This window comes from Oncorhynchus nerka, linkage group LG11 (assembly GCF_034236695.1).
Source record: "Oncorhynchus nerka isolate Pitt River linkage group LG11, Oner_Uvic_2.0, whole genome shotgun sequence".
Taxonomy (NCBI): Eukaryota; Metazoa; Chordata; class Actinopteri; order Salmoniformes; family Salmonidae; genus Oncorhynchus; species Oncorhynchus nerka.
This window is the reverse complement of record NC_088406.1, coordinates 61,897,514-62,041,692: the sequence shown is the minus strand read 5'-3', so window position 1 is coordinate 62,041,692 and position 144,179 is coordinate 61,897,514. Positions and strand designations below refer to the sequence as shown.

General features: G+C 42.4%; 4 protein-coding genes and 2 long non-coding RNA genes across 10 annotated transcripts in view; 1 reads left to right on the top strand and 5 right to left on the bottom strand.

Annotated features, from left to right (window-relative positions):
- Positions 1-14,895: 14,895 nt before the first annotated feature.
- Positions 14,896-21,738, bottom strand: LOC115137531 (lymphocyte function-associated antigen 3-like). Of its 3 annotated transcripts, none has more exons than XM_065024720.1 (6): positions 21,503-21,738; positions 20,706-21,026; positions 20,161-20,463; positions 19,276-19,377; positions 19,107-19,157; positions 14,896-18,177 (listed from the first exon to the last, which is right to left on the bottom strand). In XM_065024720.1, the coding sequence occupies exons 1-5, from the start codon at positions 21,543-21,545 to the stop codon at positions 19,126-19,128; spliced, it is 801 nt and encodes a 266-aa protein (XP_064880792.1). In that variant the 5' UTR covers positions 21,546-21,738; the 3' UTR covers positions 14,896-18,177; positions 19,107-19,125. The 3 variants fall into 3 exon arrangements, with proteins under 3 accessions (XP_064880792.1, XP_064880793.1, XP_064880791.1); XM_065024721.1 differs by having other exon boundaries at positions 14,896-18,173; XM_065024719.1 differs by having other exon boundaries at positions 14,896-19,157.
- Positions 21,739-37,132: 15,394 nt separating this feature from the next.
- LOC135574016 (uncharacterized) lies at positions 37,133-48,850 on the bottom strand. Its single transcript, XR_010465130.1, has 4 exons — positions 48,760-48,850; positions 48,046-48,147; positions 47,872-47,927; positions 37,133-39,890 (listed from the first exon to the last, which is right to left on the bottom strand). It is a non-coding gene; the product is annotated as an uncharacterized LOC135574016 (long non-coding RNA).
- A 29,094-nt stretch (positions 48,851-77,944) lies between these two features.
- LOC135573890 (uncharacterized) lies at positions 77,945-80,007 on the bottom strand. Its single transcript, XM_065024096.1, has 3 exons — positions 79,848-80,007; positions 78,790-79,106; positions 77,945-78,599 (listed from the first exon to the last, which is right to left on the bottom strand). Exons 1-3 carry the CDS (start codon positions 79,900-79,902, stop codon positions 78,252-78,254), a joined length of 720 nt encoding a protein of 239 aa, XP_064880168.1. The 5' UTR covers positions 79,903-80,007; the 3' UTR covers positions 77,945-78,251.
- A 518-nt stretch (positions 80,008-80,525) lies between these two features.
- LOC135574013 (uncharacterized) lies at positions 80,526-112,698 on the bottom strand. Of its 3 annotated transcripts, none has more exons than XM_065024715.1 (6): positions 112,207-112,698; positions 93,133-93,453; positions 92,586-92,888; positions 91,869-91,970; positions 91,695-91,750; positions 80,526-83,271 (listed from the first exon to the last, which is right to left on the bottom strand). In XM_065024715.1, exons 1-6 carry the CDS (start codon positions 112,250-112,252, stop codon positions 83,263-83,265), a joined length of 837 nt encoding a protein of 278 aa, XP_064880787.1. In that variant the 5' UTR covers positions 112,253-112,698; the 3' UTR covers positions 80,526-83,262. The 3 variants fall into 3 exon arrangements, with proteins under 3 accessions (XP_064880787.1, XP_064880789.1, XP_064880788.1); XM_065024717.1 differs by lacking the exon at positions 112,207-112,698 and adding an exon at positions 94,315-94,511 and having other exon boundaries at positions 80,527-83,271; XM_065024716.1 differs by lacking the exon at positions 112,207-112,698 and adding an exon at positions 93,926-94,240 and having other exon boundaries at positions 80,527-83,271.
- Positions 112,699-112,767: 69 nt separating this feature from the next.
- On the top strand, positions 112,768-121,185 carry LOC135574015 (uncharacterized). Its single transcript, XR_010465129.1, has 2 exons — positions 112,768-113,111; positions 114,614-121,185. It is a non-coding gene; the product is annotated as an uncharacterized LOC135574015 (long non-coding RNA).
- Positions 121,186-141,758: 20,573 nt separating this feature from the next.
- The window catches only part of LOC115137699 (uncharacterized), a 7,891-nt gene continuing 5,470 nt past the window's right edge, over positions 141,759-144,179 (bottom strand). The window contains exons 2-6 of the mRNA XM_029674027.2: positions 143,771-144,091; positions 143,192-143,494; positions 142,597-142,698; positions 142,423-142,478; positions 141,759-142,159 (exon numbers count right to left, since the gene is read on the bottom strand). Coding sequence (XP_029529887.2) covers positions 142,028-142,159; positions 142,423-142,478; positions 142,597-142,698; positions 143,192-143,494; positions 143,771-144,091 — 914 coding nt within the window. The 3' untranslated portion in view covers positions 141,759-142,027. The remainder of the gene's footprint in view (positions 142,160-142,422; positions 142,479-142,596; positions 142,699-143,191; positions 143,495-143,770; positions 144,092-144,179) is intronic.

Here is a 144,179-nt window from a genome sequence, read left to right as displayed (position 1 = left end):
TGGCAAAGCAAGAGACATGGTAAAGATAAATTTACGCAATGAGACAACAGTTGATCCTACAGAGAAGCCAGAGATTGTATTTGACATTCTGAAACAGAATTTCAGCGAATTGGCCTATTCATGCATGCCCATGGCTGATTGTTACAATACTAAACCTGTACCCGGAGAGGCTGTTATGGAGTACTGGGTTCGATTGCACAAGGCCGTAGATGTCGCTGACGAGGGCCTTAAGAAACAAGGTAAGAAGATTGACGGCTCCAACTCTGATGTCGTTAGGATGTTTGTAACATACTGCCCTGACCCCAAACTGGCAGCAGTATTCCAATACAAGTCTGCTGAGAAATGGACTGCGAGTGAAGTACAGGAGAGAATCTATGAACATGAACGCCGCAGGAAGGCCACCATGTGTCAATCTACTGATGTATCCTCAAAGCAAGTAACAGTACATCCCCAGATAACTCCATGTGAAGGCGGGGTCAATGCTGGTGTGTGCAGTGACACTTCTCTCACATCAAGCGCCAAACAAGATGGGCAGAGTGCAAGTATCGAGAGACTCATTCACCTGCTTGAACGTACCTTAGAGAAGAGCATACCACCCCTTTATGGTTTCACAGGCCAAGGCACCATCTTTCCACACCCAGCCCTTCAGGTGTAGGGAATGCAGGGTTTGTGGCTCAACAGATCACTCCACTGTGATGCATTGTAGACATGAGAACCTGTGCCTCTGGTGCTTTTCCCCAGATCATTGGAAGTCAATTTGTCCTAAACCGGGGGAACGCTATGCCAATCCCGGTGGTGAGACGCCCACCACAACAGCAGAGAAACTCACCACCACAGCAGCAACCGTTAAACTGACACGCCCACAGGTGAAGGGGGGGAAATGTGGGTGTTCAACTGTCTACCCCCAAGAAAGAATTTCATGATCTCGAGAAAACGTATGAGATTTTGTGCTCTGATGCGAAAGAAGGAGAGAAAAGTGTTATGTTAGGTTCACAAGAAGTTGAGGCTTTTTCAGATTTGTTTTACACCTCTGTGTCTGTACATGGGAAAGTGCAGCTTAAGGGCATGCTTGACACTGGGTCTATGGCCTGTACATTGAGTGAACATGCAGAGCAGAGACTTTTGGAAGCAGGTGCCCTTCCTCAGTATTATCAGCCTCCCACATAGTTAGTATTAGTGGGGTGTGGGGGGAAGAAGACCTCAACAAAGTGTTTCTATGATTTGGAGATGCAAATCTATGGGATTGATGTTAAAGTGCCCACTCTAGTTGTTCCTGGACAGCGTGATGATCTCATCCTGGGATCGAATGTCATTAAGCATCTATTGCATGAGATGAAAGGCACTGACGAATACTGGAAGCTCGTCAACAACATGGATGGCCAGACCCACTCACCAGAGGGTGAGCAGTTTCTGCAGATGATGACAAGTGTCACAAGATGGAAGGGACAGCAAGTCGATGGCAAGATTGGGACAGTGAAGCTCACTCAAGCTGTGACCCTTTCGCCCAAGACTGAACACTTAGTTTGGGGTTAACTTCCTAAAAATGTGGCATTGTCTCCAGGCAGCACTGTAATAGTTGAACCTACCAGGTCAAAGGTCATGCCCAGAAACATACTCGTGGGTAGAGTTATTACACCCATGTGGGGAGATGGCTGGGTCCCTTTAAAGGTAGTAAACTGTTCTGACAAACATCTCACCCTAAGACGTAACATGAAGTTGGCAGATGTGTCTACATGCTTGGCTGTTGAGGATGCAACAATATTTCAGGGCCTTCATGAAGTGAGGAAAACCCCAATGGAACAGAAGCAGGATGACAATGGCTGCCACAATCTGAAACAAAGACTGTCTGATCTAGGATTAGTAGACATTGACATTGATGGATGCCAGGTAGCTGACCAGTGGAAGGAAAAGCTTGTGAATACCATCACAAAATATGAAGACATCTTCTCAAGACATAATCTGGACTGCGGAGAAGCCAGGGGTTATGTTCACCGTATCCACCTGGTTGATGATAGACCCTTCCGGCTACCATGCAGAAGAGTTCCGCTTGCTCATTACCTGAAGCTGAGGAAGGTATTGACAGATATGGAAGAAGTAGGTCTTATACGCAAGTCAGTTAGTGAGTATGCCTCCCCTTTAGTCATGGTATGGAAGAAAGACGGGAGTCTGAGTTTATGCACTGACTTCAGGTGCATGAATGCACGAACGGTGAAGGACGCTCATCCCCTTCGCCATCAAGCAGATTGCCTCTCGCAGCCCTTGGTGGCAGTGCATTTTTCAGCACCATGGACTTGACCTCAGGATTTTATAACATTCCAGTTCACGAAGAGGACAAGAAGTACACAGCCTTTACCACACCGATGGGACTTTATACAATCGCATGCCACGTGTAACAGCCCGGCCTCTTTCATGAGAATGATGTTGAGTATATTTGGGGACCTAAACTTCTCAAATCTCCTTTGTTACCTAGATGACTTGTTGGTCTTTGCACCCACCGAGGAACAGGCTCTACAGCGACTTGAAGTTGTGTTTAGCCGTCTAAGAGCCAACAATCTCAAGCTAGCACCCAAAAATTGCCACTTTCTACGAAGAACAGTGAAATTCCTCGGACATATCATTAAAGAGGACGGTGTGTCAGTAGATCCTGAGAAGGTGGAGGCCATTGCCAAGATGAGCCAAGCTCAGCTGATGGAGGCAGATGGATGCACTCCCTCTGCTCGGAGACTGAAATCCTTCTTGGGTATGGTATTATATTACCAGCACTTCATTCCTGACTGTTCTGCTATAGCCAGACCTTTGTTTGCCCTCACTGGGGGTCAAAAGAGAAGGGGAAGAGATGGGAAGAAGGGCAACAGTGGGATTTTCCGGGAAACTGACGCTATCGGATTGGACTGAGGAGTGTGTCGTTGCATTCCAGAAGCTGAAGGATGCTCTTTTGAATTGTGTCGTGCTAGCTCATCCTGATTTCGAGAGGCCGTTCATTCTCTTCACTGACGCTTCCTTGGATGGTCTTGGGGCTGTGCTTTGCCAAGTACCTGAAGGTGAAGATAAAGGCAAGTCCATTAGCATTTGCGAGTAAGACCCTGAGTAAGTCGCAGAGAAGGTATCCGGCACACAGACTTGAATTTCTAGCACTGAAATGGAGTGTGTGTGAGAAATTCAGTCACTGGCTTAAGGGGCACGAGTTCACTGTCTGGACAGATAGTAACCCGTTAACGTACATCATGACAAAACCCAAGCTGGACGCCTGCGAGCAAATATGGGTTGCCAAGCTGGACGCTTGCGAGCAAAGATGGGTTGCCAAGCTAGCACCGTACAACTTTGATTTGATCCCAGGCAACAAGAATACAGTAGCAGATGCACTGAGCCGCGACCCCTTTGCAGTGACTGTCGCGCAGAGACTGATGAGGGAGTCCTACCTAGCACTTCTGTCTGAGGCTGTTGGGACACTGAATGATGATGTCCAAGATGCCTTCCGTTGGGCTTCTTATCCCCAGGAGATAACCTCTTTGACCACTGCTGAAGTGAAGGCCATATGTCAGCTCCATATTGACTGGGAATGTTCAACGGAGATGCAAGCAATCCAGCTTGGTTCCAACACCCAACGGCTGCTTTCTCCTGGTATTGACACTTTGCCTGAACTCTCGCACAAGGAACTTCGAGATCTCCAGCTGCAAGACTGTGACTTCCAAGGTCATCAAACGGCCCACCAGACGAGATCGATACAATGTTTCTTCTACAGTGTTGTTGCTGATGAAACAGTGGGATCGCTTGATCCTAAGAGAGGGAGTTCTATATCGTGTCATTAAGGAGAGTCACACAAACCGGAGAAAGTTCCAGTATGTCTTGCCAGAGGTGTTGAGACTCAAAGCGATGACTGGCATTCACGACCTTGCAGGACATCAAGGCCAAGCTAGAACTCTAGCTCTGGCCAGACAGAGATTTTTCTGGGCTGCAATGGAGAGAGACATCAAGGAGTATGTGCGCTGCTGCCAGAGATGTGTTCTAGCAAAGACTCCAGAGCCAGCAGCTAGAGCCCCGTTAGAGAGCATCAAAACTTGCTCTCCCATGGAGTTGGTGTGTTTGGATTTTTGGACAGCGGAAGACAGTAAGAAGAACTCAGTTGATGTTCTGGTGGTGACTGACCACTTCACTAAACTTGCCCATGCATGGCCATGCAGAAACCAGACAGCCAAGCAAGTAGCTCTTAAAGTGTGGGATCATGTCTTCTGTGTCTATGGCTTTGCATCAAGGATCCATACTGATCAAGGTGCAAATTTTGAGAGTGAGCTAATAGCAGAACTGCTTAATAAGCTCTCCGGTGTCCAAAAGTCAAGAACCACAGCATATCACCCAATGGGGAATGGAGAAACTGAACGCTTCAACAGGACTTTAGGTAGCATGCTCAGGAGTCTGCCCTTGAAAACCAAAGAACATTGGCCTGAACAAATCCAGTCATTAACATTTGCCTACAATGCCACTGTTCACGAGACTACGGGCTATGCTCCATTCTTTCTCATGTTTGGTAGAGTCCCTCGGCTACCAGTGGATGTTATGTTCCGCAATGTTTTGGACGACTCCAGTGTTGTGGATTGCAACAAGTATGTCGAGACTCTGATCACTGGGCTGAAGGAAGCTATGAGTGTTGCCCAAAGGCACACTGACAAGCAACAGAGACGACAAGGTCGGGAGTATGACAAGCGGGTTAAAGGCATCAGGTTGTCCATGGGGGATCGTGTCCTCATCGCCAACAAGGGTGAAAGGGGCCGCCGCAAGTTGGCTGACAAGTGGAACCCCGAGATTTTCACAGTGACTTCAGTCAATCCACAAACTCACACGTACATGATCCAAGACTGTTACTTACGGCAGAGAGAAAGTGGTTCACAGGAATCTACTGCTGCAGGTGAATTTCCTGCCATTTGAAATTGATGATTCAATGCACTTCAATGACAGTGATGCTGCAGGACCTTCAATCAATGTAGATGCAGGAGAAGTCACCCAATCCGGCGATGGACTGGACAGGGAAGACATGGAGGACTCTGGGGAGGAAAGTGCATCCTGGCTGGCGGAGGATTCAAGCGATTACTCCGAGCTCTGGACATCGGATGGAAAGTCAGAGCCAGAAGAACCTTGTTTGCTTGAGGAAAATGACCGGGGAAGCACCTCTGAGATTCTGGAGCTGATTCCTTCAAACCCACCTCTGATCAATGACCTAAGGCCAGAGCCACCGTTAGTTACCATGGCCCCTAGCCCAGTGGCAGGTCGCACAAGGGCGGGGAGGGTAGTTAAACCAGTAAAGAGACTAATAGAGTCAATTCACCAGAAGGTGTAAGTTTAACATAGTACAGAGAGATGATTTAGTACAGGATTCTTTTTTTTAAGGCTAAGAATGTAGATATAGTGTAAGAGGCACCTATGCATCTAGGGGCAGTTGAAGGCCTGACCAACTTTCACTTGCCTTGAACCCTATGGGTAGCTTTGAGCTGAATTCAGAATTAAGCCTTGAGCTTGGTAGGTTATTTTGTTGTTTTACAAGGTTGGTGAAATTCAGGAGGGGTGAATGTAACAGTTGTTAAAGTACTATGTGAATTTCACCAGGTTCATATATCAATATGTTGTGTTTATTTGTTATGCATGCCCGCATCCTGGGAAAAGGGGAGTGTGTACTGACGTTTTGCCCGGCGTGCTCAAATCATTTTGATGCACTGAGAGAGGTAGGCACGCTTTTTCTGTCTTCAGAAAAGTTTGATTATTTTAAGTACAAAGTCATACACACAGTGTTTTGTTCATGAATAATTATGTATATTTAGAGGTTACTCATAAGTGGATGGTATTGTTAAGATGCGCTTGTAATTGTACCTTTCAGGATGATATCAATATTCTGAATTCAACATGTGGTTAATAGCTAGCTAAGGTATTAGCAGGCTATTGTATGTGTGAACGATGGCTAGCTCCTCGAATGATCCCAGTCCCTCTAATTGTGCATCTGTTGTAGAAAGAGGCAACGATTCTCAGAACATATGTGCTCTACAAATGTTTTATTTCCTTTTGGATGCAGGTATGTGGTTTTATCTTTGTAAAATATGTTATGTATAATAAGGAGAGAGTTTATTCATTTTTGTATTCGAAAATCATTTTTGATGCACTGAGAGATGCAGGACGCAGAGAATCAGTTCTGCTTGATTAAAACTACCTGATCTCCAACGTCCACGTTTATAGTCTCAATCAACCACACACAACACAGAGTTACAGCGGTGCAGTACAGCACCGGCTACACATGCTAAATGTTTCTGATCAGTGATAGATTAGCAAACGACTTGATGAGCTATATCCTACTTATTTGCCCAGCCAGAGAATTAACCAAATATAGGCTACAGATGGAGATTCAGTTAAACAAAATCACATTGAATGACTAAGACAAGTCACATGTTTTTGGTAGGGAGAAGACCTAAACTGCTATGCGACTGCAAGTGAAGAGCAAAATAATCAACTTGTTAAGGTACATTAACATGTTGGCAAAATATTCTGCGCTAATAAATTAGGCAACTAGACAAGATGATCATGAGCAGCACACAATTTAGCTAACGTTAACATTTCCACAGCCTAATTGTAGCCTAACCAATAGGCCGATCCAAACAGAGATTCAGTGAAAAGAAAAATCTGACATTGATTGATTTATCACGCTTTTCTCAAAGCAGCACGAAACGCTGCTGAAATAGTTGATAACACGCAGAAATAAGCTATTGCATCAATCAAATGTAAGCTATTAGCCTAATAGCCTAACAATTTGATGACAAGAATTACATTAGCCTACTTTATTCCAATATTTTCATCTTTATGTGATATTTATTACCACATTCATTTTTCATGGATGATCCAGTTGTGGTTAAGAAAACAGTGTAGGTGGTGAGCTATGCGTAGAGATGAGTGAAGTGACATGCCTCCTAAAGTTTAGAACAGCCAGGATGATAGTAGTAACGGCCGCTGCCTAGCAACCATCAATAGCTTAATGAGTGCCAATGCCGCATCAGCATGAAGGGCACTACATGGTCAATTCGACGTCTACATTGGCTGTGCATTTACGGTGATATGGTCTCTGCGGAAGTCAGGGTATTCATACTCCTTGTGCTTTGCCAAGCAGAACAGGGACTCCAGAGGTTCCGCCAGGGGCTTGCCTGTTTTTATGTTATTTTGGCAATAATACGTGTTATCATTGAGTTCATAAAGCCGCATACAAACATAGTCTCTTTGATTTTCTTGAGTAAGGCAGCTCCAAAATTCAGGTGTTTCACCCTAGCTCAGTGCTTTCTGTGGTGGTGGTGGTGGGGCAAGCCAGCCAGAAAATAGGAGCTTTGTGCCGTGATTGGCTCAGTGTTCTGTCACTCATGGGGACACTACTTCACTGCGAAGTCTAAGTCCTTAATAAGGGAAGACATCGAAAATTCTAGCCCTTTGGGTCCTGCCATATAGTTATATTAGAAGTGCCCTTCCAAATAACAATATATATGTACAGTAGCTTTGACTGGACTGATCATTACTTTCAAAATCTTAGCTAGCGGTCATCATCATGAATCAAGTCGACAATCTACTGGCAAATCCTTTTTAATCCTTGTCATATGAAGAGGAATAATGACGATAAATTATAGATAAAATGTTTCGGTGCTCATCGGCCATTGAACAATAAACATTACACAACAAGTTGGAGATCACAAATTCAACAATGAGTGGTTTGGAAAGAATCGGTGACAGTGGATAACTGCAAGCATTGCAACTGGGAAGCCGGGAATAAACAAGCTCAAACTGGGAAGATACGTTTTGAATGGTCATCCAAATCGGAATTGCCTCTTTCTCTTTCTTTGATGACAAAATTTGCCCACTAAGGACAGTTGCGCCACCTTCCTGTTCAAGTGAGCACATCAAAACAAGGTGAGTCCAAAGGTGTCTTATATGCTACTGCATAAATTATGTAATATGCCAGGGAGATATGTATGCTGTAGCTAAGAAAGTAATACTAAGTGTATGTTGTGTAGTAAGATGTTAGTAGTCCATGTGCCTCACCCTAATAATGTGGTCTATTTTTCACCACTTAATTTCACCTACTGTTCTGACTTGGTGGTGCAGCCTACAGTATAACCTGTTTTTGAGAAATGGAATCGTCTAATATGCGCTTTCATTGTCTGCTTGTATGCCCTCTTAATTTATCCTACGCTTCTGATTTAGTGTACAGGGAAAACACTGTAAGAATGGCCCATGTCCTGAATTCTGCTGCCGTACATTTTATAAGTGCTGAACAAATAGTTATGACTACATCTGTCCTAAGTTGCTCATTAATGTCTTAATCAAAATTACGGATCGCCTCTTATCCGCTTGTCGCCCCTTATGCCATAGTTTGTACATCTCAATTGTCAGTAGAAACCACATTTGTTTAAGCAAGTCAGCCATATCAGCTATGTTTCTTTAAAAGGCAGTAAATGAGGCTGAATGAACTGTTTTGCTACCAGATCAAGGCTCCGCTGATAGTCAGGTGTAGCGGTGGTAAGGTGTTGGGACTGCTGTTGAGAATCTGCTGTTGGGACAGCTTTATGTAGGGCCCTAACAGTTTGTGGGCACCGTTTGTCACCGTTATAGTGTAATGAATGTATTGTTTAGTGCTGTGTTGTGTAATGGCTTGGCTGGCATGCATTCCACTTTTTATTTATTTATTGCCCTATCAAGAATGACATGCTAGAATCGCCAATGCTCTGACCACATTTTCGGATGAAACACACAATTGGCTCTTATTTCATTCTAAGCCATAGACAGAACTTTACTGCAATCATGACGACGTCAGTTGGCGGAAATAAAAGTAGAGGCTTTTTCGCCAGCAATACCTTTCATATAAAAGTCTTGGTTTGAAAGGTTTAGTGTAGACTATTATAGTACCAAGCTCTCGAATTGTCACATATGCAGGTATTCACACACAGGTCCCCCTATATATATATATATAACATTCTATTGGTTACAAGAATTTTGTATAATAATTTAAATTGAAAAAATGTAATGAAACCAGCGACCAAATAATTGACGAGCTGTCAATTTCCTTAGCTAACTCCTTACTTTTCACACTGACACGGCATAAACCGCTCTACAGGCTTCACTGTCATGGTACACAGTCCGTACACAACACTATGCTCATCGTGTGTTAGCAGTCAGGACATATTTGCATATGTTATGATCTTGTGAAGGCTGGCTAAATTCTGTCCAAAAGTATGTTCTTTTATCGGTCTACAGGTTTCCCCTGTTTTTGTTTGCTTGGAAATGTTGATACTGGAGACCGTTATCAGAAGAAACTGTGCAACCTAACCTAGTGGCTAAGAAATGCATTGCCATTAAATGGAAGGTTGGTTATCCTCCCACAATGTCACAATGGATGGCAGAAATGTCAATAAAACACTTGTGGGTTTTGAGGGTGTCCAAATTGTCACCGTGTCATAGTTTCATAGTGACACAGTATCTGAAAATCAGAAGACTGTAGGGAACTGTTGTTGTTCTAGAAAACCCACCAATACACCAAGAAAAGAGACCGCTTTAGTGCCCTTAGTAGGTCTGAATGACCTCGCTTAACTGCTAAATAGTTTAACTAGCTAACATAACCATTGCAAAATATGTTTCTAACCTCAAGGGTCTTTCCTGGTTAAATAAAGGTTAAGTGGGATAAAATATCTCATCAGTAATAATGTAATGAGTCAATATAATAAACTTAACTGGCAACAGTTAACTGTGTGACTGTCTTGGATGTCAAAGTGCTGGTGGTATTAACTTCAAGATTCTTTAGGTTCAAGTTATACTTACACTACTTAGTCCTCTTCGTCCCGGGTGGGACATAAAGCCTGCAAACAGTCTTCTACCCACTGGAGCCTTGGATCGCAGCTTACGCATGATATTCTCCATAAACTCCATCATCATCTCCTTTATCTTCAGCTCTGACATAGTGAAGTTTCTTGTCACACTGTCCCGGTGCAGACCATGTTTAGATCTCTCCTCCAGATCTGTTTCGCTTTGTCCCAAGAGCACCTATGCAATAGTACCATGTTTTCCATAAAGTAAACCGCCAGACTTCAACACCCTCTCTGGAAAAGAGAAAAGCTCTCCCCATGATGGATTGTACCTGCTGAATGTCAGATTGGTAGAAATCACAAAGTACTGTGGTGCGAAGGAGAGACTCAAGATCAACTCACTGTCTTAAATATCACAGTTGTTCTCTGAATACATAGCAATGTAGCAACTGAATGTCCTGTTGTGAAGGTTAGGAAACAAGTGATAGGACTGGTAGCTCTATGAATATGTCTGTATACACACTGAAATGAAGCTCACATGGTAATAAAGATTACCTGAGCATATGGGGCTGGAGAAATGATGGGGCTGGAGAAATGAAACCACTGTCAAATTAGACATGAACATATCAGATAACCACATCATATGACATAGCAATTGATTCTCCATGCCAAGACACTAGCAATTATTGCAATACTGCCCTAACAAAATGCCCCTTTCAGGTCAAGGGGAATTTAGAGAATAAGGATGATGAGGTCACCTGCATCAGCAGATGTTAACAAGTCGTTTACATCTTAGAGCTCTACAGTAGATGGCGCTAAACTGCCATAAAAGTGTTGGTACAGTCCTGCAGAATCAAAGAAGCTAATGATTCAAAGAATGAAATATGCTGAAAAGCCTCTATATATTTATGACAGTGCTGTAAACAAACCTACCTCAAATGTAGGCCCCATCCTTTTAATTCCACAGAGGAAATATATAATATCCGTTGTTTATGTGTCCCAGTGGGCACTAATACACATTAAAGTGAACATAGAAAAGACTTGTAGATGAGATAATGTCATTCTCCCTTCCTCTTATACCACACATGCACTATACACCGAGAAGACACAGAATAATTCAGCTTTTGCACCAGTTTTTCTGTGGCGGGAATTAAAAAGGCCTGCAAGGTAAAGTCACGTTTGAGATAAAGAATATACAGAGGATATATAAGTATGTTTTCCATTTAGATGCATATGGTGAGTGTGTTATTGTTGAAATGTTATATTAAAAACACAGCAATTGTGTAGGTTTTAGTACTACACAATGACAACCTTGATGGTCATCTTATTCTGTGGTAGTTTGGTTATTTTTGTATATCTGCCTGTTTCTCTTGTTTTGCAGTTGGAGTCCCAGCCCCCTACATTAGGAGCCTCAGGTCAGCTGTTAGTCCATCAGTTATTGAAAGCTGTTCAGTGGTGTGTTCTGTGGACAACTGAAAAGACGTTACCCTGGCCTGGTACAGAGGAGAGGGAAGACTGGATAACACAAATGGTCACACACACACACACACTAATTTGTCTCTACCCTCTGGAGAAAAAGGAAGAGGATAATGAGTCGTGGCCAAAAGTTGAGTTTTATCACTCCTCATCTGCTGTTGTCTGACAAAGACTTCCTTTGATCTCTCAACAATTTCCCAAAGCGGACAAGATTACCGGTACATTCTTACTTGCCAAACCCACATCCTGACACAATGTCAACAGAGTGCTATGTGTTAGTATTCTGCATCTGGCTGGTATAAGGCTAATCAAGGTAATTGTAAACACAGACATTATATCAGTCTAATTTCTATATATAATATTCAGGCTGTGGTACAAAATAGAAGCCCTACTGTATTAACAACACTTTCTCTCAGGTACTTGGCAGTCAGTTATCAGACTCGGAGTCAATAAGATTTTCAGACAAATGGGGCAGCAATATACAAGTCCATACGTGTTCATAAGATGAACAGGTTCAGCCAGTCAGTTGATGGCAGCTTTCTTTTTAAAAGTAAATAAGAAATCTTGCTTTAGGGTGTGTATGTGTACATATTGTACATGTATAGTAGCTGCGAAATATCCCAAGGTTTAAAGTTCTGTTCCTCAGAAACCTGATTACAAGGCAAATTACAAGGCATACGGGGATTAGGTTCCATTCAGCCACAACAGCGTTGTGTTGGGCGATTAGGCCTGACTGGCAGTCAACATTACAATTCATACCAAAGGTGTTCGATGGGGTTGAGGTCAGGGCTCTGTGCAGGCCAGTCAAGTTCTTCCACACCGATCTTGACAAACCATTTTTATATGGACCTCGCTTGCGTTGCTTACGGGGGCATTGTCATGCTGAAACAGGAAAGGGCCTTCACGGAACTGTTATCACAAAGTTGGAAGCATAGAATCATCTAAATGGCAACCCTGCTCATTTCCCCTGTCTGAGAGATGTGTGTGTGACCAGACCTGATGCGGACATGAAACGGTACAAAGACAAAATTGCAGGACTACTGCGGGAGTTTGAGAAACGTTTTCAGGTATTTGGTGAACTTGAGACAGAATTTTCAGTTTTTCGCTCACCTTTCACAGTTAAAGCTTCTGATCTGCCGGTCGAAATTCAGCTAGAGATAATTGATTTGCAGTGTGATGCAGATTTGAAGGGCAAATTTGCCTCTGTAGGTCTGGACAGATTTTATCAGTATCTACTACCAGGGTACCCCAAATTAACAGCCCTGGCTGCTAAAATTTTGTGCATGTTTGGGACAACCTACCTTTGTGAACAAATTTTCTCAGTGATGAATATCAATAAAACAAAAATGCGTTCAAGGCTCACAAACAAGCACTTAAATGACATTCTGAAAGTGACAGCTAGTCAGGACATGACACCTGGTGTTGATGCACTTGTACAGGCCAAAAGATGCCAAGTTTCAGGAACAAATACAAGTCCAGACTAGACTAACACCTTTAAAATGCTGCCTTAGATACTGTTTGCATTGAAAGAATACAGCTCTGTGAAGATGAATCCTTACTGTGGTGATTTAAAAAATGTGCACTTTAATGTTAGTCAGCAGCTTCAAAACAAAAGTTGTGTGATGGAATTCTACTGTTCATACAACTCCATAAATTTTCAATTTCGTGGAGCAGTGTAGCAGAGTATGGTATAATTTTAATGGTCCGGCCCACTTGACATCTCCCTAGGCCGTATGTGGCCCACGATGCGAAATGAGTTTGACACCCCTGATCTAGAATGTCATTGTATGCTGTAGCGTTCCCTTCACTGGAACTAAGGGGCCTAGTCCAAACCATGAAAAACAGCTCCAGACCATTATTCCTCCTCCACCAAACTTTACAGTTGGCACTATGCATTCGAGCAGGTAGCGCTCTCCTGGCATCTGCCAAACCCAGGTTCATCCATCAGACTGCCAGATGTTGAAGTGTGATTCATCACTCCAGAGAACTCCTTTCCACTGCTCTAGAGTCCAATGGGTGAGGAGCTTTACAACACTACAGCCGACACTTGGCATTATTCATGGTGATCTTAGGCTTGTGTGCGTGCGGCTGCTCGGCCATGGAAACCCATTTCATGAAACTCCCAACGAACAGTTCTTGTGCTGACATTGTTTCCAGGGGCAGTTTGGAACTTGGTACCGAGTGTTGCTAACGAGGACAGGCAATTTTTACGTGTTAACATTTCAGCACTCAGCTGTCCCGTTCTGTGAGCTTTTGTGGCCTACCACTCTCCGGCTGAGCCATCGTTTTGCTTCTAGAATTCCCACTTCACAATAACAGCACTTACAGTTGGCCAGGGCATCTCTAGCAGGGCAGAAATATGAATAATTGACTTGTTGGAAAGGTGGCATCCTATGACAGTGCCACGTTGAAAGTCACTGAGTAATGCCATTCTACTGCCAATGTTTGTTATGGAGATTGCATGGCAATGTGCTCAATTTTATACACCTGTCAGCAACAGGTGAGGCTGAAATAGCCAAATACACTAATTTGAAGGTGTGTCCACATACTTTTGTATATATAGTGTACGTAGTGCACTTAAAAATACATTTTGTGGTTAATTACCATGTACCAAATTTTAAAAAACAAGTTAAATGTGTCGCATTTTAAATTCTAGGCCTACTTATGGTTTTGTGACAGAAAATGTTGCGTAGGTATAGCGAATGTGCTCTCTGGTATTGGCACATGCGCTCTAGCCAACAGCTAGCAGATAGTGCGGGTATAGCCTACATGATGAAAATATTATGGACAAAAGTGAGAGATTATTTTTATTTGTCAAGTTAAGCATCGGTTATCATGTGGCCAGAATAAGGCCCTCAATATTTATTAAAAAAGGAGCATCAAGCTCATCACCTTAAACTTTCACCACCCTGTTAAATTCATTATATTTTATATATTCCGCAGCCTAATAAACTGCATGCAAATTAATTACTTAAAAATCATACAATGTGATTTTCTGGATTTTTGTTTTAGATTGTCTCTCACAGTTGAAGTGTACATATGATAAAAAAATGACAGACCTCTACATGCTTTGTAAGTAGGAAAACCTGCCAAATCGACAGTAATGTAACAAAATGTGGAAAAACTTAAGGGGTCTGAATACTTTCCGAAGGCACGATAGGCTTAGCCTCGTATATCCATCCTAATCTCATGATCTTTAGAATGTGTTTTGCAATTTGTGTAGCAAAACACTTTGTAAGATCAGGAGGGTTATAGGAGGCTAGTATAGACCTTCGTCACATTATGAAATCGAATGTCTGGTATTAACTTACAAGTGGTTTGTTTAAGAAGTCCAGTGGTTATGTTGGCAAAGCATGCTTACTGGAGTGAAGTTCTTCCCAACTTAACTAGATTTCCCAACTTCATTGATTGTTCTACAATAGTTGGGTAACACAGTTTACACATATGTATTCTTGCAAATGAAAGAAGATAAATGTGTTTGACATCTTGGAATATAGAGTTGATTATAGAACCCATGGGTAGAAGATCACCAAAGGTGGCCAATCCATGGTCTTGCAAGGCTGAAGTTCTGTCACGATCGTCATATAGAGACCAAGGCGCAGCGTGATATGAATACATTCTTCTTTAATTAAAGGAAGAACACTAAACAAACGACCTTGCCGCTATATCAACCGTGTGCTGACATGCAACTACACATAGACAATAACCCACAAAACCAAAATGGCAACCTAAATAGGATCGCCATCAGAGACAACGATAAACAGCTGCCTCTGATTGGGAACCAATTCAGGCCACCACATTACCTAGACATACAAAAAACCCATAGACATACAAAATCCCTAGACAGGACAAAAAACACCTAGACAATACAAAAACTAAACCAACTACCCTCGTCACACCCTGACCTAACCAAAGATAATCAAGAAAACAAAGACATCTAAGGTCAGGGCGTGACAAGTTCATGCATGTTTTTGTTCCAGCGCAACCTGAATGAATGAATCATGGTCCTTTTCCTGAAGACCATAATAAGTTTAATCAGTTTGTTGTTTTATTAGTGCTTCACTGGAACAAAATCCTGCTGACTTCAGTCTTTGGAATAAGTTTGGCCACCCCTATTACAACCCGTTTATGTTTAATGCTGACATGTCATAACATGATGCAGCCACCTCCATGCTTGAAAATATGAAGAGTGGTAATCAGTGATGTGTTAGATTTTCCCCAAACGTAACACTTTGTATTCAGGACATTGAGTTCATTTCTTTGCCATGTTTTTTTGCAATTTGTCTGTAGTGCCATATTTTCAAACAGGATGTATGTTTTGGAATATTTTTATTCTGTACAGGCTTCCTTCTTTTCACTGTGTCATTTAAGTTAGTATTGTGGAGTATCTATAATGTTGTTGACCCATCCTCAGTTTTCTATTATCACAGCCATTAAGCTCTGTAACTGTTTTAAAGTCACCATTGGCCTCATGGTTGAAATCCCTGAGTGGTTTCCTTCCTCTCCGACAACTGAGTTAGGAATTTTGCATGTATCTTTATAGTAACTGTGTCTCTTGATTACATCATCTAAAGTGCAATTAATAACTTCACCAAAGGGATATTTCTAAAAACATAATTACACGTTGACATAATGGGGTATTGTGTGTAGGCCAGTGACACAAAATTGCAATTAAATACATTTTAAATTCAGGCTGTAACACAACAAAATGGGGAAAAAGTCAAGATGTGTGAATACTTTCTCAATGCACTGTAGATCTCAAGTCAGAATACCTACCACCCATTATGCACATACGGGTATTTGATAGTACCATTAAAAAAATGTTTTGCATGTGCCTTGTAATTTACAGTATGTACACTAAAAGGTAGTGTACTCTCCCTAAAGCAAACGTTGCTCATTTACTTTCAAAAGACCGCAAACATCAACTAACTGCCTGATCCTGTTCATCTTATGAACAGGTATGGACTTGTTGAGTTGTTTCCCCAGTCCTCTGAAAGTCTTACTGACCTGACCAGTCTGGTAACTGGCGACCAAAAGCTTGAGAGAAAGCTTTGTTAATTACAGCAGTGTTTCTATTTTGTACCACATACTGGATTGGACAGGATGTCATTATACTTACAAATTAGACAGAGTGATGTAATGGCTGCATGCTATTAAATAAGTTAGCCCTACACCAGGCAGATACAGAATAATAACCAACGAGCTCACAGTCACATGTCAGAATTAGACATGTTTCTCAAACGTCAAATTTCCAAACGTTTAAGGTTAAGTTTAGGCATTTAACTCTGAATTTATAAGGTTAGGGTGACGTTTAGGCATTAACTCTGAATTCTTACATTTTAGGCATTAAATCAGAATGCTTAAGGTTAGGGTTGAGGTTTGGGATAGGCTTAATTAAAACAGAAATAACTTTCTCTCGCTGGTTTCGAACATGCAACCTTTGGAACCAGAGGCAGATGAACCTACATGAAGTTAACAGTTCTCTCTTTTATCCCTAGTGGCCGGTCTTTACAAAATCTCCTGACATCCTCAAACATGGATGGATTTATATACAGTACCAGTCAAACGTTTGGACACACCTACTCATTACAGGGTTTTTAAAATATATTTTTACTATTTTCTACATTGTAGAATAATAGGGGAGACATCAACATTATGAAATAACACATAAGAAATCATGTCGTAACCCAAAAAGGTTTTCTTCTTCAATGTAGCCACCATTTGCCTTGATGTCAGCTTTGCACACTCTTGGCATTCTCTCAACCAGCTTCATGAGGTAGTCACCTGGAATGCATTTCAATTAACAGGTGTGCCTTGTATAGAAGTTAATACATTTGAGCCAATCTGTTGTGTTGTGTCAAGGTAGGGGTGGCATACAGAAGATAGCCCTATTTGGTAAAAGACCAAGTCCATATTATGGCAGGAACAGCTCAAATAATCAAAAAGAAACGACAGTCCATCATTACATTAAGACATGAAGGCCAGCCAATGCGGAAAATTTCAAGAAAGGTGAACGTTTCTTCAAGTGCAATGAGACTCTCTAGAGCGGAGATACAGGTAGGACAAACCTTCGTGAAAACATTCTCCACAAGTTTAAACATGCCCATGAGATCAGCAGGTTTGGGAAGTCGGTTACAAGCATTTTGAAAATAAATGGTAAAACTGTTTCAGGGAGTGGATGTAGTGCCATGATTTAACTAATTTGCTTGTTTAAATACTACTAATCCTGGTTTTCAGACAAATGTTATGACCTAAATAATAATAATATAGTATTTTTACCAAGTAAAGTACACCACAATGAAAAAGTACACATCTAAAATTACACTAAAGACATACACATTATGCAACAGACAAATAAATAGCGGTGCTATTTGTATGTGAAATGACACTCAATTATACAATAGTGGCAATGAAAGGTATAAATGTGAGATCGGTATAAATTCTTTATGGCTTTTTTTGTGTTTTTTTGGGGTGGAAATGTAATTTGCTGAGCTGGAGCACAAGGACCAGGTCAACCTTGTGGTTGACAAATGTTAAGACTTAAACAACAACAATTAAGTTGCATTTTTATCAAGCATATTTCTTGTAAAGTAAAAGGTACAATCCTATGAAAAAGACACATTTAAAATGACAGTAAAGACATACACAGTATTTAACATTGTCAGAGTGTTATGGTTGCCAACCTATAGCACCATCCCAACGTGAAACATGTAGGACCAATGCTGTCGTTGGTCTGGCCCCTGACCTAAGACCAATCCGGAATGGCTAAACCTACCAGGGGCCCAAGCCCCCTCCGGCGTAGCTCTCAGGGTCATTGAGACACACAAGCCTCTAAACCACGCCAAGGTCACAGCTTTGAGAGAGGAGTGATTGAATCCAGTCCTGTCTGAACAAAAGGTAAGATTCTGAGTACAAAACAGACTCTTCTGGTAAACAGATGCCTCCGGTGCCAGATACCAGTATATACTCAACCTGTAAAGTCAGGACTTAAACAAATAGAAACAGAAACCTGTAATTCAATAAGGTCCAAATCTACGGAGCAAAAATATAAACGCAACATGGAACAATTTAAACGATTTTACTGAGTTACAGTTGATATAAGGAAATCAGTCAGTTTATATAAATAAATTAGGCCCTATGGATTTCACATGACTGGGCAGGGGCGCAGCCATAAGTGAGGCCGGTTGGACGTACTGCCAAATTCTCTAAGACAACGTTTTAGGCGGCTTATGGTAGAGAAGGGAGCATTCAATTCTCTGGCAACAGCTCTGGTGGACATTCCTGCAGTCAGCATGTCAATTGCACTCTCCCTCAAAACTTGAGACATCTGTGGAATTGTGTTGTGTGGAAAAACTGCACATTTTAGAGTGGCCTTTTATTGTGAACCTGTGTAATGATCAATGATCATGCTGTTTAATCAGCTTCGGGATATGCACACCTGTCAGGTGGATGGAATTTTTTTGGCAAAGGAGAAATGCTCGCTAACAGGTATGTAAACAAATTTGTGCCGAAAAATTGAGAGAAATAAGCTATTTCTGCGTATGGAAAAATTCTGGGATATTTCAGCTCATGAAACATGGGACCAACACTTCACATGTTGCGTTTATATTTTTGTTCAGTATATTTGCATTCTATGCTTGTTCTTGTGTATTCTGTATTTTCACATTGGCTGGTATGTTATACAAGCCAACAACAAGTGACTACTTACTTCCTAAATGTGTGTGTGTGTGTGTTCACAGATACAGAAGTTGCATAGAAAACCAAGTAGCATAATATGCACACACATATATACACTTCCATAAACACTGACCGTACCAATCTCTGAAAGATCACATCAGGATCCTTCTTCTTCTCTTTGCTTGCAGGCTGCATTGAAATAAAGGGAAAAGGCATAATATTACATGATTACCTACAGTGTATGTTCTGTGTTTGTTGCCTTCAGGGTGGTCTGTATGATGTCAACTGTAACACAGGTTGTACTTACCTCCACATTTTATGATTTTAACTGCCCAGAATATACCACCACTTATTATCCCAACTGATAGCAATGTGACCAGTGCGATTGGGACAGGATTGCGACCAGACCCTGTCAGGAATAAAATGGGGGGGGGGGTGTTAATCAACTGTATGTTGTATGTGGCCTTGCCCTGTATTCACCTGAAGCCTATATTCTTCCCGTCTAAATTAAATTCAGCTGTTCAAACCCATGCCATGTGCTTTAGTCAATACTGATGAATGACATTGATGAAGGTATTATAAGGTTGGCTCAAGGATAATAGGAAAATAAATACAGAAATCAGCTGGCTGTAATACAGAAGTTAAAAAATATGATAATACGCATGTTGAGGAATTTGTAAAAACTGCCCACAGGTTTTAATGTTAAAAATACAATTTGTTAGTTTTAAACTTACTATCCTACAAAATAAGTTGTTAGTGAGCTTCAGCTGGTATTTATCTCCCCCTAGAATTAGAGGAAACGAAGAGCAGACAATCTGTCTGGGGGTTGGCTCTGCCCAATGAAATCTCTGGTGAGCTCATTATAAACAGAGCTTGCTATTTAGTGGTCTGCCATTACAGGGTCCCATTACTGACCCACAAAATGGAAAAACAATACTACAGTGCCTTGCGAAAGTATTCGGCCTCCTTGAACTTTGCGACCTTTTGCCACATTTCAGGCTTCAAACATAAAGATATAAAACTGTATTTTTTGTGAAGAATCAACAACAAGTGGGACACAATCATGAAGTGGAACGACATTTATTGGATATTTCAAACTTTTTTAACAAATCAAAAACTGAGAAATTGGGCGTGCAAAATTAGGGGGGGCCGAATACTTTTGCAAGGCACTGTATATGCAGTGTTGACATACCTTTGAGGGCAGAGCGTGAGGACAATTGAGGGCAGAGCATTTTAATGTTGAGCGGCGTTGGTTTTGAGTCAGCAGGGTTGGAAGCCTCACAGCTGTAGGTGTCAACATTTCTTTTGTTTAACTCCAGAGGGAGAGAGAGATTGGCTAGAAGATCAGGGCTGCTGGTCTGGTTGAGTATCTCCTCTCCTCTGTACCATGACAAGATCACCTCTCTCCCGTTCTTCACAGTGCACACCAAGGAACAGCTCACTTTTTCAAATGGACTGTCCACTGAGTGACTGATGTGAGGAGCAGACACTGAGGCTGGGATAGCAGAATGATTTAGCAGTGACTCAATGACAAACAGAGATTTAAACTCATGTGTTTACAGTAAAAACTAAGATGTCATAAATGAGACCTAAACATATATGAAGAAGTGGGCTATTTCTTTTTCAAACTCTAAATACAAAGGTATGTTTTTTGATCTTCATTGAAAACAACTCTGGGTAACAGACTAAGTGGGAGAATGGAAAAAAGGGAAGTAAAACAAGAAGCCAGACACGCACCATAGACAGTTAGATTTGCAATCTTAGATGAACTCTGTGTATTGATGATAAGTATTTTATAAAGTCCAGAGTCGCTGATGGTGAGGTTTCTGATGGTGAGAGATCCAGTCTGAGTATCCAGCTTCAGTCTGTCTTTGAACTTCCAACTGTAGTCAGTTGTAATCACACCAGCATTCAGCAGCGCTATGTTATCAAATGAATCTGAACGACTCAATGGGAAAGACCATGCCATAATAGTGCCACTAGGTAGGTAATTAAGTCCAGTCGGTAAAGTTACTTTCATTCCCTCTTTTCCCGACACATTTACAGCATCAATCAGATCTGAAAATAAGAAAGAAAACATTGGCTAAGGGCAGTAGCTACATCAATACAAGGCATTAACAGGACTAAATCCTGTAGGCGATCCTGGATCCAAGCCAAGCACATGATAGACTAGGATTAATTAATTTATACTTTTACAGTACGCAGTGACATACTTACTTTTTTGTTTGTATTGTCTTCGTATTATTTATTTAAAAAATGTGTTCCATTGAGTTGTAGTTATGGCTCCTAGGTGTAGCCTAGTTCACATTTATAACTCTTTAACACTAAATAACACTATTTTTTACCTTTATTTAACCAGTAGAGAACACATTTCCTCTTTTACAAAAACAACATGACCAAAAAGCAAATTTATAACAGCATTTCTTTCTGCACTTTTGTAATAATAGCCTATTCACATAATTTACACAAGAGTTATGTAACATGATAGTAGCCTACTTTTGTAATTAACTCACAGTTTGGCAAGACAGACTTACCACTTTCGAGCAAGAGTAATATCCAGAGAACAGAGTTGATCATTTTCCATTTCAATAGGGTACTCAGATTAAGGTTAATTCAAAGATACATTGTCTGTCTGTTTGTGGGCGGGTATATTTTGTGGAACGGGGTGGGTATAATTTGTGGAACGTTCCAACAGGAATGCGTTCCAAAAACTTCGTAAATATCAATTTTGATAACAAAAAACGCATATAAAGTCGAATAGCGGTAAAATGAGATACCTTGTAAGGGATGAGCTATGTAATTACGTTTTTCACTCACCACGTTTATTTCGGGAAAATGTCTCTCTTCATTCTGGTAGGCTCCACCATTTCTCATTCCTTGGTATAGTTATTATTTCTCGTGTTCCGCATTCGCATTCGCTGGTGAACTCTGTTGCGCCTCAATTAGGCTATCGCTATGGTTGAAATGTAACTAATGGCCGCTAGCCCCAGTATGTTAATTAGCTAGGTGGCTTGTAGTCAATTGTTTCCTATGATACTGTATAAACCAGCCTACTCGTACTACAGAAACGTACATTGTAGTTTTTACTCCATACACTTTCCATGATGTAAAAACACTTGAAAGTACTACTTAAGTCAGTTTTTTTTGTATCTGTACTTTTACTCTTTCTATTTCTTTACAACTTTTAATTTGACTTCATTTCTAAAGAAAATAATGTATTTTTTTTACTCCATACAGTTTCCCTGACACCCAAAAGTACTTGTTGCATTTCAAATGCTTAGCCGGACAGGAAAATGGTCCAATTCACACACTTAATAAGAGAACATCCCTGGTCATCCCTACTGCCTCTGGTCTAGCAGACTCACTACACACATGCTTCGTTTGTAAATTATGTCTGAGTGTTGGAGTGTTCCCATGGCTATTTATTCAATAAAAAAAAACAAGAGAATCGTGCTGTCTAGTTTGCTTAATATAAGGAAGGTCAAATCATTTATACTTTACCACTGATACTTAAGTGTATTTTAGCAATGGCGTTTACTTAGTATTTTACTGGGTGACTTTCACTTGAGTCATTTTCTATTCGTATATCTTTACTTTTACTCAAGTATGACAATTGGGTACTTTTTCAACCACTGTTCAAGATTATTAGCACCCAAGACCCAACATTCACTTAGTGGTTTGAAGTAGGAGTGCTAAACTTGGATCTGTTTAGTATTTCTGAGTAGAATGAATAACATTACTTTGACAGGGGGGAGACTGATTCCAGTTCAGCATTCTTAGCCTGAGACATTTCATAAATGCATACAGAGGAGTACTGTTCTACGATCAGCTTTGCCTAGATCATACTGAATCAGTTGTCTCTGGAACAAGATTATATGGACAGGGGTGGGTTTGATTGTAGCTCAGCACGCCTACTCAACACCAGTTGCTATAACCTAACATTTTCTAATCCAATTTCCCTTGCTGTCTAATGTCCTTCCAGAACCCCACCTCAACATTGTTCGGTCAAGGCAACAAAAGCAAGTTGGCATGCTCTTGCAAGGATTTTAACTCACAACTTTGGGAATTCACCACCTTAACCACTGCTACAACTATTTCTAAGCTATCTTAACATGTGGGTTTCTTTAGGGGGACCAATATTAAGAACACCTTTGAATGGTCTACAAAGCATGCCCCCAGGTAAAAGTAGGCTTTTTCAGAAAAGGGTTGTAATGTTATCACAACTCTATTATAAGGACATTCTATACAAGGTGTCACTTCTTTCGTGCTATTTGATGGGAACTAGCCCCTGTCCCCCTACACACCTCAAGTGTGCTCTTTCAGGCCCACAAAGGCAACAAGAAAAATGTTGCTCTATTAATTGCTCCTCTGGGATTTCAACTCTCAAACCTTCCTTTGGAGATCAACCACCATAACCACGACTCTACTGGTCAGACAGAGTCAAAATGTTAAGGGGTACTTAAAAATGCACACACCAAAGACAAGATTTCAGAGGTTGGAGAATGATGTGGGGGCTTGTACTTCTTGGATCCATCAACCGTTCCTCAATCTTCTTCTGATGACTACAAGCGTAGATTACGAACCTTCAAAACCTACATTATAGGATGGATGTGTTTAGGAATGGGGGACGCAATTCCAAACTTACGTGTTTCCAATTACCAACAAATAGACGCCAGAAATGTTATACCATCATCCTGTTATTGTACCTTTTCCCCTTCATTTGCCTACTACTGTTTCTAAGCTATCATAACATGTGTTTTTTTTCAGGGGGACCAGGTATCGGAACACCTTTGAATGGTCTACAAAGCTTGCCCCCAGGTAAAAGTAGGCTTTTGCAGAAAAGGGTTGCATTGTTACTCCACGACATAATATCTTATCACAACTCTATTAAAAGGACGTTCTATACTGGGTGTGACTTCATTCATGCTATTTGATGGGAACTAGCCCCTGTCCCCCTACACCTCAAGTTTGCTCTTTCAGGCCCATAAAGGCAACAAGAAAAATGTTGCTCTATTAATTGCTCCTCTGGGATTTGAACTCTCAAAAAGTCATTTGAGGATCAACCACCATAACCACTACGCTCCCGGTCAGACAGAGTTAACACAGAGCATTTGGATGTATTGAGACTCCTTCCCTTTTTTTTTACATGCCTTTTACATTACCTTACAGCCTTATTGTAAAATCGATTACATTTGAATTTTCCCTCAATCTACATACAATACCCTATAATGACAAAGCGAAAATCGGGTTTATACATTTTAGCAAATTCATTACATATAAAAAACAGAAATACCTTATTTACATAACGAGTCATCCCCTTTGCAATGAGACTCACATTGAGCTCAGGTGCATCCTGTTTTGATTCATCATCCTAGAGCTGTTTCTACAACTTGATTGGAGTCCACCTGTGGTAAATTCAATTGATTTGACATGATTTGGAAAGGCACACAGCTGTCTATATAAGGTCCCACAGTTGACAGTGCATGCCAGAGCAAAAACCAAGCCAAATCAAATTTTATTTGTCACGTGCCGAATACAACAGTTGTGGACCTTACTGTGAATTGCTTATTTACAAGCCCTTAACCAACAATGCAGGTCAAGAAATAGAGTTAAGAAAATATTTCCTAAGTAAACTAAAGTCCTAAAATAAAATCCATAAGTAACACAAGAAAATTACATAACAATAACGAGGCTATATACATGGGGTACCAGTACTGAGTCAATGTGCGGGGGTACAGGTTAGTTAATTTGTAAAGTGACTTTGCATAGATAATAAACAGTGAATAGCAGACGTGTAAAAACACTGGGGGGCCATTCCTCTGACACCGCTTAGTATATAGGTCCTTGATGTCAGGAAGCTTTGCCCCAGAAATTTACTGAGCCGTACGCACTCTCTGTACACACAGGTTAAAACATCAACACAAACACTGAACCAATTATATTCATTTGGGGACAGGTCGAAAAGCATTAAACATGCACTTGCTAGCTAATTTGTCTTATTTAGCTAGCTTGCTGTTGCTAGCTAATTTGTCCTGGGATGTAAACATTGAGTTGTTATTTGACCTGAAATGCACAAGGACCTCTACTCCGACAATTAATCCACACATAAAACGGCCAACCGAATTGTTTCTAGTCATCTCTCCTCCTTCCAGTCTTTTTCATCTTTGAACTTATATGGTGATCGGCATCTAAACTTTCATAGTATTACCACGACAACCGGCAAAACAGTTTGTCTTTCAATCATCCACGTCGGTATAACCAATGAGGAGATGGCACGTGGGTACCTGCTTCTATAAAACCAACGAGGAGATGGGAGAGGTAGGACTTTAGGGCGATCAGAAATAGAAAATACTTATATTTTAGCCCTTGGCATCGCAGACGCTCGTTGTTGTTGTCTCGCACGAGCAGTGTGGGTGCAATAATTGAATAACATGGTTTTCTAAATTTATTTTGCAATGCTCGCGCACGCAATGTGTCCAGTCTGGTCCGTATGTGACAGTTATACTGAGAGATGGTTGTGAGTTTTCACGGGTTGTGGTAAAAGATGTTCCTTACATTCTATGGGATCCTTATCACATCTGGGTACAGCTCTGTTCCAAGAAGACACATGTACTGGTCACTTGACAGTGATGTACACAATGAAAGCATTTCAGATGCAATGCGGAGAAATCGCTTTGATGAAATAATGGCCTCAGTTCATGTGGTTGACAACACAAAGATCACTGACGACCCATTTTTTTAAGGTTAGGCCCATCTTCTCTGAGCTCAATCAGTCATACAAAGTCATGCCATTTCAGGAATGGCTGTCAGTGGATGAGCATGAACCGATACTATGGCCGACATGGATGTAAGCAATCCATTAGAGGTAAACCAATCCGTTTTGTTTGCAAGCTATGGAGCCTTGCCTCATCCAGTGGTTACATATATCACATGGAGCCATATGGTGGATCCCACACTCTCCTCCCTGAGACTGGGTTGGGTCAGGGACCCAGTGTCGTTCTCGGTCTTGCAGAGCAATCTCAGGTGCCTCAAGGTTGCAAGTTTCTTCATGACAACATCTTCACTTCGCTTGCACTCCTCGATGAAATGACAAAAAGAGGATATAGGCGCTCTGGAACGATGAGGCAAAATCGTCTGTTTGATGTCCCATTCAAGCCACAGAAGGACTTCATGAAGTTACTCTGGGAACCTCTGAGGTTCTGACCCAAGGAGACAAGTTGCTGGTCCGTTAGAAAGACAATAACATTGTCACAGTGGCAACACACATGGAGGAGAAATACAGTGAGAACTCTGTCAAGAGATGGAACAAGGAGCAACGTGCCTTTGACAAAGTCCCACAACCAAAATGCATCAACCGATACAATGAGCACATTGGTGGTGTTGAACTTCACGACCTACAGGTTTCAAGATACCATATCTCCATCAGGTCTAAGAAGTGGTGGTGGCTCATCTTTGGTTAAATAAAGGCAAAATAAAATAAAAAAATCTTTGCATGGTCTCAACAGTGCACTCGTAAACAGCCATTTCTTTTACAGAGACGTTATGTGAGGGACCATCGACCTTCTCACGGATAGTGGTACAGTCGCTTATGCAAAGGTTTGGCACGAAACCACTGAGCCACGGAAGGAGATCTCTACTGCTGCTACTGTTGAAGATCAGGCAAGATATGACAAAGCTTCTCACTGGCCGATCATCGCAATGCACTGGTTCCATAGATGTTGTCATTGTGACAAATGCACTACCTATGCATGTGAGAAATGCAAAGTGTCACTGCGCAATGGGTGCTTCAAGATATACCATGGAGAGTAGAAAAGGAGATAAGAGTGAACGAAAAAGCCAATAATAGAAAAGTCAATGAAGGGTGAGGAGAAACAGTAAAACGGACTCTAGGAAGAAAAGAAAAGTCGACGAAAAAGACAATCAAAATGACTGAAATGTTTTTGGAAAAAAAGGTCAATTGAAGTATGACAGTAGGTCTGACTGATTGTAGTTCAAAATTGTGATGCACAAACTAATTGTGCACTTGGTTCTGAAGCCTACCTCTATGATATATATATTATTTTGTTCTGTTTAAGCCTCTACTTGAATGCATATTCCACAGGCTACCTCTATCCTAAATGTTACCTGTATGTGAATGTTGCACTAAAATGTCACAATGACAATGTTACAATGAATATTGCAAGTTCAAATGTTACAATATGAATGTTTCAATACATGTTGCACTAAAGTAACAATGTTACAATGTATGTTACAATAAAGTAACAATGTTGAAATACGTTGATGGTTGTTTTTGTTTTGTCTTTGCTCTCAGTATTCGTATCGGTGTTGTATAAGGGTTTTTAATATTGTAACGGTTTTCTTCTGGTGAAAGAGAGGCGGACCAAAATGCAGCGTGGTGGTTATTCATGTTTTTAATAAAGACGACTATACATGAACAGACTAAACAAAACAAGAAAAGTGAAAACCTAAACAGACCTATCTGGTGCAAACACAGAGACAGGAACAAACACCCACAAAACCCAACACAAAACAGGCTACCTAAATATGGTTCCCAATCAGAGACAATGACTAACACCTGCCTCTGATTGAGAACCATATCAGGCCAAACATAGAAATAGACAAACCAGACACACAACATAGAATGCCCGCCCAGCTCACGTCCTGACCAACACTAAAACAAGGAAAAAACATACGAACGATGGACAGAACGTGACAGAACCCCCCCCCCAAGGTGCGGACTCCGAACGCACAACCTAAACCTATAGGGGAGGGTCTGGGTGGGCATCTGTCCGCGGTGGCGGCTCTGGCGCTGGACGTGGACCCCACTCCATTATTGTCTTAGTCCACCTCCTTAGCGTCCTTTGAGCGGCGACCCTCGCCGCTAACCTTGGCATGGGAAACCTAACAACGGGCCCCACTGGACTGAGGTAGCTCGGGACTGAGGGGAAGCTCGGGACTGAGGGGAAGCTCGGGACTGAGGGGAAGCTCGGGACTGAGGGAAGCTCAGGAGTGAGAGGAAGCTCAGGAGTGAGAGGAAGCTCAGGCAGGTTGATGGATCTACCAGATCCTGGCTGGCTGGGGGTTCCGGGAGAGACTGGCTGAATGGCGGATCATGGCTGACTAGCGGATCCTGGCTGACTGGCGGATCCTGGCTGATTGTTGGGTTGGAGCGAGCGGTCGCATCCGCACTCGGTCCGCAGGTAGTATTACATTTCATTACATTTCATTATAGTACAACGGTTTGATTTGTCTAATCTTAGCAATTTCTTCTTAGCTAGCTACATAGCCGTCTTTGTATCATAGATAATTGCGTAATTATCGTATTTCGTCGTCCTAACGCAGTCTACACTGCTATCTGCCCTGCAGCTAGCCAGCTAGCTAACGTCCACCGTCTACCGATTAGCAGCACAACTATTACACTCAACTGAACGACTTGATTAGTGTAGTGTTAGCTAGCTACATAGTTGTCTTTGCTGTCTTCGTATCCAAGATAATTGTGTAGTTTAGAGTGTGTAGGTTTAGAGTGATTATCTTAATTTACCGAGGTTAGCTAGCCAGCTATTTGTCGTCCTTAACGTAGGAGACACTGCTAGCTAGCCAACAGCTAGCCAACGTCTACCGAACAGAACTTCCGCACTCAACAACCCGGTCGCATTTCGCTTCGCTCCACAGGTAGTATCACATTTTTCATTTCATTTCATTACAGTACAACGGCTTGATTTGTTTGATCGTAGCTAGCTACATAGCTAGCTACATAGCCGTCTTTGTATCAAAGATAATTGTGTAGTCTAGAGCGATTTCCTAGGTTAGCTAGCCAGCTATTGTCGTTCTTTTAACGCAACGTAACGTAATCATCACTGCTAGCTAGCCAGCTAGCCCCGAATAGCAGCACAGTAGAAACTATTACACTCAACGGAACGACTTGATTAGTGTAGTGTCAACAACGCAGCCACTGCCAGCTAGCCTACATAGTCAACAACGCAGCCTCTGCCAGCTAGCCTACTTCAGCAGTACTGTATCATTTAATCATTTTAGTCAATAAGATTCTTGCTACGTAAGCTTAACTTTCTGAACACTCGAGACGTGTAGTCCACTTGTCATTCCAATCTCCTTTGCATTAGCGTAGCCTCTTGTGTAGCCTGTCAACTATGTGTCTGTCTATCCCTGTTCTCTCCTCTCTGCACAGACCGTACAAACGCTCCACACCGCGTGGCCGCGGCCACCCTAATCTGGTGGTCCCAGCGCGCACGACCCACGTGGAGTTCCAGGTCTCCGGTAGCCTCTGGAACTGCCGATCTGCGGCCAACAAGGCAGAGTTCATCTCAGCCTATGCCTCCCTCCAGTCCCTCGACTTCTTGGCACTGACGGAAACATGGATCACCACAGACAACACTGCTACTCCTACTGCTCTCTCTTCGTCTGCCCACGTGTTCTCGCACACCCCGAGAGCTTCTAGTCAGCGGGGTGGTGGCACCGGGATCCTCATCTCTCCCAAGTGGTCATTCTCTCTTTCTCCCCTTACCCATCTGTCTATCGCCTCCTTTGAATTCCATGCTGTCACAGTTACCAGCCCTTTCAAGCTTAACATCCTTATCATTTATCGCCCTCCAGGTTCCCTCGGAGAGTTCATCAATGAGCTTGATGCCTTGATAAGCTCCTTTCCTGAGGACGGCTCACCTCTCACAGTTCTGGGCGACTTTAACCTTCCCACGTCTACCTTTGACTCATTCCTCTCTGCCTCCTTCTTTCCACTCCTCTCCTCTTTTGACCTCACCCTCTCACCTTCCCCCCCTACTCACAAGGCAGGAAATACGCTCAACCTCATCTTTACTAGATGCTGTTCTTCCACTAACCTCATTGCAACTCCCCTCCAAGTCTCCGACCACTACCTTGTATCCTTTTCCCTCTCGCTCTCATCCAACACTTCCCACACTGCCCCTACTCGGATGGTATCGCGCCGTCCCAACCTTCGCTCTCTCTCCCCCGCTACTCTCTCCTCTTCCATCCTATCATCTCTTCCCTCTGCTCAAACCTTCTCCAATCTATCTCCTGATTCTGCCTCCTCAACCCTCCTCTCCTCCCTTTCTGCATCCTTTGACTCTCTATGTCCCCTATCCTCCAGGCCGGCTCGGTCCTCCCCTCCCGCTCCGTGGCTCGACGACTCATTGCGAGCTCACAGAACAGGGCTCCAGGCAGCCGAGCGGAAATGGAGGAAAACTCGCCTCCCTGCGGACCTGGCATCCTTTCACTCCCTCCTCTCTACATTTTCCCTTCTCTCTCTGCTGCTAAAGCCACTTTCTACCACTCTAAATTCCAAGCATCTGCCTCTAACCCTAGGAAGCTCTTTGCCACCTTCTCCTCCCTCCTGAATCCTCCTCCCCTCCCCCTCCTCCCTCTCTGCAGATGACTTCGTCAACCATTTTGAAAAGAAGGTCGACGACATCCGATCCTCGTTTGCTAAGTCAAACGACACCGCTGGTTCTGCTCACACTGCCCTACCCTGTGCTCTGACCTCTTTCTCCCCTCTCTCTCCAGATTAAATCTCGCGTCTTGTGACGGCCGGCCGCCCAACAACCTGCCCGCTTGACCCTATCCCCTCCTCTCTTCTCCAGACCATTTCCGGAGACCTTCTCCCTTACCTCACCTCGCTCATCAACTCATCCCTGACCGCTGGCTACGTCCCTTCCGTCTTCAAGAGAGCGAGAGTTGCACCCCTTCTGAAAAAACCTACACTCGATCCCTCCGATGTCAACAACTACAGACCAGTATCCCTTCTTTCTTTTCTCTCCAAAACTCTTGAACGTGCCGTCCTTGGCCAGCTCTCCCGCTATCTCTCTCAGAATGACCTTCTTGATCCATATCAGTCAGGTTTCAAGACTAGTCATTCAACTGAGACTGCTCTTCTCTGTATCACGGAGGCGCTCCGCACTGCTAAAGCTAACTCTCTCTCCTCTGCTCTCATCCTTCTAGACCTATCGGCTGCCTTCGATACTGTGAACCATCAGATCCTCCTCTCCACCCTCTCCGAGTTGGGCATCTCCGGCGCGGCCCACGCTTGGATTGCGTCCTACCTGACAGGTCGCTCCTACCAGGTGGCGTGGCGAGAATCCGTCTCCACACCACGTGCTCTCACCACTGGTGTCCCCAGGGCTCTGTTCTAGGCCCTCTCCTATTCTTGCTATACACCAAATCACTTGGCTCTGTCATAACCTCACATGGTCTCTCCTATCATTGCTATGCAGACGACACACAATTAATCTTCTCCTTTCCCCTTCTGATGACCAGGTGGCGAATCGCATCTCTGCATGTCTGGCAGACATATCAGTGTGGATGACGGATCACCACCTCAAGCTGAACCTCGGCAAGACGGAGCTGCTCTTCCTCCCGGGAAGGACTGCCCGTTCCATGATCTCGCCATCACGGTTGACAACTCCATTGTGTCCTCCTCCCAGAGCGCTAAGAACCTTGGCGTGATCCTGGACAACACCCTGTCGTTCTCAACTAACATCAAGGCAGTGGCCCGTTCCTGTAGGTTCATGCTCTACAACATCCGCAGAGTACGACCCTGCCTCACACAGGAAGCGGCGCAGGTCCTAATCCAGGCACTTGTCATCTCCCGTCTGGATTACTGCAACTCGCTGTTGGCTGGGCTCCCTGCCTGTGCCATTAAACCCCTACAACTCATCCAGAACGCCGCAGCCCGTCTGGTGTTCAACCTTCCCAAGTTCTCTCACGTCACCCCGCTCCTCCGCTCTCTCCACTGGCTTCCAGTTGAAGCTCGCATCCGCTACAAGACCATGGTGCTTGCCTACGGAGCTGTGAGGGGAACGGCACCTCAGTACCTCCAGGCTCTGATCAGGCCCTACACCCAAACAAGGGCACTGCGTTCATCCACCTCTGGCCTGCTCGCCTCCCTACCACTGAGGAAGTACAGTTCCCGCTCAGCCCAGTCAAAACTGTTCGCTGCTCTGGCCCCCCAATGGTGGAACAAACTCCCTCACGACGCCAGGACAGCGGAGTCAATCACCACCTTCCGGAGATACCTGAAACCCCACCTCTTTAAGGAATACCTAGGATAGGATAAAGTAATCCTTCTCACCCCCTTAAAAGATTTAGATGCACTATTGTAAAGTGGCTGCTCCACTGGATGTCATAAGGTGAATGCACCAATTTGTAAGTCGCTCTGGATAAGAGCGTCTGCTAAATGACTTAAATGTAAATGTAAATTGGCAGATCCTGGCTGACCCTGGCCGACTGGCAGTTCTGGCAGATCCTGGCTGACTAGATCTTCTGGCGGATCCTGGCTGACTGGTGGATCCTGGCTGAATGGCGGATCTAACTGATCCTGGCTGACTGGCAGATCCTGGCCGACTGGCAGATCCTGGCGGATCCTGGCCGACTGGCAGATCCTGGCCGACTGACAGATCCTGGCCGACTGGCAGATCCTGGCCGACTGGCAGATCCTGGCTGACTGGCAGATCCTGGCGGATCCTGGCTGACTGGCGGATCCTGGCAGACTGGCGGATCCTGGCTGACTGGCGGATCCTGGCTGATCCTGGCACACTGGCGGATCCTGGCTGAATGGCGGATCTAACTGATCCTGGCAGACTGGCGGATCCTGGCCGACTGGCAGATCCTGGCCGACTGGCAGATCCTGGCCGATTGGCAGTTCTGGCAGATCCTGGCTGACTGGCGGATCCTGGCAGACTGGCGGATCCTGGCAGTTCTGGCGGATCCTGGCCGACTGGCGGATCCTGGCACACTGGCGGATCCTGGCTGAATGGCGGATCTAACTGATCCTGGCAGACTGGCGGATCCTGGCTGACTGGCCGACTGGCAGATCCTGGCGGATCCTGGCTGACTGGCGGATCCTGGCTGACTGGCGGATCCTGGCCGACTGGCGGATCCTGGCCGACTGGCAGTTCTGGCGGATCCTGGCCGACTGGCAGTTCTGGCAGATCCTGGCTGACTGGCGGATCCTGGCAGACTGGCGGATCCTGGCAGACTGGCGGATCCTGGCAGACTGGCGGATCCTGACAGACTGGCAGATCCTGGCTGACTGGCGGATCCTGGCGGATCCTGGCTGACTGGCGGATCTAACTGATCCTGGCAGACTGGCGGCTCTGGCGGATCCTGGCTGACTGGCGGCACTGGCGGCGCTGGGCAGACTGGCGGCACTGGCGGCGCTGGGCAGACTGGCGGCACTGGCGGTGCTGGGCAGACTGGCGGCACTGGACAGACTGGTAGCTCAGACGGCGCTGGGCAGACTGGAGACAAAGGCTCTGGCAGCGCTGGACTGAGGAGCACTGGTGCCTCTGGAATGAGGGGCTCTGGCGCCTCTGGCATGAGGGGTGGTAGCTCTGACAGCGCCGGACAGGCGGGAGACTCTGGCTGCGCTGGAGAGGAGGAAGGCTCCGGCAGCGCTGGACAGGCGGGACGCACTGTAGGCCTGATGCGTGGTGCTGGCACTGGTGGTACTGGGCCACGCACCTCCGGGTGAGTGCAAGGAACAGGACACACCGGGTTGTGAAGGTGTACTGGAGACCTGGTGTGTATAGCCGGCATCAAATCCCCCGGAACTCCAACACACGTTTCAGGCTGAGTACGAGGAACTGACACGGGTGACATCGGACAGCTAACACGCTCCTCAGGGCGAATGCCGTGCATACTATGCCAAACCAACAGCTTTCTTTCTACTCTGTCCAATACATCCTCCACACTCTCAGACTCAGCACTCTGCTTCGCCGACAGCTCCAATTCCATCCATGGCTCCTTACGGTAAACAGGGGGAGTTGGCTCAGGTCTGACTCCTGACTCTGCCACACTCTCCCTGTGTCCCCCCCCCCAAACATTTTTGGGGGTGCCTCTCGGGCTTCCAGCCGCTCTGCCGTGCTAGCTCCTCATAATGCCGCCTCTCTGCTTTCGCAGCCTCCAGCTCGGCTTTGGGGCGGCAATATTCCCCTGGCTCTGCCCAGGGTCCTTTTCCGTCAAGGATCTCCTCCCAAGTCCATTTATCCAAATAGTGCAGCCTCTCCCACTGCTGCTGCTGCCTCTGTCGCTTCTCCTGCTGCTGCACCTGTTGCTTCTCCTGCTGCTGCTGTTGCTGCTGCCTCTGTTTACCACGCCGCTTGGTCCTTGGTTGGTGGGTGATTCTGTAACGGTTTTCTTCTGGTGAAAGAGAGGCGGACCAAAATGGCAGATACTGCTCTTTGCTTTGGTATTACCCTGCCATTTATAACATATCATGCCAAGGAACAAGTCAGTAACTGCTGTTTAAGGGTCAAAGGTCATGTCAGAGGTCAGGGTCAACATGAATAAAAAAAAAAGTACTCATAGTAAGGCAACAGATCAGTACATCTTCAATGAATACCCTAGAATTCATTTGGCTGGACAATTTTTAAAAACTTTGAAGACTTTCTCAGTTCCACTCTATGAGCAGTTACTGCCTTTTTGCTTGGGAGGGCAGTATATACACAGTACATACACACATCCATACACACAGACCTTACCGATCTCTGAAATTTCTCTTCAGTATAATGTTGGGCTTCTTCTCTTTGCTTGCAGGCTGCATTGAAATAAAGGGAAAGGGCATAATATTACATGATTACCTACAGTGTATGTTCTGTGTTTGTTGCCTTCAGGGTGGTCTGTATGATGTCAACTGTAACACAGATTGTACTTACCTCCACATTTTATTATTTTAACTGCCCAGAATATACCACCACTTATTATCCCAACTGCTAACAATGTGACCAGTGCGATTGGGACAGGATTGCGACCAGACTCTGTCAAGAGTAAAATGGGGGGGACTGTTCAGTCACTCATTTGGCATTGCCTGTCATATCATTTTCATTAACTTCTTCTCATCTACCATATTTTTTATCAACTGTATGAGGACAATTGAGGGCAGAGCGTTTCAATGTTGAGCGGAGTTGGTTTTGAGTCAGCAGGGTTGGAAGCCTCACAGCTGTAGGCGTCAACATTTCTTTTGTTTAACTCCAGAGGGAGAGAGAGATTGGCTAGAAGATCAGGGCTGCTGGTCTGGTTGAGTATCTCCTCTCCTCTGTACCAGGACAAGATCACCTCTCTCCCGTTCTTCACAGTGCACACCAAGGAACAGCTCATGCTTTCAAATGGACTGTCCACTGAGTGACTGATGTGAGGAGCAGACACTGAGGCTGGGATAGCAGAATGATTTAGCAGTGACTCAATGACAAACAGAGATTTAAACTAATGTGTTTACAGTAAAAACTAAGATGTCATAAATGAGACCTAAACATATATGAAGAAGTGGGCTATTTCTTTTTCAAACTCTAAATACAAAAGGTATTTTTTTAATCTTCATTGAAAACAACTCTGGGTAACAGACTAAGTGGGAGAATTGAAAAAAGGGAGGTAAAACAAGAAGCCAGACACGCACCATAGACAGATTTGTAATCTTAGATGAACTCTGTGTCTTGATGATAAGTATTTTATAAAGTCCAGAGTCGCTGATGGTGAGGTTTCTGATGGTGAGAGATCCAGTCTGAGTATCCAGCTTCAGTCTGTCTTTGAACTTCCTACTGTAGTCAGTTGTAATCACACCAGCATTCAGCAGTGCTAGTTTATCAAATGAATCTGAACGAATCAATGGAAAACACCATGCTATAACAGTGCCGCTAGATAGTTCAGTAAATCCAGTCGGTAAAGTTACTTTCATTCCCTCTTTTCCCGACACATTTACTGCATCAATCAGATCTGAAAGGAAGAAAGAAAACATTGGCTAAGGGCAGTAGCTACATCAATACAAGGCATTAACAGGACTAAATCCTGTAGGCGATCCTGGATCCAAGCCAAGCACATGTTAGACTAGGATTAATTCATTTATACTTTTACAGTACGCAGTGACATACTTACTTTTTTTGTTTGTAATGTCTTTGCATTATTTATGTTCCATTGAGTCGTAGTTATGGCTCCTAGGTGTAGCCTAGTTAAATTTTCTAACTCGTGAACACTAAATAAGACTAATTTTACCTTTATTTTGCTAGTAAGTCCTTGAGAACACATTTTCTCTTTTACAATAAATACATGACCAAAAAGCAAAATTATGACAGCATTTCTTTCTGCACTTTCATAATAATAGCCTATTCACATAATTTACACAAGAGTTATGTAACATGATAGTAGCCTACTTTTGTAATTAACTCACAGTTTGGCAAGACAGACTTACCACTTTCGAGCAAGAGTAATATCCAGAGAACGGAGTTGATCATTTTCCATTTCAATAGGGTACTCAGATAAAGTGTAATTCAAAGATACATTGTCTGTCTGTTTGTGGGCGGGTATATTTTGTGGAACGGTGTGGGTATATTTTGTGGAACGTTCCAACAAATGCGTTCCAAAAACTTCGTAAATATCAATTTTGATAACAAACAACGCATATAAAGTCGTATAGCGGTAAAATGAGATACCCTGTAGGGGGTGAGCTATATATGTAATTACGTTTTTCACTCACCACGTTTATTTCGGGAAAATGTCTCTTCATTCTGGTAGGCTCCACCATTTCTCATTCCTTGGTTTAGGTATTATTTCTGGTGTTCCGGCATTCGCCGGTGAACTCTGTTGCGCCTCAATTAGGCTATCGCTATGGTTGAAATGTAACTAATGGCCGCCAGCCCCAGTATTTTATTAGCTAGGTGTCTTTTACTCAATTGTTACCTCTGATACTGTATAAACCAGCCTACTAGTACTACAGAAACGTACATTGCATTTTGGCAAGTTCTCTCTGTTTTAATCCTGTTTCCCAAATATAGCAGATAACTTGTGTCTGTATCGATGTTGTTGAGTTCAACTTGACTAGTTAAATAAAGATTAAATAAATTAGAAAATTAAAAATATGTGCTTTGACCTATTTCAGGCAACCTCAAGATGCTTGACTCACTACAGCTGCTTTTGAGGAACTTTCCAGTCGTTTGTGCTTTACATTCCGACATTACATTCCGACTTTTGAATGTATGTTTATTGGATATATATATATTAGTATCTAATAAAAATGAACAATGTATGTAAAGCATCCCATTTGTTTTAAGGTTACAGTGTGTGTGTGTGTGGTGTAGTCCCTCTTAATGTCACTAGGTGTCAGCACAGTTTCAATAATGTCACACCAGGTTCACAACATGTTTTCATGTGTAACAAATCCATTTGTATTTGTCAGATGCGCCAAATACTACATGTGTAGACCTTACAGTGAAATGCTGACTTACAGGCCCTTAACCAACAATTTAGTTAAGAAAAATACGTGTTAATTAAAAATAAGAAATTAAAGTAACAAATAATTAAAAGAGCAGCAGTAAAATAACAATAGCGAGGCTATATATATGTGCAACAGTCAATGTGCGGGGAACCGGTGAGTCAAGGTAATTAAGGTGTTCCTTTCAAGTCCAGTGGTGTAAATTACTTAACAAAAATGTATTTAAAGTACTCCACTACTTTAAATACAATATACTACATGTATATTTATATATATACATTCAGATGGGTCATGTACATTCAAGGACATTTTTACATTGCTAGAGGGAAATGCTTGTCAACTACTGGCCTTGGGACTCCACTACATTCCTAAAGAAAATTTACTTTTTACTCCATACATTTTCCATTATGTAAAAACACTTGAAAGTACTACTTAAGTCAGTTTTTTTGTATCTGTACTTTTACTCTTTCTATTTCTTTACAACTTTTAATTTGACTTCATTTCTAAAGAAAATAATGTATTTTTTTACTCCATACAGTTTCCCTGACACCCAAAAGTACTTGTTGCATTTCAAATGCTTAGCCGGACAGGAAAATGGTCCAATTCACACACTTAATAAGAGAACATCCCTGGTCATCCCTACTGCCTCTGGTCTAGCAGACTCACTACACACATGCTTCGTTTGTAAATTATGTCTGAGTGTTGGAGTGTTCCCATGGCTATTTATTCAATAAAAAAAACAAGAGAATCGTGCTGTCTAGTTTGCTTAATATAAGGAAGGTCAAATCATTTATACTTTACCACTGATACTTAAGTGTATTTTAGCAATGGCGTTTACTTAGTATTTTACTGGGTGACTTTCACTTGAGTCATTTTCTATTCGTATATCTTTACTTTTACTCAAGTATGACAATTGGGTACTTTTTCAACCACTGTTCAAGATATTTAGCACCCAAGACCCAACATTCACTTAGTGGCTTGAAGTAAGAGTGCTAAACTTGGATCTGTTTAGTATTTCTGAGTAGAATGAATAACATTACTTTGACAGGGGGGAGACTGATTCCAGTTCAGCATTCTTAGCCTGAGACATTTCATAAATGCGTACAGAGGAGTACTGTTCTACGGTCAGCTTTGCCTAGATCATACTGAATCAGTTGTCTCTGGAACAAGATTATATGGACAGGGGTGGGTTTGATTGTAGCTCAGCACGCCTACTCAACACCAGTTGCTATAACCTAACATTTTCTAATCCAATTTCCCTTGCTGTCTAATGTCCTTCCAGAAACCCACCTCAACATTGTTCGGTCAAGGCAACAAAAGCAAGTTGGCATGCTCTTGCAAGGATTTTAACTCACAACTTTGGGAATTCACCACCTTAACCACTGCTACAACTATTTCTAAGCTATCTTAACATGTGGGTTTCTTTAGGGGGACCAATATTAGGAACACCTTTGAATGGTCTACAAAGCATGCCCCCAGGTAAAAGTAGGCTTTTGCAGAAAAGGGTTGTATGTTATCACAACTCTATTATAAGGACATTCTATACAAGGTGTCACTTCTTTCATGCTATTTGATGGGAACTAGCCCCTGTCCCCCTACACACCTCAAATTTGCTATTTCAGGCCCACAAAGGCAACAAGAAAAATGTTGCACTATTAATTGCTCCCATGGGATTTGAACTCTCAAAAAGTCATTTGAGGATCAACCACCATAACCACTACGCTCCCGGTCAGACAGAGTTAACACAGAGCATTTGGATGTATTGAGACTCCTTCCCTTTTTTTTTTACATGCTATTACCTTACAGCCTTATTGTAAAATCGATTACATTTTAATTTCCCTCAATCTACATACAATACCCTATAATGACAAAGCGAAAATCGGGTTTATACATTTTAGTAAATTCATTACATATAACAAAAACTGAAATACCTTATTTACATAATGAGTCATCCCCTTTGCGATGAGACTCAAATAGAGCTCAGGTGGATCCTGTTTGGATTGATCATCCTAGAGCTGTTTCTACAACTTGATTGGAGTACAGCTGTGGTAAATTTAATTGATTTGACATGATTTGGAAAGGCACACAGCTGTCTATATAAGGTTCCACAGTTGACAGTGCATGCCAGAGCAAAAACCAAGCCAAATCAAATTGTATTTGTCACTTGCTGAATACAACAGCTGTGGGCCTTACCTTGAAGTGCTTAATTACAAGCCCTTAGCCAACAATGCAGGTCAAGAATTAGAATTAAGAAAACATTTCCTAAGTAACCTAAAGTTAAAAAAAATAATAACATTCATAAGTAACACAAGAAAATTACATAACAATAATGAGGCTATACACATGGGGTATGCAGTTGCCACACCAGGTGGTTATACAACCTCTCAGGATGCTCTCAATGGTGCAGCTGTAGAGCTTTTTGAGGATCTGGGGACCCATGCTAAATATTGTCAGTCTCCTAAGGGGGAAAGGTTTTGTTGTGCCCTCTTCACAACTGTGTTGGTGTGTTTCAACCATGACAGTTTGTTGGTGATGTGGACACCAAGGAACTTGAAACTCTCCACTTCAGCCCTGTCAATGTTAATGGGGGCCTGATCGGCCCTCCTTTTCCTATAGTCCACGATCACATTAAGTGAGAGGTTGTTATCATCGGGCTAGGAGGTCCTGAGGCATGGTTCCAGGGCTCAGGTCCTCTGGGAGGGGAGTGAGAGGGAGAGAGAGAATTAGAGGGTGCATGAAAAGGAGAAATACTCCAGAAAAACAGATTGACCCTAGCCCTCTGACACAAACCACTGCAGTATAAATACTGGAGGCTGAGATACGAGAGGTAGGGAGACACTGTGGCCCCGTCCAATGATACCCCCGGACAGGGTCTATGATGTAGTAGACCCTACCAGAAAACATTTAGTTACTTTTTGCATTTATGCTTTAAGTCTTACATATACACAAAAACAAACCATTTCTCAATTTTAGTGAAAGTTGGCACTTAGCTAAACACAACTTTCCTGTCAGAGACATTCATGAATTACAACAACTATAACTTCACGATCTGACAGTGTGGGGTAGAGAAATTCCAACTAACGGGTGAAAAATTAACCCGTTTTTTTCTGTGTATATGCAGAACTGTATACAAATACACTAATAATGCATCCAGTCTCTGGTTCTCGGTGATACTTTCCATTCTGCTCTATTGTGACATTTGACCCCTTGCAAAGGGCCTTAAATTTCCACATTCTGGATGACATCATGCCGAACTTTGTTGGCATTTCATTGTTTGATCTAGCGTTTGACTATTTTTTCCTCCAGCACTTGTCCCATCCCATGTTGGCTGACCTAGTTAGATGGAAAGGTGCTACTTGATGTAGACATGACATGATTTGGGATGAGGGGAAATGTCAATCAATGACAATTGAAATTGCTAATTTATTCTGCACATCGCTATATTTGTTCGGCAGGCAAGAAATTGGCCTTGCTGAAATCTCCCCCTCCCCCTTCTCATTTCCTTAATTTTGTGGCTAGAGTCAAATACTTTCCGTGGAACACATCAGAGTGAAATACTTTCTAAAGAACAAACTTCTGGCAGGAGGAGCTTTTCAGCACCGGTTCTCCTCCTAATTCTCCTCCACTCGAAGCATCCCAAGTAGTTTCCTGACTGTGCATGCAAGCTGCCTTCACTTTCCTGGCAGTACACAATGACGGTGAGGACCATAGTAGGCTATAACTAAACAGTCCAATTAGTATCACTCTTGACAAACAAAATCAACAATCTGCCGCGACATTCAGTACATCATTTTTCCAGATTCTAAAGCTTTAGGTATACTAATTCCTATGTATGGGCATCAATCAGGCTACATATTTTAAACGCACAACATTGAAATTCACCAACTGAGCGGCTAGATGTTCTTCATCATTCGGCAATCAGATGTGCCACCAATGCTCCTTATAGGACACATCGCTGCACTCTATACTATACTCCTCTGTAAACTGGTCATCTCTGTATACCCGTCGCAAGACCCACTGGTTGATGCTTATTTATAAAACCCTCTTAGGCCTCCACCTATCTGAGATATCTACTGCAGCCCTCATCCTCCACATACTTTACAACACCCGTTCTGCCAGTCACATTCTGTTCAAGGTCTTCAAAGCACACACATCCCTGGGTCGCTAGTCTTTTCAGTTCGCTGCAGCTAGCGACTGGAACGAGCTGCAACAAACACTCAAACTGGTCCGTTTTATCTCCACCTCTTCACTCAAAGACTCAATCATGGACACTCTTACTGGCAGTTGTGGCTGCTTTGCGTGATGTATTGTTGTCTCTACCATCTTGCCCTTTGTGCTGTTGTCTGTGCCCAATAATGTTTGTACCATGTTTTGTGATGCTACCATGTTGTGTTGCTACCATGTTGTGTTGTCATGCGTTGTTGCCTTGCTATGTTTATTGAGATAAACTTTTGTTATTGACCAAATACTTATTTTCCACCATCATTTGCAAATAAATAAATGAATAATCCTACAATGTGATTTTCTGGAATTTCTTTTCTCATTTTGTCTGTCATAGTTGAAGTGTACCTATGATGAAAATTACAAGCCTCATCTTTTTAAGTGGGAGAACTTGCACAATTGGTGGCTGACTAAATACTTTTTTGCCCCACTGTATGTAATTAGTACAACAAGCTTTGACATGCCAAACATGTGCTCAATGTGTCTGCTTCAGTGCCATCATTACATGAATGCGGAAAATACTGTTTTGCATGATTTCCACCAATCCCTGTGGCCTAGATGATTAGTATCTATGCGGATCAAATTTGCCATGTGAGTGTGTATTAGGACAGTACAACCACGTCAATACTAGGTTGCATTCCTGTCAATGTTCATCCATGCAATTTTTTTGTATTTGTAAATGAAAATGTAAGAGCCTTTTTGGGAGCAGGTATGAAATTAATAGATGAATTGAGTTACAGTGAAAATGATTATGATAATGTTTGCACAAGATAAAATCAACATGGATTATATCCTATATTATAGAATAACTGAAAAGGATTATGATCATATGTTTGCACACTAGAAAATGTCAGTATTAATTATTATCATCCATGACAGATTAGAATCATTAGGATGCATGTCCCTGATTATTTGCTCTATTTATTTCAGTTGAGTTTGGAGGGCCACATTCCAACAAAGATTCCTGATCTACCCCCTTTAACTGAAGTCACAGTGTCAACACTATTTGAAGAAATAGAGAACCAGTGGGTGGTCTCTGACTCCTTAGACATCAGTCTATCGAAAGAGAAATCAATTGCCAATGAAGATGATGAAGATTATCATCCACCTTCAGAGTTGCATGTTCCAGCACAAGTGGCAGCTGAGTCCGTGGACACAACTCCAGAACACCTATCAAACAAGAAATCCAAGATTCCACCAATGGGTAAGCCATGTGGTCCCAAATGCAAGAGGGAATGTACTCTGAAATATTCTGAGGTTAGACGAAAGGAAATATGGGAAAAGTATTGGGAGATGAAGTAGAAGGAGAAGAGGACATGGATTTTCCACATGGTGGCACAGCAATCTAAGAAAAATGTCACTGTTGGTGCTGACAGTCGACGCAGCAGGTCGTTTCTGTACCATCTTCCAAACCAGATCGGTTCTGCACAACAGGTGTGCAAAGTGTTTTTCCTGACAACATTGGGCTACCACCCCAAAAATGACAGGTTGATTGTCACAATGATGGGCAAGTCAATCACAACCAAACTGATTCCACCAAAGGATCAGAGGGGAAAGAAAGCTTCAGCGAGCAAATTGAATATGAATCCAATCCTGCAACACATTGAGTCCTTCCATCCCCAAATCAGCCACTACAGACAAGAGCATTCCCCACATCGCCTCTACCTCCCTAGTGACGTCAATATTCGGTTCATGCATAATGACTACAAGGAGAAGAACAAAGATGCGATAGGTTTCATAACCGCAGCTGGCAAGGCGGTAAAGGGAAGGAACATCAGCTTTGTGAAGCTTGGAGAGGAGGAGTGCGAGCTCTGTTTGGTGCAGGGTCATCATCTAAAGATGGAGCACAGGGAGAATGAGGCCATGGAAACCCAAGCCTGCCAAGACAACAGCCATGCAGCACCTGAATTCACCATCACCAACCCTGACTGCATGCAATGTAGAAAATATGAGGAACATAAGAAGTCTGCATAGCAGAGCAGAAGCCATTACCAGGCTGATGCACAGAAAGATTGGCCTGAGGACTGGTCTGTGAGGAGCGTTGATATGCAAAAAGTCATCATGCTCCCTCGCATGCCAGGTGTGAAAACAGCATTGTTCACAAGAAGAATCATTACTGATCACGAGACATTCGCCACCGTTGGAAAGAAGTCTCAAAAGAAGAAGAAAACAGTCTCAGTGGTATGGCATGAAGGAACAGCTGGTCGGAAGTCAGAGGAGATTACTTCATCTTATGTAACAGCACTGGAGAGTGAGAGAGATGTCAAGCATGCAGTGTATTGGGTGGATAACTGCACTTCTCAAAACAAAAACTGGTGCCTCCTAACATCACTGGTGAGTGTTGTTAATGATGACTCAGACTTTGATGGAGGACATCACCCTCAAAAGTTCTTCGAGCCAGGACACACCTTCATGAGTGCAGACAGTTTCCACCATGGCATGGAACAGGAAATGAAAGCTCGACCTGGAGGTGTGCTGTACGACTTTAGGGACTTCCTCCATGCTGTCGCCACTTCCAATGCAGGCAAGATGGAGGTGGTCGAAATGAAAAAGGAAAACATCCTGGCATGGAAAGCTGGCAATTCCGTCGTCAAGCTGAAGAAGGCAGCAGCACCAAAGCTGGCAGAGATGGCTGAGATCCAGTTGAGGCGTGGATCCAGGAGCCTCTTCTACAAAGTCTCCCATGAAGAAAAGGACTTCACAGAGCTTGACTTTATCATGAAGAAAGTCACTCTAGAGACACCCTCAACACTACGTACACATGATAGAGGGATAGAAGAGTCCAAGACGATGGACATAATCACCAAGCTGTGTCCTCTGATGCCTGCAAATCAAAAGGCAGTTCTGGAATGACTTTGCTGAGGATGAGGAGTGATATGAAAGAGCACTGAATAAGTTTTACTTAAAAATGAAATGTATCTATTCAGCATTTTATCAATTGTAGCTAAATGTCATTTGGGTCGTCTTGTGAATATGAACATGTAAATATGTTTAAAATGTATTCTTAAAGCTGTTATTTATTCATTCAAAAGTGTCATTTGAAAAAATATTAATAAAATGTTTTTATTAGCAATCTCATGGTCATTTTTTATCATTTGTATTACCCTACATCATACTTCGATCATGTTCCATCATATATTACAAGACAGGTAATCATTTCATGTAATTCAAACAATTTCAGTGCTGCTTTTCACATTTACTCTTATAACAAGACATGGGCTACTTGTCAAACACAGTGTGTGACTAATGCAGAACCTACATCTCTATGTAAATGCAACTGGTATCTTAGTGGAAGACACACAAAGGATGCAGTTTCAACTCTGTTACACTGTTAGTAATTACACTGCTCTTGTATTAACCTATTTAATCCCATCAGTCACAATAGTGACCGTAAAAAACGTTTCTGGTTACAAGGCTCTAAAAAATGTTACTGAATGATGTATCAATGCATTTCTAGCAAATATTTAAACAATAAAGTGTTTCAATGAAATATGTGCAGTGTCACATGTTTAGGTTAAATTGTCACATGACCAGAGATGTTTACTTCCTGGTTGCACCATGAGAAGAGGATGGCTGCATCAAAGCTCCCAAACAAAAGGTTAGTAAAGTAAGTTAACAAAGATAGGACAAAGATTTTTGGTACACATCATCTTTAAGGTGTCTAGTATTGATATATGCATTTGCAATTACTCAACTTTGTTCAGTGTGGTCATAGAATGAGTAATCATGTTGATGGCAACAATAGTGACCGGAGGGATAACACAGTGCATCTAGGTATACACATACTGATACACAGTTCTTGTTCTACCTAACTTTCTACTCTGTTCTTTCTTTTAGTTTCACTTTGAGTCAAGTTCTGGATATGTTGGATCTAGGTGACCGCCCAGACAAAGCATGCAACATTGCAGTTATCCCTCAAAATGAGAAAGATGCTGTCCTCAGTGATTGTGATAGCGATGGGTCAGATATGGACTATGAGGGGGAGACAGGTCATTTGCCAGCCAGGCTGTTGAATGCATATGCTGAACCTATGCCATCAGATCATGACAGGAACAACGTTACCAGTAATGATGACCTACCCCTCACAACCCCCCCACCGTTGATAATGAAGAGCCAACAGCCTCTACTCGCCAGAGGGTCCAGTCAGAAGAGCCAAGGGAAAAGCTGCAGGTGGTCAAAAATAAGGATGGAGTGTTCAAACGATCGAAGAGGCCTGCCACCGCTGTGATTCCAGAACACATAGTATACAGCCCAAATGCTGCAGAATGTGTCAAACAAAGCTGCCCTCAACCCAATGGATGTTTTCCTACTAATGCATCCACCCACCCTAAGAGAGATCACCATTGAAATGTCCAACCTCTACTCCACCCAGACCAAGGACAAGCAACTGTATCTGAGTATGGATGAGCTCCTCACATTCTATGGGATCCTTATCACATCTGGGTACAGCTCTGTTCCAAGAAGACACATGTACTGGGCACTTGACAGTGATGTACACAATGAAAGCATTTCAGATGCAATGCGGAGAAATCGCTTTGATGAAATAATGGCCTCAGTTCATGTGGTTGACAACACAAAGATCACTGACGACCCATTTTTTTAAGGTTAGGCCCATCTTCTCTGAGCTCAATCAGTCATACAAAGTCATGCCATTTCAGGAATGGCTGTCAGTGGATGAGCATGATCCGATACTATGGCCGACATGGATGTAAACAATCCATTAGAGGTAAACCAATCCGTTTTGGTTGCAAGCTATGGAGCCTTGCCTCATCCAGTGGTTACATATATCACATGGAGCCATATGGTGGATCCCACACTCTCCTCCCTGAGACTGGGTTGGGTCAGGGACCCAGTGTCGTTCTCGGTCTTGCAGAGCAATCTCAGGTGCCTCAAGGTTGCAAGTTTCTTCATGACAACATCTTCACTTCGCTTGCACTCCTCGATGAAATGACAAAAAGAGGATATAGGCTCTCTGGAACGATGAGGCAAAATCGTCTGTTTGATGTCCCATTCAAGCCACAGAAGGACTTCATGAAGTTACTCTGGGAACCTCTGAGGTTCTGACCCAAGGAGACAAGTTGCTGGTCCGTTAGAAAGACAATAACATTGTCACAGTGGCAACACACATGGAGGAGAAATACAGTGAGAACTCTGTCAAGAGATGGAAAAAGGAGCGACATGCCTTTGACAAAGTCCCACAACCAAAATGCATCAACCGATACAATGAGCACATTGGTGGTGTTGAACTTCACGACCTACAGGTTTCAAGATACCATATCTCCATCAGGTCTAAGAAGTGGTGGTGGCTCATCTTTGGTTAAATAAAGGCAAAATAAAAAAATAAAATCTTTGCATGGTTTCAACAGTGCACTCGTAAACAGCCATTTCTTTTACAGAGACGTTATGTGAGGGACCATCGACCTTCTCACGGATAGTGGTACAGTCGCTTATGCAAAGGTTTGGCACGAAACCACTGAGCCACGGAAGGAGATCTCTACTGCTGCTACTGTTGAAGATCAGGCAAGATATGACAAAGCTTCTCACTGGCCGATCATCGCAATGCACTGGTTCCATAGATGTTGTCATTGTGACAAATGCACTACCTATGCATGTGAGAAATGCAAAGTGTCACTGCGCAATGGGTGCTTCAAGATATACCATGGAGAGTAGAAAAGGAGATAAGAGTGAACGAAAAAGCCAATAATAGAAAAGTCAATGAAGGGTGAGGAGAAACAGTACAACGGACTCTAGGAAGAAAAGAAAAGTCGACGAAAAAGACAATCAAAATGACTGAAATGTTTTTGGAAAAAAAGGTCAATTGAAGTATGACAGTAGGTCTGACTGATTGTAGTTCAAAATTGTGATGCACAAACTAATTGTGGGCTGGGTTATAAAGAATTTTCATGACTGCATATGTGAAATATGTTAATTCAGTATATACACATCACATTATCCTTGTGACCAACTATAAAACACACTTTTTCACCTATTTTCCCATGAATATTTAAACAAATTATGATCGATTATTTCAAAAGTTTACTAATGACACATGATTCGGATATTTTCATGTGTGGGAGAAATGTGGGATTACATGGGTTAATAGCATAAATGAGAAGTATAGTAAACTAACAAATGAAAATGGCAGATACTGCTCTTTGCTTTGGTATTACCCTGCCATTTATAACATATCATGCCAAGGAAAAAGTCAGTAACTGCCGTTTAAGGGTCAAAGGTCATGTCAGAGGTCAGGGTCAACATGAATATTTTTTTTTTACTCATAGTAAGGCAACAGATCAGTACATCTTCAATGAATACCCTAGAATTAATTTGGCTGGACAATTTAAAAAAAACTTTGAAGACTTTCTCAGTTCCACTCTATGAGCAGTTACTGCCTTTTTGCTTGGGAGGGCAGTATATACAGTACATACACACATCCATACACATAGACCTTACCGATCTCTGAAATTTCACATCAGCATAATGTTGGGCTTCTTCTCTTTGCTTGCAGGCTGCATTGAAATAAAGGGAAAAGGCATAATATTACATGATTACCTACAGTGTATGTTCTGTGTTTGCTGCCTTCAGGGTGGTCTGTATGATGTCAACTGTAACACAGATTGTACTTACCTCCACATTTTATTATTTTAACTGCCCAGTAAGTACCACCACTTATTATCCCAACTGATAGCAATGTGACCAGGAGGATTGGGACAGGATTGCGACCAGACCCTGTCAGGAGTAAAATGGGGGGGACTGTTTAGTCACTCATTTGGCATTGCCTGTCATATCATTTTCATTAACTTCTTCTCATCTACCATATTTTTTATCAACTGTATGTTGTATGTGGCCTTGCCCTGTATTCACCTGAAGCCTATATTATTCCTGTCTAAATTAAATGCAGCTGTTCAAACCCATGCCCTGTGCTTTAGTCAATACTAATGAATGACATTGCTGAAGGTATTATAAGGTTGGCTCAAGGATAATAGGAAAATAAATACAGAAATCAGCTGGCTGTAATACAGAAGTAAAAAAATATGATAATACGCATGTTGAGGAATTTGTAAAAACTGCCCACAGGTTTTAATGTTAAAAATACAATTTGTTAGTTTTAAACTTACTATCCTACAAAATAAGTTGTTAGTGAGCTTCAGCTGGTATTTATCTCCCCCTAGAATTAGAGGAAACGAAGAGCAGACAATCTGTCTGGGGGTTGGCTCTGCCCAATGATATCTCTGGTGAGCTCATTATCAACAGAGCTTGCTATTTAGTGGTCTGTCATTACGGGGTCCCATTACTGACCCACAAAATGGAAAAACAATACTATATGCAGTGTTGACATACCTTTGATGGTGGAGCGTGAGGACAATTGAGGGCAGAGCGTTTCAATGTTGAGCGGAGTTGGTTTTGAGTCAGCAGGGTTGGAAGCCTCACAGCTGTAGGTATAGACTGTAGGTACAGCTATAGATTCATTTGATAAACTAGCACTGCTGAATGCTGGCGTGATTACAACTGACTACAGTAGGAAGTTCAAAGACAGACTGAAGCTGGATACTCAGACTGGATCTCTCACCATCAGAAACCTCACCATCAGCGACTCTGGACTTTATAAAATACTTATCATCAAGACACAGAGTTCATCTAAGATTACAAATCTGTCTATGGTGCGTGTCTGGCTTCTTGTTTTACCTCCCTTTTTTCAATTCTCCCACTTAGTCTGTTACCCAGAGTTGTTTTCAATGAAGATTAAAAAAATACCTTTTGTATTTAGAGTTTGAAAAAGAAATAGCCCACTTCTTCATATATGTTTAGGTCTCATTTATGACATCTTAGTTTTCACTGTCAACACATCATTTTTTATCTCTGTTTGTCATTGAGTCACTGCTAAATCATTCTGCTATCCCAGCCTCAGTGTCTGCTCCTCACATCAGTCCCTCAGTGGACAGTGCATTTGAAAGCATGAGCTGTTCCTTGGTGTGCACTGTGAAGAACGGGAGAGAGGTGATCTTGTCCTGGTATAGAGGAGGGGAGATTCTCAACCAGACCAGCAGCCCTGATCTTCTAGCCAACCTCTCTCTCCCTCTGGAGTTAAACAAAAGAAATGTTGACACCTACAGCTGTGAGGCTTCCAACCCTGCTGACTCAAAACCAACTCCACTCAACATTGAAACGCTCTGCCCTCAATTGTCCTCACGCTCTGCCCTCAAAGGTATGGCAACACTGCATATAGTATTGTTTTCCCATTTTGTGGGTCAGTAATGGGACCCCGTAATGACAGACCACTAAATAGCAAGCTCTGTTTATAATGAGCTCACTAGAGATTTCATTGGACAGAGCCAACCCCCAGACAGATTGTCTGCTCTTCGTTTCCTCTAATTCTAGGGGGAGATAAATACCAGCTGAAGATCACTAACAACTTATTTTGTAGGATAGTAAGTTTAAAACTAACAAATTGTATTTTTAACATTAAAACCTGTGGGCAGTTTTGACCAAATTCCTCAACATGCGTATTATCATATTTTTTAACTTCTGTATTACAGCCAGCTGATTTCTGTATTTATTTTCCTATGAGCCGTGTAGCCAACCTTATAATACCTTCATCAATGTCATTCATCAGTATTGACTAAAGCACAGGGCATGGGTTTGAACAGCTGAATTTAATTTAGACAGGAAGAATATAGGCTTCAGGTGAATACAGGGCAAGGCCACATACAACATACAGTTGATTAAAAAATATGGTAGATGAGAAGAAGTTAATGAAAAAGATATGACAGGCAATGCCAAATGAGTGACTGAACTGTTCCCTAACCCCCACCCTCCATTTTACTCCTGACAGGGTCTGGTCGCAATCCTGTCCCAATCGCACTGGTCACATTGCTATCAGTTGGGATAATAAGTGGTGGTATATTCTGGGCAGTTAAAATAAGAAAATGTGGAGGTAAGTACAATCTGTGTTACAGTTGACATCATACAGAGCACCTGAAGGCAACAAACACAGAACATACACTGTAGGTAATCATGTAATATTATGCCCTTTCCCTTTATTTCAATGCAGCCTGCAAGCAAAAAGAAGAAGAAGGATCCTGATGTGAACTTTCAGAGATTGGTACGGTCAGTGTTTATGGATGTGAATATATGTGTGTGCATATTCTGCTACTTGGTTTTCTATGCAACTTCTGTATCTGTGAACACACACACACACACATTTAGGAAGTAAGTGGTCACTTGTTGTTGGCTTGTATAACATACCAGCCAATGTGAAAATACAGAATACACAAGAACAAGCATAGAATGCAAATATACTGAACAAAAATATAAACGCAACATGTGAAGTGTTGGTCCCATGTTTCATGAGCTGAAATATCCCAGAATTTTTCCATATGCAGAAATAGCTTATTTCTCTCAATTTTTCGGCACAAATTTGTTTACATACCTGTTAGCGAGCATTTCTCCTTTGCCAAAAAAATTCCATCCACCTGACAGGTGTGCATATCCCGAAGCTGATTAAACAGCATGATCATTGATCGTTACACAGGTTCACAATAAGAGGCCACTCTAAAATGTGCAGTTTTTCCACATAACACAATTCCACAGATGTCTCAAGTTTTGAGGGAGAGTGCAATTGACATGCTGACTGCAGGAATGTCCACCAGAGCTGTTGCCAGAGAATTGAATGCTCCCTTCTCTACCATAAGCCGCCTAAAACGTTGTCTTAGAGAATTTGGCAGTACGTCCAACCGGCCTCACAAACGTAAACCACGTGTAACCACGCCAGCCCAGGACCTCCACATCCAGCTTCTTCACCTGCGGGATCATCTGATACCACCCACCCGGACAGCTGATGAAACTAAGGCGAATTTCCCCAGTAGGTGGGCCTATGGCCTCCCAGCCCCACTCATGGCTGCGCACCTGCCCAGTCATGTGAAATCCATAGCTTAGGGCCTAATTTATTTATTTCAACTGACTGATTTCCTTATATCAACTGTAACTCAGTAAAATTGTTTAAATTGTTGCATGTTGCGTTGATATTTTTGCTCCGTAGATTTGGACCTTATTGAATTACAGATTTCTGTTTCTATTTGTTTAAGTGCTGACTTTACAGGTTGAGTATATACTGGTATCTGGCACCGGAGGCAGCTGTTTACCAGAAGAGTCTGTTTTGTAGTCAGATGTCAGAATCTTACCTTTTGTTCAGACAGGACTGGATTCAATCACTCCTCTCTCAAAGCTGTGACCTTGGCGTGGTTTAGAGGCTTGTGTGTCTCAATGACCCTGAGAGCTACGCTGGAGGGGGCTTGGGGCCCTGGTAGGTTTAGCCATTCCGGATTGGTCTTAGGTCAGGGGCCAGACCAACGACAGCATTGGTCCTACATGTTTCACGTTGGGATGGTGCTATAGGTTGGCAACCATAACACTCTGACAATGTTAAATACTGTGTATGTCTTTAGTGTCATTTTAAATGTGTCTTTTTCATAGTATTGTACCTTTTACTTTACAAGAAATATGCTTGATAAAAATGCAATTTAATTGTTGTTGTTTATGTCTTAACATTTGTCAACCACAAGGTTGACCTGGTCCTTGTGCTCCAGCTCAGCAAATTACACCCCCCCCCCCCAAAAAAAAACATAAAGATTTTATACCGATCTCACATTTATACCTTTCATTGCCACTATTGTATAATTGAGTGTCATTTCACATACAAATAGCACCGCTATTTATTTGTCTGTTGCATAATGTGTATGTCTTTAGTGTAATTTTAGATGTGTACTTTTTCATTGTGGTGTACTTTACTTGGTAAAAATACAATATTATTATTGTTATTTAGGTCATAACATGTGTCTGAAAACCAGGATTAGTAGTATTTAAACAAGCAAATTAGTTAAATCATGGCACTACATCCACTCCCTGAAACAGTTTGACCATTTATTTTCAAAATGCTTGTAACCGACTTCCCAAACCTGATGATCTCATGGGCATGTTTAAACTTGTGGAGAATGTTTTCACGAAGGTTTGTCCTACCTTTATCTCCGCTCTAGAGAGTCTCTGTTATGTTCTCCACAATTTACCAAATGACATTAAAGCCTGATAGGAAGGTTTCTGTAGTGTTCTTAACCACATTGGACATAAGTGTCATAGTCATTAACTTAATAGAAAGTCAATAAGTTAGCTTAACATTATTGAATATCAACCAGATACAGCACACTACTACCAGCATACTGTAATTGATGCAGGGTTAAGATGTGGGTTTGGCAGTGAGGAATGTACAACTCTATACATTACAGAGAACTCTTTGGGAATGAGCAGATAGGAGTAGTGATAAGACAATGGAAAAGTACACATTACAGGTGAGATAAGACAGGGAAAAAGACATAGGTTAGCATAAATACAGTACCAGTCAAAAGTTTGGACACCTACTCATCCAAGGGTTTTTCTTTATTTTTACTATTTTCTACATCGTAAAATAATATTGAAGACATCAAAACTATGAAATAACATAGAATCATGTAGTAACCAAAAAAGTGTGAAACAAATCAAAATATATTTTAGATTCTTAAAAGTAGCCACCCTTTGCCTTGATGACAGCTTTGCACACTCTTGGCATTCTCTCAACCAGCTTCACCTGGAATGCTTTTCCAACAGTCTTGAAGGAGTTCCGACATACCCTGAGCACTTTTTGGCTGCTTTTTCTTCACTCTGTGGTCCAGCCCATCCCAAACCATCTCAATTGCATTGAGGTCAGGTGATTGTGGAGGCCAGGTCATCTGATGCAGCATTCCATCACTCTCCTTCTTGGTCAAATAGCCCTTACACAGTCTGGAGGTGTGTTGGGTCATTGTCCTGTTGAAAAACAAATGACAGTCCCACTAAGTGCAAACCAGATGTGATGGCATATTGCTGCAGAATGCTGTGGTAGCCATGCTTGTTAAGCGTTCTTTGAATTCTAAATAAATCAATGACAGTGTCACCAGCAAAGCACTCCCACACCATCACACCTTCTCCTCCGTGCATCACGGTGGGAACCACACATGTGGAGTTCATCCTTTCACCTACTCTGCATCTCACAAATACATGGCGGTTGGAACTAAACATCTCAAATTTGGACTCATTAGATTTCCACCAGTCTAATATACATTGCTCGTATTTCTTGGCCCAATCAAGTCTATTCTTCTTATTGGTGTCATTTAGTAGTGTTTTCTTTGCAGCAATTTGACCATGAATGCCTGATTCACACAGTCTCCTCTGAACAGTCGATGTTGAGATGTGTCTGTTTTTTGAACTCTGTGAAGCATTTATTTGGGCTGGGTCTTCCTTTCCTGTGGCGGTCTTCATGAGAGCCAGTTGCATCATAGCGCTTGATGATTTTTGCGATTGCACTTGAAGAAACTTGCACCTTTCTTGAAATTTTCCGCATTGGCTGGCCTTCATGTCTTAATGTAATGATGGACTGTCGTTTCTCTTTGCTTATTTGAGCTGTTCCTGCCATAATATGGACTTGGTCTTTTACCAAATAGGGCTATCTTCTGTATGCCACCCCTACCTTGACACAACACAACAGATTGGCTCAAATGTATTAACTTCTATACAAGGCACACCTGTTAATGGAAATGCATTCCAGGTGACTACCTCATGAAGCTGGTTGAAAGAATGCCAAGAGTGTGCAAAGCTGTCATCAAGGCAAAGGGTGGCTACATTGAAGACGAAAAACTTTTTTGGTTACGACATGATTTCTTATGTGTTATTTCATAATGTTGATGTCTCCCCTATTATTCTACAATGTAGAAAATAGTAAAAATAAAGAAAAACCCTGGAATGAGTAGGTGTGTCCAAACGTTTGACTGGTACTGTATATAAATCCATCCATGTTTGAGGATGTCAGGAGATTATGTAAAAACCGGCCACTAGGGATAAAAGAGAGAACTGTTAACTTCAAGTAGGTTCATCTGCCTCTGGTTCCAAAGGTTGCATGTTCGAAACCAGCGAGAGAAAGTTATTTCTGTTTTAATTAAGCCTATCCCAAACCTCAACCCTAACCTTAAGCATTCTGATTTAATGCCTAAAATGTAAGAATTCAGAGTTAATGCCTAAACGTCACCCTAACCTTATAAATTCAGAGTTAAATGCCTAAACTTAACCTTAAACATTTGGAAATTTGACGTTTGGAACAACTTCGAAATGTGACGTTTGAGAAACATGGATGAACTTCTAATTCTGACGTGTGACTGTGAGCTCGTTGGTTAGTATTCTGTATCTGCCTGGTGTAGGGCTAACTTATTTAATAGCATGCAGCCATTACATCACTCTGTCTAATTTGTAAGTATAATGACATCCTGTCCAATCCAGTATGTGGTACAAAATAGAAACACTGCTGTAATTAACAAAGCTTTCTCTCAAGCTTTTGGTCGCCAGTTACCAGACTGGTCAGGGTCAGTAAGACTTTCAGAGGACTGGGGAAACAGTTCAACAAGTCCATATGAACAGGATCATATGGTTGATGGTTGCTGTCTTTTGAAAGTAAATGAGCAACGTTTGCTTGAGGGAGAGTACACTACCTTTTAGTGTACATACTGTAAATTACAAGGCACATGGAAAACATATTTTTAAACGGTACAATCAAATACCAGTATGTGCATAATGGGTGGTAGGTATCCTGACTTGAGATCTACAGTGCATTGAGAAAGTATTCACACATCTGGACTTTTCCCCCATTTTGTTGTGTTACAGCCTGAATTGAAAATGTATTTAATTGCAATTTTGTGTCAGTGGCCTACACACAATACCCCATAATGTCAAAGTGTAATTATGTTTTTAGAAATATCCCTTTGAGCATGGTGAAGTTTTTAATTGCACTTTGGATGATGTAATCAAGAGACACAGTTACTATAAAGATACATGCAAAATTCCTAACTCAGTTGTCGGAGAGGAAGGAAACCACTCAGGGATTTCAACCATGAGGCCAATGGTGACTTTAAAACAGTTACAGAGCTTAATGGCTGTGATAATAGAAAACTGAGGATGGGTCAAGAACATTATAGATACTCCACAATACACTAACTTAAATGACACAGTGAAAAGAGGGAAGCCTGTCAGAATAAAAATATTCCAAAACATACATCCTGTTTGAAAATATGGCACTACAGACAAAGGTTAGTTGTCTTTGTTTTCTTGATTATTTTTGGTTAGGTCAGGGTGTGACGAGGGTAGTTGGTTTAGTTTTTATATTGTCTAGGTGTCTTTTTGTCCTGTCTAGGGTTTTTGTATATCTATGTTTTTTTTGTATGTCTAGGTAATGTGGTGGCCTGAATTGGTTCCCAATCAGAGGCAGTTGTTTATCGTTGTCTCTGATTGGCGATCCTATTTAGGTTGCCATTTTGGTTTTGTGGGTTATTGTCTATGTGTAGTTGCATGTCAGCACACGGTTGATATAGCGGCAAGGTTGTTTGTTTAGTGTTCTTCCTTTAATTAAAGAAGAATGTATTCATATCACGCTGCGCCTTGGTCTCTATATGATGATCGTGACAGAACTTCAGCCTTGCAAGACCATGGATTGGCCACCTTTGGTGATCTTCTACCCATGGGTTCTATAATCAACTCTATATTCCAAGATGTCAAACACATTTATCTTCTTTCATTTGCAAGAATACATATGTCTAAAACTGTGTTACCCAACTATTGTAGAACAATCAATGAAGTTGGGAAATCTAGTTAAATTGGGAAGAACTTCACTCCACTAAGCATGCTTTGCCAACATAACCACTGGACTTCTTAAACAAACCACTTGTAAGTTAATACCAGACATTCGATTTCATAATGTGAAGGTCTATACTAGCCTCCAATAACCCTCCTGATCTTACAAAGTGTTTCGCTACACAAATTGCAAAACACATTCTAAAGCTCATGAGATTAGGATGGATATATGAGGCTAAGCCTATCGTGCCTTCGGAAAGTATTCAGACCCCTGAACTTTTTCCACATTTTGTTACATTACTGTCGATTTGGCAGGTTTTCCTACTTACAAAGCATGTATAGAGGTCTGTAATTTTTTTTAATCATAGGTACACTTCAACTGTGAGAGACAATCTAAAACAAAAATCCAGAAAATCACATTGTATGATTTTTAAGTAATTGCTAGGCTATTAGCCTACATTTGATTGATGCAATAGCTTATTTCTGCGTGTTATCAACTATTTCAGCAGCGTTTCGTGCTGCTTTGAGAAAAGCGTGATAAATCAATGTCAGATTTTTCTTTTCACCGAATCTGTTTGGATCGGCCTATTGGTTAGGCTACAATTAGGCTGTGGAAATGTTAACGTTAGCTAAATTGAGGTGAGTGCTGCTCATGATCATCTTGTCTAGTTGCCTAATTTTATTAGCGCAGAATATTTTGCCAACATGTTAATGTACAAGTTGATTATTTTGCTCTTCACTTGCAGTCGCATAGCAGTTGAGGTCTTCTCCCTACCAAAAACCTGTGACTTGTCTTAATCAATCAATGTGATTTTGTTGAACTGAATCTCCATCTGTAGCCTATATTTGGTTAATTCTCTGGCTGGGCAAATAAGTAGGATATAGCTCATCAAGTCGTTTGCTAATCTATCACTGATCAGAAACATTTAGCATGTGTAGCCGGTGCTGTACTGCACCGCTGTAACTCTGCGTTGTGTGTGGTTGATTGAGACTATAAACGTGAACGTTGGAGATCAGGTAGTTTTAATCAAGCAGAACTGACTCTCTGCATCCTGCATCTCTCAGTGCATCAAAATGATTTTCGAATACAAAAATGAATAAACTCTCTCCTTATTATACATAACATATTTTACAAAGATAAAACCACATACCTGCATCCAAAAGGAAATAAAACATTTGTAGAGCACATATGTTCTGAGAATCGTTGCCTCTTTCTACAACAGATGCACAATAGGAGGGACTGGGATCATTCGAGGAGCTAGCCATCGTTCACACATACAATAGCCTGCTAATACCATAGCTAGCTATTAACCACATGTTGAATTCAGAATATTGATATCATCCTAAAAAGTACAATTACAAGTGCATCTTAACAATACCATCCACTTATGAGTAACCTCTAAATATACATCATTATTCATGAACAAAGCACTGTCTGTATGACTTTGTACTTAAAATAATCAAACTTTTCTGAAGACAGAAAAAGCGTGCCTAACTCTCTCAGTGCATCAAAAATGATTTGAGCACGCCGGGCAAAACCTAGGTACACACTCCCCTTCTCCCAGGATGCAGGCATGCATAACAAATAAACACAACATATTGATATATGAACCTGGTGAAATTCACATAGTACTTTAACAACTGTTACACATGCAATAGGCTAATGTAGTCTAAATCAACAGTAGGACTATTATTTTTACTCGGTCGCATTAGGCAACTCCAAAAGCCTATGGAGGTTGTGAAATATTTACACGAGATTCATATGCTATTGAAAATATAGATTCCTATTATCGGTATCATGATGAAGATACTGTCAATGTTAGCCCCTACGCCTGGTCCCTAACAAAGCAGAGTGAGGGTAGGAACGAGATTAAACGTGGATCGAAAAGGCATGGGCTTGCCTTCGGCTCTGTTTCAAAATATATATATATATTTTATGACAGCGGTTTCACACGTTCATGAGGCAAGTTGCGTGGGAAAAATATCCGTAGTATTTTATTCTGTTTTATTTCATTATATTCTTAGCCTACTATAAAATATACCCTATGTGTGTTGACTGTGATCAGGGTAGCCTAAGTGTGTCTTGTATGTTTAATTAACAAAATTACTTGATTTCATGTGCATGGCGCAGCTATTTAGGCTGCACAAACCAGTAACCATATTTAACTCAAAATATGCCATTCTATTCTTTGAAAAAAAAAAAAAATCTGTGTTATGTTTCTTAGGTCCTGATTTAAACGAATTAATACTGGATTTATTTGTGACATTGTATATTCAATTGATTTATTAAAATGGACGTCCACCCACATCTGCCCTCTTTTGCCCTTCCTACACTTGCCGGCATGTGCAATCCCACAAGAGATATAGAAGGCTTGTCCCGGAAAGAATGTGGTAAAAATGGGAATATGAATTGGGCTATAAAAAAAACATTGGCAGATTTTTTTTCACAGGCAATTTAAGGTAAAGTCTGTCTCTAAAGGGTATAGGGTTATAACTGAATTGTTGTCCAAATTTAGCTTTTCTATTCAATGTTCTCTACTTATTTAATACGCAAAATCCACCAATTCCTGTTGTTAAGTTAAAAAGAAAACAAGATAAAAATTGCTTTCAGCATTCAAACCAAGGAGACGTAGCAACTTCATAGCTAAATAACCTAGAATAATATTTTTGTAGATAGGACCTTATAGTCAGTCCCAAACTCTCGAATTCCATAAATGGGCAAGAGAGCAGACACAGACTGACACCAGGCAGGCTACTGCAGTCGCGCGGAAACCGATCTCTTACCCCACCATAAAAGGAGTTCCGCAGCAGGTCAACCTCCTGTGCTATTCCACTGCAGACTATCGCGGGTTTCAATGTGTCAGCGAAACATTGCCATTAGCCTAGTCATTTTCAATTTATCAATATTGAAATGTAGGCGTCTAAAGAAGCAATTAAGAGTCTGCTTCATGATTTACACACGCAGTCAGCATTTTATTTTATTTTGTGTTATAGGATAATGACATTCATGAAGCCCTACACTGCAACAACAATTAACCTATAGGTCTATTCTCGCCATTCCTGTCGAGTAATCGTTTCAGTATTGTTTATCTGTCAGGATCAGATTATTTGAAATATATTCTTGCTGGGCAAACTTACATATATGAGTAAATTATATTAAATTTACAAGACATATTCTTATTGTCTTACCTCTGCGGTTGTCATCTCAAGGCGCAATTATTTTTCGTGTGGGTTATCAAACAAATGGAGTTGGTCACGAGGGCCAAATGATCCCAGACAGATAAAGCATATAATAACATTAATAATAATTGATTAAGCTTCTACAGCGCTTTTCAAATAGAAATCTCAAAGCGCTTCATAAGCAAAAGACAAAGACACATGCCGTAGGCCTATATCATGACAGGGCAATAGACAAGTCAAATGGTCTACACAGGTCATAGTCTACATATCTAAGAGACAATACAATTGTTGAAAACTTGATCCTCACATCATAAGTATAGAAAATAAACATTGCACCTATGAAGGGCGACAACTGAGATACAATTTCGTCAATATACTTTTTACAAAATGGCTGTGCGTACATCTCAATTTATGATTTGGCCTTTCACATAAATAGTATCCGATTAGCCTATCTGAAATACAATTGCTTTATTTATATAAATAGGCCTACATCGACCTAATTAAGAAATCATAATTGATATAAATTGCTGAAATCTTAGCTGAAAGGATTTTTGTGTGAAATGAAAGCCTTTCTGTTCGTGTAATTTAGTTCATTATGTGGACCTATAATCTTGCTGGAAAATCTACTAGGTCTAACTAAACGTTTGGAGTCTGTTTTGTTTGAGGTAACTTGGCGATGAAGTCTGATTTAACTGACAAAAATATTATTTGAATGGAAAGTTTGAATATAGTCCAAAAGCATAGTACGTGTGACGTTATTGAAATCGACCTCTGATCCTTTGACACGTCTTAATTTGTCTGGATGGTGTTCATTTGAATCAGCGGTAGCTTAATGACCGCTGTAATGCCAGATCATTTTTCTTTTAGAGAAATAATCTAGATATAATAATGATAAAGATAGCCTAACAATAACAACAGGCCTATTATCATTATTTTTAATACAATAAACAATTACAATAAATATGTAGCCTACTTATGAATATGAGTGATAAATAGCATACCATGATATTATTAGTATTATCATTATTATTAGTATTTTTTCTTACTTAGACTGCCTAACCTGTCTTTCTGTTCAGGCCTATACCAAATAGAATCGTTACTGTAACGTGGATAAGCCAGTACCTGAGTGATTTGTGCTGTGTAAACAACAGGGTGATGTTATGAATGTTTGTAAAGTATTTCAAGCACATATTTCAAGTCAACGTCAACATTTTACATGACTGACGGACATGGTTTTATGCTTAATTTTAAGTGACGGATTCGTGGAAATTATAGCTAGGCCTAAATAAATGTCACTTGGTGATAGAGTTGCAGAACTTCACTTGTTGTGTTATGATCAGTTGGTTAGTTAGTTAACCTTTATTTAACTAGGCAAGTCAGTTAATTAAGAACAAATTCATATTTACAACGATTGCCTACCAAAAGGCAAAAGGCCTTCTGTGGGGACGGGGGCTGGGACTTTTTTATTTTTATTAAAATTAAATATAAGTATAGGACAAAACACACATCACAACAAGAGAGACAACACAACACTACATAAAGAGAGACCTAAGACAACAACATAGCAAGGCAGCAACGCATGACAACACAACATGGTAGCAGCACAAAACATGGTACAAACATTACTGGGCACAGACAACAGCACAAAGGGCAAGACGATAGAGACAACAATACATCACGCAAAGCAGCCACAACTGCCAGTAATAGTGTCCATGATTGAGTCTTTTAATGAAGAGGTGGAGATAAAATGGACCAATTTGAGTGTTTGTTGCAGCTCGTTCCAGTCGCTAGCTGCAGCGAACTGAAAAGACTAGCGACCCAGTGTTGCCAACTAATTGTCAGGGGAAGTTGCTAGGGGCAGGTCGATTTGTCGCTAAAAGTAGCTAAATTACATTGTGATGACATCATTACCTAATAACCTAAAATCGCGTCATTATGTAGAATACACAATAACGTTACTCAAATTGACTGGCCATCTACGTGAAAAATATGATTTGATATTTGTTAGTTCAGATTTGTTTGTTTATTATCACATTTTTATTTGTAACACATTGTATATGATCAGATTTTTTACACAACACATTGAATTATTGAACATTTACATATTACATATTATTGAACAATTACATTTTTACTAGTAAACCTACACATTCTGAACAATTATAGTTTGAAGCTGTCTATTGTGTAGTTAACATGCTACCTAACTGATCAACAATTATAGGTGCAAGCTAATAATAAGGTATATATGCTATCTTATTGAACAAGCAACTTAACCCAAATAATGATGTGTGCGCTAGGCAGCTCTCTCCAGGTTGTTGTGCTGCTTGGCTGGCTAGCTGCTTAATGGTTTCCTCCAGATATTGCCACTGTTCTCGTTGACACTGCAGTGCACACTGTCACCATCAGCTGTGTGTCTCTGCAAGTTCCAGAAAGTACACTCCTTGCATACGTACTGTAAATATGATGAATCATAGATTGGCAAGGAAATCCTCTTCATTTTCACTGTCCAACTGCATTGTCACGGAGCTGGAACCAGCAGTAGAGGATGGAGTGGCCTTAAAGCTGTACGCTGCTGTGGTGCCAAATTGCTGCAGAACTTCACTTGGTAGTTTATGCTGGTAACAGGTATCACCAGCCAGCTTCAGTCTGTACCGCACCAGGAGTATGGAGTTGAGAGTGTGCAGTGACATTCTATTTCTTAACTTTGACTTGATCACACTCATTTGGCTGAACTGCCATTCAACCACCGCATTTGAGTGTGACAAGGAGAGGGCAGCGAGTGCAGTTTAGCACAGTTCTTCAAATGGATTTGATCCGGAAGAGTCCGTGTAGTCATTCACTTCACTCGACTGTATTTTCAGTTGAGTCCCACCTAAACAGATGGATGTTTATCCATTGGGAAACAATTTTATCAATTGTTTTTTTATCAATTGTTTGGAGCTTATACCCCAGTACCTCAGCTACTTTGATCATTTCAGTGGTGCCTTTATTGTGCTTTAACATTTCCTTAACACTGAACAAGGCCATGTTTCGCAAGGCTTCAAGGTTGTCTGGGAGCCTTGCTTGCAGCTCCTTGCTTAAAGCAACAATGTAGTTGATGCACTCTCTCCGAATTACCTTTTCGTCCTCTGGCGCAAGACTGAGTTGGTACACCGTGCTCTCGGAAATGTACCCAAGGTACGGTGATGGACTGAGATGTCCATCAATGGCATTCTTCAGGACATCAATTTTTGCCATAGGGTTGACTAGTAGCCTAGGAACAGTGGGTAAACTGCCTTGTTCAGGGGCAGAAAGACAAATGTTTACCTTGTCAGCTCGGGGATTCGATCCACCAACCTTTCGATTACTGGCCCAACCTTCTAACCACCAGGCTACCTGCCGCTCCAAATGCATGTGTAGATTGAAATGCAAGGCAAATATCACAATTTTCACACCATTAAACGAGCTAACATAATAAACCCAGCAAAAAAATAAATGTCCTCTTACTGTCAACTGTGTTTATTTTCAGCAAACTTAACATGTGTAAATATTTGTATGAACATAACAAGATTCAACAACTAAGACATAAACTGAACAAGTTCTACAGACATGTGACTACAGAAATTGAATAATGTGTCCCTGAACAAATGGGGAGGGTCAAAATCAAAAGTAACAGTCAGTATCTGGTGTGGCCACCAGCTGCATTAAGTACTGCAGTGCATCTCCTCCTTATGGACTGCACCAGATTTGTCCGTTCTTGCTGTGAGATGTTACCCCACTCTTCCACCAAGGCATGTGCAAGTTCACAGACATTTCTGTCCAAATGAGCCTGCAGGAAGGGTACCACATGAAGAAGATTTCTTGCTGAGCTGCTGTTAGGTTCAGGTTGTGTTTGTATACGTTTCGGCATGCAGATCCCATTATAGTCCTCAGAGTGGCAGCCACAACCTCATCGTCCTTTTCCAGAAGTCCCGTGGCTAGTGCATAGTCCTCCCATTCACCTCTAAACGTATCCCAGTTCGTGCTCCAATCTCCGCTGACCTTCATAGCGGCGGGAGGGGGAATGTTCGCTGCCACGTCTAATAGGTGCTAACGACACTGAAGCTAACTAGCAAACTCACTCTAGCTAAGACCAATTCCGGATTACAGAGGGAAACCAGCTACGTCGCGGACACCTATGTCTCGCAGGGCTCTCCAGAGGGTGGTACGGTCTGCCCAACGCATCACAGGGGGCACACTGCCTGACCTCCAGGACACCTACAGCACCCAATCTCACAGGAAGGCTAAAAAGATCATCAAAGACATCAACCACCTGAGCCACGGACGGGTTACCCTGCTGTCATCCAAAAGGCTAGGTCAGTACAGGTTCATCAAAGCTGGGCCCGAGAGACTGAAAAACAGCTTCTATCTCAAGGTCATCAGACTGTTAAATAGCCATCACTAACAGGGTACCACCTGGCTACTCAACCCTGCACCATAGAGGCTGCTTCCCCATATATTATAGACATGGAATCACTGGCCACTTTAAATAATGGAACAATAGTAACTTTAATAATGTTTACATACTGCTTTACTCATCTCATATGCATTTACTGTATTCTATTCTACTGTATTTAGTCAATGCCACTGACATTGCTCATCCTAATATTTATATATTTCTTAATTCCATTATTTTACTTTTAGATTTGTGTATTGTTGTGAATTGTTAGATACTACTGCGCTGTCAGAGCTAGGAACACCAGCATTTCGCGACACCCGCAATAACATCTGCTAAATATGTGTATGTGGCCAATAAAATGTGATTTGATTTTGATTTGAATTAAAGGTATACATTAATAACCATAGGTCTATACATTATGATAATACCTGCCTGTATATTACAGCAGTAACAAACACCAACACGAAGTACAGCTTCTATAGGAATAGCCTACTCACCGATGATGAGAAGTACTGATATTCCCAAATATTGAAGCATTGTCATTTTCTAGTTCTCTATTGCTGGGACTTTAAATGTCTCTTCACTTGCTTTACATTTGCGCCTCTGGAGGACATCCGTCTCTGTCTCAATTGTCTCAACCAAGTGACATGACAATATCAGCCAATGGGAATCGAGATCAAATCAAATGTATTTATATAGCCCTTCGTACATCAGCTGATCTCTCAAAGTGCTGTACAGAAACCCAGCCTAAAACCCCAAACAGCAAGCAATGCAGGTGTAGAAGCACGGTGGCTAGGAAAAACTCCCTAGAAAGGCCAAAACCTAGGAAGAAACCTAGAGAGGAACCAGGCTATGTGGGGTGGCCAGTCCTCTTCTGACTGTGCCGGGTGGAGATTATAACAGAACATGGCTAAGATGTTCAAATGTTCATAAATGACCGGCATGGTCGAATAATAATAAGGCAGAACAGTTGAAACTGGAGCAGCAGCACGGCCAGGTGGACTGGGGACAGCAAGGAGTCATCATGTCAGGTAGTCCTGGGGCATGGTCCTAGGACTCAGGTCCTCAGAGAGAGAGAAAGAAAGAGAGAAGGAGAGAATTAGAGAACGCACACTTAGATTCCCACAGGACACCAAATAGGACAGGAGAAGTACTCCAGATATAACAAACTGACCCTAGCCCCTCGACACATAAACCACTGCAGCATAAATACTGGAGGCTGAGACAGGAGGGGTCAGGAGACACTGTGGCCCCATCCGAGGACACCCCCGGACAGGGCCAAACAGGAAGGATAAATCCCACCCACTTTGCCAAAGCACAGCCCCCACACCACTAGAGGGATATCTTCAACCACCAACTTACCATCCTGAGACAAGGCTGAGTATAGCCCACAAAGATCTCCGCCATGGCACAACCCAAGGGGGGGCGTCAACCCAGACAGGATGACCACATCAGTGAATCAACCCACTCAGGTGACGCACCCCTTCCAGGGACGGCATGAGAGAGCCCCAGTAAGCCAGTGACTCAGCCCCTGTAATAGGGTTAGAGGCAGATAATCCCAGTGGAAAGAGGGGAACCGGCCAGGCAGAGACAGCAAGGGCGGTTCGTTGCTCCAGAGCCTTTCCGTTCACCCTCCCACTCCTGGGCCAGACTACACTCAATCATATGACCCACTGAAGAGATGAGTCTTCAGTAAAGACTTAAAGGTTGAGACCGAGTTTGCGTCTCTGACATGGGTAGGCAGACTGTTCCATAAAAATGGAGCTCTATAGGAGAAAGCCCTGCCTCCAGCTGTTTGCTTAGAAATTCTAGGGACAATTAGGAGGCCTGCGTCTTGTGACCGTAGCGTACGTGTAGGTATGTACGGCAGGACCAAATCTGAGAGATAGGTAGGAGCAAGCTCATGTAATGCTTTGTAGGTTAGCAGTAAAACCTTGAAATCAGCACCTTGCTTTGATAGGAAGCCAGTGTAGGGAGGCTAGCACTGGAGTAATATGATCATATTTTTTGGTTCTAGTCAGGATTCTAGCAGCCCTATTTAGCACTAACCAAAGTTTATTTAGTGCTTTATCCGGGTAGCCGGAAAGTAGAGCATTGCAGTAGTCTAACCTAGAAGTGACAAAAGCATGGATTAATTTTTCTGCATCATTTTTGGACAGAAAGTTTCAGATTTTTGCAATGTTACGTAGATGGAAAAAAGCTGTCCTCGAAATGGTCTTGATATGTTCTTCAAAAGAGAGATCAGGGTCCAGAGTAACGCCGAGGTCCTTCAGTTTTATTTGAGACGACTGTACAACCATTAAGATTAATTGTCAGATTCAACAGAAGATCTCTTTGTTTCTTGGGACCTAGAACAAGCATCTCTGTTTTGTCCGAATTTAAAAGTAGAAAGTTTGCAGCCATCCACTTCCTTATGTCTGAAACACATGCTTCTAGCAAGGGCAATTTTGGGGCGTCACCATGTTTCATTGAAATGTACAGCTGTGTGTCATCCGAATAGCAGTGAAAGTTAACATTATGTTTTCGAATAACATCCCCAAGAGGTAAAATATATAGTGAAAACAATAGTGGATATTAATATTAATATATCTTTACTTTTACTCAAGTATGACAATTGGGTACTTTTTCAACCCCTGTTCAAGATATTTAGCACGCAAGACCCAACATTCACTTAGTGGCTTGAAGTAGGAGTGCTAAACTAGGATCTGGGGGGGGGGGGGACTGATTCCAGTTCAGCATTCTTAGCCTGAGACATTTCATAAATGCGTACAGAGGAGTACTGTTCTACGATCAGCTTTGCCTAGATCATACTGAATCAGTTGTCTCTGGAACATGATTATATGGACAGGGGTGGGTTTGATTGTAGCTCAGCACGCCTACTCAACACCAGTTGCTATAACCTAACATTTTCTAATCCAATTTCCCTTGCTGTCTAATGTCCTTCCAGAACCCCACCTCAACATTGTTCGGTCAAGGCAACAAAAGCAAGTTGGCATGCTCTTGCAAGGATTTTAACTCACAACTTTGGGAATTCACCACCTTAACCACTGCTACAACTATTTCTAAGCTATCTTAACATGTGGGTTTCTTTAGGGGACCAATATTAAGAACACCTTTGAATGGTCTACAAAGCATGCCCCCAGGTAAAAGTAGGCTTTTTCAGAAAAGGGTTGTAATGTTATCACAACTCTATTATAAGGACATTCTATACAAGGTGTCACTTCTTTCGTGCTATTTGATGGGAACTAGCCCCTGTCCCCCTACACACCTCAAGTGTGCTCTTTCAGGCCCACAAAGGCAACAAGAAAAATGTTGCTCTATTAATTGCTCCTCTGGGATTTCAACTCTCAAACCTTCCTTTGGAGATCAACCACCATAACCACGACTCTACTGGTCAGACAGAGTCAAAATGTTAAGGGGTACTTAAAAATGCACACACCAAAGACAAGATTTCAGAGGTTGGAGAATGATGTGGGGGCTTGTACTTCTTGGATCCATCAACCGTTCCTCAATCTTCTTCTGATGACTACAAGCGTAGATTACGAACCTTCAAAACCTACATTATAGGATGGATGTGTTTAGGAATGGGGGACGCAATTCCAAACTTACGTGTTTCCAATTACCAACAAATAGACGCCAGAAATGTTATACCATCATCCTGTTATTGTACCTTTTCCCTTCATTTGCCTACTACTGTTTCTAAGCTATCATAACATGTGGTTTTTTTCAGGGGGACCAGGTATCGGAACACCTTTGAATGGTCTACAAAGCTTGCCCCCAGGTAAAAGTAGGCTTTTGCAGAAAAGGGTTGCATTGTTACTCCACGACATAATATCTTATCACAACTCTATTAAAAGGACGTTCTATACTGGGTGTGACTTCATTCATGCTATTTGATGGGAACTAGCCCCTGTCCCCCTACACACCTCAAGTTTGCTCTTTCAGGCCCATAAAGGCAACAAGAAAAATGTTGCTCTATTAATTGCTCCTCTGGGATTTGAACTCTCAAAAAGTCATTTGAGGATCAACCACCATAACCACTACGCTCCCGGTCAGACAGAGTTAACACAGAGCATTTGGATGTATTGAGACTCCTTCCCTTTTTTTTTTACATGCTATTACCTTACAGCCTTATTGTAAAATCGATTACATTTGAATTTTCCCTCAATCTACATACAATACCCTATAATGACAAAGCGAAAATCGGGTTTATACATTTTAGCAAATTCATTACATATAAAAAAACAGAAATACCTTATTTACATAACGAGTCATCCCCTTTGCAATGAGACTCAAATTGAGCTCAGGTGCATCCTGTTTTGATTGATCATCCTAGAGCTGTTTCTACAACTTGATTGGAGTCCACCTGTGGTAAATTCAATTGATTTGACATGATTTGGAAAGGCACACAGCTGTCTATATAAGGTCCCACAGTTGACAGTGCATGCCAGAGCAAAAACCAAGCCAAATCAAATTTTATTTGTCACATGTGCCGAATACAACAGTTGTGGACCTTACTGTGAATTGCTTATTTACAAGCCCTTAACCAACAATGCAGGTCAAGAAATAGAGTTAAGAAAATATTTCCTAAGTAAACTAAAGTCCTAAAATAAAATCCATAAGTAACACAAGAAAATTACATAACAATAACGAGGCTATATACATGGGGTACCAGTACTGAGTCAATGTGCGGGGGTACAGGTTAGTTAATTTGTAAAGTGACTTTGTATAGATAATAAACAGTGAATAGCAGACTTGTAAAAACACTGGGGGGCCATTCCTCTGACACCGCTTAGTATATAGGTCCTTGATGTCAGGAAGCTTTGCCCCAGAAATTTACTGAGCCGTACGCACTCTCTGTACACACAGGTTAAAACATCAACACAAACACTGAACCAATTATATTCATTTGGGGACAGGTCGAAAAGCATTAAACATGCACTTGCTAGCTAATTTGTCTTATTTAGCTAGCTTGCTGTTGCTAGCTAATTTGTCCTGGGATGTAAACATTGAGTTGTTATTTGACCTGAAATGCACAAGGACCTCTACTCCGACAATTAATCCACACATAAAACGGCCAACCGAATTGTTTCTAGTCATCTCTCCTCCTTCCAGTCTTTTTCATCTTTGAACTTATATGGTGATCGGCATCTAAACTTTCATAGTATTACCACGACAACCGGCAAAACAGTTTGTCTTTCAATCACCCACGTCGGTATAACCAATGAGGAGATGGCACGTGGGTACCTGCTTCTATAAAACCAACGAGGAGATGGGAGAGGTAGGACTTTAGGGCGATCAGAAATAGAAAATACTTATATTTTAGCCCTTGGCATCGCAGACGCTCGTTGTCTCGCACGAGCAGTGTGGGTGCAATAATTGAATAACATGGTTTTCTAAATTTATTTTGCAATGCTCGCGCACGCAATGTGTCCAGTCTGGTCCGTATGTGACAGTTATACTGAGAGATGGTTGTGAGTTTTCACGGGTTGTGGTAAAAGATGTTCCTTACATTCTATGGGATCCTTATCACATCTGGGTACAGCTCTGTTCCAAGAAGACACATGTACTGGTCACTTGACAGTGATGTACACAATGAAAGCATTTCAGATGCAATGCGGAGAAATCGCTTTGATGAAATAATGGCCTCAGTTCATGTGGTTGACAACACAAAGATCACTGACGACCCATTTTTTTAAGGTTAGGCCCATCTTCTCTGAGCTCAATCAGTCATACAAAGTCATGCCATTTCAGGAATGGCTGTCAGTGGATGAGCATGAACCGATACTATGGCCGACATGGATGTAAGCAATCCATTAGAGGTAAACCAATCCGTTTTGGTTGCAAGCTATGGAGCCTTGCCTCATCCAGTGGTTACATATATCACATGGAGCCATATGGTGGATCCCACACTCTCCTCCCTGAGACTGGGTTGGGTCAGGGACCCAGTGTCGTTCTCGGTCTTGCAGAGCAATCTCAGGTGCCTCAAGGTTGCAAGTTTCTTCATGACAACATCTTCACTTCGCTTGCACTCCTCGATGAAATGACAAAAAGAGGATATAGGCGCTCTGGAACGATGAGGCAAAATCGTCTGTTTGATGTCCCATTCAAGCCACAGAAGGACTTCATGAAGTTACTCTGGGAACCTCTGAGGTTCTGACCCAAGGAGACAAGTTGCTGGTCCGTTAGAAAGACAATAACATTGTCACAGTGGCAACACACATGGAGGAGAAATACAGTGAGAACTCTGTCAAGAGATGGAACAAGGAGCAACGTGCCTTTGACAAAGTCCCACAACCAAAATGCATCAACCGATACAATGAGCACATTGGTGGTGTTGAACTTCACGACCTACAGGTTTCAAGATACCATATCTCCATCAGGTCTAAGAAGTGGTGGTGGCTCATCTTTGGTTAAATAAAGGCAAAATAAAATAAAAAAATCTTTGCATGGTCTCAACAGTGCACTCGTAAACAGCCATTTCTTTTACAGAGACGTTATGTGAGGGACCATCGACCTTCTCACGGATAGTGGTACAGTCGCTTATGCAAAGGTTTGGCACGAAACCACTGAGCCACGGAAGGAGATCTCTACTGCTGCTACTGTTGAAGATCAGGCAAGATATGACAAAGCTTCTCACTGGCCGATCATCGCAATGCACTGGTTCCATAGATGTTGTCATTGTGACAAATGCACTACCTATGCATGTGAGAAATGCAAAGTGTCACTGCGCAATGGGTGCTTCAAGATATACCATGGAGAGTAGAAAAGGAGATAAGAGTGAACGAAAAAGCCAATAATAGAAAAGTCAATGAAGGGTGAGGAGAAACAGTAAAACGGACTCTAGGAAGAAAAGAAAAGTCGACGAAAAAGACAATCAAAATGACTGAAATGTTTTTGGAAAAAAAGGTCAATTGAAGTATGACAGTAGGTCTGACTGATTGTAGTTCAAAATTGTGATGCACAAACTAATTGTGCACTTGGTTCTGAAGCCTACCTCTTTGATATATATATTATTTTGTTCTGTTTAAGCCTTTACTTGAATGCATATTCCACAGGCTACCTCTATCCTAAATGTTACCTGTATGTGAATGTTGCACTAAAATGTCACAATGACAATGTTACAATGAATATTGCAAGTTCAAATGTTACAATATGAATGTTTCAATACATGTTGCACTAAAGTAACAATGTTACAATGTATGTTACAATAAAGTAACAATGTTGAAATACGTTTGTTTTTGTTTTGTCTTTGCTCTCAGTATTCGTATCGGTGTTGTATAAGGGTTTTTAATATTGTAACGGTTTTCTTCTGGTGAAAGAGAGGCGGACCAAAATGCAGCGTGGTGGTTATTCATGTTTTTAATAAAGACGACTATACACGAACAGACTAAACAAAACAAGAAAAGTGAAAACCTAAACAGACCTATCTGGTGCAAACACAGAGACAGGAACAAACACCCACAAAACCCAACACAAAACAGGCTACCTAAATATGGTTCCCAATCAGAGACAATGACTAACACCTGCCTCTGATTGAGAACCATATCAGGCCAAACATAGAAATAGACAAACCAGACACACAACATAGAATGCCCGCCCAGCTCACGTCCTGACCAACACTAAAACAAGGAAAAAACATACGAACGATGGACAGAACGTGACAGAACCCCCCAAGGTGCGGACTCCGAACGCACAACCTAAACCTATAGGGGAGGGTCTGGGTGGGCATCTGTCCGCGGTGGCGGCTCTGGCGCTGGACGTGGACCCCACTCCATTATTGTCTTAGTCCACCTCCTTAGCGTCCCTTGAGCGGCGACCCTCGCCGCTAACCTTGGCATGGGAAACCCCCAACTGACGGGCCCCACTGGGACTGAGGGGAAGCTCGGGACTGAGGGGAAGCTCGGGACTGAGGGGAAGCTCGGGACTGAGGGGAAGCTCGGGACTGAGGGGAAGCTCAGGAGTGAGAGGAAGCTCAGGAGTGAGAGGAAGCTCAGGAGTGAGAGGAAGCTCAGGAGTGAGAGGAAGCTCAGGCAGGTTGATGGATCTACCAGATCCTGGCTGGCTGGGGGTTCCGGCAGATCCTGGCTGACTGGCGGATCCTGGCTGACTAGCGGATCCTGGCTGACTGGCGGATCCTGGCTGATTGTTGGGTTGGAGCGAGCGGTCGCATCCGCACTCGGTCCGCAGGTAGTATTACATTTCATTACATTTCATTATAGTACAACGGTTTGATTTGTCTAATCTTAGCAATTTCTTCTTAGTTAGCTACATAGCCGTCTTTGTATCATAGATAATTGCGTAATTATCGTATTTCGTCGTCCTAACGCAGTCTACACTGCTATCTGCCCTGCAGCTAGCCAGCTAGCTAACGTCCACCGTCTACCGATTAGCAGCACAACTATTACACTCAACTGAACGACTTGATTAGTGTAGTGTTAGCTAGCTACATAGTTGTCTTTGCTGTCTTCGTATCCAAGATAATTGTGTAGTTTAGAGTGTGTAGGTTTAGAGTGATTATCTTAATTTACCGAGGTTAGCTAGCCAGCTATTTGTCGTCCTTAACGTAGGAGACACTGCTAGCTAGCCAACAGCTAGCCAACGTCTACCGAACAGAACTTCCGCACTCAACAACCCGGTCGCATTTCGCTTCGCTCCACAGGTAGTATCACATTTTTCATTTCATTTCATTACAGTACAACGGCTTGATTTGTTTGATCGTAGCTAGCTACATAGCTAGCTACATAGCCGTCTTTGTATCAAAGATAATTGTGTAGTCTAGAGCGATTTCCTAGGTTAGCTAGCCAGCTATTGTCGTTCTTTAACGCAACGTAACGTAATCATCACTGCTAGCTAGCCAGCTAGCCCCGAATAGCAGCACAGTAGAAACTATTACACTCAACGGAACGACTTGATTAGTGTAGTGTCAACAACGCAGCCACTGCCAGCTAGCCTACATAGTCAACAACGCAGCCTCTGCCAGCTAGCCTACTTCAGCAGTACTGTATCATTTTAATCATTTTAGTCAATAAGATTCTTGCTACGTAAGCTTAACTTTCTGAACACTCGAGACGTGTAGTCCACTTGTCATTCCAATCTCCTTTGCATTAGCGTAGCCTCTTGTGTAGCCTGTCAATTATGTGTCTGTCTATCCCTGTTCTCTCCTCTCTGCACAGACCATACAAACGCTCCACACCGCGTGGCCGCGCCACCCTAATCTGGTGGTCCCAGCGCGCACGACCCACGTGGAGTTCCAGGTCTCCGGTAGCCTCTGGAACTGCCGATCTGCGGCCAACAAGGCAGAGTTCATCTCAGTCTATGCCTCCCTCCAGTCCTCGACTTCTTGGCACTGACGGAAACATGGATCACCACAGACAACACTGCTACTCCTACTGCTCTCTCTTCGTCTGCCCACGTGTTCTCGCACACCCCGAGAGCTTCTGGTCAGCGGGGTGGTGGCACCGGGATCCTCATCTCTCCCAAGTGGTCATTCTCTCTTTCTCCCCTTACCCATCTGTCTATCGCCTCCTTTGAATTCCATGCTGTCACAGTTACCAGCCCTTTCAAGCTTAACATCCTTATCATTTATCGCCCTCCAGGTTCCCTCTGAGAGTTCATCAATGAGCTTGATGCCTTGATAAGCTCCTTTCCTGAGGACGGCTCACCTCTCACAGTTCTGGGCGACTTTAACCTCCCCACGTCTACCTTGACTCATTCCTCTCTGCCTCCTTCTTTCCACTCCTCTCCTCTTGACCTCACCCTCTCACCTTCCCCCTACTCACAAGGCAGGAAATACGCTCGACCTCATCTTTACTAGATGCTGTTGCATCTGATTTGCTCCTCCCCCCCCCGCTACCCCATCCTTCATCTCTTCCTCTGCTCAAACCTCTCCAATCTCCTTCTTTCCACCTCCAGGCCGGCTCTCCTCCCTCCGCCTGAACCATCCTCCAGAACAGGGCTCCCCCTGGAGGAAAACCCCCGACCTCATCCTTTCCCCTCCTCTGCAGATGACCACTCTAAATTCCAAGCATCTGCCTCTAACCCTATTTTGCCACCTTCTCCTCCCTCCTGAATCCTCCTCCCCTCCCCTCCTCCCCTCTCTGCAGATGACTTCGAACCATTTTGAAAAGAAGGTCATCCGATCCTCGTTTGCTAAGTCAAACGACACCGCTGGTTCTGCTCACACTGCCCTACCCTGTGCTCTGACCTCTTTCTCCCCTCTCTCTCCAGATGAAATCTCGCGTCTTGTGACGGCCGGCCGCCCAACAACCTGCCCGCTTGACCCTATCCCCTCCTCTCTTCTCCAGACCATTTCCGGAGACCTTCTCCCTTACCTCACCTCGCTCATCAACTCATCCCTGACCGCTGGCTACGTCCCTTCCGTCTTCAAGAGAGCGAGAGTTGCAACCCTTCTGAAAAACCTACACTCGATCCCTCCGATGTCAACAACTACAGACCAGTATCCCTTCTTTCTTTTCTCTCCAAAACTCTTGAACGTGCCGTCCTTGGCCAGCTCTCCCGCTATCTCTCTCAGAATGACCTTCTTGATCCATATCAGTCAGGTTTCAAGACTAGTCATTCAACTGAGACTGCTCTTCTCTGTATCACGGAGGCGCTCCGCACTGCTAAAGCTAACTCTCTCTCCTCTGCTCTCATCCTTCTTGACCTATCGGCTGCCTTCGATACTGTGAACCATCAGATCCTCCTCTCCACCCTCTCCGAGTTGGGCATCTCCGGCGCGCCCACGCTTGATTGCGTCCTACCTGACAGGTCGCTCCTACCAGGTGGCGTGGCGAGAATCCGTCTCCACACCACGTGCTCTCACCACTGGTGTCCCCCAGGGCTCTGTTCTAGGCCCTCTCCTATTCTTGCTATACACCAAGTCACTTGGCTCTGTCATAACCTCACATGGTCTCGCCTATCATTGCTATGCAGACGACACACAATTAATCTTCTCCTTTCCCCCTTCTGATGACCAGGTGGCGAATCGCATCTCTGCATGTCTGGCAGACATATCAGTGTGGATGACGGATCACCACCTCAAGCTGAACCTCGGCAAGACGGAGCTGCTCTTCCTCCCGGGAAGGACTGCCCGTTCCATGATCTCGCCATCACGGTTGACAACTCCATTGTGTCCTCCTCCCAGAGCGCTAAGAACCTTGGCGTGATCCTGGACAACACCCTGTCGTTCTCAACTAACATCAAGGCAGTGGCCCGTTCCTGTAGGTTCATGCTCTACAACATCCGCAGAGTACGACCCTGCCTCACACAGGAAGCGGCGCAGGTCCTAATCCAGGCACTTGTCATCTCCCGTCTGGATTACTGCAACTCGCTGTTGGCTGGGCTCCTGCCTGTGCCATTAAACCCCTACAACTCATCCAGAACGCCGCAGCCCGTCTGGTGTTCAACCTTCCCAAGTTCTCTCACGTCACCCCGCTCCTCCGCTCTCTCCACTGGCTTCCAGTTGAAGCTCGCATCCGCTACAAGACCATGGTGCTTGCCTACGGAGCTGTGAGGGGAACGGCACCTCAGTACCTCCAGGCTCTGATCAGGCCCTACACCCAAACAAGGGCACTGCGTTCATCCACCTCTGGCCTGCTCGCCTCCCTACCACTGAGGAAGTACAGTTCCCGCTCAGCCCAGTCAAAACTGTTCGCTGCTCTGGCCCCCCAATGGTGGAACAAACTCCCTCACGACGCCAGGACAGCGGAGTCAATCACCACCTTCCGGAGACACCTGAAACCCCACCTCTTTAAGGAATACCTAGGATAGGATAAAGTAATCCTTCTCACCCCCTTAAAAGATTTAGATGCACTATTGTAAAGTGGCTGCTCCACTGGATGTCATAAGGTGAATGCACCAATTTGTAAGTCGCTCTGGATAAGAGCGTCTGCTAAATGACTTAAATGTAAATTGGCAGATCCTGGCTGACTGGCGGATCCTGGCCGACTGGCAGTTCTGGCAGATCCTGGCTGACTAGATCTTCTGGCGGATCCTGGCTGACTGGTGGATCCTGGCTGAATGGCGGATCTAACTGATCCTGGCTGACTGGCAGATCCTGGCCGACTGGCAGATCCTGGCGGATCCTGGCCGACTGGCGGATCCTGGCCGACTGGCAGATCCTGGCCGACTGGCAGATCCTGGCCGACTGGCAGATCCTGGCTGACTGGCAGATCCTGGCGGATCCTGGCTGACTGGCGGATCCTGGCAGACTGGCGGATCCTGGCTGACTGGCGGATCCTGGCTGATCCTGGCACACTGGCGGATCCTGGCTGAATGGCGGATCTAACTGATCCTGGCAGACTGGCGGATCCTGGCCGACTGGCAGATCCTGGCCGACTGGCAGATCCTGGCCGATTGGCAGTTCTGGCAGATCCTGGCTGACTGGCGGATCCTGGCAGACTGGCGGATCCTGGCAGACTGGCAGTTCTGGCGGATCCTGGCCGACTGGCGGATCCTGGCACACTGGCGGATCCTGGCTGAATGGCGGATCTAACTGATCCTGGCAGACTGGCGGATCCTGGCTGACTGGCCGACTGGCAGATCCTGGCGGATCCTGGCTGACTGGCAGATCCTGGCTGACTGGCGGATCCTGGCTGACTGGCGGATCCTGGCCGACTGGCGGATCCTGGCCGACTGGCAGTTCTGGCGGATCCTGGCCGACTGGCAGTTCTGGCAGATCCTGGCTGACTGGCGGATCCTGGCAGACTGGCGGATCCTGGCAGACTGGCGGATCCTGACAGACTGGCGGATCCTGGCTGACTGGCGGATCCTGGCGGATCCTGGCTGACTGGCGGCTCTGGCGGATCCTGGCTGACTGGCGGCACTGGCGGCGCTGGGCAGACTGGCGGCACTGGCGGCGCTGGGCAGACTGGCGGCACTGGCGGCGCTGGGCAGACTGGCGGCACTGGACAGACTGGTAGCTCAGACGGCGCTGGGCAGACTGGAGACAAAGGCTCTGGCAGCGCTGGACTGAGGAGCACTGGTGCCTCTGGAATGAGGGGCTCTGGCGCCTCTGGCATGAGGGGCGGTAGCTCTGACAGCGCCGGACAGGCGGGAGAATCTGGCTGCGCTGGAGAGGAGGAAGGCTCCGGCAGCGCTGACAGGCGGGACGCACTGTAGGCCTGATGCGTGGTGCTGGCACTGGTGGTACTGGGCCACGCACCTCCGGGTGAGTGCAAGGAACAGGACACACCGGGTTGTGAAGGTGTACTGGAGACCTGGTGTGTATAGCCGGCATCAAATCCCCCGAACTCCAACACACGTTTCAGGCTGAGTACGAGGAACTGACACGGGTGACATCGGACAGCTAACACGCTCCTCAGGGCGAATGCCGTGCATACTATGCCAAACCAACAGCTTTCTTTCTACTCTGTCCAATACATCCTCCACACTCTCAGACTCAGCACTCTGCTTCGCCGACAGCTCCAATTCCATCCATGGCTCCTTACGGTAAACAGGGGGAGTTGGCTCAGGTCTGACTCCTGACTCTGCCACACTCTCCCTGTGTCCCCCCCAAAACATTTTTGGGGGTGCCTCTCGGGCTTCCAGCCGCTCTGCCGTGCTAGCTCCTCATAATGCCGCCTCTCTGCTTTCGCAGCCTCCAGCTCGGCTTTGGGGCGGCAATATTCCCCTGGCTCTGCCCAGGGTCCTTTTCCGTCAAGGATCTCCTCCCAAGTCCATTTATCCAAATAGTGCAGCCTCTCCCACTGCTGCTGCTGCCTCTGTCGCTTCTCCTGCTGCTGCACCTGTCGCTTCTCCTGCTGCTGCTGTTGCTGCTGCCTCTGTTTACCACGCCGCTTGGTCCTTGGTTGGTGGGTGATTCTGTAACGGTTTTCTTCTGGTGAAAGAGAGGCGGACCAAAATGGCAGATACTGCTCTTTGCTTTGGTATTACCCTGCCATTTATAACATATCATGCCAAGGAACAAGTCAGTAACTGCTGTTTAAGGGTCAAAGGTCATGTCAGAGGTCAGGGTCAACATGAATAAAAAAAAATGTACTCATAGTAAGGCAACAGATCAGTACATCTTCAATGAATACCCTAGAATTCATTTGGCTGGACAATTTTTAAAAACTTTGAAGACTTTCTCAGTTCCACTCTATGAGCAGTTACTGCCTTTTTGCTTGGGAGGGCAGTATATACACAGTACATACACACATCCATACACACAGACCTTACCGATCTCTGAAATTTCTCTTCAGTATAATGTTGGGCTTCTTCTCTTTGCTTGCAGGCTGCATTGAAATAAAGGGAAAGGGCATAATATTACATGATTACCTACAGTGTATGTTCTGTGTTTGTTGCCTTCAGGGTGGTCTGTATGATGTCAACTGTAACACAGATTGTACTTACCTCCACATTTTATTATTTTAACTGCCCAGAATATACCACCACTTATTATCCCAACTGCTAACAATGTGACCAGTGCGATTGGGACAGGATTGCGACCAGACTCTGTCAAGAGTAAAATGGGGGGGACTGTTCAGTCACTCATTTGGCATTGCCTGTCATATCATTTTCATTAACTTCTTCTCATCTACCATATTTTTTATCAACTGTATGAGGACAATTGAGGGCAGAGCGTTTCAATGTTGAGCGGAGTTGGTTTTGAGTCAGCAGGGTTGGAAGCCTCACAGCTGTAGGCGTCAACATTTCTTTTGTTTAACTCCAGAGGGAGAGAGAGATTGGCTAGAAGATCAGGGCTGCTGGTCTGGTTGAGTATCTCCTCTCCTCTGTACCAGGACAAGATCACCTCTCTCCCGTTCTTCACAGTGCACACCAAGGAACAGCTCATGCTTTCAAATGGACTGTCCACTGAGTGACTGATGTGAGGAGCAGACACTGAGGCTGGGATAGCAGAATGATTTAGCAGTGACTCAATGACAAACAGAGATTTAAACTAATGTGTTTACAGTAAAAACTAAGATGTCATAAATGAGACCTAAACATATATGAAGAAGTGGGCTATTTCTTTTTCAAACTCTAAATACAAAAGGTATTTTTTTAATCTTCATTGAAAAACAACTCTGGGTAACAGACTAAGTGGGAGAATTGAAAAAGGGAGGTAAAACAAGAAGCCAGACACGCACCATAGACAGATTTGTAATCTTAGATGAACTCTGTGTCTTGATGATAAGTATTTTATAAAGTCCAGAGTCGCTGATGGTGAGGTTTCTGATGGTGAGAGATCCAGTCTGAGTATCCAGCTTCAGTCTGTCTTTGAACTTCCTACTGTAGTCAGTTGTAATCACACCAGCATTCAGCAGTGCTAGTTTATCAAATGAATCTGAACGAATCAATGGAAAACACCATGCTATAACAGTGCCGCTAGATAGTTCAGTAAATCCAGTCGGTAAAGTTACTTTCATTCCCTCTTTTCCCGACACATTTACTGCATCAATCAGATCTGAAAGGAAGAAAGAAAACATTGGCTAAGGGCAGTAGCTACATCAATACAAGGCATTAACAGGACTAAATCCTGTAGGCGATCCTGGATCCAAGCCAAGCACATGTTAGACTAGGATTAATTCATTTATACTTTTACAGTACGAGTGACATACTTACTTTTTTGTTTGTAATGTCTTTGCATTATTTATGTTCCATTGAGTTGTAGTTATGGCTCCTAGGTGTAGCCTAGTTAAATTTTCTAACTCGTGAACACTAAATAAGACTAATTTTACCTTTATTTTGCTAGTAAGTCCTTGAGAACACATTTTCTCTTTTACAATAAATACATGACCAAAAAGCAAAATTATGACAGCATTTCTTTCTGCACTTTCATAATAATAGCCTATTCACATAATTTACACAAGAGTTATGTAACATGATAGTAGCCTACTTTTGTAATTAACTCACAGTTTGGCAAGACAGACTTACCACTTTCGAGCAAGAGTAATATCCAGAGAACGGAGTTGATCATTTTCCATTTCAATAGGGTACTCAGATAAAGTGTAATTCAAAGATACATTGTCTGTCTGTTTGTGGGCGGGTATATTTTGTGGAACGGTGTGGGTATATTTTGTGGAACGTTCCAACAACTTCGTAAATATCAATTTTGATAACAAACAACGCATATAAAGTCGTATAGCGGTAAAATGAGATACCCTGTAGGGGGTGAGCTATATATGTAATTACGTTTTTCACTCACCACGTTTATTTCGGGAAAATGTCTCTTCATTCTGGTAGGCTCCACCATTTCTCATTCCTTGGTTTAGGTATTATTTCTGGTGTTCCGGCATTCGCCGGTGAACTCTGTTGCGCCTCAATTAGGCTATCGCTATGGTTGAAATGTAACTAATGGCCGCCAGCCCCAGTATTTTATTAGCTAGGTGTCTTTTACTCAATTGTTACCTCTGATACTGTATAAACCAGCCTACTAGTACTACAGAAACGTACATTGCATTTTGGCAAGTTCTCTGTTTTAATCCTGTTTCCCAAATATAGCAGATAACTTGTGTCTGTATCGATGTTGTTGAGTTCAACTTGACTAGTTAAATAAAGATTAAATAAATTAGAAAATTAAAAATATGTGCTTTGACCTATTTCAGGCAACCTCAAGATGCTTGACTCACTACAGCTGCTTTTGAGGAACTTTCCAGTCGTTTGTGCTTTACATTCCGACATTACATTCCGACTTTTGAATGTATGTTTATTGGATATATATATATTAGTATCTAATAAAAATGAACAATGTATGTAAAGCATCCCATTTGTTTTAAGGTTACAGTGTGTGTGTGTGTGTGTAGTCCCTCTTAATGTCACTAGGTGTCAGCACAGTTTCAATAATGTCACACCAGGTTCACAACATGTTTTCATGTGTAACAAATCCATTTGTATTTGTCAGATGCGCCAAATACTACATGTGTAGACCTTACAGTGAAATGCTGACTTACAGGCCCTTAACCAACAATTTAGTTAAGAAAATACGTGTTAATTAAAAATAAGAAATTAAAGTAACAAATAATTAAAAGAGCAGCAGTAAAATAACAATAGCGAGGCTATATATATGTGCAACAGTCAATGTGCGGGGAACCGGTGAGTCAAGGTAATTAAGGTGTTCCTTTCAAGTCCAGTGGTGTAAATTACTTAACAAAAATGTATTTAAAGTACTCCACTACTTTAAATACAATATACTACATGTATATTTATATATATACATTCAGATGGGTCATGTACATTCAAGGACATTTTTACATTGCTAGAGGGAAATGCTTGTCAACTACTGGCCTTGGGACTCCACTACATTCCTAAAGAAAATTTACTTTTTACTCCATACATTTTCCATTATGTAAAAACACTTGAAAGTACTACTTAAGTCAGTTTTTTTTGTATCTGTACTTTTACTCTTTCTATTTCTTTACAACTTTTAATTTGACTTAATTTCTAAAGAAAATAATGTATTTTTTACTCCATACAGTTTCCCTGACACCCAAAAGTACTTGTTGCATTTCAAATGCTTAGCCGGACAGGAAAATGGTCCAATTCACACACTTAATAAGAGAACATCCCTGGTCATCCCTACTGCCTCTGGTCTAGCAGACTCACTACACACATGCTTCGTTTGTAAATTATGTCTGAGTGTTGGAGTGTTCCCATGGCTATTTATTCAATAAAAAAAACAAGAGAATCGTGCTGTCTAGTTTGCTTAATATAAGGAAGGTCAAATCATTTATACTTTACCACTGATACTTAAGTGTATTTTAGCAATGGCGTTTACTTAGTATTTTACTGGGTGACTTTCACTTGAGTCATTTTCTATTCGTATATCTTTACTTTTACTCAAGTATGACAATTGGGTACTTTTTCAACCACTGTTCAAGATATTTAGCACCCAAGACCCAACATTCACTTAGTGGCTTGAAGTAAGAGTGCTAAACTTGGATCTGTTTAGTATTTCTGAGTAGAATGAATAACATTACTTTGACAGGGGGGAGACTGATTCCAGTTCAGCATTCTTAGCCTGAGACATTTCATAAATGCGTACAGAGGAGTACTGTTCTACGGTCAGCTTTGCCTAGATCATACTGAATCAGTTGTCTCTGGAACAAGATTATATGGACAGGGGTGGGTTTGATTGTAGCTCAGCACGCCTACTCAACACCAGTTGCTATAACCTAACATTTTCTAATCCAATTTCCCTTGCTGTCTAATGTCCTTCCAGAAACCCACCTCAACATTGTTCGGTCAAGGCAACAAAAGCAAGTTGGCATGCTCTTGCAAGGATTTTAACTCACAACTTTGGGAATTCACCACCTTAACCACTGCTACAACTATTTCTAAGCTATCTTAACATGTGGGTTTCTTTAGGGGGACCAATATTAGGAACACCTTTGAATGGTCTACAAAGCATGCCCCCAGGTAAAAGTAGGCTTTTGCAGAAAAGGGTTGTATGTTATCACAACTCTATTATAAGGACATTCTATACAAGGTGTCACTTCTTTCATGCTATTTGATGGGAACTAGCCCCTGTCCCCCTACACACCTCAAATTTGCTATTTCAGGCCCACAAAGGCAACAAGAAAAATGTTGCACTATTAATTGCTCCCATGGGATTTGAACTCTCAAAAAGTCATTTGAGGATCAACCACCATAACCACTACGCTCCCGGTCAGACAGAGTTAACACAGAGCATTTGGATGTATTGAGACTCCTTCCCTTTTTTTTTTACATGCTATTACCTTACAGCCTTATTGTAAAATCGATTACATTTTAATTTCCCTCAATCTACATACAATACCCTATAATGACAAAGCGAAAATCGGGTTTATACATTTTAGCAAATTCATTACATATAACAAAAACTGAAATACCTTATTTACATAACGAGTCATCCCCTTTGCAATGAGACTCAAATAGAGCTCAGGTGGATCCTGTTTGGATTGATCATCCTAGAGCTGTTTCTACAACTTGATTGGAGTACAGCTGTGGTAAATTTAATTGATTTGACATGATTTGGAAAGGCACACACCTGTCTATATAAGGTTCCACAGTTGACAGTGCATGCCAGAGCAAAAACCAAGCCAAATCAAATTGTATTTGTCACTTGCTGAATACAACAGCTGTGGGCCTTACCTTGAAGTGCTTAATTACAAGCCCTTAGCCAACAATGCAGGTCAAGAATTAGAATTAAGAAAACATTTCCTAAGTAACCTAAAGTTAAAAAAAATAATAACATTCATAAGTAACACAAGAAAATTACATAACAATAATGAGGCTATACACATGGGGTATGCAGTTGCCACACCAGGTGGTTATACAACCTCTCAGGATGCTCTCAATGGTGCAGCTGTAGAGCTTTTTGAGGATCTGGGGACCCATGCTAAATATTGTCAGTCTCCTAAGGGGGAAAGGTTTTGTTGTGCCCTCTTCACAACTGTGTTGGTGTGTTTCAACCATGACAGTTTGTTGGTGATGTGGACACCAAGGAACTTGAAACTCTCCACTTCAGCCCTGTCAATGTTAATGGGGGCCTGATCGGCCCTCCTTTTCCTATAGTCCACGATCACATTAAGTGAGAGGTTGTTATCATCGGGCTAGGTAGTCCTGAGGCATGGTTCCAGGGCTCAGGTCCTCTGGCAGGGGAGTGAGAGGGAGAGAGAGAATTAGAGGGTGCATGAAAAGGAGAAATACTCCAGAAAAACAGATTGACCCTAGCCCTCTGACACAAACCACTGCAGTATAAATACTGGAGGCTGAGATACGAGAGGTAGGGAGACACTGTGGCCCCGTCCAATGATACCCCCGGACAGGGTCTATGATGTAGTAGACCCTACCAGAAAACATTTAGTTACTTTTTGCATTTATGCTTTAAGTCTTACATATACACAAAAACAAACCATTTCTCAATTTTAGTGAAAGTTGGCACTTAGCTAAACACAACTTTCCTGTCAGAGACATTCATGAATTACAACAACTATAACTTCACGATCTGACAGTGTGGGGTAGAGAAATTCCAACTAACGGGTGAAAAATTAACCCGTTTTTTCTGTGTATATGCAGAACTGTATACAAATACACTAATAATGCATCCAGTCTCTGGTTCTCGGTGATACTTTCCATTCTGCTCTATTGTGACATTTGACCCCTTGCAAAGGGCCTTAAATTTCCACATTCTGGATGACATCATGCCGAACTTTGTTGGCATTTCATTGTTTGATCTAGCGTTTGACTATTTTTTCCTCCAGCACTTGTCCCATCCCATGTTGGCTGACCTAGTTAGATGGAAAGGTGCTACTTGATGTAGACATGACATGATTTGGGATGAGGGGAAATGTCAATCAATGACAATTGAAATTGCTAATTTATTCTGCACATCGCTATATTTGTTCGGCAGGCAAGAAATTGGCCTTGCTGAAATCTCCCCTCCCCTTCTCATTTCCTTAATTTTGTGGCTAGAGTCAAATACTTTCCGTGGAACACATCAGAGTGAAATACTTTCTAAAGAACAAACTTCTGGCAGGAGGAGCTTTTCAGCACCGGTTCTCCTCCTAATTCTCCTCCACTCAAAGCATCCCAAGTAGTTTCCTGACTGTGCATGCAAGCTGCCTTCACTTTCCTGGCAGTACACAATGACGGTGAGGACCATAGTAGGCTATAACTAAACAGTCCAATTAGTATCACTCTTGACAAACAAAATCAACAATCTGCCGCGACATTCAGTACATCATTTTTCCAGATTCTAAAGCTTTAGGTATACTAATTCCTATGTATGGGCATCAATCAGGCTACATATTTTAAACGCACAACATTGAAATTCACCAACTGAGCGGCTAGATGTTCTTCATCATTCGGCAATCAGATGTGCCACCAATGCTCCTTATAGGACACATCGCTGCACTCTATACTATACTCCTCTGTAAACTGGTCATCTCTGTATACCCGTCGCAAGACCCACTGGTTGATGCTTATTTATAAAACCCTCTTAGGCCTCCACCTATCTGAGATATCTACTGCAGCCCTCATCCTCCACATACTTTACAACACCCGTTCTGCCAGTCACATTCTGTTCAAGGTCTTCAAAGCACACACATCCCTGGGTCGCTAGTCTTTTCAGTTCGCTGCAGCTAGCGACTGAACGAGCTGCAACAAACACTCAAACTGGTCCGTTTATCTCCACCTCTTCACTCAAAGACTCAATCATGGACACTCTTACTGGCAGTTGTGGCTGCTTTGCGTGATGTATTGTTGTCTCTACCATCTTGCCCTTTGTGCTGTTGTCTGTGCCCAATAATGTTTGTACCATGTTTTGTGATGCTACCATGTTGTGTTGCTACCATGTTGTGTTGTCATGCGTTGTTGCCTTGCTATGTTTATTGAGATAAACTTTTGTTATTGACCAAATACTTATTTTCCACCATCATTTGCAAATAAATAAATGAATAATCCTACAATGTGATTTTCTGGAATTTCTTTTCTCATTTTGTCTGTCATAGTTGAAGTGTACCTATGATGAAAATTACAAGCCTCATCTTTTTAAGTGGGAGAACTTGCACAATTGGTGGCTGACTAAATACTTTTTTTGCCCCACTGTATGTAATTAGTACAACAAGCTTTGACATGCCAAACATGTGCTCAATGTGTCTGCTTCAGTGCCATCATTACATGAATGCGGAAAATACTGTTTTGCATGATTTCCACCAATCCCTGTGGCCTAGATGATTAGTATCTATGCGGATCAAATTTGCCATGTGAGTGTGTATTAGGACAGTACAACCACGTCAATACTAGGTTGCATTCCTGTCAATGTTCATCCATGCAATTTTTTTGTATTTGTAAATGAAAATGTAAGAGCCTTTTTGGGAGCAGGTATGAAATTAATAGATGAATTGAGTTACAGTGAAAATGATTATGATAATGTTTGCACAAGATAAAATCAACATGGATTATATCCTATATTATAGAATAACTGAAAAGGATTATGATCATATGTTTGCACACCAGAAAATGTCAGTATTAATTATTATCATCCATGACAGATTAGAATCATTAGGATGCATGTCCCTGATTATTTGCTCTATTTATTTCAGTTGAGTTTGGAGGGCCACATTCCAACAAAGATTCCTGATCTACCCCCTTTAACTGAAGTCACAGTGTCAACACTATTTGAAGAAATAGAGAACCAGTGGGTGGTCTCTGACTCCTTAGACATCAGTCTATCGAAAGAGAAATCAATTGCCAATGAAGATGATGAAGATTATCATCCACCTTCAGAGTTGCATGTTCCAGCACAAGTGGCAGCTGAGTCCGTGGACACAACTCCAGAACACCTATCAAACAAGAAATCCAAGATTCCACCAATGGGTAAGCCATGTGGTCCCAAATGCAAGAGGGAATGTACTCAGAATATTTCAGAGGTTAGACGAAAGGAAATATGGGAAAAGTATTGGGAGATGAAGTAGAAGGAGAAGAGGACATGGATTTTCCACATGGTAGCACAGCAATCTAAGAAAAATGTCACTGTTGGTGCTGACAGTCGACGCAGCAGGTCGTTTCTGTACCATCTTCCAAACCAGATCGGTTCTGCACAACAGGTGTGCAAAGTGTTTTTCCTGACAACATTGGGCTACCACCCCAAAAATGACAGGTTGATTGTCACAATGATGGGCAAGTCAATCACAACCAAACTGATTCCACCAAAGGATCAGAGGGGAAAGAAAGCTTCAGCGAGCAAATTGAACATGAATCCAATCCTGCAACACATTGAGTCCTTCCATCCCCAAATCAGCCACTACAGACAAGAGCATTCCCCACATCGCCTCTACCTCCCTAGTGACGTCAATATTCGGTTCATGCATAATGACTACAAGGAGAAGAACAAAGATGCGATAGGTTTCATAACCGCAGCTGGCAAGGCGGTAAAGGGAAGGAAAATCAGCTTTGTGAAGCTTGGAGAGGAGGAGTGCGAGCTCTGTTTGGTGCAGGGTCATCATCTAAAGATGGAGCACAGGGAGAATGAGGCCATGGAAACCCAAGCCTGCCAAGACAACAGCCATGCAGCACCTGAATTCACCATCACCAACCCTGACTGCATGCAATGTAGAAAATATGAGGAACATAAGAAGTCTGCATAGCAGAGCAGAAGCCATTACCAGGCTGATGCACAGAAAGATTGGCCTGAGGACTGGTCTGTGAGGAGCGTTGATATGCAAAAAGTCATCATGCTCCCTCGCATGCCAGGTGTGAAAACAGCATTGTTCACAAGAAGAATCATTACTGATCACGAGACATTCGCCACCGTTGGAAAGAAGTCTCAAAAGAAGAAGAAAACAGTCTCAGTGGTATGGCATGAAGGAACAGCTGGTCGGAAGTCAGAGGAGATTACTTCATCTTATGTAACAGCACTGGAGAGTGAGAGAGATGTCAAGCATGCAGTGTATTGGGTGGATAACTGCACTTCTCAAAACAAAAACTGGTGCCTCCTAACATCACTGGTGAGTGTTGTTAATGATGACTCAGACTTTGATGGAGGACATCACCCTCAAAAGTTCTTCGAGCCAGGACACACCTTCATGAGTGCAGACAGTTTCCACCATGGCATGGAACAGGAAATGAAAGCTCGACCTGGAGGTGTGCTGTACGACTTTAGGGACTTCCTCCATGCTGTCGCCACTTCCAATGCAGGCAAGATGGAGGTGGTCGAAATGAAAAAGGAAAACATCCTGGCATGGAAAGCTGGCAATTCCGTCGTCAAGCTGAAGAAGGCAGCAGCACCAAAGCTGGCAGAGATGGCTGAGATCCAGTTGAGGCGTGGATCCAGGAGCCTCTTCTACAAAGTCTCCCATGAAGAAAAGGACTTCACAGAGCTTGACTTTATCATGAAGAAAGTCACTCTAGAGACACCCTCAACACTACGTACACATGATAGAGGGATAGAAGAGTCCAAGACGATGGACATAATCACCAAGCTGTGTCCTCTGATGCCTGCAAATCAAAAGGCAGTTCTGGAATGACTTTGCTGAGGATGAGGAGTGATATGAAAGAGCACTGAATAAGTTTTACTTAAAAATGAAATGTATCTATTCAGCATTTTATCAATTGTAGCTAAATGTCATTTGGGTCCTCTTGTGAATATGAACATGTAAATATGTTTATAATGTATTCTTAAAGCTGTTATTTATTCATTCAAAAGTGTCATTTGAAAAAATATTAATAAAATGTTTTTATTAGCAATCTCATGGTCATTTTTTATCATTTGTATTACCCTACATCATACTTCGATCATGTTCCATCATATATTACAAGACAGGTAATCATTTCATGTAATTCAAACAATTTCAGTGCCGCTTTTCACATTTACTCTTATAACAAGACATGGGCTACTTGTCAAACACAGTGTGTGACTAATGCAGAACCTACATCTCTATGTAAATGCAACTGGTATCTTAGTGGAAGACACACAAAGGATGCAGTTTCAACTCTGTTACACTGTCAGTAATTACACTGCTCTTGTATTAACCTATTTAATCCCATCAGTCACAATAGTGACCGTAAAAAAACGTTTCTGGTTACAAGGCTCTAAAAATGTTACTGAATGATGTATCAATGCATTTCTAGCAAATATTTAAACAATAAAGTGTTTCAATGAAATATGTGCAGTGTCACATGTTTAGGTTAAATTGTCACATGACCAGAGATGTTTACTTCCTGGTTGCACCATGAGAAGAGGATGGCTGCATCAAAGCTCCCAAACAAAAGGTTAGTAAAGTAAGTTAACAAAGATAGGACAAAGATTTTTGGTACACATCATCTTTAAGGTGTCTAGTATTGATATATGCATTTGCAATTACTCAACTTTGTTCAGTGTGGTCATAGAATGAGTAATCATGTTGATGGCAACAATAGTGACCGGAGGGATAACACAGTGCATCTAGGTATACACATACTGATACACAGTTCTTGTTCTACCTAACTTTCTACTCTGTTCTTTCTTTTAGTTTCACTTTGAGTCAAGTTCTGGATATGTTGGATCTAGGTGACCGCCCAGACAAAGCATGCAACATTGCAGTTATCCCTCAAAATGAGAAAGATGCTGTCCTCAGTGATTGTGATAGCGATGGGTCAGATATGGACTATGAGGGGGAGACAGGCCATTTGCCAGCCAGGCTGTTGAATGCATATGCTGAACCTATGCCATCAGATCATGACAGGAACAACGTTACCAGTAATGATGACCTACCCCTCACAACCCCCCACCGTTGATAATGAAGAGCCAACAGCCTCTACTCGCCAGAGGGTCCAGTCAGAAGAGCCAAGGGAAAAGCTGCAGGTGGTCAAAAATAAGGATGGAGTGTTCAAACGATCGAAGAGGCCTGCCACCGCTGTGATTCCAGAACACATAGTATACAGCCCAAATGCTGCAGAATGTGTCAAACAAAGCTGCCCTCAACCCAATGGATGTTTTCCTACTAATGCATCCACCCACCCTAAGAGAGATCACCATTGAAATGTCCAACCTCTACTCCACCCAGACCAAGGACAAGCAACTGTATCTGAGTATGGATGAGCTCCTCACATTCTATGGGATCCTTATCACATCTGGGTACAGCTCTGTTCCAAGAAGACACATGTACTGGGCACTTGACAGTGATGTACACAATGAAAGCATTTCAGATGCAATGCGGAGAAATCGCTTTGATGAAATAATGGCCTCAGTTCATGTGGTTGACAACACAAAGATCACTGACGACCCATTTTTTTTAAGGTTAGGCCCATCTTCTCTGAGCTCAATCAGTCATACAAAGTCATGCCATTTCAGGAATGGCTGTCAGTGGATGAGCATGATCCGATACTATGGCCGACATGGATGTAAACAATCCATTAGAGGTAAACCAATCCGTTTTGGTTGCAAGCTATGGAGCCTTGCCTCATCCAGTGGTTACATATATCACATGGAGCCATATGGTGGATCCCACACTCTCCTCCCTGAGACTGGGTTGGGTCAGGGACCCAGTGTCGTTCTCGGTCTTGCAGAGCAATCTCAGGTGCCTCAAGGTTGCAAGTTTCTTCATGACAACATCTTCACTTCGCTTGCACTCCTCGATGAAATGACAAAAAGAGGATATAGGCTCTCTGGAACGATGAGGCAAAATCGTCTGTTTGATGTCCCATTCAAGCCACAGAAGGACTTCATGAAGTTACTCTGGGAACCTCTGAGGTTCTGACCCAAGGAGACAAGTTGCTGGTCCGTTAGAAAGACAATAACATTGTCACAGTGGCAACACACATGGAGGAGAAATACAGTGAGAACTCTGTCAAGAGATGGAAAAAGGAGCGACATGCCTTTGACAAAGTCCCACAACCAAAATGCATCAACCGATACAATGAGCACATTGGTGGTGTTGAACTTCACGACCTACAGGTTTCAAGATACCATATCTCCATCAGGTCTAAGAAGTGGTGGTGGCTCATCTTTGGTTAAATAAAGGCAAAATAAAAAATAAAATCTTTGCATGGTTTCAACAGTGCACTCGTAAACAGCCATTTCTTTTACAGAGACGTTATGTGAGGGACCATCGACCTTCTCACGGATAGTGGTACAGTCGCTTATGCAAAGGTTTGGCACGAAACCACTGAGCCACGGAAGGAGATCTCTACTGCTGCTACTGTTGAAGATCAGGCAAGATATGACAAAGCTTCTCACTGGCCGATCATCGCAATGCACTGGTTCCATAGATGTTGTCATTGTGACAAATGCACTACCTATGCATGTGAGAAATGCAAAGTGTCACTGCGCAATGGGTGCTTCAAGATATACCATGGAGAGTAGAAAAGGAGATAAGAGTGAACGAAAAAGCCAATAATAGAAAAGTCAATGAAGGGTGAGGAGAAACAGTACAACGGACTCTAGGAAGAAAAGAAAAGTCGACGAAAAAGACAATCAAAATGACTGAAATGTTTTTGGAAAAAAAGGTCAATTGAAGTATGACAGTAGGTCTGACTGATTGTAGTTCAAAATTGTGATGCACAAACTAATTGTGCACTTGGTTCTGAAGCCTACCTCTATGATATATATATTATTTTGTTCTGTTTAAGCCTCTACTTGAATGCATATTCCACAGGCTACCTCTATCCTAAATGTTACCTGTATGTGAATGTTGCACTAAAATGTCACAATGACAATGTTACAATGAATATTGCAAGTTCAAATGTTACAATATGAATGTTTCAATACATGTTGCACTAAAGTAACAAATGTTACAATGTATGTTACAATAAAGTAACAATGTTACAATGTATGTTACAATAAAGTAACAATGTTGAAATACGTTGATGGTTGTTGTTTTTTTGTCTTTGCCCTCAGTATTCGTATCGGTGTTGCATAAGGGTTTTTAATATGTAAAATAGTCACACTAGAATGTGATGGGGCATTCTAGTAGCAATGCTGGGGACTGGCAGTGACAGAGTTTTACATGTGTTAATAACTGGGCTGGGTTATAAAGAATTTTCATGACTGCATATGTGAAATATGTTAATTCAGTATATACACATCACATTATCCTTGTGACCAACTATAAAACACACTTTTTCACCTACTTTCCCATGAATATTTAAACAAATTATGATCGATTATTTCAAAAGTTTACTAATGACACATGATTTGGATATTTTCATGTGTGGGAGAAATGTGGGATTACATGGGTTAATAGCATAAATGAGAAGTATAGTAAACTAACAAATGAAAATGGCAGATACTGCTCTTTGCTTTGGTATTACCCTGCCATTTATAACATATCATGCCAAGGAAAAAGTCAGTAACTGCCGTTTAAGGGTCAAAGGTCATGTCAGAGGTCAGGGTCAACATGAATATTTTTTTTTTACTCATAGTAAGGCAACAGATCAGTACATCTTCAATGAATACCCTAGAATTAATTTGGCTGGACAATTTAAAAAAAACTTTGAAGACTTTCTCAGTTCCACTCTATGAGCAGTTACTGCCTTTTTGCTTGGGAGGGCAGTATATACAGTACATACACACATCCATACACATAGACCTTACCGATCTCTGAAATTTCACATCAGCATAATGTTGGGCTTCTTCTCTTTGCTTGCAGGCTGCATTGAAATAAAGGGAAAAGGCATAATGTTACATGATTACCTACAGTGTATGTTCTGTGTTTGTTGCCTTCAGGGTGGTCTGTATGATGTCAACTGTAACACAGATTGTACTTACCTCCACATTTTCTTATTTTAACTGCCCAGTAAGTACCACCACTTATTATCCCAACTGATAGCAATGTGACCAGGAGGATTGGGACAGGATTGCGACCAGACCCTGTCAGGAGTAAAATGGGGGGGGGACTGTTTAGTCACTCATTTGGCATTGCCTGTCATATCATTTTCATTAACTTCTTCTCATCTACCATATTTTTTATCAACTGTATGTTGTATGTGGCCTTGCCCTGTATTCACCTGAAGCCTATATTATTCCTGTCTAAATTAAATGCAGCTGTTCAAACCCATGCCATGTGCTTTAGTCAATACTAATGAATGACATTGCTGAAGGTATTATAAGGTTGGCTCAAGGATAATAGGAAAATAAATACAGAAATCAGCTGGCTGTAATACAGAAGTAAAAAAATATGATAATACGCATGTTGAGGGATTTTGTAAAAACTGCCCACAGGTTTTAATGTTAAAAATACAATTTGTTAGTTTTAAACTTACTATCCTACAAAATAAGTTGTTAGTGAGCTTCAGCTGGTATTTATCTCCCCCTAGAATTAGAGGAAACGAAGAGCAGACAATCTGTCTGGGGGTTGGCTCTGCCCAATGAAATCTCTGGTGAGCTCATTATCAACAGAGCTTGCTATTTAGTGGTCTGTCATTACGGGGTCCCATTACTGACCCACAAAATGGAAAAACAATACTATATGCAGTGTTGACATACCTTTGATGGTGGAGCGTGAGGACAATTGAGGGCAGAGCGTTTCAATGTTGAGCGGAGTTGGTTTTGAGTCAGCAGGGTTGGAAGCCTCACAGCTGTAGGTGTCAACGTTTATTTTGTTTAACTCCAGAGGGAGAGAGAGATTGGCTAGAAGATCAGGGCTGCTGGTCTGGTTGAGAATCTCCCCTCCTCTGTACCAGGACAAGATCACCTCTCTCCCGTTCTTCACAGTGCACACCAAGGAACAGCTCACTTTTTCAAATGGACTGTCCACTGAGTGACTGATGTGAGGAGCAGACACTGAGGCTGGGATAGCAGAATGATTTAGCAGTGACTCAATGACAAACAGAGATTTAAACTAATGTGTTTACAGTAAAACTAAGATGTCATAAATGAGACCTAAACATATATGAAGAAGTGGGCTATTTCTTTTTCAAACTCTAAATACAAAAGTTTTATTTTTTTTAAATCTTCATTGAAACAACTCTGGGTAACAGACTAAATGGGAGAATGGAAAAAAGGGAAGTAAAACAAGAAGCCAGACACGCACCATAGACAGTTAGATTTGTAATCTTAGATGAACTCTGTGTATTGATGATAAGTATTTTATAAAGTCCAGAGTCGCTGATGGTGAGGTTTCTGATGGTGAGAGATCCAGTCTGAGTATCCAGCTTCAGTCTGTCTTTGAACTTCCTACTGTAGTCAGTTGTAATCACGCCAGCATTCAGCAGTGCTAGTTTATCAAATGAATCTGAACGAATCAATGGAAAACACCATGCTATAACAGTGCCGCTAGATAGTTCAGTAAATCCAGTCGGTAAAGTTACTTTCATTCCCTCTTTTCCCGACACATTTACTGCATCAATCAGATCTGAAAGGAAGAAAGAAAACATTGGCTAAGGGCAGTAGCTACATCAATACAAGGCATTAACAGGACTAAATCCTGTAGGCGATCCTGGGTCCAAGCCAAGCACATGTTAGACTAGGATTAATTTATTTATACTTTTACAGTACGCAGTGACCTACTTACTTTTTTTGTTTGTATTGTCTTTGCATTATTTATGTTCCATTGAGTCGTAGTTATGGCTCCTAGGTGTAGCCTAGTTCAGTTTTCTAACTCATGAACACTAAATAAGACTAATGTTACCTTTATTTAGCTAGTAAGTCCTTGAGAACACATTTTCTCTTTTACAATAAATACATGACCAAAAAGCAAAATTATGACAGCATTTCTTTCTGCACTTTCATAATAATAGCCTATTCACATAATTTACACAAGAGTTATGTAACATGATAGTAGCCTACTTTTGTCATTAACTCACAGTTTGGCAAGACAGACTTACCACTTTCGAGCAAGAGTAATATCCAGAGAACAGAGTTGATCATTTTCCATTTCAATAGGGTACTCAGATTAAGGTTAATTCAAAGATTGTAAAGTGGCTGTTCCACTGGATGTCATAAGGTGAAAGCACCAATTTGTAAGTCGCTCTGGATAAGAGCGTCTGCTAAATGACTTAAATGTAAATGTAAATGTAATACATTGTCTGTCTGTTTGTGGGCGGGTATATTTTGTGGAACGGGGTGGGTATAATTTGTGGAACGTTCCAACAGGAATGCGTTCCAAAAACTTCGTAAATATCAATTTTGATAACAAAAACGCATATAAAGTCGAATAGCGGTAAAATGAGATACCTTGTAAGGGATGAGCTACGTAATTACGTTTTTCACTCACCACGTTTATTTCGGGAAAATGTCTCTCTTCATTCTGGTAGGCTCCACCATTTCTCATTCCTTGGTTTAGTTATTATTTCTGGTGTTCCGCATTCGCATTCGCCGGTGAACTCTGTTGCGCCTCAATTAGGCTAGCGCTATGGTTGAAATGTAACGAATGGCCGCCAGCCCCAGTATTTTATTAGCTAGGTGGCTTGTAAATCAATTGTTACCTATGATACTGTATAAACCAGCCCACTCGTACTACAGAGACGTACATTGTAATTTGCCAAGTTCTCTGTTTTAATCCTGTTTCCCAAATATAGCAGATAACTTGTGTCTGTGTCGATGTTGTTGAGTTCAACTTGACTAGTTAAATAAAGATTAAATAAAAGAACATTTAAAAATAAATGCTTTGACCTATTTCAGGCAACCTCAAGATACTTGAGTCACTACAGCTGCTTTTGAGGAACTTTCCAGTCGTTTGTGCTTTACATTCCGACATTACATTCCGACTTTTGAATGTCTGTTTATTGGATATATATATTAGTGTCTAATAAAAAATAACAATGTATGTAAAGCATCCCATTTGTTTTAAGGTTACAGTGTGTGTGTGTTTGTGTGTGTGTGTGTGTGTGTGCGTGTGTGGTGTAGTCCCTCTTAATGTCACTAGGTGTCAGCACAGTTTCAATAATGTCACACCAGAAAACAACATGTTTTCATGTGTAACAAATCATTTTGTATTTGTCAGATGTGTAGACCTTACAGTGAAATGCTGACTTACAAGACCTTAACCAACAATTTAGTTAAGAAAAATACGTGTTAATTAAAAATAAGAAATTAAAGTAACAAATAATTAAAAGAGCAGCAGTAAAATAACAATAGCGAGGCTTATATACATGTGCAACAGTCAATGTGCGGGGAACCGGTGAGTCAAGGTAATTAAGGTGTTCCTTTCAAGTCCGGTGGTGTAAATTACTTAACAAAAATGTATTTAAAGTACTCCACTACTTTAAATACAATATACTACATGTATATTTATATATATACATTCAGATGGGTCATGTACATTCAAGGACATTTTTACATTGCTAGAGGGAAATGCTTCTCAACTACTGGCCTTGGGACTCCACTACATTCCTAAAGAAAATGTACTTTTTACTCCATACAGTTTCCATGATGTAAAAACACTTGAAAGTACTACTTAAGTCAGTTTTTTTGTATCTGTACTTTTACTCTTTCTATTTCTTTACAACTTTTAATTTGACTTCATTTCTAAAGAAAATAATGTATTTTTTACTCCATACAGTTTCCCTGACACCCAAAAGTACTTGTTGCATTTCAAATGCTTAGCCGGACAGGAAAATGGTCCAATTCACACACTTAATAAGAGAACATCCCTGGTCATCCCTACTGCCTCTGGTCTAGCGGACTCACTACACACATGCTTCGTTTGTAAATTATGTCTGAGTGTTGGAGTGTTCCCATGGCTATTTATTCAATAAAAAAAACAAGAGAATCGTGCTGTCTAGTTTGCTTAATATAAGGAAGGTCAAATCATTTATACTTTTACCACTGATACTTAAGTCTATTTTAGCAATGGCGTTTACTTAGTATTTTACTGGGTGACTTTCACTTGAGTAATTTTCTATTAGTATATCTTTTGTATGACAATTGGGTACTTTTTCAACCACTTTTCAAGATATTTAGCACCCAAGACCCAACATTCACTTAGTGGCTTGAAGTAGGAGTGCTAAACTTGGATCTGTTTAGTATTTCTGAGTAGAATGAATAACATTACTTTGACAGGGGGGAGACTGATTCAAGTTCAGCATTCTTAGCCTGAGACATTTCATAAATGTGTACAGAGGAGTACTGTTCTACGATCAGCATTGCCTAGATCATACTGAATCAGTTGTCTCTGGAACAAGATTATATGGACAGGGGTAGGTTTGATTGTAGCTCAGCACGCCTACTCAACACCAGTTGCTATAACCTAACATTTTCTAATCCAATTTCCCTTGCTGTCTAATGTCCTTCCAGAACCCCACCTCAACATTGTTCGGTCAAGGCAACAAAAGCAAGTTGGCATGCTCTTGCAAGGATTTGAACTCACAACGTTGGGAATTCACCACCTTAACCACTGCTACAACTATTTCTAAGCTATCTTAACATGTGGGTTTCTTTAGGGGGACCAATATTAGGAACACCTTTGAATGGTCTACAAAGCATGCCCCCAGGTAAAAGTAGGTTTTTGCAGAAAAGGGTTGTATGTTATCACAACTCTATTATAAGGACATTCTATACAAGGTGTCACTTCTTTCGTCCTATTTGATGGGAACTAGCCCCTGTCCCCCTACACACCTCAAGTTTGCTCTTTCAGGCCCACAAAGGCAACAATAAAAATGTTGCTATATTAATTGCTCCTCTGGGATTTCAACTCTCAAACCTTCCTTTGTAGATCAACCACCATAACCACGACTCTACTGGTCAGACAGAGTCAAAATGTTAAGGGATACTTAAAAATGCACACACCAAAGACAAGATTTCAGAGGTTGGAGAATGATGTGGGGGCTTGTACTTCTTGGATCCATCAACCGTTCCTCAATCTTCTTCTGATGACTACAAGCATAGATTACGAACCTTCAAAACCTACATTATAGGATGGATGTGTTTAGGAATGGGGGACGCAATTCCAAACTTACGTGTTTCCAATTACCAACAAATAGACGCCAGAAATGTTATACCATCATCCTGTTATTGTACCTTTTTCCCTTCATTTGCCTACTACTGTTTCTAAGCTATCATAACATGTGGGTTTCTTTAGGGGGACCAGGTATCGGAACACCTTTGAATGGTCTACAAAGCTTGCCCCCAGGTAAAAGTAGGCTTTTGCAGAAAAGGGTTGTATTGTTACTCCACGACATAATATCTTATCACAACTCTATTAACAGGACGTTCTATACTGGGTGTGACTTCATTCATGCTATTTGATGGGAACTAGCCCCTGTCCCCCTACACACCTCAAGTTGGCTCTTTCAGGCCCATAAAGGCAACAAGGAAAATGTTGCTCTATTAATTGCTCCCATGGGATTTGAACTCTCAAAAAGTCATTTGAGGATCAACCACCATAACCACTACGCTCCCGGTCAGACAGAGTTAACACAGAGCATTTGGATGTATTGAGACTCCTTCCCTTTTTTTTTTACATGCTATTACCTTACAGCCTTATTGTAAAATCGATTACATTTGAATTTTCCCTCAATCTACATACAATACCCTATAATGACAAAGCGAAAATCGGGTTTATACATTTTAGTAAATTCATTACATATAAAAAAAACTGAAATACCTTATTTACATAATGAGTCATCCCCTTTGCGATGAGACTCAAATAGAGCTCAGGTGGATCCTGTTTGGATTGATCATCCTAGAGCTGTTTCTACAACTTGATTGGAGTCCACCTGTGGTAAATTCAATTGATTTGACATGATTTGGAAAGGCACACAGCTGTCTATATAAGGTACCACAGTTGACAGTGCATGCCAGAGCAAAAACCAAGCCAAATAAAATTTTATTTGTCACGTGCCGAATACAACAGTCGTGGACCTTACTGTGAATTGCTTATTTACAAGCCCTTAACCAACAATGCAGGTCAAGAAATAGAGTTAAGAAAATATTTCCTCAGTAAACTAAAGTCCTAAAATAAAATCCATAAGTAACACAAGAAAATTACATAACAATAACGAGGCTATATACATGGGGTACCAGTACCGAGTCAATGTGCGGGGGTACAGGTTAGTTAATTTGTAAAGTGACTTAGATAATAAACAGTGAATAGCAGACGTGTAAAAACACTGGGGGGCCATTCCTCTGACACCGCTTAGTATATAGGTCCTTGATGTCATGAAGCTTTGCCCCAGAAATTTACTGAGCCGTACGCACACTCTGTACACACAGGTTAAAACATCAACACAAACACTGAACCAATTATATTCATTTGGGGACAGGTCGAAAAGCATTAAACATTTACGGCAATTTAACGAGTTAGCTTGCACTTGCTAGCTAATTTGTCTTATTTAGCTAGCTTGCTGTTGCTAGCTAATTTGTCCTGGAATATAAACATTGAGTTGTTATTTTAACTGAAATGCACAAGGTCCTCTACTCCGACAATTAATCCACACATAAAACGGTCCATCAAATAGTTTCTAGTCACCTTCCAGGCTTCTTCTTCTCTTGACTTTATATTGCGATTGGCAACTTTCATACATTAGGTGCATTACCGCCCCTGACCTCGTTCGTCTTTCAGTCACCCACATGGGTTTAACCAATGAGGAGATGGCACATGAGTACCTGCTTTTATAAACCAATGAGATAGAAGAGGCAGGACTTGCAGCGCGATCTGCGTCAGAAATAGAACTGACTTATATTTTAGCCTTTGGCAAGGCAGACGCTCGTTGTCGCGCGCCAGCAATAATTGAATGATATAGATTTCTAAATCTATTTTGTGACGCGAGCGGTGTAGTCAGCCTGTGAGGATCAACTGTCATCAACAGGCTAACGTTACTCTTTCTGTCTGTGACGGCTACTGTAACACGGAACCCAAACCAGCTACATGCGTGCGCCATCGTGCATATATTTATATTGTCCCCCTACACCAAACGCGATCACAACACGCAGGTTAAAATATCAAAACAAACTCGGAACCAATGACATCAATTTGGGGACAGGTCGAAAATCATTAAACATGTTTGGCAATTTAGCTAGTTCGCTTGCACTTGCTAGCTAATTTGTCCTCTTTAACTAGCTTGCTGTTGCTAGCTAATTTGTCCTGGGATATAAACATTGAGTTGTTATTTTACCAGAAATGCACAAGGACCTCTACTCCGACAATTAATCCACACATAAAACGGCCAACCGAATTGTTTCTAGTCATCTCTCCTCCTTTTCATCTTTGAACTTATATGGTGATCGGCATCTAAACTTTCATAGTATTACCACGACAACCGGCAAAACAGTCTTTCAATCACCCACGTGGGTATAACCAATGAGGAGATGGTACCTGCTTCTATAAAACCAACGAGGAGATGGGTGAGGTAGGACTTTAGGGCGATCTGGGTCAGAAATAGAAAGAAGTTCTATTTTAACCCTTGGCATCGCAGACGCTCGTTGGCGCGCGCGAGCAGTGTGGGTGCAATAATTGAATAACATGCATTTCTAAATTTATTTTGCGACGCTCGCGCACGCAACTTGTCCAGTCTGGACCGCATGTAACAGTTATACTGAGAGACGGTTGTGAGTTTTCACGGGTTGTGGTAAAAGAGATTTCCAGTGGTCCCATTTTAATTGAGGAGGACTGTTTTGTTTTTTGAGGTTTTCACAAAAGGAACCGTTGAGCAGTGTTGCCAACTTAGTGACTTTGTCGCTATATTTAGCGAGTTGTCAGACCCCTCTAGCGACACATTTTCAAAAAGGAATAGACTAGCTACAAATCTAGAGACCTTTTCTGGTGTTATTGGAGACTTTTGAGACTCTGACGTGAAAGCACGTATCGTTCTTACTCTTCTCGACCCCCGTCGCAAAGCACTCACAGGTGGCCCAGTCCTTGCGCAGCAGTCCCTCCCAGCTGCAGTCAGAGCAAGAGATGTTCACCCCTCCTTGTCCAGACTGCAAATTAATTGCTGATCCCGCCCAGGCTAACATTCAGGGCGGGATGTAAATGTAAAATGTTCTTTGTCTAAAATAAATCACTGCACAAAAATAAATCACTGCATTTGACTCACACAGCTTCAGTCACCTACTCACCTTGTCACTGTGTGTGTGCCTCTCTGTGACATAAGCTAAACATTAAGCTGGCTAGCTTATCATGTCTCAGTCTAAACTGTACACTCAGAAATACAGAACGGAGTGTGAATCAAACCCTGAATTCAAAAGCTGGTTGAAGCCGTTTATTGGAGATGATACATGGGCATACTGCCTGTATTGTACGGCTGATTTCTACGCCAAACTTAGTGATGTAAAAAAACACATAACAACTCAAAAACATACTCAAAAGGCAAAAAGCCTTAACAGTTCCACCCAAAACAAGCTGCCATTTATGGTTAAAAAATTTGACTCTGCATAAAAGGCTAAGGCCACCATGGCATTAGCTATCGCTGAACACTGGAGAAGCATGTAGAGCTGCTTTCTTAGACTCCACTACTGCTGCTATTGTAAGGAATTGCTATTTCGTATGCAGGTGACTAACTTACTGCTAATTACATGGCTACAACTCACAGTAAAGCCTGTGGGGTCCCCTACAGGATAGCTCCCACATTACACACATAATCTCTTTATACCGAACACTGTGCCCGAAGAAGATTCTACGATGACGGACAGACACCTGAGCCAATGGCGGAAGTCTACCGACTACAACCAGCTGAACCAATCCGGAGATCCGATCTTCCTAGAATCAACCTTCTGTGTGTTCCGTATATTAGTGGTGGACTGAATAATAACGGTCTCTTTCCTGCTGTTCCAACACGAACTAACGGAAGAGCCGTAATTGCGCTGTACTACATATTTTCACTCTGAATAAACTGTTTACTTGTCATAAAATTTACCACTTAGTCTGAATCGATCCTTGACCGGCTCACCCATCTACACATTTAATTTCTAACAGAACTTGGTACGCAGAGGATGGTTAACTAACGGTCCAGTCGAAGTGAGCAGATTGGGTGTGAGAGAGGGGGTGAGCGCGTGGAAAGGACGATTCAAGGAGGACGAGTGATGATTTTCGCTGGGTGGACAACAATTCTGCTCAACTCGGGAAACTGATCTAAAGGTGCACCATAAATAAGGTAAGCAAAACCTGTTAAATCAAACTTTGCATATTGTCGTATAGTCTGCCTAAATTTTGACATTTGCTGACGAGTCGAAAAGAACAGTGTAGTGAAGATATGTAGAAACAAGCCAGCGACGGCTGGTGTGATATAAATCATTGATGAGATATCAGTAGGGGATAGTTAATTACTATTCATTAAACCTGGAACTGAGGGGAGAAATTGTAATTTTGTCCCGTGACCCGGTCAGCACAGTCTGGTAGCTTTCAATTGATGAGAGATCACTTAGTTCCAATAGGGGTCGGACATATATAAATTCAGTTCCGATAGGGGTTGGACATGTGTATGAATTCTGATAGGGGTTAGTGTGATATAAATCAGGAATAGAGATCGGTAAGGGGATAGTTAATTACTATTCATTAAATCTGGCACCGAGGGGGGAAATGGTAATTTTCTCCTGCGACCCGGCACGGCCCAGTCCGATAGAAATTCACTGATAAGGATCGGCTTTCAGGGGTCAGAGAGATAACGTGTATTAATTCTGATATTGTTAATTCGATAGGGGTCAGTAGGGGATAGAGTTGAATTCTAGAGTTGAATTCTATCCAGTAAATCCGCTTAGTTCGGTCTGATAGGGGTCGATTAATAAGAGGTCAGAGATATAACCTGTAATTGTGTGTTTTGTCTTGTTTTGTCTATTTGTAACTGTTTATATGAAAATGCAAGGTGGTTGTAATTGTTTCCATTAAGATTGTTGGTGGTTACATAGAGAGAGAGATAGAATTATATAATAAGGATTATTGGATAAATCCGAAACTTCTATATTGTATGTACCAATGACTTCTGTGTTGGATGTATAATCAGGAATGAAATGACTGATGTATAATTGAAATAATATCTGAACATAATATTTGAATGTTGAGACTAATTAGTCGAATAGATCCCTTGGTTGTGCGCTCCACAAATCCCATACCGACTCATGCGTTTTTCTCGAACTAAAACATACAAAGGAGAAGCTCAGAGATAAGACAGAGCACGTGCAGCAGTGTCTCTTCAGTACATCGTGGGTATTAATCAACGTCTGGCGAATATATGCTAACTATATTCAGATAGAAGGAGAGGATTCCGATTAAAACTACGATTAAATTCCGATTGAATTAAATTTAATTACGACTAAAGCAAATTCACAATGGCGACCCCCAATACTCCAAAACTGAGGTTTAATGAGTTTTTAGAACAAAAAATAGAATATAGATCAGGGGGAAAGGGACAATGGAAGCACATGAAGAAAGTTTGGGAGGGTTTAAAGCTAAAATGGACACAGGAAGGTCATTTAGGAGGAGGACCGCCATCCGCAGTTCAGCTGAAAACAATGGAATGTGGGTTAAAAGAGACGTTGCAGGAAGCTAGAGAGAAAGAGACAGAAAAGAACAAAAATCACGTATTTAAGAATAAAGGGACTAAACAGAGAGAAAGGGCAGAAGTGGAACTGAAGATAGGAACTTGGGTCATCGAAGAGGCACTAAGAGCACAACTGAATAAAAAAACGGAAATGATGGGGGTGGCCACGCCCTCACAAGGGGAAGATGAGCAGACGGACCACCACCAGGAGATGGCGCCAAATCCATTTCCCTCTGCCCCGCCAACACAAGTGCCCTCAACGACCCGACCCCTTTACCCGGTCCTATCAAATCTGCCTCCACCTTATACTGAGAACGGAAAAAGGGCCGGGCCTGCGTCAACACAGGCCCCTGTGTTCCTTGTAAAAGAAGGAGTACTTAGAGGGGATACGTTGATAACAGGGGGCCACCTGGAGTGTGAAGAATTAAATCCTGGCCCACAGGATGACTCCACACCAGTGGGTGCACAAAGGTGTACACCAGGGCTATCTGACATGCATACCCCTAGATCTATGCGAGAACAGCTCCACCCCAGTGGCCACACGAGGAATCCATTCAAAAATGGAGCAGGGGGTAACGGGAGCAGCTTGAAGTCAGAGGGGAGGGGAACCCCCACCTCTTGCACATCCAGAGTGTACAGAGAACATAGAGGGGAACAAAGGAGCGATATTAGTAAGGAGTATTTCACAAGTGGCCGCCGACAAGAAGAAAATTTAATGACTTTTAGCGAACCGGAAGAACAGGAAGGAGATGATATGGAATCACAAGAGGAGACAGAGGAAGACGTTCCCCTCACGGCTGCAGGTGTATGGGAGGCAGAAAGCCAACTGAAACTCATGGAGGGAGTCGCAGGAGAAACGGGTGAAATGGTCCTGATACAAGGAGTTTTTAAGGGAAAATCAACCCCCGTTGAAACGGCAGTAAGACGGTCGAGGCGCCTCATAGCCAGAAAAAGGAGAGGAGAAGAAGAAGAAGATCAAAGACGACATGGGTCGCATCAAATGCCACTCAGGATGGACGACACAACGCACCGAGAGGAATACGTTGCCTGGAAGATGCAAGATTTAACGGCCTTGATGGAACAGCTCCCGAGCTTACATGGGGGTGCCTCAGCCTGGCTGCTTCAGCTTCAGTCCCTAACTTCCGGGGTCAGGCTTGCCTTGGGGGACATGAAGGCCTTATTGGCTAGGTCAACCGACTACACAACCATGAATGCCCTAATAAACACAGCAGGACTGGGAAAATTGGGGTCAGCAACAGAACCTGAGAAATACAGAGTATCACTGTGGAATGAGCTCAGAAGGGCATATCCCACCGAGAAAAATTATGCAACCCTTACCTCTTTTGCCATGGAAGACGGGAGCAGGCAGCTCGATACCTAGATAGGGCCAAGACCACCTGGAGGTCAGTCCACATTGAACCCCATGACCAAAGCGGAACCACTCTCAGCATGTGGAAGGAGATGGTGGTGAATGGGACACCCACAGAAGTGAAAACTAAGCTTAGGGCCACAGTGGGGCTGATGGCCTTGCCCACTGCCCAATTCAACTCCCATGTCCACCATCACATCTCTCAATACAACAAAGACAAGGGCACGGCGGATTCACAAGTTCAGTCGCTGCAACTCCAGTTGCTCAAATTACAATTGAATGAGGCCCAAAAGACCGCAAAGTCAAAAAAGCAAATGGTGGCGGAGGAACCCACTGATATAGCCAAAAGTTTGACTCAGACCATGAACCAGATGTTGGTGGCCGCTCCAGCACCACCGACCCCCGCACAGGCACCGGTCGTATACGCCGCCCCTCCAAATCCAGGAGCCAGCTACGGATATGGAGGTTATGCCCAGCCGAGTTTCTCCAACCCCCCAGCACAAGCATGGGGGGGGGGCACCACAAACAAGGGGGGGACCGCCACAAGCAAGACCCTTTCACTGCTACAACTGTAACCACGAAGGCCATTACGCCAGAGGCTGCCCCGCTCCCCTCTCACAGCAGCGCCAGTCATACTTGGCCTACAGGGGGAGGATAGGTGGACAACAGGGAAGAGGGGCCCCAAGGTACCCAGCCCCTGCCCAGGGATATCCACCAGCCCACAACCCAGCACCCCCTACCGGTCCCACCTTCCAGGGGATGTCCGAGGGATACCCCCCATGGGAATGAGGCTGCCCACCACCACCAGTGGCCAACAATTCTCTGTCCACACGGAACCCACTATTACATGTGTAGTACAAGGGGTCACCCACAGGTTCCTTGTGGACACTGGATGTACATATTCCGCCATCAATTCTAATCAAACCCTCTCTTCAGACAAAGTAAAGGTGGTGGGGGTTTCAGGAAATCCTGAAGATCAATACAAAACTACTCCCCTATTGTTCCAGTGGGGCCCTTCCAGTTTGAAACACCAATTCCTATATTGTCCAAATTGCCCAATCAACCTACTAGGTCGAGACCTACTCTGTAAGTTAGGATGCGCAATCTACCTAACTGAGTCAGGTGTGGAGGTCGCGCTCGATCCACCGCCAAGGGCCCGAATCCTGATGCTCCCAATTCTGCCCGCACCTGCTCTATCCACCACACAGGAGGTATACTGGCTTAAGTGCCTACCATCTGGACCTGGAACTCCTGCCATCCAATTTCAATTCAACCAATGGAGGAAGCTAATATACACCTTTCATCCCTATAAGACACCACTGGCAGAGTTGCACTGCACTCTCAACGTCACTGACGACGAAGACACGCCTTACACACAAGACTGGGATGAAAACATGATGCATCTTACCCCAAACATACGCTGCCTTACCATTGTGTGCGGCCCTGAGGGGGTGGCAGCCCTAGTCATACTCCCACACCATACTAAACCTTGGTATCAACTGGGACCCGACTCTGCTCCACACGTGACCCTCGCAGTAGGGAATGGACACGAGGCCCGAAGCCTGGGTCCAATGATAAAAAGGGCCTCGAAACTCACTTGGGAAGCGACTAGTACACCAGGCCTATTGAAGGCAACCACCGAACAGATGTGGCGTCTGACCATGGTAGACACTGAAGAACAGTGCCAGCCTGAGCGCCTCACTCTCCCCAGGCATCACGGGAAACCATATTCTGATCACCCTTCCTCTCCTGCTGTCTTGGAGTCCATAGACAAGGCAATATGGACAACCACACCATTTGACGTGGGAAAGTTACAGGTCCAACCAGTGTGCATTACCCTAACCAATCCGGCACAGGTACCAATATTTCGAACCCAATATCGATTGAAGCAAGAACAGACTGAGGGGATCAGACCCACTATCGAAGGCCTCCTTGGAGCTGGGTGCATATACAGGACTTGGTCACCCTGGAACACCCCCATACTTCCTGTTCTGAAGGCAGGAGGAGAAACATACCGGATGGTGCAGGATTTCCGGGCTGTAAATGAAGTTACCACACCCATCGATCTCCCTGTTCCAGACCCACACATCATACTGAGCAACCTGTCACCCAAACATCGGTATTTCACCGTAGTGGACTTGGCCAATGCCTTTTTCAGCATCCCATTGGATGAGGCTTCCCAGCCGTTTTTTGCCTTTACCTACGAGAATCAGCAATTTACCTATTCCGTACTCCCCCAAGGTTACACTTCTTCCCCGGGAATCTTCAATTACATTCTGAAGACTCACCTGGCAGAACTGAAAATCCCAGAAGGAGTGATACTCATACAATACGTAGACGACCTGTTGCTGGGGGCTCCCACCTCAGACCTCTGTCTAGAAATGACTAAAACCCTGTTAGACTTGCTGGCAGTCAAAGGCTACAAAGTCAAGATGTCAAAAGTCCAATCATGCAGACGAACCGTTCTGTTCCTGGGAAGGGAAATCTCAAGCGAGGGGGCCGGCCTCTCAAAATCACACCGAAACTCAATTCTACATCATCCCAGGCCCATTACTGTTTCAGGAATGCTCTCTTTCCTGGGGTTGACGGGATACAGCCGTACTCACATCCCAGACTATACTGAAAGAACTGAACCTCTGAGAGAAATTGTTCGAGAAGCTGGTCCAAGAAATCTACAGGCCCCACTTACATGGACTCCTGAAGCTTCAACGGCGTTTGGGCACCTGAAGACTGACCTGTCTGTGGCTGCTGCTCTCACGGCACCAGACTACGGTAAAACATTTCACCTGGATGTTTCTGAAAAGGAAGGTTTTGCATCCGCCGTCCTTTTTCAGAAACATGAGGGGGAGAGAAGAGTACTCATGTACCACTCTTCAAAACTTGACCACATTGAAACTGGCCAGACCGCCTGCTCCAGGTACGTTGCGGCGGTAGCAAAGGCAATTGAGAAGACAGCCCATCTGGTAATGTGCCACAAGATGCAAATACACACCCACCACGGGGTGGCAGCATACCTCATCAGCAAAGAATTTACCTTCAGTGCAGACAGAAAAAACAAAATCCAGAACAAATGCACCCAGTCACACATCACCTTTGTGAACACCGACAAGAACATGGCAGATGCACTTACTGCAGAAGATGGCCTAGCACACTCCTGCGAAGAGAGGGCAGCACAAGAGCTCAAACTGAGACCAGACCTGGAAAATGAACCACTGACATCTCCAGACCTATGGCTGTACACAGATGGATGTTGCTACAAGGGAGACACAGGAAACGTAGCTGCCTATGCGGTCGTACAGCAGCTGCATGACAAAACACATGTCACGTTGGAATCAGGAATTATCCCCCAGCCAGCATCGGCACAACTTGCGGAAATTGTGGCCTTGACTCAAGCTCTAGAGAAAGCCGAAGGAAAAACTGTAAACATTTACACGGACTCGGCATACGCACACGGAGCTGTGCACATAGATGGACCACAATGGGTTAGGCGCAACTTTACCACCACAGGTAACCTACCCATCAAGCACCGAGCCCAAATGGAACGCTTGATGCATGCCGTGTCCTTACCAAAGACAGTGGCCATAATGAAATGCCGAGGCCACCAAAGACTGACCAGCAAAACCAATCAAGGAAATGATGCCGCAGACCTGGCAGCCAAGGCCGCAGGAGGATACAGCCCCCGACAGATGGTGCTCGGGATAGAACCGGCAAGGACTGAATTGACAAGCCAACACATACTAGAACTACAGGAAGAGGCGGGCCCTTACGAACATTCGGTTTGGACACAGAAGGGAGGCTCCAAGGGACCAGATGGAATATGGAGATGCCATGACGGCCGACTGGTGGCTCCGGCTAATCTCTGTCCAGAACTGATAAGGGAAGCCCATGGACCCACTCATGAAGGGAAACTCAGAACTTTACAGAAGGTTTCATACATATGGTGGCACCCCCACATGAAGGACATGACAGATTTATTCTGTGACGAATGCAACATATGTGGGAGCCACAATCCAAAGAAGCCCTACCAAACCCCGATGGGGGCCTACCCGGTGCCAAACGCATGTTTCCAAGACATCAGTATAGACTATACAGATATGGGAGAAGACAATGTAAAGAACGGGAAGAGATATTTGCTAGTAATGGTAGATAGATTCTCTAGATGGGTAGAAGCAATTCCAACAGCTAAGGAGGATGGGAAAACGGTCATTAAGTGGCTACAAACAGAACTCATACCTAGATATGGGGTCCCTAGACATATCCGAAGCGACAATGGGTCCCACTTCGCAAACAAACACCTGAGACAGGTGGAGGAGAGGTTCGGCATTATACACAAGTTTGGTTCCGTGTATAAGCCGCAGGCCCAAGGCCTTGTGGAGCGCTGCAACCAATCTCTTAAGTGTAAGATAGCCAAAGTGTGTGCTGGTACAAAACTGACATGGGTGGAGGCCCTGCCACTGGCGTTGATGGCCATGAGGTCATCACCTGGGGCAGGGACCCATCTCTCACCCCACGAAATAATGACAGGGAGAATAATGCCAGGTCCACCAAGAGAGGGAGGTCATATGCCCCCTCTTGATGTACACCAGATAGGTATGACTGACTATGTAAGAAAATTGACGGAACTGTCCGCAGCTCTTTCCAAACAGATACACAAAGTCCATGAGGGGGAGCTGACGGGAGATCCGGAGCAACTGAGGGTAAAGGTCGGCGATTGGGTAAGGATCAGAGTCCACAAAAGAAAGTGGGCGGATCCCAGGTGGACTGGACCGTACGAAGTGAAGGAGGTTACTTCACACTCAGTCCAGGTCAAAGGTAAATCGGGCGCACCTTGGCACCACTTGACTCATTGTACACCAGCACCGACTCCTTCCAGAACCCTGACTGAAGTCAGAGTCGATTTGAGCGACCTAAATTTGATTACAACCACAGAACCCTTAGTTGGTGAGGATGTGGGAGCAACTCCCCAGCACACCAACTAACAGGTCGTCCAGAGATAGGGGCTATCCCTGGACGAGATTGGGGATATCAGGCCCCGTGTTTGTTATTTTCATTGTAGTCACAGGAGTTTCCATGGGGATTCTCCTGTGTGTATTAGAGCATCATACACCCACATTACAAGCAGATATAGGACCCTCTAATGGGTCATCCAACCTGACCACACCCATGGCACATATAGAACTGACCAATCATTTGCATAAGAGGCATTCCACCACCCCTGACACTGATTGTAAGGCCAACAACATACGGAGCACGACCGTTTGCGTCCCCGCACACGCAACTAATATCATTAACATCCCTTGGGGGACTTTAGGGTACTCTAGGCTAAAGGGGAGGGAACAGGTGGGGGCCAATGCACTCCGGTTTGCCGGACATGTCTGGTATATGACATTAGGGAAGGTTGGAGATTGGTCTTGGAGGAATTTGGTGGGGGAGACAGGTAATGGGTGGGAAGACTGGACAACAGACGAGGGGGCAGTGAAATGGCGGAAGCGACTGACTTTAACTAAGACAAATACGGGACTGAAACTTACTGTCAGGCCAGGGGGCCAGCCCTTAGGGTGTTATGATTTCATACTGACCCCAGGGAATTCAGGGGTCAGTTATTGGTTGTGGCGAATTTGCGTGACTAATAATTCTAAACCGACTTCGGTTACAGTAAGGAATGACATGGCCACACCCGTAAAAGGGTCCCCGTCATCCCCACTGTTTGGCCCGGTGGAGGCAATATCCAGGCTTAAAAGTCCGGATGATGTCATTTTAACAGCCACAGGAATCTCAGGTTTTTCCAATAATTGGCTATTATTGACCGAGGAAGCTGCAAATACCACCAGGCAGAGTTGTGTGGTGTGCATGGGAGCTCGTCCATTGCTCCGCATTGTCCCAGCAGTAGTGACTCTAGCATGTCTAATCCCTCTTATGACTACAGATAACCCCAGGGATAATTGTACTGCCTGGGATGAGGTCTATCCGGTTACTAAATTCACCACTAGGAACCCAGTGTTTTCCAACCAGGTTGCAAGGGCAAATTTTACTTGTGTCAATATGACGGGAGGAGGAACTGAGGTGGGAGGGATTCCTGCGGATTGGTGTCTGGATACAGTTAATATTAAGGGGAGCCTCAGGCCAATATCCAGAGCAGATGTGTGGTGGTGGTGTGGTAGTACGGTCCTGTTTGATAAGTTACCCCCTAACAGTACTGGACGCTGTGCACTTGTTACTCTCTTGTTGCCTGTTTCTATCTACCCTATAGGAGCCGAGGACCTTGTTCTGCGGATCCAGGGAGTGAATCCCGGATATAGGGGACGTTTCAGGAGAACCACCACCCCATCTAGTGGAGACCCCTCCTACATAGACGCTATCGGAGTCCCTAGGGGAGTGCCTGATGAGTATAAGTTAATAGATCAGGTAGCTGCAGGGTTTGAATCATCCATCTGTTGGTGGTGCACAATTAACAAGAATGTTGATCGTATTAACTATATTCATTACAACGTCCAAAGACTAGGCAACTGGACTCAGCAGGGTTTTGAAGTAGTACATGGTCAACTGGCTGCAACCAGCCTGATGGCTTTCCAAAATCGTATTGCCATTGATATGTTACTCTCTGAGAAGGGCGGAGTTTGCTCTATGTTTGGTGACCAGTGTTGTACTTTCATCCCTAATAACACAGCCTCGGATGGTAGTTTGACGGGAAGGTCTGCGGACGCTTAATGGTAAAATGAAATCTCATTCTGGGATAGATACCTCGATGTGGGACTCCTGGATGAGTGCGTTTGGTAAATATAAAACCCTGATGTCCTCCATTTTGGTATCCATTTCAGTGTTCGCTGCCATTTTAGTTCTCTGTGGATGCTGTTGCATTCCATGCATCCGTTCCCTTACTACTAGGGTCATCTCTAGAGCTATTGACCCTTCCTCCCCTTCCCAGATGTTTCCTCTGCTCGATAAAGACCTACTTGAATTCGAGGATGAGGAGGAGAGTGCCTATTAGGTTTATACTATATCTGCTGTGGCCTTGGGGGGATGTATGTATGTGTTATGCAAGTGGATCATTCCGCCTGACTTGCCTAGTTTAAGTCACACCTCTTTGGAGATGTGAAAAGAGGGAACCAAAACTTTTTCCTGCGGGAAAAAGTTGGCTTATGTAGACAAACATTTTTACTTTTATTTTGAGCTGTTGTTCTCTGCTCTGTTAAATGAGGGTTGTAAGTTCCTAGGTGGCTGGTAGCCAACTTAGTACATAGTGGGATTGAATGGAGAACATGATGGTAATACATATATGTCTATTTCTGTTTAATACCGTGCCTTATTTCATAGTCCCTTATGGGAGAAGTTTCTCTTTGTGTCTGGATCCAGTTAGGGTGTGTCACGTCTCTGGTGAGACGTGAAGAGAGGGTTTTGTAAGGAATTGCTATTTCGTATGCAGGTGACTAACTTACTGCTAATTACATGGCTACAACTCACAGTAAAGCCTGTGGGGTCCCCTACAGGATAGCTCCCACATTACACACATAATCTCTTTATACCGAACACTGTGCCCGAAGAAGATTCTACGATGACGGACAGACACCTGAGCCAATGGCGGAAGACTACCGACTACAACCAGCTGAACCAATCCGGAGATCCGATCTTCCTAGAATCAACCTTCTGTGTGTTCCGTATATTAGTGGTGGACTGAATAATAACGGTCTCTTTCCTGCTGTTCCAACACGAACTAACGGAAGAGCCGTAATTGCGCTGTACTACATATTTTCACTCTGAATAAACTGTTTACTTGTCATAAAATTTACCACTTAGTCTGAATCGATCCTTGACCGGCTCACCCATCTACACATTTAATTTCTAACACTATCCACTTCAAAATGCACAGGACAAAGTGCACAAAAATTATTAATGGTGTTCTAGCACCATACTTTCTGAAAAAGTTGGTCGCAGATGTGGGTGACCAGCGTTTCAGCCTCCTCCTTGATGAGTCCACGGATGTAAGTGTTTCTAAGTACCTGGGGGTTGTGATAAGGTACTTTAGTGACACGAAGCAGACAATTGTATCAACTTTTCTGGGGCTTGTTGAGTTGGAGCGAGGAGATGCCAAATCTATAGCCCGTGCTGTTGTGGCTTTCCTCGAGAAGTGTTGTCTTAAAAAAGAGAAACTCCTGGGGATAGGGACTGACAATGCCTCTGTTATGACGGGGATTAACAATGGGGTCCATAAAGTGCTGAAGGAGGAGTATGGCCTCAAATATCTGCTTCTTATTCGCTGTGTGTGCTACTCTCTGCAGCTTGCTCATTTGTAGTTCGAAACATATGTAGGGTGTTTTTTACTCACTTTTTGTCTTTCCCACGACGTTATTCCTCTCTCCTACAGCGTCCATCACAATTACATGCACATGGCCAATTATGCAAATTAGGTGATGACAACATTTAGCGACTTTTAGGACAGCCAATAGCTACTTTCCTTACTGAGGAGTTGGCAACACTGTTGTCGAGCCATGTTTCATTGGGACACCCTCAGGTCCATTGACTACTGTAGTGGTTTCCATTCACACGCCGGACCTCAGTTCACTTGCCAGTGTCATATATATATATATTCAAACACATAGCTCATATATTATACAGCGCCAAACTAATCCGCCTGACTCAAGACATTGCACGTATCCCTGCCCAAACAGGAACGAACACACATACCCAACTATAAACTGCACCTCTCAGTTCTCTTATCTCACGACCCCAGGACACACAGACATCCCATCGCACGAACACACACACCCAGCCATAAAACTCCCCCTCTCAGTTCTCCTACCTCACGATCCCCTGACACACAAATACCTTCTTGCATAAACACACACACTTCATCCCCCCTCTACTGGTCGGGTGCCCAGAGCAGAAGACTCTGCTGTGCACCAATGGGGCTCCTGCTCTGGCTAGAGCAGGTCCGCCTCCAACCCTTCGGGACCATTTAGAAGGCGACACGACAAGACTCTACCTACATTATTCAATGTATAAAAACTATTGTAACCTCTGTATAGGTCCCTTTTCTGCTGACTCCTTACTGAGTCAAATGACTAGGTCTGTGCACGTTAAATCTGCAGGACAACATATCTTTTGACTCAATAAACTGCCTTTTGTTACAACTGAAATCCACTCTGTTCAGCGTCCGTGATTTGGTCTCTCTCTCTCATAGTTTATCATCAACACCAGTAAAGCCTGGAACATATTCTTGGACACAGGACCGTGAGTTTATTTGGGACAGAGTGTTTTTCTTGTTTATTTTCTTGTGTTGAAGGTGATCCACATTTAAAGAATCTATGAGCTCTCTGTGGTGTCAAAACCTTGGTGCCAGATCAGAACTAATTAGCGTGTATATATCTGTGATTCAAAGGGACTGATAATAATTGTTGGGGTATAACATGTTTTCAACTTGAGTTGTTTATTGAAACTGAATTGCAGGGATGCAAACTAGTCACCTTTAGACGAAATTCATCATTTTGAATCCAAAATAAGTAACCTACGTGATTTGTGTACATCCGACGAGAAAACTTTTGGGGGGCTTTGGATCACTACTGACCGTAAGGGGACGAGTGATGCGCGTTTGGAGCAATACTGGCTGTATCCAAGGCTCAGCCAATCATTCACATAACAACAGAATATGGGGGGTGATAAGGGACATATATAAGCCTAGGCAACCGTACAACCTGACATGATACCAACGCCTTACTAACGTCTGCGTGACGCCTGCCTCGCGTGTTAATGAAAGTCATAATGTGCATAGTTTATATTAATTAAATCTCAACCATAAGTGTTAGAAACGTACAGTTTCTAGCAGACATTCCGACGCCACCTTGAGCTATAGTGTAGTTATAGTATAGTTTTCCCTCAACACCTCATGGCATGGTATGTTATCTCGCTGTATACAGATCTAAATGCTGTTAGCCAATCACAGACTGTGTTCTACATCAGACAACCAATAAGAGTTGTGTCCATGGCTTTCAGAGGAGTTCATAGTTTCTATTTGGAATCCTTGGGATGTCCTGCTGTTAGGGATCCTTGGGATGTCTCTTCCGTCGAATAGAGCAGTTCATAGACTTTCCCAGAGGGTCCGTGCTATTCGGGGTCTTTGGGATGTCCACAACGCTATCAAGTATAAATGTATAAAATGGTTAGGTTTAGTGTTAGTTTAGGGTAAGGACGTCCCAAGGAATACGGATTGCAGTGACCGTTCATAGAGTTAGAGACTGGCACGGTATTTGAGAGCTCCGTGGCGACACAGACGTTCATAAAAACAAAAAAAATGTTTTAACTTGCGGCAGAAGCAATTTTAGAGTGTCTGCCCCAGATAGTTTCCTTTTTCGAGACGGTGAAAATAATTACCAAAATGGCCAACAAAATCACAACGGTATCCTATTATACAGCAATGTTACTATGTGCTAGTAGTATTTATCTAATTGATCAATTAAATTGTAAATGTGGATGGGTACGCTATTTCATTCAATGATTACGTTATTGTACAAGGTAGATAAGGAAGTAGTCTATAGTCTACAATAATAATGTAATTGAATGTGTTATTGTATAATTTATTTAATTGATTAATACAGTTGTAAATGGGGATGGGTAGGCTACGTCATTCAGTGAATACTGAATATATTGCTACTGTATCTCTGGGAGTATGTTAATGATGGGTTTTCAGCTGTTGAACTATGGCAATGACAAACTAATTTCTAAATCTCTTTCTTTAGTCAAGATGTGATGAGCCAGAGCAACCAATCAGCTTCACTGCAGCTGCTCAACCCACTGTTCTCCCTCCACAAGTAACCACATCCTCTTCTCCTGTTCAACTACTTTGCCACCACACCAAAAATGACTGTACATATACCCCTGTGCCATCTCAGTGGAAGATGATCCATCCAAGGCCTCAGCTGAATGCCTTTAATGTGAGAAATGTATTCAAGATTCCATAGTGTGTGTGTGTGTGTAGTTCCAAGTAAAGACTTGAGAAGGGTTCCACCTAGACACAGAAGGGGTTCTACCTGGAACCAAAAAGGGGTATCCTATGGGGACAGCGGAAGAATCCTGTTAGTTTGTAGATAGCACCTTTTTATCTGAGTGTAGGCCTATATTTCAGTCGTGGTTCCATGGATATCCGTGAAAAATAACCTTCATTGGTAGTGAGTTAATCATAAATACTATGAAACCTTCCCACTTAGCACACATTTGCAAGCAGACAAAGTAACCTATCCTATGCTGAGGCATGTGTGATCACTCAACATTGACAGGACCAACATAAAAGACATGCTTGGGACTCCTGAGTGGCGCAGCGGTCTAAGGCACTACATCCCAGTGGCATCACTACAGACCCTAGTTGGTTTCCAGGCTGTATCACAACCAGCTGGGTGTCCCATAGGGTGGCACACAATTGGCCCAGTGTCATCTAGGTTAGGGTTTGGCCGGGGTAGGTCGTCATTGTAAACAAGAATTTGTTCTTAACTGGCGTGCGTAGTTAAATAAAGGTTCAATAAAAAAATATATAAAAAACATGCAAACAAAAGATGACGTGTCTATCTTGCACCGTTATGCAATTATTAGGAGACGAGATACGTTGCTACATTGAGCCCCCCCCCATTTATTTTGTACAATGCTGCTACTCGCTGTTTATTATCTATATCTATGCATAGTCACTTCACCCCTATCTACATGTACAAATGACCTCAACTAACCTCTACCCCTGCACAATGACTCGGTACCGGTACCCCCTGTATATAGCATCGTTATTGTTATGTTAGTTTAAAAAAATATATATATTTTATTTTTACTTTATTTTGTAAATATTCTCTTTATCTTCTTGAACTGCACTGTTGGTTAAGGGCTTGTAAGTACGCATTTTACGGAAAAGTCTACACTTGTTGTATTCGGCGCATGTGACAAAGTTTGATTTGAAATAGATAATCCTGGCTACCAATGTTCTAGCATTAATTTATTGAGGCATGCAATCAGAGATGTCAAGGTGGTCCTCAAGCATATGCCATGTGTATGTAACACACATATGTATGGTCATATTTTTTGTTTTGTATATTTTGCCTCCTAGGTATTTGCATTTAACGTATGTATATAATTACTGCCGCTAGGGGGAGCTGTGTCATCAATGAAGTGTTTTTAAAGCGTTTAAACAAATATATATTAACAGTAACATGCAAAACAACAGCCAGAGGTATTCCACAAAGAAATGTAAAAAACATTAAACTAATCCACATTATATCAATTCAAATACAGACATGTAGCGAATACATTTTTAAAAACATTTTGTTTTGTATACGTTTTAATGACTCTAAAAAATTAAGAAAAGGGTATTTTTCTTCATAACTTTTTATTTGTGTATGAAATTTTTTCCTAATAAAATAAAGAGATTTATGACATACTCATGTTCAATTGTGGAATCAGTGTAGTAAAATTATATGTCAAACTTAGACATTCCAATGGTTGTATGCATTTTGAGGCCAAGATATAGTTTTACATCAGTCCAGAACACTTCACTATATAAACAATGACAGAATAAGTGTTCAATAGATTCAGTTTCTAGTTCACAAAACTGCATTCACTGGTAACATCAGGTATATATTTAGAAATCATGCTATTACACGGATAGAATCTATGGATAATCTTGAAGGAGATCTCCTTTACTTATTGGTCACCATAAATTTGTGTGTAGTGAGCCAAGCACGGCGCCAGTTCACATCAAACGATGAAGCCCAACAAAATATCGCAGAGGGAATAGACTTCCTGTAGAAAATATCCCTTAATAAACGATTGTTGAATTTCGTATCTAGTAGACCTATGCCATTCACCTGGATATTGCTTCAATCTGAGATATTCCAAAATATGCATTATTCTGAAGTAAAGTTTTTATCCCACTAGGTATAGCTTAAATAACAGTGTCATATTCCTTGCTTGAAACCTCAAAGTGTCTTTCCATTAATTCTCTCCGCTTAAATAGATTCCCACTAATATTAACTAATTGGCTGACAAGGACAATGATTTTCGAGAACCATTTATGCTAAAATAACATCTTGTTTCTATATAATATCGACCCATTGTTCCATATAAAACATTTATGAGGTGAAAAGTTGTGTTTTATACAACAAAGCCCAGCACATTAAAGCCTGCTTGTGAAAAGCCACCAGTTTCACAGGAAGTTTCCCCACAATATATGGAGGTTGTAGTAAAAAATTAAGCCCTCCGAACTTCTGAAAAACAAAAAAAGGTATAATATTCCAGAAACTATGAGGATTTTTTATGTACCTTTTAATCCAGTTGACATTTGATATCTGATTGAAGAGAGTGAAGTCTAAGACATTTAGACTGACATCACAAACCCTGTTGGTGGTAACATCTCTTTTAATCTAATGTGGCTTGTTTTTCCATATGAAATTGTACAATAGCCTAGCTATTGGGAATGTCAATAGATGAAAAAAGATAGGATACACGAGATAGCCCCTCAGCTTTGGATAAAAGCACCCTTCCTTGAAGACTTAAATCCCTCCCTAACCATGAGGATAATTTCTTTTGACAGATTCAATTACAGGGTTCAAATTAAGATAATTCACAGCCTTAAGATTTTTGGTGATCTTTACACTGAGGTAGATTACAGTTTCTTTTTCAGAGATGTTACAATTTGCTGGATTGACAGCTCCTTTCAAAACAAACATCTCACATTTGCAAAGATGTAATACCAAACCTGAGATTTTGGAGAACTGCTTCACGATATCCAATGCTAATCTAGCTTGTGACACATTTGTCAAAAAAAGTGAAGTGTCATCCGCTATTTGGGATATCTTGATCTCTCTTGCCTGGAACATAATGCCTTCAAATGGACTTTTATTTACTAATGAGCGTAACATTTGAGATACTACTTTTTTTTTTTAAAGGTGAAATTGGACAACCTTGTCGTATTCCTTTGTAAATGTTAATTAAACCTTGAGGATGTTCCATGACAGAGTTTGATACAGCTATTGCCACCATTATACAGAGTTCTAATAGCATCAACAACAACAAAAAGCCCAAACTTCAAATGCTTAAGACAATCAAAGATACAATTGTGACTTGCTGTATCAAATGCTTTCTGAAAATCCCAAAATAGGATAACAGGGAAGTCATCCAATAATCACAATACTCAACCAAGTCTAACACCAGCTTCAGATTATTAGATATACTGTATGGCATCCTTTCATAAACCCTGATTGACATTCATCAATCAGATCATTCAAGCAAGACTAACCTTTTTTGCAAAGATTAAGGCTATAATTTTGTAGTCGTTATTTAGGAGTGTGATTGGATGCCAATTATCAATATTTAAGAGATCCTTGTGTGGTTTAGGTATAAGAGTAATAACCCCTTATAACCCTTTGCTTCAGAGAGGCAGGTAGTTCTCCCTTCTTTATAGCCTCCTTAAAGGTTTCAAGTAAAAATGGTGATATTTCTTCAGAGAAGGTTTTGTAAAATTCAGAGGTTAATCCATCACAACCTGGAGATTTGTTATTTTTTAACTGAGCATCCCCGTACTGGATGTCCATAATGGATAAATCTTGACAACAAGACCAATTGAATTCTTCACTAACTGAATTAACATTCTCTATAGAATCAAGGAGATCCTTAGAGTCACTCAAATTGTTATCTAAGGAGTAAAGATTCTCATAAAACTTAGTGGTAAAGTCTGATAACAACTCTCTTTCCTCAGAGGTTACCCCATTAATCTTAAATTTCCGAAGTGTGTTGAGTTCCCCTCTCCTCTTTTCCAAATTAAAACAGTATCTACAGTTATTTTTGCCTTTTTCAAGCCATTGTTTTCTGGATCTTATGAAAGCTCCTCTAGCCTTTTCCTCATACAATGTATCTAGTTGATTCTGTAATTCATTCAATTTAGCTTTCTCATTAAGATCAAGATGCTCAATCTCTGTGATATCCACAATTGTCTTAGAGAGTTCAGCTACCTCACATCTCCTTCTTAAAGCAAGCCATTTTCCATAAGCAATACAGGCTGAGCGGATTTTAAATTTCAGCAGTTCCCAATATTTCCCTTATTCTGCATTAGACGTAGCTAAACTCCAGTAAACAAAAATTAGATTCTTAATCACATGTTTTAACTCATCATGCAATAACAATGAGTTATTTAACTTCCAATAACCACCAGAGTATTTCTTACCATCATTACTACACATTCTTATAGTCAATCATATGACTTTATGATTCGTCAGGACTGCAGGCAGTATTTTTACCTCTACAGTTTTGGGCTCAAGACTAGAGGTTATCACTCACAAATACATTTTTGATTGTAGAGAACGATCTCTATTACTCTATGTGTATTATTTCTCTCCAGGGTTTTTAACTCTCCATATGTCAATTAAGTCCAGGCTTTGGCAGAAATTCACCAACTTGTTCACACCAATGTTAGGCCTATGGGGCAATCTATCAGTCTCATTAGAATAAACCATATTAAAATCTCCAACTATAATCTGACTGGATGGATATTTTCTCAGATTACTTAAGAATTTCTTCAATTTCCTCTAGAAGTAAGTTATATGGAGGACTAGAACAGTAAACATATACATTACACAACACAAATAATCTGTCCATGTGGTTGATGACCGCTACAAAAATGTCCCTTTTTTGAGTGGGATAAAAGTTAAGGTTACTCAGAGCAAGCTAAAATCTCGTCTGCACTCGCCACCATCTTCAGCTCCCCCTTGACATCAATGAAGTGAGTTAGTGAGATATTTAACATTTCTTCTTCATTATGGAGAATGACTAGTTCTCAAAACGAACATTTCTCCGTCTCATCGTTTTACCCTATTAATTCATATATTGCATTTTTGAACATTACATACGACTCAATATTGAGGTTACTTGGTTAATTACATAGTCCATGAGTTTGATGTTTGAAGGCAGTTTTAACTGAGTGAAAAAATGGTTGGTATTTTCCACATTGTAATTCAATTAATGGAGTTAGGCTAGGTTGCTAATGGTTTACATGAATGAGAAGGGATTAACATGGCATTCAAACTTTTCTTTTCAACGTTTTAGATCCAATTTGTTTTATTTTCTATAAACAAAGGCTCAGTTTACTTTAAGTAATATATCTAAATATGTGATGGCACGATGTGTTAGTGTTAATATTTGTACAAAAATGGAGTTTAACAGTTTGCTAGCTTGATGCTAACCAAATGTAGCTTGGCTAAACGCTATAGCGCTATAGTTGGCTCTAGCCTAGTTGGTTTTAGCCAATGTCAGTTTTTAATGTAATGGTTGTAGTGTAATGGTGTAATTAAATTGTTATATTCCTGCATAGATTGGGTATTATGCCACCTCCTGGTGGATTAGTGTGTTTACATTGTCTAAAATACACAGTGATAAAGTATGGTATTCTGTGTAATTGTAACGGATGTGAAATGGCTAGTTAGTTAGCGGTGGTGTGCTAATAGCATTTCAATCGGTGACGTCACTCGCTTTGAGATGCTATTAGCGCGCACCACCACTAACTAATCCACAGCAGATCTATGGAGAATTGCGGTGGGTGAGTTGAAAATTGAATGGTCCCGGGATATAAATGTATGAAGATGACATTACATCAAAAATGTATGCTATTAGTAACTGATGTTGTCGGTTTGGCGTCAAATAAGCATCTCTTTATATGTTATTTGCCGAATCTCAGTTAGCCATGTAAGGTTTTATGCTAGCTAAAGTTCCGTCTTTGAAGTTGGTAGTGAACTTAAAAATGCATCTTCTTTAGGAGTGCTATTTATATCCCGTCGACAACTAATCATTCATCCATACTGTGTGTCCCATGATTACAGGTCATTTATGACAAATGTATAAAAAGTATATGTTTTATAAATTTATGAGCATCAGCTAGCAGCATGTTAGCCTGGTTTTGTTAGCTTAGGAAAATATGTGGTACATTTTAGGTATATTGTATTTCTTCGCCACAAGAGTGTAGCGGTGAGTAATTTCTCAGGTTAATATGATATATTTTGAATACTAAAATGAATGATAGTTTAGTCTGATGTTGTGAATATGAGATTACACATGGAAAGAATATTTATTTTTATTATAGTAAATGAGGAATTATTAGAAATTGCTAAATCCACTATACGGTCATAATGACTTTGAGACATTTCAATTGTTCTTTTGTTAGAGCAGATCTGTGGAGAATTGCTGTGGGAGTGCTATTTATATCCCGTCAACTACTCATCATTCATCCATACTGTGTGTTTCCCATGATTGCAGCTTTGGAAATAAATAAACTATACATCCATTACTCCTTCCTTTGTTGACTCACTGACTTCAGGGACGGAACCAGGAAGGTCACAGTAGCATTGTTTTGCATAGGCATCCAGTAATTTAGAGTTCTCTTGAAATTGACACGGATAGTACAGTGAGTTTTATATATAATGTGAATGTGTAGATATATGGTGACTCCACGTTTGGATGAATGGACCAACGGGAGTGCTATGGGCAAGTCTCTTGATGGGTAACAGGAATGGTGGAAGGACAATCTGAAGGTAATTATCTTTTCACACAACACAGCAGTGTCCAGGCATCCAGAGTATTCACTCTATCGCCTGCTATATGGAGGGGAGCCGCAGCCGTTAACTGACGTAAACAATGCAATTGTATATAACATTATTGCATATACTGTAGTATATATATTTTTGATTGACTTAGTGTTTTTCTTTTGCTGTTTTTGTATAATGTACTTTGTCACTGACACTCCACCTGATGTGGAAGTTGTCGAGCCAGATCAGAAGCCTTCGAAGACCACCTTCATTGTTTACGAAGGATGTGGAGGATTTTGACCAGGTAAAAATTTGTGTCTGCTGTCAATTTATTTTTTGGCCTTCCAAGAGATATATAAGAGATGTATTTGTAATAATATGAAATATAATTGCATTTCTCTATTATCAATTTCTATTATCAATTGTTTCTGGCCTATTTATTGCCTACCTCCTTACTCTTCTACATTTACACACACAGTACATAGATTTTTTTTATTGCGTTATTGACTGTACGTTTGTTTATGTGTAACTCTGTTGTTTTTGTCGCACTGCTATGCTTTATCTTGGCCAGGTCGCAGTTGAAAATGACAACTTGTTGTCAACTGGCCTACCTGGTTAAATAAAGGTGAAATTAAAAATAAATACAAAAAAAGGTGAGACAACATGGACAGGGTACATGAGGAGAGTGTGCTTCGATGTGCTTCAACATCTGGGTGAATGACTTGGCTTGGAAGAAGGATAAAAGGATGGTGAGACCCAGGAAAGCTTGGTGCTCTTTCAGTCCTAGCTGGGATCAACATCCATTAAGGTAAGGAATATAAGGAATATTAAGGAATATAAAAATCTCTGTGGATAACTATTTGCATTTTCTGCCTCGTGGTGGGCGGCGTCGCCATGCTGTCAGCAGTACCAACACTGGCCCAGGGGTTTCTCCAAATAGTCAATCTCAAGACTAACCACTGGGTCACGTTAAGTAACCGCCACTACCAGGTAGGTACTGTTAAGGTGTATGACTCTAGTGGTCATGACACCACCCACAACGCATCTCTCTATCTTTTCCAGGGACCATCCCTTACCTCCCTCATCAACCTCACTGACATCAAAAATTATTATTATATTATATTATTATTTTATAATTATAAAAAAATCCTCCTCTCCACCCTCTCCGAGTTGGGCATCTCCGGCGCGGCCCACGCTTAGATTGCGTCCTACCTGACAGGTCGCTCCTACCAGGTGGCGTGGCGAGAATCTGTCTCCTCACCACGCGCTCTCACCACTGGCGTCCCCCAGGGCTCTGTTCTAGGCCCTCTCCTATTCTCGCTATACACCAAGTCACTTGGCTCTGTCATAACCTCACATGGTCTCTCCTATCATTGCTATGCAGACGACACACAATTAATCTTCTCCTTTCCCCCTTCTGATGACCAGGTGGCGAATCGCATCTCTGCATGTCTGGCAGACATATCAGTGTGGATGACGGATCACCACCTCAAGCTGAACCTCGGCAAGACGGAGCTGCTCTTCCTCCCGGGGAAGGACTGCCCGTTCCATGATCTCGCCATCACGGTTGACAACTCCATTGTGTCCTCCTCCCAGAGCGCTAAGAACCTTGGCGTGATCCTGGACAACACCCTGTCGTTCTCAACTAACATCAAGGCAGTGGCCCGTTCCTGTAGGTTCATGCTCTACAACATCCGCAGAGTACGACCCTGCCTCACACAGGAAGCGGAGCAGGTCCTAATCCAGGCACTTGTCATCTCCCGTCTGGATTACTGCAACTCGCTGTTGGCTGGGCTCCCTGCCTGTGCCATTAAACCCCTACAACTCATCCAGAACGCCGCAGCCCGTCTGGTGTTCAACCTTCCCAAGTTCTCTCACGTCACCCCGCTCTTCCGCTCTCTCCACTGGCTTCCAGTTGAAGCTCGCATCCTCTACAAGACCATGGTGCTTGCCTACGGAGCTGTGAGGGGAACGGCACCTCAGTACCTCCAGGCTCTGATCAGGCCCTACACCCAAACAAGGGCACTGCGTTCATCCACCTCTGGCCTGCTCGCCTCGATACCACTGAGGAAGTACAGTTCCCGCGCAGCCCAGTCAAAACTGTTCGCTGCTCTGGCCCCCCAATGGTGGAACAAACTCCCTCACGACGCCAGGACAGCGGAGTCAATCACCACCTTCCGGAGACACCTGAAACCCCACCTCTTTAAGGAATACCTAGGATAGGATAAAGTAATCCTTCTCACCCCCCCCCCCCCCCCCCTTGAAAGATTTAGATGCACTATTGTAAAGTGGCTGTTCCACTGGATGTCTTAAGGTGAACGCACCAATTTGTAAGTCGCTCTGGATAAGAGCGTCTGCTAAATGACTTAAATGTAAATGTAAAAATTAGACGGGCATCCTTTATTTTCTGTCTGCCATTAACATTATTGCATGTCTAATCAAACATTTAAATGAAATCATTCAGTATTTTGACATACCTGATAATCATTTAACCTGTGTGTTTATGTCTGTTCCCTTTACTCTGCTCCTGATTTTCAGGACCTAGGGGTTCTGCCTAACACCCAGACATGGATCCACCTGATGTTCTCCATTATCAACCACCCTCCAACTTTTCATTACATCATCTACTATTATTGTCAAATTGTCATTATCTGCTAAGAAAGAGCAATACAATTATCATACTGGGCACATAATGTGAGCTGCACAGATTAGCTAAAAACACTAGCACTGCAAACACTCAGAACAAAGAGGGCAGCAAGCGCCTGGATTTTGCACATTCCCTCTTCGGGTCCACTACCTGTTGAAATCCCTTGACGGTATTTGTTAGTTCAACCTTATTAATTGTATCATAAGATATATATATACACACATTCAACCACAAGGGTGTATTAATGAGCTATGATTTGTTATCATAATTGAGGACTAAACTTATTTCAGTGTAGATAAGGGAATGCCTGTTTAAAATGAAAACATGCCCCCCAGACGAACTTTGTTGCCGGTCGTCGTGGTAATACAATGAAAGTTTAGATGCCAATCACCATATAAGATCAAGCATGAAAAAGCCTGGAAGGAGGAGAGATGCCTAGAAACTATTTGGTTGACCGTTTTATGTGTGGATTAATTGTCGGAGTAGAGGTCCTTGTGTATTTCAGATAAAATAACAACTCAATGTTTATATCCCAGGACAAAACAGAACAGCAAGCTAGCTAAACAGGACAAATTAATGTTAGCTAGCAAGTGCAAGCTTCCTTGCTAAATTGCTTTACATGTTTAATGCTTTTCAACCTGTCCCCAAATGAATGTAATTGGTTCAGAGTTTGTTTTGATATTTTAACCTGCGTGTCGTGATCGCGTTTGGTGTGGGGGGACAAAATAAATGTATGCACGATAGCACACGCGCGCAGCCAGTTTGGGTTCCGTGTAACATTGAATAACAAGTTATTTTGCAACACTTGTGCACGCGACGCAAGCGGTGTGGTCAGCCTATAAGGATATGCGTAAGAACGCAACTGCACTGAAACTATTAGCCTGATTCAATGGAATTCTCCTTAATAATACATGTTTTTATCTGTTAAGCTGTTTGGTCGATGCATAGACCCATACTGATTCTAACTGTTTGGTATTTTGCATTAGGCATAGCTCTACATTGCAGAGCATTTAATTAACTAGACACATTTTCCTGGGATGTTTAGGCTGCGCAAGACCATCGTTAGGCTAGTAGACTGCGGAAATAGTCATGGAGTTTATCATTGTTGTAGCCGAGATCACTTTATAGAACCTTTTATAAAAGGCTAAGCAAACAAGTGGTAGCATATGCTTTTTGTACGTCTCTATAACAAGGCCTATACATTCACATACCCCCTCAATTCGTACCCTGCTTTTAACCATAAGACATCTCCACAGAAATGTATAGAAGGAAGGACTGCATGGTTAAAGTGATTGTGTCTGTTAATCCGGTAAACTGGGAAGTGTCCTGTCCTGCATAACTTCATGAGGATGGACACGAGGACCAGGAGGGATCTGCAGCTCGCCACCGTGTGACAGAGAAGTCCATGAAGCACACAACATTGTCTATACCGTCCAAGATCTGATCCATTGTGTGTTGGAATATCACTGGAGCTGTCGAGATTCCATAGGCCAAGCGATTGAATCTGAATAGCCCCTTGTGTGAATTGATGGTCAGATACTGTCCTGACTCCGGATCCAGCTTCAGTTGCTGATAAGCGAATGCCAGGTCCAGCTTACTGAAAATCTTCCCACCAGCTAGAGTGGCAAACAGATCTTCATCGTTTGGTAGTGGATATTCCTCTGGTAGTATGCAGCGATTTACTGTGACCTTGTGGTCACCGCACATTCTGACGGTCTTGTCTTTCTTTGGGACTACAACAATCGGAGCGGCCCAGTCGCTCCTCGCTACTTTCGTGATTATGTTATTCTTCTGTAGGCGGTCCAGTTCCTTCTCTACTGCTTCCTTAAGAGCATAGGGAACTGGACGTGGTTTGTGAAAGATAGACTTGGTTCCTTCTTGCACTCTGACTTTTGCTGTGAAATCATGTATTTCACTGTAGCCATCTTTGAAAAGTTATTTGTGTGTCTCCAGCATGTTAGTGAGTGTAGCCTGACTCACTGGTTTGTCATTTCTCAGACTAAAGATTTCTCCCCAGTTCAACTTGATCTTTTATAGCCAGTTTCTCTGGAACCAGAGATAGAGACGCTCCGGTGTCCAGCAGCATTTTTACTGGTTTTCCCGCTAACTCCATGTTGAGATAGATTCCATCTTTTTGTTGTTGACCTGTGTACACTGTGAACAGTTTGACTACTGTTTCAGTTGTACCTTCCTCTTCTTGTGCTGCGTCTGACACTTTGTGCGCTCTTGCTGTGCGTTTCGAAGCTTTACACACTCTCTGTAAATGTCCAACCTTTCCACAATTGTGGCACTTTTCATTTTGGAATCGACATTCACTGTGCTGATGATTATCTCCCCCACATCTGTAGCAACTTGGCTTAGACCTTTGAGATGTGGGCTGCTTTGTTCTTGTGTAACCTTGAGGACGGGAATGAGAAAAGTGTGACTTTTGTGAGCCTTTTTCACCACGTTCTGCATGTCCCGATAGCTCAATAGTATCCCTGTGGGCAAGCTTGAGTCCAAGTGCTATATCACAGGCTTTCTTAAAGGTCAGGTCCTTCTCTGACAGAAGCCTTCTGTGATATTCTTCACCTGTGAGACCACATACAAACTTGTCTCGGAGAGCATCATCAAGAAATCGTGCAAACTCACATGTACTTGCCAGCCTTTTCAAAGCAAGGATGTAGTCAGCCACGGTTTCCCCTTGACTCTGGTGACATTGGTAAAAATCTGAAACGTTCTGCAATGAGAATTGGCTTAGGCTTGAAATACCTTGAAAGAGTTTCAGTCAGTTCTGCATAGTTCAACTCCACTGCTTTTATTGATTCAATGAGACCTTTCAGCAATCCATACTCAGTTGGACCCAAAACACTGAGAAATACGTCTGCTTTCTTTTCATCTTTGATTTCATTTGCAGCCAGCCAATGCTCAAAACGCTCCAAATAGGAATCAAAATCCTCTTTTGTAGCCTCAAACTCTGGTACTCGACCAATGGTTGCCATTTTCACAGTTAATTGTTCAGTTTCCTTATTCCTTGTATTCCTTAATTTTCAATTTTCATCGAATTCTTCACTTCAGAAGTTTCTGCAATTACTTCATTCACTGCATTTGTAATAATGTACACGTTCCTTCTTCCTTTTTTATCTTGACAATATTTCTCCACTGAGATCGCCTAATTTCAATGGGTTCAATGACTGTTTTTTTTTATTTAACCACCAGAGGGCAGTGTCGCTATTCTGGACTCCAATAGTCTTGCTAATGGGCAGCTCATGAATACTGTACCTTAGTGTACTGTACCTTAGTAGCCCTCTCTACTGGTGAAAGAAAATAAAAAATAACTGACGAATTACATAATTATTTTGAGTTTCATTACTCACGCAACATTCTTCCCTTCAAGCAATGTCCGTTTATGTAGTTTAATCACCTCGTCGCCACTGTAATATTTGTGTTGTGGAGAAATGACCAGGCAGGAGACGGGAGTACAGTTAGTTTTCGTTTAATCAAACCCCTCGTGCTCTACAGTTCCCGGCACCCTAGTGCGCATGTGCATTTCATATTAGGTGTATTAACGTAACACTGCCGTAATAAATTACTGCTTAGTAACAGCATAGTAACTAATATAAACAGATGTAGATCCCAGATACTACAACCCAGATGTTAGTTCTAAATTTTAAATTGACATATTGGCTGGCAACGTTCTTATCCTTTGCTTGCTTGCTAGCCAACTACGGCTAACTCACATTCACGTCAAACAGTGCAGCCAGAATAACAACAGTTTCTGCATTTGCATTTGTTTAAGCTGTTTTCTAGTGTTATATAAATAATCTAATATCAAGCATTACTAGCAGACCAACGCTCTGGTTAAACCTGTCCTCAGTCAAGTTTAGAGCCTACGTGCAATAACATGATTATCCGAAGGACACACAGCTGCCATCACGCAAATATACTCCCCTGTAAACTACAAAGAACATTCTGCAACACTAACGAGCTTAGAGTGCCAAACTATCTCACTGACATTGACCCTTGCATGCACTCCTGCAAAGACAGGAAACACCTGAGCCTAAAGCAGACATTGCCAGTTCCTATCTTACGCTTCCTTGACGCACAAACATCTCATGAGCAACGCACACTCACACTCCACCCCCCCTACTGGTCGGGTGACGTGAGCAGAGGACTCTGCTGTGCACCAATGGGGCTCCTGCTCTGGCTACTCTTCAGGACCAGTCAGAAGACCAACACGACGAGACTCCACCTACATTATTCTGTGTATACATTCTGCTGTAAACTCTGGCTGGGCAGCCTAATTATTCTGACTCCTCACAGAGTCATATTGCTTAGGTCCGTGCACGATGTAGGACAAGATATCTTTGACTCAATAAACTGCCTTTTGCTACACCTGATTCCACTCTGTCCAGCGTCGTTGTTTTGCATTCCCTCTCCAGTATCTAAACACCAACACTAGTGACATTTATTTGGACCCATCCATACAAATGAGCTAATGAGGCGTGATTTCACCTGGCATAGAAAATGTGCTCTCTCATCAGGGCACTGTTGTTCAGAGGAGCTAGCCAACCACACAGCTAACACATCACTTCAAACTGAAGCTGGAAAGACTGAAAAACTAGCTGCACTTTGTTTCGTTTTACCTGTTTTCTATTGATTGCTCTTTGTATATATCCATAAAGTTTATGCGGATTCATGATTTCGACTGGCTGAGAAAAGCTACCTACCTGTCTCTATGACCAGTTCATTATTATGGGACAGTTGTAGATCGATTTTGAATATTGAAACAATGTTGCAAATGTCGGAGAGACAGACAGCAAGGTTTATAAAAAATCTCCAAATGTTATTATCAAAAATTTATTTTAGACTGTCGAGCTCGTATTTTAAAGTGGAGATCAAATGTATACATTTCCTGGCTGATGAGGCAGTGGATTGCACAGTCAGATTGAACAGCGTAAAAAGGCATTTTAACTTCATAGATTTAGCCGGTGGTAATTTATTGAATAGACACTGGCTGGAATGCGGTTTTAACCAATCAGCATTCAGGATTATTTGACAGACCTTGAAGAAATGTGAAAAGTATAATATGCAAATGTTGCACAAACCAGGGGTGGAAAGCTCTTACATGCTGAACAGACAGTGCACGTCGCGTGCGTGCGCGAACGTTGCAAAAATTAATCCATGTTATTCAATTATTGCACCCATACTGCTCGCGCACCAATGAGTGTCTGTGTTGCCAAGAGCTAAAATAGAAGTCATTCCTATTTCTGACGGAGATCGCACTGCAAATCCTGCCTCTCCCATCTCCTCATTGGTTTATAGAAGCAGGTACCCACGTGCCATCTCCTCATTGGTTATATCCACGTGGGTGATTTAAAGACAAACTGTTTTGCCGGTCGTTGTGGTAATAGTATGAATGTTTAGATGCCAATCATGATATAAGTTCAAAAATGAAAAAGCCTGAAAGGAGGAGAGGTGACTAGAAATGATTTGGTTGACAATTTTATGTGTGGATTAAGGCACTATATCTAACATGCTGGAGGAAGGAAATTGTAATATGGAAATGTATTGCAGCATATAAACACATCTTTAATGTGTAAGGTACTAAATGTGTCAGTCATGCACAACATGGAAAGGAAAACATAGGATGGCCGCCCGTGCATTCACCAACAGGAAAGTACTGCTGAAGGGAAAACCTGTTGCTTATATAGTGTGGGGGTGCTAATGAACAGAGTGGGGACAGGTGAGGTGAGTGGCAAGGGAGGGGCGTAGCCAAAGTTAGTAGTGAGGACATGAGCCTTCCCAAGGAAAATACTAGACGGACACTCCTGACCTGCAAACCAATATTTAATTTCAGAATTGGTTCAAATGTAGTTAGGGTTAGGGTAAAGGGTTAGGGTCAGGGTTAAAGGTTTGATTATGTTTAGGGTTAAGATAAGGGTCAGTTTTAGATTTTAGTTAGTCGTTTTGCAGGTCAGCAGAGTCTATAGTCTACCTGTTCACAACAGACATACCAGTTAACATTCCTTGGAAGTGTTGACTCTCCTTTCCTTGAACAAATAACTATTTATGATATTTTACCTTACTTCTTTGGCTTGCTAGGTAATCAATCCTCTGATGACATTGGAATGAGCAGATTTAAAAAATATATATATTTTTAAATTTAACCTTTATTTAACCAGACAGGCTAGTTGAGAACAAGTTCGCATTTGCAACTGCGACCTGGCAAAGATAAAGCCAAGCAGTTCGACACATACAACAACACAGAGTTACACATGGAATAAACAAACATGCAGTCAATAATACAGTAGAAAAGTCTATATACAGAATGTGCAAATGATGTAGGATAAGGGAGGTAAGGCAATAAATAGGCCATGGTGGCAAAATAATTACAATATAGTAAGTAAACACTGGAATGGTAGATGTGCAGAAGATGAATGTGCAAGTAGAGATACTGGGGTGCAAATGAGCAAGATAAATAAATAAATAAATACAGTATGGGGATGAGGTAGTTGGATGGGCTATTTACAGATGGGCTTTGTACAGGTGCAGTGATCTGTCAGCTGCTCTGACAACTGGTGCTTAAAGCTAGTGAGGGAGATATGAGTCTCCAGCTTCAGTGATTTTTGCAGTTCCTTCCAGTCATTGGCAGCAGAGAACTGGAAGGAAAGGCGGCCAAAGGAAGAATTGGCTTTGGGAGTGACCAGTGAGATATACCTGCTGGAGCGCGTGCGTGCTGCACGTGTGCTGGTGGGTACTGCTATGGTGACCAGTGAGCTGAGATAAGGCAGGGCTTTATCTAGCAGAGACTTGTAGATGACCTGGAGCCAGTGGGTTTGGCAACGAGTATGAAGCGAGGGCCAGCCAGCGAGAGCGTACAGGTCGCAGTGGGGGGTAGTATATTGGGCTTTGGTGACAAAACAGATGGCACTGTGATAGACTGCATCCATGTTGAGTAAAGAGTTGGAGGCTATTTTGTAAATGACATCGCCGAAGTCGAGGATCGGTAGGATGGTCAGTTTTACGAGGGTATGTTTGGCAGCATGAGTGAAGGATGCTTTGTTACGAAATAGGAAGTCGATTCTAGATTTAATTTTGGATTGGAGATGCTTAATGTGCCTGGAAGGAGAGTTTACAGTCTAACCAGACACCTAGGTATTTGTAGTTGTCCACATATTCTAAGTCAGAACCGTCCAGAGTAGTGATGCTGGACCGGCGGGTAGGAGCGGGCAGCGATCGGTTGAAGAGCATACATTTAGTTTTACTTGCGTTTAAGAGCAGTTGGAGGCCACGGAAGGAGAGTTGCATGGCACTGAAGCTCATCTAGAGGTTATTTAACACAGTGTCCAAAGAAGGGCCAGATGTATACAGAATAGTGTCGTCTGCGTAGAGGTGAATCAGGGAATCACCAGCAGCAAGAGAGACATCATTGATGTATACAGAGAAGAGAGTCGGCGTGAGAATTGAACCCTGTGGCACCCCCATAGAGACTGCCAGAGGTCCAGACAACAGGTCCTCCGATTTGACACACAACTCTATCAGAGAAGTAGTTGGTGAACCAGGCACGGCAATCATTTGAGAAACCAAGGCTGTTGAGTCTGCCAATAAGAATGTGGTGATTGACAGAGTTAAAAGCCTTGGCCAGGTCGATGAATACGACTGCACAGTAATGTCTCTTATCGATGGCGGTTAAGATATCGTTAGGAACTTGAGCATGGCTGAGGTACACCCATGACCAGCTCTGAAACCAGAGCTGGTCGTGGCAGTAAGTATTGGAAGATTTACATTTTGTTTACTGTCCTGCGGTGTATAATGATGTCACATTGTAGAGTCTGTCTTTAAGGTACAGTATAGGGAGTTTTTCTGACAGGATTATGGTCTTTCTATAGACTAGGAGAGAGAGAGCATGAGCTGTACTCTCCTTCATCTTCAAACTATTGAGCAGTTTGCATGTGCTCTCATTGGTCAGTTTTTTTTCAGAGCAGTCACTTACACGTCGCATGCAATGTCTGCTTCCCACAACCACAACATGTTTTGTTCTTTAGCTCACTGACCACTAGACAAGTCTGTCATTGTGACACACTTCCCTATTTCTGCAGAATTAGTTTCAATAGAAGTCCAACCCCTCAGTTCATACCATGGAAAGAGGTCTGTCTATGATAGGGCATTGCTCTGCCTTCACATCTCAGTCAACCACACAGGTACCACAGCCCCTAGTTTTGTTGCACCTGGACTACTGCCCAGCTTTGTGGTCATGTGCTGCAAAGAGGGACGTAGGTAACTTGCAGTTAGATGTACACGGAGGGCAAGTGTCTGTAACATGCATGTCAATCTCTCCAGGCTCAAAGTTGAAGAGAGATTGACTGCGGCACTATTGGTCTTTGTGCAAGTTATTGATGTGTTGAAGGTACCGAACTGTCTGTTCAAGCAGTTGGCACACAGTTTGGACACGTATCAGTACAACACATGACATATAGCCAGAAGTCTCTTCACAGTCTCCAGGTCCAGAACAGAGGCTGGGAAACTCACAGTATTAAGTAGAGCCATGACTACATGGAACTCTCTGCCACCCCAGGTAACTCAAGCTAGCAATAAAGCCAGATAAAACAAAACAAGATAAAAGAACACCTTAAAACACAAATAGACTGTGAAGAGACACAGCCACTTTCTATATCTTGTATTGTAATGTGCACTGTATTATGTACACGTATTAGACCTAGATATTGTGTGTATGTACTGATATGTAGGCTATGCTTGATGTGTTAAATGTATGTACGGTGTATTTCAGTCCTTGCCTAATAATATTCTGTACTATGTATTATGTCATGTTTAATTTGGACCCCAGGAAGAGTAGCTGATGCTTTTGCAAATAAATACCAATATAATGGTGATCTTGACCAAATACCCAGGATGTTTCTGCCACCATTAGAGCGGTGCGCGTTAATGATTGCACTTAATCTTTCAGACCATAATATTCAACACTGCCACACTTTCGTCCGACTCAGTGTGGAAAGGCATCTTGTGAATCTTGCATTACCCTTATTTCTAGTTACTTATATCTACCCTTTTCAGTTTGTCCTCTGACACAGTTTAGCCTTGTCTTTTGTAATGTTCAGCCCCCCCCCCCAAACACACAACATAAACAGAAACATCATAACGGAAATGATGACGAAAACTTCAGCTTGAGTTTATAAAGAACTTATCTGGCTGCCAAAAGACAGAATGTCTGGAAATCCATCCCACTCCCCTATTTTCATGGAGGTCCTCCCTGTTTAGGCCAGATGTGAAACCTACGAGTTTCGCACAGCAGCCGTCCCTAACTTCCACTAAGACTCCACCATGGTTAAGAGACAAATAAAGCACTTAGCATGTCCTCAAAAGATCATACTCTATACACTTTAAAGCTACTTTATTTGGCACTAGGCCTACTCTGAATCCCACATCTAGTTTCAACAGGTTTTTATTGTTTGTTACCTTGGTTGATGTTATCAGTCAAAGATGGTGTATTTCTCCCTGCCCCCATTATCTATAATCTATGTTTGTCAGCAGCCCCACAACATCCTGTCTAGCTTAGAGACAGAGACCCTCACTACAAGTCTCAGTAAATGGAAATAATCGTCATTCATCATACCCCTCATATCTTTAAATTAGTCTATGAGCATTTAATCCAATTAAGATGCTGTTGGTGAGCTTGTCATTATGTATTTCACAGCAACAGGAAGATTGTGTTTGACACCATCTCTTGCCCTCCTGTCTGTGCATGGCAACCACACTTTCCAGTTCCGACTAAGCCTGGCAAATCATTATCACCACACAATTCAAGCAATTCAAAATGGTTTTCAATGGCTAAAGCATTTTTTATGATAATGATTGTCTCCACATAGAAACTTGTCATACTCTTAAATGCCTTACGATGGAGCTCTCTATATCTAACTCTCTTTTTCCATCTCACATCTCACTCACTCACTCACTCACTCACTCACTCACTCACTCACTCACTCACTCACTCACTCACTCACTCACTCACTCACTCACTCACTCACTCACTCACATTCTCGTTCTCTTCCGTCTCTATCCTGTGAAAGTGAAATTAGGGGCCATATAATCAATCAAATATCGATCAAATATCTCTGGAGAGACCTGAAAATAGCTATGGAGCACCGCTCCCCATCCAACCTGACAGAGCTTGAGAGTATATGCAGAGAAGAATAGGAGAAACTCCCCAAATATAGATGTGTCAAGCTTGTAGCCCAAGAAGATTCAATGCTGCAATCGCTGCCAAAAGTGCTTCAAAAAAGTACTGAGTAAAGGGTCTGAATACTTATGTATACTTGAATACTTCTGCCATTCTTTAAAATGGCGCCGGAAGAAATGGCAGCAGTTATACGGGCGCCTAACCAATTGTGCTATGATGTGTGTTTTTTTGTACATAATGTTTCTGCCACCGTATCTTACGGCAAAAAAAGAGCTTCTGGATATCAGGACAGCGATCACTCACCTCGGATTAGACAAAGATTTTTTTCTTCAACAAGCAGGACGCACAGGATGTACTTCAGACACCCGACAAGGCTAAAATCCCCGTCATTGGCAAGAGAAAGAGACGCAGGTACAGAGGACACAGAGTGGGGTGCCTCGTAAGGATCCGCAGAAGGTGAGTGGGAAAGCTACTGTCAATATTACTTGCCAACATGTAATCATTAGGCAATAAATTAGACAAGGTACGATTCCGAATATCCTACCAACATGTTTCATGGAATCATGGCTGAATGATGACATGGATATTCAGTTAGCGGGATATACATTGCACCAGCTAGATAGAACAGCAGACTCCGGTATAAGACGAGGGGGGGCGGTCTGTGCATAATTGTAAACAACAGCTGGTGCACGAAATCTAAGGAAGTCTCTAGATTTTCCTCGCCGGAAGTAGAGTATCTTATGATAAGCTGTAGACCACACTATTTGCCAAGAGAGTTTTCATCCGTACTTTTCGTGGCTGTTTATTTACCACCACAGATGGATGCTGGCACTAAGACTGCACTCATTCAGCTGTATAAGGAAATAAGCAAACAGGAAACAGCTCACCCAGAGGCGGCGCTCCTAGTGACTGGGGAATTTAAAACCTGTTTGGGATAGGGGTTCAGCTAGCGGAACATTTCGACAACATCCGGTGATGTGCCGAGAGTGCGATTTTTAAAAATATTTTTATTACAAATATTTCACTTTCATACATTCACAAGTACAATACACCAATTTTAAGCTAACTTCTTGTTAATCTAGCCACCGTGTCAGATTTCAAAAAGGCTTTACGGGGAAAGCAAACCATGCTATTATCTGTGGACAGCACCCCATCAAACAAACACATGACAATCATAATTCTACCCGCCAGGCGCGACACAAAACTCCGAAATAACGATAAAATTAATGCCTTACCTTTGAAGATCTTCTTCTGTTGGCACTCCAAAATGTCCCATAAACATCATAAATTGTCATTTTGTTCGATAAATTCCGTTGTTATATCTCCAAAATGTCAATTTATTTGGAGCGTTCTATTCAGAAAAACACCAGTTCCAACTATCGCAACATAACTACAAAATATCTAATAAGTTACCTGTAATCTTGATCCAAACATTTCAAAAAACTTTCCGAATACAATTATTTCTTAATGTAAATAATCGATAAAATTTAAGACGGGATTATCTGTGTTCAATACAGGATGAAAACAAAGTGGAGCCAGATTTCAGGTCGCGCGCCCCAACAGTACACTAGAATTGACCCTAGTTCTGAACAGCCATACTTCATCATTACTCAAAAGAAAAACATCAACCAATTTCTAAAGACTGTTGACAGTGGAAGCGATAGGAACTGCAAGCAAGTGGCTTAGAAATCTAGATCCTCATAAAAAAACAATTGAAAACAGTCACCTCAACAACAAAAAAATTCTGGATGGTTTATCCTCAGGGTTTCGCCTGCCAAATAAGTTATGTTATACTCAAAGATATAATTTTAACAATTTTAGAAACTTTAGAGTATTTTCTTTCCAAATCTACCAAATGATATGCATATCCTAGCTTCTGGGCCTGAGCAGCTGGCAGTTTACTTTGGGCACGCTTTTCATCCAAAATTCCAAATGCTGCCCCCTATCCTAAAAAAGTTAATGCAGGGAAACTTAAGGCAGTTTTACCTAATTTCAAAGCTCTCCCTCACCCTCCATTTGGTAAATCTGACCTCAATTCTATCCTCCTGATTCCTGCTTACAAGCAAAAATTAAAGCTGGAAGCACCAATGACTCGGTCTATAAAAAAGTGGTCAGATAAAGCAGATGCTAAACTACAGGACTGTTTTGCTAGCAGACTAGAACATATTCTGGTGATTCTTCCGATGGCATTGATGAGTACATCACAAGTCACTGGCTTTATCAATAAGTGCATCAAGGACGTCGTCCCCACAGTGACTGTACGTACATACCCCAACCAGAAGCCATGGACTACAGGCAACATTCGCACTGAGCTAAAGGTTAGAGCTGCTGCTTTCAAGCTTATAATAAATTCTGCTATGCCTTCCGACGAACTATCAAACAGGCAAAGTGCCAATACAGGGCTAAGATTGAATCGTACTACACCGGCTCCAATGCTCGTCTTATGTGGCAGGACTTGCAAACTATTACAGACTACAAAGAGAAGCACAGCCGCGAGCTGCTCAGTGACATGAGCCTACCAGATGAGTTAAATCGCTTCTATGCTCACTTTGAGGCAAGCATCACATAGGCATGCATGAGAGCATCAGCTGTTCCGGACAACTGTGTCATCACGCTCTCCGTAGCCAATGTGAGTAAACAGTTAACATTCACAAGGCAGCGGGGCCAGACAGATTACCAGGAAGTGTGCTCCGGGCATGTGCTGACCAACTGACAGGTGTCTTCACTGACATTTTCAACATGTCCCTGATTGAGTCTGTAATACCAACATGCTTCAAGCAGACCACCATAGTCCCTGTGCCCAAGAACACTAAGGCAACCTTGCTAAATGACTACAGACCCGTAGCACTCACATCCGTTGCCATGAAGTGTTTGAAAGGCTGGTCATGGCTCACATGAACACTATTATCCCAGAAACCCTAGACCCACTCCAATTTGCATACTGCCTAAACAGATCCACAGATGATGCAATCTCTATTGCACCCCACACTGCCCTTTCCCACCTGGACAAAAGGAACACCTACGAGAGAATGCTATTCATTGACTCCAGCTCAGAGTTCAACACCACAGTACCCTCAAAGCTCATCAATAAACTAAGCATCCTGGGACTAAACATCTTCTTCTTTAACCTCATCCTGGACTTCCTGACGGGTCCCAGGTGGTGAGGGTTAGGTAGCAACACATCCTGCATGCTGATCCTCAACAGTGGAGCCCCTCAGGGGTGCGTGCTTTATCCCCTGCTGTACTCCCTGTTCACCCACGACTCCAACACCTACATTAAGTTTGCAGATGACACAACAGTGGTAGGCCTGATCACTGACAACCGTCTAGTTTGATGCATACATTCGATACATCCAACATATGCACCACAAAGAATGCACTGCAACTGTCTCTGCAACACAATGCTGCAATGCAAATGCAGTGTTCCTTTGGAAATTAATGTACGTCTTTGTCACATGCACAGAATACAACAGGTGTAGACCTTACAGTGAAATGCTTACTTTAGAGCTCCTAACCAGCAATGCAGTTTAAAAAAATACAAAGAAGAATAAGTGATACAAGTAACAAGTAATTAAAGAGCAGCAGTGAAATAACAGTACCGAGATTATATACAGGGGGGTGCTGATACAGAGTCAATGTGAGGGGGCAACGGTCATTTGAGGTAGTATGTACATGTAGGTAGAGTTATTAAAGAGACTATTCATAAATGACAACAGAGAGTAGCAGTGGTGTAAAGGGGGGGGGCACTGAAAATAGTCTGTGTAGCTCCATTTGATTAGATGTTCAGGAGTCTTATGGCTTAGGGGAAGAAGCTGTTTAGAAGCCTCTTGGACCTAGACTTGCAAATAAATTCGTTAAAAATCCTACAATGTGATTTTCTGGATTTTGTTTTCTCATTTTGTCTGTCATAGTTGAAGTGTACCTATGGTGAAAATTACAGGCCTCTCTCATCATTTTAAGTGGGAGAACTTGCACAATTGGTGGCTGACTAAATACTTTTTTGCCCCACTGTATTAGGCTTTTACCATATTCATACTATATTATCAAGTGCATGGAGTATGTATGCTGGAGGCTCCCTTGTGTTGAAGAACAGGCAGAACACATTTTCTAAGCAAATTAGGTATGCAAATTACCGATTTGCTTACATCATTCAGTTAGAAAATGTGAAAGCACTGTTGTATAAAAGTACTGTAAAGATACACTCCCAGGCCTACCCCCCCATGCAGAATAGCTCTACTTTTTCCAGTGTTACACTTTATCTTTTAGAAATCTAAAGACCCCTACAGGCCTAAATGGATCCGACCATTGTAAAACTGATGAGTAGACCTTTAGTATTATTGAGAACTATTTTGTTCGCTGCAGTGTAACGTATTCATAGCAGTGGTATTTCACCACATAGGTGTCAGATTGGACTCCTGTACGCAGAGAAGACTGTGTGGGGCTGCTTCTCAGTGGGGTCAAACCACAAGTAACATGTGACAGAAAAGCGCTGACCACACAATGTGACGGACTGATGGGAAAGGAAAGGAGTCTGTGGTCACAAGCAGAGACAGTCACATATGTACAGATTTGTCCGAAATGATTGGATACCTTGATAAAGATGAGCAAAAAATATAAATACTACACACCATTGGTGTGAGTGGCCAAAGACCTCTATTTACATGACATCTGACCATATGCCTGCCTGGAGTTTGATAAATGGCATTGGAACTGGTACTATGGTCATATGACCTGAAAATAGAGCTTGTTGGCCACACACAGCAGCGGTGGGTTTTGCCTATGAAAGAACAATGCATAACGCAGAAAATACCTCATCCCTACTGTAAAATATGGTGGTGGATCTTTGATGTTATGGGGCTATTTTGCTTCAACTGGTCCTGGGGCCCTTATTAAGGTCACTGGCATTGTACACTTTACAGTACCAGGATATTTTAGCCCAAAAACTTCAGACATGTTTGGACACAGGATGCAGGTCCAATAAAGTGGCACTTCCTCTGCTTGGTCAGACAGTTGCATTTTTTTATACCTGTCTGATTCACTTCTCTAAATGTTGAAAAAGCAGAATTAACACACAAACACACACACACTCTCTAACCATGATTACTTGAATAGCTGGACTTCTCTGATGCCAAAAAGACTGCAAGCACAGACACAGTTAGTACACATAGGAACATATGACTTCTGAGTGTTTGCAGAACCTTTCCTGGAGGTGAGCATCTGTGTATCTCTGTCAGTTAGTCACACCCTCCCTAGCCATATATTTACTTTCCTTTATTTGTACTTCATCTGAAGAGTGTAAGTTGACATTCAGTACACAGCCCTCATGGCTACAACTGTAGGTTTTAGCTCTGTGCCAGTGGGTTATTGTGGTCCTGAGTTGCACATCCCACCTGAGTTAATTTGTCGCAATAAAGAAAGTTTGAGAAAAGAAAAACCGACCCGTGTCGAATGGATACAAATATTGTCGATCTTTACAAAAAAATTATTCTATACCTGCTGTTTCCATTACATATGTCGCATTTATTTTGTTGCAACATTGCTTTTGTGGAATAAATCTGGGTCAATGGAAACCAGCCTACTGTCTTCACTTCTGTCTCCACTTTAGTATGTACAGTCCCCAGCACACTGAGAATTAAAAAACACAAAAAGTAATATCAAGTCTAAAGTCCACATGATAAGAGACCTGAACAAAATTGTTAAGAAATTCACCACTTGCTTTTTCTTGTATACAAACTCAACTAACCGCTCCTGAGGAAGCTACTCAAGCAAAGGCTGCATCACAGTTTTTAAGTAACCTCACTCCCTAGAGTTGGATAGAGAGCGCACTTTGCACAAAACTTGAGTATGGTCAGTGCCTTTGAACATCGAAGACATACACCATTTTAAAGCAGTCAACTTGGTGGGACTTTCTATGGTTTGTTTCTTCAGCCCTATTCCTCAGCTTTATAGCAAACCAAGTGGCAGAGTTGCTGTCTTGTTGTTTTTCAAAGTAAGGAGTGGGGCTTTAATATTTTCCCAGACAGACAAGTTCAATTAAATGCATGATAATTGCACCATTTTGTTAAATCTGCATGGCATAATGCTAACACAACTTAGTTCATTCCAGTTCTCATTTTATGGTGTGTGCTTGTAGCCTGGAGAAATCCAGTCTGTGCTATCATGGCAAATCCTTTTCACTCATTGTCATGCCAAACATGCCGGCGTTTGGCATGACAAGGACAGACAAGGAGTTGATATGATAGCACAAACATACTGGATTTATCCAGGCTAGTTTGCTTGTTCCGCCTCCTCTTCTTGATCTTCCTCCTCCTCCTCTTTGTGCCGTGGGGAAGATCTTCGTGGGCTATACTCGGCCTTGTCTCAGGGTAGTAAGTTGGTGGTTTGAAGATATATCCCTCTAGTGGTGTGGGGCTGTGCTTTGGCAAAGTGGGTGGGGTTAAATCCTGCCTGCTTGGCCCTGTCCAGGGTTATCGTCGAACGGGGCCACAGTGTCTCCCGAGTCCTCCTGTCTCAGCCTCCAGGTGTTATGCTGTAATAGTATATGTGTCGGGGGGCAAGGGTCAATCTGTTATACCTGTTATATCTCCTTTCTTATCTAAAGGGGATTGAGAGTATGGTTTGTTGCTTGAGCTATTTTGCGTAAGAGAAGCTGTACAGTACTGGAGGAAGGTACCACATCTCTCATATAAGCAAGTGAGAATGAGAGTGACTGACCCATATAGGCTACTGACTACAAAGAGAACAGACAGAGAAGCGATAACCACACGCTATGGTGAGAAAGAAGCTCATTTCTACACAGCATGCAATCTTGCATGCACACACATACGCACCGACTATACTATGGGGATGATGAAGGGGATTGATGGAATCCACGTTGGATGACATGTTCATTTTGATACATGTATATTTGTACTCTTAATTGAGCAACCATAAGAGTCCCACACTCTCACTCTCCATTTGTGGGTTTTGTTGTTAGACTAACATCAGGGGATTTTTCAAAGAACCTTGCAGATAGAACAGTGATGTACAGAAGGACAGAAGTCTTCTGTGTAGGCCTGTATTCTGTAAAACACGTTCCTATCAGCTATGCTTCTGATCACATGTCAATATAATAACTACACCACAGTTTATTATAATTATAAGTGAAATAATCTGTCTGTAAACAATTGTTGGAAAAATGATTTGTGTCAATGGTGGAACAAACTCCCTCACGACGCCAGGACAGCGGAGTCAATCACCACCTTCCGGAGACACCTGAAACCCCACCTCTTTAAGGAATACCTAGGATAGGATAAAGTAATCCTTCTCACCCCCCTTAAAAGACCTAGATGCACTATTGTAAAGTGGCTGTTCCACTGGATGTCATAAGGTGAAAGCACCAATTTGTAAGTCGCTCTGGATAAGAGCGTCTGCTAAATGACTTAAATGTAAATGTAAATGTAAATGTCATGCACAAAGTAGATGTCCTAACCGAAGTGCCAAAACTATAGTTTGTTAACAATACATTTGTGGAGTGCTTGAAAAACAAGTTTTAATAACTACAACGTAAGTGTATGTAAAGTTCCGACTTCAACTGTACACACAGCATGTAACATTGTCAGAGTGGTATAGTTGTCTACCTATAGCACCATGCCAACGTGAAACATGTAGGACCAATGCTGTCGTTGGTCTGGCCCCTGACCTAAGACCAATCCGGAATGGCTAAACCTACCAGGGGCCCAAGCCCCCTCCGGCGTAGCTCTCAGGGTCATTGAGACACACAAGCCTCTAAACCACGCCAAGGTCACAGCTTTGAGAGAGGAGTGATTGAATCCAGTCCCGTCTGAACAGAAGGTGAGATTCTGACATCAGCGTACAAAACAGACTCTTCTGGTGAACAGACTCCTCCAGGGCCAGATACCAGTGTATCCCCAACCTGTAAAGCCAGCACATAAGCAAATAGAAACAGAAGCCTGTAAATCAATAAGATCAAACCATTTGCAAACTGTGCTTGTTCTTGTGTATTCTGTATTTTCACATTGGCTGGTATGTTATACAAGCCAACAACAGGTGACCACTTCCATCCTAAATGTGTGTGTGTGTGTGTGTTCACAGATACAGAAGTTGCATGGAAAGTAGCATAATATGCACACACATATATACACAGTGCATACACACATCCATACACACAGACCTTACCGATCTCTGAAAGTTCACATCAGTATAATGTTGGGCTTCTTCTCTTTGCTTGCAGGCTGCATTGAAATAAAGGGAAAAGGCTAAATGTTACATGATTACCTACAGTGTATGTTCTGTGTTTGTTGCCTTCAGGGTGGTCTGTATGATGTCAACTGTAACACAGATTGTACTTACCTCCACATTTTATTATTTTAACTGCCCAGAATATACCACCACTTATTATCCCAACTGCTAACAATGTGACCAGTGTGATTGGGACAGGATTGCGACCAGACTCTGTCAGGAGTAAAATGGAGGGTGGGGGTTAGGGAACTGTTCAGTCACTCATTTGGCATTGCCTGTCATATCATTTTCATTAACTTTTTCTCATCTATCATATTTTTTAATCAACTGTATGTTGTATGTGGCCTTGCCCTGTATTCACCTGAAGCCTATATTCTTCCTGTCTAAATTAAATGCAGCTGTTCAAACCCATGCCATGTGCTTTAGTCAATACTGATGAATGACATTGATGAAGGTATTATAAGGTTGGCTACAAGGATAATAGGAAAATAAATACAGAAATCAGCTTCCTGTAATACAGAAGTTAAAATAATTACAATATGATAATACGCATGTTGAGGGATTTTGCAAAAACTACCCTCAGGTTTTACCGTTAAAAATATTTCTCCCCTCACTATCCTACAAAATAAGCTGTTAGTGAGGAAATGAATAGCAGACGCTGTCTGGGTGTTGGCTCTCACTGATCCACAAAATGGGAAAACAATACCTTTGAGGGCAGAGCGTGAGGACAATTGAGGGCAGAGCGTTTGAAAGTTGAGTGGAGTTTGTTTTGAGTCAGCAGGGTTGGAAGCCTCACAGCTGTAGGTGTCAACGTTTCTTTTGTTTAACTCCATAGGGAGAGAGAGATTGGCTAGAAGATCAGGGTTGCTGGTCTGGTTGAGTATCTCCCCTCCTCTGTACCAGGACAAGATCACCTCTCTCCCGTTCTTCACAGTGCACACCAATGAACAGCTCATGCTTTCAAATGGACTCTCCACTGAGGGACTGATGTGAGGAGCAGACACTGAGGCTGGGATAGCAGAATGATTTAGCAGTGACTCAATGACAAACAGAGATTTAAACTAATGTGTTTACAGTAAAACTAAGATGTCATAAAGACCTGAACATATATGAAGTGGGCTACTTCTTTTGCAAACATGTGTAGACTCTGCCATGGTAAATGTTAGTTTAAAAACATGTAACTAAATAAAAAGGTATATCTTGATCTTCATTGAAACAACTCTGGGTAACAGACTAAATGGGAGAATCGAAAAAAGGTAGGTAAAACAAGAAGCCAGACACGCACCATAGACAGTTAGATTTGTAATCTTAGATGAACTCTGTGTATTGATGATAAGTACTTTATAAAGTCCAGAGTCGCTGATGGTGAGGTTTCTGATGGTGAGAGATCCAGTCTGAGTATCCAGCTTCAGTCTGTCTTTGAACCTCCTACTGTAGTTCATTGTAATCACACCAGCATTCAGCACAGCTATGTTATCAGATAAATCTGAATGATTCAATAGGAAAGACCATGCTATAAAAGTGCCGCTAGATAGTTCAGTAAGTCCAGTCGGTAAAGTTACTTTCATTCCCTCTTTTCCCGACACATTTACAGCATCAATCAGATCTGAAAGGAAGAAAGAAAACATTGGCTAAGGGCAGTAGCTACATCAATACAAGACATTAACAGGACTAAATCCTGTAGGCGATCCCAG

Bases quoted from the DNA above. Each gene is read 5' to 3' on its own strand.
- LOC115137531 (XM_065024719.1), bottom strand. From the start codon at position 21,545: ATGATCAACTCTGTTCTCTGGATATTACTCTTGCTCGAAAGTG. The intron at 19,378-20,160 runs GTATGTCAACAC...TATTCCTGACAG, and splicing joins CTCACGCTCTGCCCTCAAAG to GGTCTGGTCGCAATCCTGTC. The intron at 19,158-19,275 runs GTAAGTACAACC...ATTTCAATGCAG, and splicing joins TAAAATCATAAAATGTGGAG to CCTGCAAGCAAAGAGAAGAA.
- LOC135574013 (XM_065024715.1), bottom strand. From the start codon at position 112,252: ATGGACGCTGTAGGAGAGAGGAATAACGTCGTGGGAAAGACAAAAA. The intron at 93,454-112,206 runs GTGAGTAAAAAA...TCTTCCTTTCAG, and splicing joins CGTCGTGGGAAAGACAAAAA to ATCTGATTGATGCAGTAAAT. The intron at 92,889-93,132 runs GTGCGTGTCTGG...CTGCTATCCCAG, and splicing joins TACAAATCTAACTGTCTATG to CCTCAGTGTCTGCTCCTCAC.
- LOC135573890 (XM_065024096.1), bottom strand. From the start codon at position 79,902: ATGAGAAATGGTGGAGCCTACCAGAATGAAGAGACATTTTCCCGAAAT. The intron at 79,107-79,847 runs GTGAGTGAAAAA...TCTTCCTTTCAG, and splicing joins ATTTTCCCGAAATAAACGTG to ATCTGATTGATGCAGTAAAT. The intron at 78,600-78,789 runs GTGCGTGTCTGG...TAAACACATTAG, and splicing joins AGATTACAAATCTGTCTATG to TTTAAATCTCTGTTTGTCAT.